Source organism: Salvia splendens, chromosome 7 (assembly GCF_004379255.2).
Source record: "Salvia splendens isolate huo1 chromosome 7, SspV2, whole genome shotgun sequence".
Classification (NCBI taxonomy): Eukaryota; Viridiplantae; Streptophyta; class Magnoliopsida; order Lamiales; family Lamiaceae; genus Salvia; species Salvia splendens.
This window is the reverse complement of record NC_056038.1, coordinates 4,196,860-4,335,289: the sequence shown is the minus strand read 5'-3', so window position 1 is coordinate 4,335,289 and position 138,430 is coordinate 4,196,860. Positions and strand designations below refer to the sequence as shown.

Below are 138,430 nucleotides of genomic sequence, written 5' to 3'. Positions count from 1 at the left end.
AGCCATTGAACTTGCCAATTTCATCGTTGGCTCAGTAGATGGCATTGCGCACCATACTCTCGTTGCGCTCGATTGTTCCCGGCGGTCGATTTTCATTGTACCGGCGAGCGATGCGCCACCAAAAGTGATCGCCGGATTGGTTCGTGCTAACCATCGGATCTTCGGAGATTTCCAAGTACGTCGTGAACAATTTATCCATCTCCACCGGAGTGTACGGTGTGCGGACACCGCGAGTAGGAGGAGTCGGAGTTTGGGAGGGGGGTCGGCCTAAGCTCCAGTGTCCACCCGTATCGCCCTTCGAGGGCACCTTGGTCGTCGATTGGGTATGGCCGGTAGCCACCCGGAACGCCCGAACTTTGGGTTTGAAGAGGGGCCGAATATTTTGTTTCCGGACTAGGAAACGGTTGTGAACCGAACCATTCAGGGTTTCAACCGTGGGAGGGCGGGGGGTCATTGCCTTGGCCGGACATTGTTATGTTGTAAGAGTGGAAGAAAGATTGAGAATGGATATGAGAGAATGGAGATGAGAATGAGAATGAGAATGAGAATGAGAATGAGAATGGAAATTAGAGAGTGTAGATGAGAATTGTGTAGTGTGGGGTGAATTTTTGGGTGTGAAAGTGGGGTATTTATAGATGAAAATGTGTATTTTTTTTAGGGAAAAAAAATTAAAAAATGATGGAAATGGTAAAAAACGAACATATTTTTTTGGGAAGTGGATTTTTTTTAAATTGGTTTTTTAAATTAAAAACCGATTTTTAATTAAAAAATTCAAAGGCAACGGCATCGCGTGCCGCCACATCAGCTGCCGCTGGCACGGAGGTGCTCGATACATCGAGCAGCGCCGTGCCAGCGGCGGTGGAGCTCGTCCTTGCCAGCGGCACGGACGGAAGGACGGACGCCGTCCGTCCACCGTTGCAGATGCTTTTAAGAATTAAATTTAGAGCATATCATATGTACTTCAACAAAAAAGCGTATCATGCCCTAAGAGCATCTCCAATGGCGGCGAGCGGGCCGGCTAGCCGATTTACGGCTCTGACCGGTCCGCTCGCCGAACCATTGGAACCGGTGAGCGCCATTTCAGCGAAAAAATCGCCTAGCGCTCGCCGATCCGCTCGCCGCCATTGCAGGCTCAGGACCGGCGAGCGAATTTAATTTTTTTTTAAAATTTTCGAAACACTATATATACGCGATTTGCACGTCATTTCATTCACACCACTTATTTTAACGAGTACTCTTTCTATCTTAATTTCTGTACAAGATCAATAACGCGAAATGGAGAACAACAACGAAGGTACTCCAGTGACGAGCGGGTCTCAAACTCCCTCGGTACCCGTGGGAGGTGGATGGGGTCCGATGCCCGGGTACTACAACATGTACCCGTGGCAGCAGAAGATGCCCGGGATGGCACCCGGGGGGAGTATGCCGGGGGGTTTACTGGCTATGCCGGGGTGGACACCCGGGATGCAGATGATGCCGGGGTGGGGTCCCGGGATGCAGATGATGCCGGGAGGGGTACCGGCGACGCAGGGGACGCAGCGGGGGGTACCGGCGACGCAGGGGACGCCGCGGGGGGGACGTCTATCGCCCCAGTTTTGATTTTTTGACTGAATCTTCGCACACATCGACCCCAACGGAGGCGCAGTTCACGCAATATGAAACTTTCTCCTTAGAGGAGTTGGGGTTTGATCTTCTCGGTGTTCCGGAAACTCCCGTTCAAACGGGGGGAGTAGGGCGGGGTTGGGGCCCTGCAAAGAAGAAGGGCAAGGGGAAGGACAAGAGGGTTGTCCAGTCGTCGCAGCTGGTTGAGGACGACCCCTCGGTGCGGAGGAAGTGGACGGACGCGGAGAACGTCGCGCTTTCCAAGGCGTGGGTGAGTGTCTGTGATGATCCTCTAACTTCGAACAATCAGAGGATCGTCAACATGTAGGCCAAAATTGCTGCAGCCTACATTGGGGTCTCCCGATTTTCGGGCTTGTACGCCAACGCCCTCCGCATACAGAGCAGTGGCCAAACGGAGGATGATTGTAGGAGGATAGCGGAGAAGCCTTCCCCTAGCCCGGGTTGTATAAGGAGTTCCCTACTGGAAGTGCTACGAGGTGCTGAACGACTCCGAGAAGTTCCGGGCAGGTGTCGACGCTGGCTGGCCGAAGAAGCAACGACTGAACTATACCGGTGATTACAGCGGCAGCAGCGGCGGTTCCCACGACCTCCCCGAGGATGCGGAGGAGCTCCCGTCTCCGTCATCGTTCGCTCGCCGAACTCGCCCGGTTGGTTAAAGGCGGGCGCAACGGGAGGCGAGGGGGGGTCCCAGGAGGTACAGTCGGCATCCCCCCTTGGCCAGTCGACAGAGGATCTCAAATTCTTCGCGCGTCAACAAACGCGCGCTCAGATGGCCAAGACGTTAGCCGAATGGCGGACGGTGACGGACCCCGAGGAGAAGAGTTTTCTTCACGCAATGCTCGTGAGCATGCGTGGCGATTTGAAGACCGGGGGGTTCCGGCGGATACGGAGGCGGCGACGACGGTGACGGTGGCGAGGGGGGCGACGGAGACGAGGAGTGAGACGGAGGTCGTGTTTTTTTTAAATAATGTATTTTTTTTAATTAATATATTTTTTTAATGTAAATTTTTTTAAATTAATGTATTTTTTTATTGTACTTTTTTAATTTAAATAATATTATCAAATTTTCCCGTATCTGTGTCGTACATTTAATTCCGTATTTTGTGTGATTGTCAATTATTTGTTTATATAATTAGGGGTGATGTGGCTAGGCTATTGCTGGGCTATTTGCTTGTCCTGATGATGCGGCAGAAGAATTTTTATTGCTGATGATGTGGCAGGAGGAGTTTGTGGGTGGGCTATTGCTGGGCGAAAGCCTCTGGAGATGCCCTAATTTATACCGGGGGCAAGATATCTAAAAATCGAAAATTCAATCCAAACCAAATCAAAATTTAAAATTTGGTTTTGTTCTAATTAGATCGAATTATTTAAATATTTTGATGTTCGGATCAGATATTTAAATTTGAAATATATTTATATATATTATGTATGTATTTATTATTATGATCCAATATAAAACATTTATGTTGAAAATTTCTAATGTTAGATTTTTCAGATTTTGGCATTGGATTTTCAAATTTTCTTATCCTTCGACTACTCAATTGCATATTTTATGAATATATCACAACATTAAAAATAAACACCCTGCATTTAACTAACCATTGTAAGAATGCTGTATATTACTAACTGGTTGACACTGCCCTTACTCCAATGAATTTTAGATGAACTGTTATTGGCCTAATTCTGTGTGTTCCTGATAATAATTTTTAATAATTTAGTCATTTGTGTAAAATTAATGTTATTTGATTCCACGTTCTGTTTAGCTGGTTGATATTAGAAATTAGAGTGTTATTTATGTATATCTCGGTAAAAGATTAGTTAGAACTTATGAGTATGAGTTTAGAGTAGGTATAAAAGTCTGAATGGAAACATATAAAATTCTACATTTATTGTAAGAGTGCTCCATATTGAAGCCGGATAAAAAAAACGTGTAAAAGAAAAGAAAAGGAAAGGAAAAATGTACTATTATTCAATATTTCTGCATATCATGGGGATTTAATCTGTGCAAAATTTCATCTCGTGTGAAATTATTTAAACACTCAAAGTTATGTATTTTTCACTACATTTAAAATGTGTAAAAATGAGTATTTAAATTTAGATATAAGTTCGTGTATTAATGTGCCATTAATTATCCCTTAGAGCCCAGATTAGGATTTTTCAGATTTCATACTTGTTAGGTTTATGTGAACAAGATCGTTATAGGCCCATTGATCTAGCTAACTAGACTGGGCTTCTCATGAGAAGATTGGGCCTTTGTAAAAAAATTAAGACCCAAGTCCAATTCCAATTCCAATTCTTATCATTTGGAAATAAAATAATCTCAGTACCTCCATTTATGGAAATTGGTGCAGAAGCATATTTGGAAATTTGATTTCCCAATTTTACAGAACAATAATCAATGATCTATCCGTTTATTATAATTTCTGGGGACTTCGTAAATGAATAATTACTTCCTTATATTATACGGTATACCTAATACATGTGCATGTCTACGTTGTACACCGCATGTGTGTGTATCTGTGTGAAATTCAACTCTAGATATTACTAATATGACTATGATATGAATATCATGAATAAACTATAAAAGTCCAAATCTGTATACTGCACCACACTGCACTTTATCTGACTATAAAATATGCCAAAGAATCAACAAAATCAATATTTTGTTGCCAACAAATGTAAACGCATGTGACACTAGTATATCGTGATTTCATTGCATTTTTTAAATGACTTTTTCTACATTATTTTAGTACTCCACTGAAAGATACTTTGCCTTATTTTTTTTATCACGTTAAGATTTACTATCCTGTACAAATGTACAATCAACTTGGATAAGCGTGAGTAATAATAATAATAATAATAATAATAATAATAATAATAATAATAATAATAATAATAATAATAATAATAATAATAATAATAATAATGAAATTGAAATATATGGTTAGTGGCTCGCATGTATCGTCCTGGTTATGAAATGATTTTATTCTATTATAATTAGATAATGAAAATAATTTATAGGTGATGGTTTAGTCCACTCTGATCAAATTTATCACATACGGAGTAGTATATAATAACAACACAATATATACTAGCTACTACTTATTTGTTTTAAAATATTACTTTCATGATCAAATTTGCAACCAAAATCAAACTATACTTCCAACAACAGCTGTGTATAAATTTCCGACAAATTCTGAAATTATTAGAATAATTTTTTAACCATTAAAATTTTACAAAAATAATACTATGAATAATTTTAAATTATTACCCATTGCTCTTGCCCCATCATCAGTTATCTCTCTTGTTCTTAATTAATAGTGTAAGCTTTTGTGAGACAAAAATATAATTGTAGAAATAGACTTAACACTTCACAGCATTGTCATCCTTATTCTAACAATTTGGCCCACCTCGTTTTGGTACTATCAAGTTTCAAAGGACAATGAAACATAAATAATTTTGACAACTAATATAATATTATATCCCTTGATAATAATATTTGACATTCATAAATTTCGAATTATCAATTGAAACATTAACACAAATGACATGCCAGCTGGCATATAATAAAGTCAAATTCTGTGTTTTTGTATATCATAAAATTTTATAACTCTCAATTTATCAATTACTCTACTTTATCAGTTTCTCTTCTACTACTGTATTCACATTTTCTCAATTTATCAATTACTCTACTTTTTTTCTCATTCTCTTATAGTATAATCACATTTTCTCAATTTATTACTAATTACTTTTTTTTGTTTGTTTTCACATTTTCTCAATTTATTACTTATTGTATTCACATTATTTCTTTTTATATGTATTGACTCATTATTATTCTTTTCAACTTTACTATTTTATTTTTTTCTTTCTCACCCTCTATCAGTTTGGCATTAAAACTCATATTATCGTTTATCAATACAATTATCTTTTAACGGATTCGAAGGAGTACATAGTAAAAATAAAATGAAATTAAACTAAATAGAGTATGCCATTTTGTACGAGATAGACTAAAAACGAATGTGTCATGTAGTATTATAGTACTCCCTGCCCTCTGTCCGATAATAAATGTCACACTTTCCTTTTTAATTTGTCCCACAAAATATGTCACATTTAATTTTTTAGAAAAAGTTTCCTCTTACATTAAATATATTATTTTTTCTTTTCACTTAACACACAAAACAACACCTCTTAAAATCTGGTACTAAATTCCTTAAGTATGACATCTATTATGGGACGAAGCGAGTAATAAAAGAAGTACAGTTATGTTGGGGATGGCGAAGCTCTTTCAACTGCAAATACTCTCTACATTAATCCATGCTTTTGGCTTTTCCCATCCCATGTGAGATTTCCAGCCAACAAGATGTGACCCTTCCAACTCTTACTTCCTTCTCTCTCTTGCCCCAAACCTTAATCCCTCTTTTCATGTTAAAAAACTTTCTTCTCTCACAACAACGATGAATTCATAATTCATATTGCTTTTCTAAGTTCATCATATGTAGAATTGTTTAAAAGGTAGTCAGATTTTTTCCATTTCCCTTTTTCGGTGTATCGTGTCGCTCAGGCAATTCATCATTCACCTTCTCTACAATTGTGCTACATTTGAAGATGATGCAATTTCTGGGGGTATAAATGTAATTTCCTTGTTTACTCCTCCTTTTCCAGCCGTCGTCTTATTATAGCCATAGCAATAGGTATATTTTTGTAGATATTTTTTAGGGGGAAAAGTTTGGAAAGTTTTCTCAATTTCCGGTGGCAGAAAATCCCCATGACTCGAGAGTGAGATTTTCATACCAAAAATGGGATCTTTCAGCGGATTAGGGATCGGTTTGAGCTTTGTGTTTGGCTGCATTTTAATGGGCCTTGTAGCAGAGCTTTACTACCTCCTTTGGTGGAAGAAGAAGCTCTCCACCACCACCACCGCCAAAGAAATGCAAGAATTCAGCCTCCTCTTCTGCTGGCGAAAGCCCAAATCATTCACCAACAGCAACAGCAACAGCAGCAGCCAAGAACTCACAAATCCAGCAAACAACCACCAAGAAATCCAAGATTTGGAAATTGGGGGAAACAAAGAGCTTGCCCTCAAATGCGAAGAAGGAATTGAAGCAGAATTGATGAGGGTGCACAATCTCTGCGGCCCACCGAGATTCCTCTTCACTATCAAAGAGGAAAGCAAGGAAGATTTGGAATTATCAGAAGATGAGAGATCAAGAAAGGGGTCGAGAACAAGAAGCTTGAGCGATCTCTTCGTTGACGGCGGAGGCGCCGCCACTTTGGATTGCTACAGCCACCACGGGATCATCAACCCGCTGTTCGAGTCGCTCCCGGAGGCGGAGCTCCGTCGCCTGCGGTCGTCGCCGCCGCCAAAGTTCAAATTTTTAAGGGACGCGGAGGATAAGCTGCTGCGGAGGCTGGCGCAGGAGGAGGCGGAGCGGAGAATCATCGACCATAATCTTCAGCAAGATTCGATTTTGGAAGATGGGTCTTTTCTCAAATTTCTTAATGTGAGAGACAAGATTCACAATCAGACAAAGCAGGTATTGCCATTGCCTTCTTCTCCAACAAATTAGTGTAAAAAATTGTAATGTTCTGAGCTAGTTGAAATTCATTAGTAGTTTGCTACTGTGTGTTTGATGATACTACACTACACAGATTGTTTTTATTTTGTGGATGTTTTTTTTCTTGAATTAGTGGCATTCTACTGATATAGAGCAGAAATTCTTCTGAAAATTGTGTTCTTGATTGATTTAGGCTTTCTGTGTGTGTGGTTAACATAGGTGATATTATCATTATTGTGAGGAGATTTATAAATTTTGCTGTGCCTGGTTCTGGTAATTTGGTGAGGAAATTTGAAATTTTGAGAATGAGATAGAATTGAATAATATATAAATCTATTTGGTGTTTTCTAAAGATAAAATAGGTAGATTTATGAAGTGAAAAAGTAGGGAGACAAGTGGCATTGGCTATGTTGGAGTTAGGACCAAATAATCATTTATTTTCCTTTCTGTCGTTTGTTATTATTTTTTTATAAAGGAGAAATGTTTGTGTGTTTTGTTTGCTTTTGTGATTCGCAAATATATCTCGTTATTAAAAGAAAAAGAAAAGAAAAGAAAAATATAACTACTCCTATTTTCTTCAACTTTGTTGCCTATTGCTCTCACATTTCTACTTTGTATAATCTTGAAACAATTGAAATAAATATAAATGTCTATTAAGGTGAAGATTGGTTTATTCAATATATATTTCAATGGAGGCATTATCATTAGTATATTGCGGATTTTGTGTAAAATTTACGCAATAAACATTTCAATAAATGTATCATTATAGTAAAATTTTAGGTCACTAATATAGTTATAAAATAATGTAATATAGTGGTATTGTTAAAAAAAATTCCGCAATAAACATTTCAACAAATGTATCGTTATAATTAATCTTTAGGTCACGAGATATATTTACTCAATACTTAGTATATTAATATATGTATGGTCACCTATATATTGTAGAATTGTTATAAATTTATGCAATAAACATTTCAGTAAATGTATTACTATAATAAAGATTTCGGCCACAAATATAGTTAAGAAAGAATGTAATATAGCTAGACAAGGTAATGTGGTGGTTTGGCAATTGGCACCAAATCAAATATCAAACTTTAACTAACCGAATTTGAAAACAAAATTTGGAATAAACAGAAAATGAAAAGAAAAGGAAATCTAATAGGAGTATAATTGAATTAAGTGGTAGCATGAAGCATCCTACCATTTCAAATTCATGTCCATTTTAATGAAGAGGTCAATTAATCGCATTAAAATTAGTCATTATTTGGATTCTTTATTTAATTGCGCAGCCGATCATTCAACTTTTGGCCTGACAACCATAAATAAGGTAAACCAAAATTTTACTATACAAGACATTTTCTAATTCCATACTATTATTACGCATTGATCGAGAAAAATTATTACTATCATTAGCATTTTACATAAATACTAAATTATTTTATCATTTAATAATCACTAATGTTATTAAAATTCATAGATACGGACATACGGTAATAGGTAGTGTGTAATTTACTTATCCCCCTTTTTTTAAAAAAGTTATTGCTTGAACTTAATTGATTATTGCAAATGATTGATCTTAGCTATGGTAGGGGCCTAGAAGCTCCGTTTTTAGAGATGTGGATCTTGCTTTTCTTATTAGAGGGAACATCATTTTTTATCCACGAACTTTGTCAAAGCATCATTTTAGGTTCGTGAACTTTGAAAATATCATTTTAGGTCTGTGAACTTTGAGTTAGTATCATTTGAGGTACTTTTTACTATTTCCAAGTTTTTTTGGATGAAAATACCTTCAATACCTTAAAGTTTATATATTTTTATCATATACTCATATTTTTTTATAAATATCTTTACAATATATTTTTGACAAATTTTCTAAATATAATTTGACCTTAAATATTATCACTTAATTTTGTGACATGCAAGTAAAATTACTTCTTCAATTTTTATATTATTTTTTTAAAAATTGAATAAAGAACTTTCTTTAATAATAAAAAATTGAATAAAGATATTTTTATAAATATCTTTACAATATATTTTTGACAAATTTTCTAAATATAATTTGACCTTCAATATTATCATTTAATTTTGTGACATGCAAGAAAAGATCTTTATTCAATTTTTTATTATTAAAGAAAAGTTCTTTATTCAATTTTTAAAAAAAATAATATAAAAAATTGAAGAAGCAATTTTACTTGCATGTCACAAAATTAAGTGATAATATTTAAGGTCAAATTATATTTAGAAAATTTTTCAAAAATATATTGTAAAGATATTTATAAAAAATTATGAGTATATGATAAATTTATTTAAAATATATACACTTTAAGGTATTAAGGGTATTTTCATCCAAAAAAACTTGGAAATAGTAAAAAGTACCTCAAATGATACTAACTCAAAGTTCAAGGACCTAAAATGATATTTTCAAAGTTCACGGGCCTAAAATGATGCTTTGGCAGAGTTCGTGGACCAAAAATGATGTTCCATCTTTCTTTTATACTCTCATTATTAAAATTGGTTCATGTTGAACATGCACTTTCTATCAGTCTAGAGCCTTTGTCTTAGCGACAAGGAGCTTAGACATTATTGCATGAGGTGCCAAGTTCGGGCCCTCTTGACATTAGTTGTAATTTCCTCCTATTTATAGTATATGAGTTTATTTGTAATTTCCTACCTTATATAAGAGTTAATTTTTTAAAAAAAACATGCACTTCTATCATTCCTTTAATTTTGGTTTTGTAACTTGTTGCACATGAGATGTCGAGTAGTACTATTTATGTTTGACTGTAAAGTGTGGGATGATGTTTTTCTTTTTTATGTTGCTATGAGAAGGTATCTAATATAGCCTAAAATGTTTGAGATCTCTTATTAATTATGAATATAGATGTATTAAAAATGCTAATTCATTAAGTCCATTTTATGATCTCGAAAACTTAGTCACTAATGTGTTAGTACAAGTTCATCTATCAATGTCACTAATGTGTTCTTGATCACAAGTTGATTTTTTATTTTTAAAGATCACTATCTAAACTTTGGGTATTAACTTATTATTTTTTAAATTTAGATTATTTTTTTTAAAACTTGGATGTTGATAGTATGGAAGTTGATAGTATTTCATTAATGTGCATGCACTAATTAATTTGAATGATATTAATTAGATCACCTCTACCATATTATGATATTAATTTGAAATGATAAATGCCGTACAACTTCGTGTACAAACATTTGATGTATTTAATTAATGTACTAATTATTAGGTCATGCCCTCACATGTGAAGTAGAGGTGTATAATCATGCAATAGTTCAAAAAGTGGGGAAAATGTAGTACGGAGTATAAATTAAAAACCCAAATTAATTGTGCACGCGTGGGTAATATAGTTTTTATGATAAATAGCAATAGTCATTTATTCTATATATTTTTCTCATTTTTAAAACAGATATGAATACGATGTGAAAAAAAACAAGTAGGAGTATAGCCACATGTTAAATCTAATTTAATTTTGAAAGAATTGTTTGAAATAGAGACTGTATGATACATTGAATCTCATCATTTTTTAAGTTAAAGAGTATAATAACCTCAAAAAAAGCTAAGGAGTCAAAAGTTTTTTTTTCACTAGTGCTGCTTTAGCAGAATTAATACAATGTAATTGTGCTAGCTAGTGATATGGATGGGCACAGTAAATTTCACAATTTAAAAATTAAGAGTAGTTGTTTCAATTGTTGACAAATTAAAAAGCATACGACATTTGTCAACTTGTTTAGAATAAATACTTCATAAGATATTCCTACTATTTTCACCTATAGGTACCCACAAGATATCAAAATTTGAATTATTGGCGCAAAGCCGCAGATATTCACAAATTGTGATAGTATATAGTAGTAGTGGTGGTGTAATAATAAGTACTATACAAATTATTAATGTATGTCATAAACTCATATGTGAAATGATACAAATATGTACATTACTCATACATATACATAGGGTTGTGATCAATTGAATTTTTTTTACAATTGAATTTTTTTAGCCTAATTGAGAATTGATATGCATTATTAACCACTCATTTTTATTAAATGAGTGGTCCAGAATTTGTCACATGTAAAATATTTTTAGATTAATTAATAATGAAAGGGTATAATGGTAATTTCATGGTACATTTTTTTCAATAATTTTTTTAAATTTTAAATTTTTCAATTTTTCAATTTTTTTATTTTTTATTTTGTTTTTTTTTTTACTTTTTTTGTCAACTACACACATATAATGTCAACTACATATACAATTTATGTCAACTACACACATATAATGTCAACTATGTGTACAATTCATGTCAACTACATATACACTACACACATATAATGTCAACTACATATACAATTCATGTAAACTATACACATATAATGTCAATTATAAGTTGCTGACATTTGATGTGCAGGCTATTGACGATAATACCCCTGAGTTGACATAATCTACTTGCAGTTGACATTTAAAAAATGTTGTAGATGAGTAACTGAAAATACATCTCAATTCTCAATTAAACAAAAAAAAATATCAACCTAACATGACCTCATATGCATATACGTATATACATATACATACCGACACTGTAACATATATTTTTTAGACTTATGTCACACATACATGTATGTGAAAATTATTATTTAAATCACAAATTTTCATTAACTTTTTGTCAATTCGAATCTGGAATATAAAAATTACAATTTTAAACTTTTTTTTGCAACATCCTCATGAAAGACAAAGTCATATACTACTACGATATTGTAGCAACAAAACCACGTTGTTTCGAATAATACAACGTTATTTTAATTAATACTCAAAATTGAATTGTAGCATTTTGCTTAAAACAAAATCATCTTGTCCTTATATCATACTTCTTCCTTTCCTTAATTAAAAATAGATCAATTCTATTTTTTTAAAAAAAATTTCTCTAATGAGGTGAGTCTCATTATCCATCAACAATTAATCAATTTTTCTTTCTATATCTCTCTTACTTTACCAATTGTGCACTAAAACCCTCGTCGTTTTAAATGTTATCTATATTTTAGGGACGGAGGGAGTATTTGATTTTGTCATATTTATTTCGACGTTGATCATTGAGGAACAATTGTAAAAAAACTAAAAGGTTAGTACTATGATATTGTATTCTGGTTTTAAAATTGTAGAATTGATCAAAGTTAACAAAAAATGATAATTTAAATCACAATTATTGCATAGTTGTTCTATATATGAATCACACGTAACTAGTTGTTCTATATATGTATATAGGTGATGCCGTTGCTTAAGTGCTTTTTTTGGATTTGTGGAGCCTCATTTCACTATACCCTCTTGAAAATTCACACCTAAAACAAACTAAAAAAATAAAAATCCATACCTAATGAATCATACGTGGACTCATACAAGTTGATAGCATCATAATTTATTTTGGTATTGCACGAATTCATAAAGTCATAATGCGTATAATGGTGACAATATGATACTACATTACATACATACATACATACATACATACTCCATGATTCACATTCACGATTTTATATTTTCACAAATTCAACATCACTTTTCAAAGTTGGATACAAATTGATCATGTCAATTTCTTTCCGATAATCGAAAAGTAAAACATTAACATACAATTCCAACTATTCTTCATCTCCATCTATTTTAGGTTTGAATTTAATTAACCACTAACTACGCTCCAAAATCAATCACTTCCATGCACATCGTTTGCAAACATTACAAGCTACTCTACAACGCTCAACACATATATTAGGAAATATGTTATGTTCATTTCCCTCATCATTGTCTTCTTGAAATTTTCTCTAGATTCTACAATAATTATTGTGTTATGTTTATATATCTTGCGTCACACCAATATATTTGTTCATCTAAAGTTTTATTTGAAACGATTTTATTTTGTCCACATATGAATTTGATTCGATATATTTTTTCGCGATTCAGTCATCTTCAAATTAACATTTAATCTAGCATAGATGGCCGATCAACCTTCTATTATTTATCGTGCAAATTATGTAATTAAAATTTCTTAATCTTCAACATATATTTCCTATTTATGGCGATACCACAATTATTACTATTTGGTAATGTGTTGTTTTTAGTAAGTAAATCATAAATAAACAATAGGCCTAAAGTGTATGTAAAATTATGAAATTTTGTCAAATTCTGATTAGTTCTGCAGTACTTTTCAAATTTGGAATGACAAATCAAGAAGTTAAAAAATTCATCAATTATCCCATGATAATCATTTTATGCAAATTATATGTTGACTTGATGCACACATGTAATATTTGGTGTTGTCATGAAGAGTGGCGTAAATGTGTATTAATGTGACGACATAGGCAACTCAGCGATGTCATTTTGGGCTCAAAATTAGTAAATTGGGACAATTGACAGCAATTTTTTATTTTTCATGATTTATCATTTAAATTTTGAAATATGAAATATAAATCGGATTTGATCAAATTTTGTAAGGTTATAAGCAATTAAGAATTAACAGTAGTTAATAATTCCTGATTAATACGGAGTACTTTAATATAAGTGACAATATTTGCAACTTTTAATATTTATAGTACCGAGTACTATAATATTTGAATCCGAGTTCATAAAAATTTCCACATATTTGGACACATCAGATAATCCCTCACAACACTCCCGTAAATATCACTATCTCGATATATTGTTTTTGTGTTTTATTGATGTGCTATAAAAAAAATGAAATACTAGTAATATATATATATATATATATATATATATATATATATATATATATATATATATATATATATATATATATATATATATAATCACGAGAGAGAGAGAGAGAGAGAGAGAGAGAGAGAGAGAGGAGAGTGTAAATGGGCAAACTTTATCACAAAAAAACAAGAAGCGTGTCGCTATCGTCACGCGATGCTGCCCAAAAGTCGCCCCCACTTTGATAGCACTCACTACCCATGTTTTAATTTAAACGCAATTTGCTGCATCTTTCCAAAATAACCAACTCTTCTTCCAATTTTTCAAACTCAATTTTTACGTTCACAATACTAAATCTTACAAGCATCTATATATTTGCTGTGCATAACCTGTCGAGGTCCCACACGGTAGTTTTTTCTTCTTTTACACAACTAATAAAATATTAGTGCTTGTTGAGTTGTTAATATAGTTTCAGAAAATAAACTCCTGGGATATGATACATTGAACAAGATTATTGTTGGCATCGAAAGGTAATGGTTGGACGACGACATCCATCATTTGCATAAGCGACTGGCGAAGAATGAATGGGTCGGTCGACCTGACCCCCACTTGGATCTGCCATTGCATTCCGTAAATTAATAAGATTTCACTAGATTGTAGAACCGATGACATGGTTTGCCTGAAGGTTCAAGAAATGGGATCCCAAATTTCAAATTAAGTGTTTTTTTTAAACAAAAAAATCGACTTCTAGCCATGTTACCAATATTAGTAGAGAAGTGTGATAGCCCATTGGGATTAATATGGGTTTGGATCCATAATTTAAAAACCCATATTGATTGGGTAAACGGGCCATTTTGATTGGGCTGAATTAGATAATGGGCCTTAACCTAAATCCATATGTAAGCTGAAATTTGTGTAATATAAACGGTTCTATATGTGTCACAAATTAAATCAAATTATTTTATAATAAAAGTTAGGAAAATATATCATCACAACTTCATTTATTCTCTATTCATACATATCTTAAAATTTCAATAATAATAAAATAATAGCTCCGATATCACCACATTTTTCGTATCTCATGTGATATGAAAACCTAAGAACTTCATAATGCGATTATTTTATACATGTAAATATGAAATACTATTTGCTTATTGTTTATAAAATCTATCAATAAATTTGATTTTTTTCCCATTACGCTAGTTATCAAAGTTGAAAATCGAATGAGTTTTTCCTTACACTTTTCATTACATTAATCATGCAATAGCATATATTCATTACCCGTTTCTTTCACGTATAATTATGTAAGAATTGTGTAGGTGACATATTTAATTAACAAAACCTATTATTTTTACCTATTAATACATATTTTAGTGATGAGCATTTCTCGGAAAGTGAAGTGTAGTATCTTATGCAAATCTGCATGGGCTGGACCTAAAGTGGACCCTACCCAACTCATCACACCACCATACTTCTATTTATAAAGTCTAATGCAATTAATACCTTTTGAGGTATATAGCATTATTATATCTATACACACACAAACTATTTCATATTTTACGTTGAAAGTAGACTGGGAATTTGCAGCTGTATAAATCTACAACTTTCGAGTATTTTAAAATTGCTTTCTGTATTTTTTTTTTGCATAATGTAAAAGTACTAGTAAAGGTGCATATATGCAAAGTTGAGGTCAAAAAAATAAAACTTACTATTCCTTTTTATTGAAGTACTAGGTCAATTATTAATTATTATCTTTACGAATAATGATACTATAAGATAACACCGTAATTATGCATTTTATCCTTTTATTTGAATTATGATTTAGTGAAACAAGAGTAATGATATTTGTTTTAGATAAAACAAACATGCATATTGTTAAATATAAAACTAGTTTCATTGATGAAGTTACACATGAAGAAAATTATAAGACACGAGAAAGAGACCTATAATAAATGTTATTGTGTGTGATCGCAATATGATCGTTTAGCATCACTCACTAATTAGTACTCCCTCCGTCCGTCATTATAAGTCTCATTTCTTGGTGACACGGGTTTTAAGAAATGTTAAGAAAAGTGTGTGGAAAAAAGTTAGTGGAATAGGGGTCTCACTTAGTAGAAGATGCGATCTTATTAGCATTTATGGTAAAAGTGAACTGGAACTTCTATTTACGGACAGACTAAAATGGAAAAACAGGACTCCTATTTGCGGACGATACTACTGCATTAGATTTGTACCCAAATAATGCGTTGATTACTGAAACACATGCGTAAGATTGTTAATGCTGATGTGCTGATTAGTGCTAAGAAATTTCGAGGCAAGTATTCAAAATTTGTCTATTTTTAATGTGCCCAAAAAGAATTTGTCATGGTTTCAATAGTCGATCCTAATTATTGAAGCATGACATAATTTAATACATTTAAGTGCAGTTAATGCGGACGACAAGTGCACCCCATTGTAGAAGCACCTCAAACCCGCGTTTTAGTCGTTTTATTATCACTTCTTTCCTAGTCGTTTTAGTGCTCACGGAATGACGTATTGCTCCTAAAGATAAAATGACTTCCTCATAGCATGTAGAAGCACCTCAAACCCGCTAGGCACCGGCGAACTTGATGGAGTTCCGAGAATCGAGCTAGACAATGCTCCTAAGATGCACACTATGATGTAGTAACTAGAGAGAGAAGCGAGAATGCATGTTTTGGTCTGTCATCTCTCTACAACTCCATGCCTTTTATAGGCATCAAATGTGGACATGGAAGGTCATGGAATTAACCACCATAAACCACAAAATTAACACAATGGAGGTTGAAAGACCAAAGGACAAGAAAGTGAAAGGTTTGAAACCTTTCAAATGTCACACGTTTCCAACAAATGTTAGCTAGGTTTAACTTAGTTGAACAACGTCCAACTAGATGACGGTCTAGCTGATACTGTCATCACTTCCTTAATTACTAAGGGCACCCGCAACGCGTGCCGCCGGCGTTCCGCGTGCCGTTCCGCCGGAACGGTTTCGCCGCGGAACGCGTTGCGGCGCACCGTTCCGCTCCCATTCCGTTCCGCGTGCCGACGGCACGGAACGCGGCACGGCTTGTGCCGCCACGCGCTCGGGCGACGTGGCGCTCCCCACTTCGTGCGTGTTTCCCACTCGCCGGCCCGCGAGTGGGACACGTCAGCGATGACGCAATAATTAATTTTTTAAAAAAAATATATTTTTATAATTTTTTTTTAAACGGTCATATTACCGTTTTTTTAACTTTTTTTATTTTTTTTATTTTTATTTTTATTTTCTTATTCTATAAATACACCTAATTTATTACATTTCACACACAACTACACATCTACTCTTCCTAAACCAACATCAATTCCTCTCCAATTTTCTATTTCAATCTCCTTCACAAAATGTCCGGCGACGGGAATTACGGCGGTGGCGGCTCCGGTGGGTGGGATCTCAACGCGTTCGGCGATTGGGAGACCATGTACAACACACTAGGTGGTTCCGGGTCGTCGACGCCGGGCACCCAGGGGTCGGCGACGCCGGGTGGGTACCAACCACCTACTTTCGATGTGGATGCCTACGCTCGACCACCCGGCTCGCGGCTTTCTCAGGGTTTGTCCCAGATTCGGGAGGATATCCCCGTAGAACCCACCCAGGGAGGAAGCCGAGGCGGTGGAAGCTCTAGGGCTGCGTCTGAGGCACCCGAGGAGGAGGAGGAGGAGGAACTGGAGGATCTGGGCCGGCATCCGTACAACAACGAAGAAACTAAGGCGGTGTACACCGCCTGGCTCACCGTCTCGTACGATCCCATCGTCGGGAACCAACAAGCCGCCAAGTGCTTCTGGGAAAAGGTCCGTGATGTCTACCACCAGACTAAGCCGAAAGGGGCCCGGAAGCGCAAATATACAATGCTCCGTGCTCACTTTGGCCGAGTCGACGCACAGGTCAAAAAATTTTGCGGCATCTACGCGGCCGAAGCGGCGAACTACCAAAGCGGAGATTCGGGCGCCGACATTCTGAGGGCGGCTTTGCGCGTCTTCTACCAGGACACCGGCCTACAGTTCAAATATGTTGATATTTGGCAGCTCGTCAAGGACGAGGAAAGGTGGGCCGGCGGTGTCCGCTCGAGCTCGGGCTCAACCTCAAAGCGCACGAAGCACACGGCGAGCGGCCGCTACTCGTCTGGTGACACCGGTGAGGCCAGCGAGGGTACACCGCAGGTGTTTGGGGGTACGGGGGATCCAATGCCCGACGAATACGGGGGATCCAGCCGTGGGCGCCGTCGGCCGCAAGAGACGAAGGCGGCGAAGACGGCTAGAGCGAGGAAGGGCCGAGGCGAATCAAGCCAGTCGGCCTCGGGATCGGGCTCGCGGGGAGGCTCGGACACACTTATGGTGGCGTACATGACCGCCACAATGGCGGACACTTCCCGCTTCTCGTACGCCCAATTCACGGCCTGGTGGAACGGAATTGTGTATATGGCATCACAACTTGGCCTTCCGACTCCCCCTCAACCTCGACCGCCTCCGGAGGATGATTCGCCGGCGGAGTAGTTTTTTTATTTTCCCACGTTTAATTATGTGTTTTTTATTTTGTGTTTTTTATGTTTTTAGGATTTTAATTGTGTGCTTTTTTTATTTTTTTAAAGTTTAAGTTGAATTTTTTTTTAATGTTGTGTGTTTTTTAATAAAGTGTGTTTATTTTTTATTAAAGTGTGTTTATTTAAATTGAATTGGGTTGGAAATAAAAAAAAATGAAATTGAATGAATAGTAATTTAAGGAACGGTTAAGGAACGGTTAAGGAACGAAGGGTTGCAGGTTCCGTTCCTTAGTTAAGGAATGGAGTAAAAAAGTATAGTGGGGCCCTCAAATAGTGGTTTAAGGAACGGTATAGGAACAGCGTTATGGATGGACTAATTTTAGCAAGTATTTAGGAATACGCTCAGATTCAATAATTTGGCATGTAACACCCCTTTCTTAAAATTCAAAATGTATCTTTCGAACTCTACTAAAGAAGCAAAATCTTCTCATATTTATCCCAATATTCTATCTTCAAAGAAGTAAATCAATACACAAAAATATGAAAGTTCTAGTACTATTTATTTACTCCCTTTAACTTTAGCGATATTTACTCCCTTTAGTGATATTTAGAGCATCCACAATCGTGCTCTTGCCAGCGGCACGGTTGTGGGCCCGGGCGGTACTATTCATGCCTGTTCTCTGGTAAGAGCACAACACCCACAACTGTGCTCTTCCGCAAGGACGAGCACAATTAATATAAAATTCAATTAAACAATAACATTTCCATAATATTAAAATCCATTTAAAAACCATAATAAATATTACAAATTACAAATAAAATTAAAAAATACTCCCTCCGTCCCGCACTACTCGCACTTATTTCATTTTTGGGCGTCCCAAGTTACTTGCACTCTTTCCATTTTTAGTAAAAAATTTCACCTACAGCCGTCATTTTTGACTTTCCTATACACTCATTCCTTAATCTCCGAGCCGAAAAGGAAATGAGCGAGTAGCCCGAGACTGAGGGAGTACATAATTAAAATCCTAAAAATTAAAAATTACATAATTAAACTCCTTAAAATTAAAAATTACATAATTAAAATCCTAAAAATTAAAAATTACATAATTAAACTCCTAATAAGACTACGCATCCGGCGGGATCAACCCCAATTGTTTTTGGAGACCTTTTATCATGGTCTCGTGTGTTTCAAGTTGAGTGGGGGTCATAGATGACCTATCGGCCATATTAACTGGCTTAAGAGCATCCACAGCGAGTTGTTCGGGGGTGAAGGTGGCACATAGGGAGCGGGAGTGGCTTCGGGAGTCGAGCCGCGACGACGGTTGGCCGCCGCCTTCTTCCTTCCTTGGGGGCGGCGTTGGGAACCGCTCGGTCCGGCGTTGGGGCTACCCAAGTTAGCTCCGGCGAGTTGGCTAGCCACTTCTTCCGAGCCGGAGTCGGATAGGGCTACCGACCTTGATCGTTTGGAGGAGCCGCTAGAGGAGGATGTTATGCCTCCCTTATACTTCGGGTGCGTCCGCGTCTCCTGCCAAACGTTAAGATATTTGAACGACTTACCGTTCATGGATTGGTAGGTGCTCAGCGCGGCGGTGATGATGTCGACCTCGCTTCGGCCGCTCCCGGCATTCCGGGACTCCTGGATGAAATAGCCGTTGAACTTGCCAATTTCTTCGTTGGCTCGGCCGATGCAGTTGCGCACCATACTCTCGTTGCGCTCGATCGTTCCGGGCGGCCGGTTTGCATTGTACCGGCTAGAGACGCGCCACCAAAAGTGATCGCCGGATTGGTTCGTTCCAACCACCGCATCTTCGGAGATTTCCAAGTACGCCTTGAACAATCTTTCCATCTCCGCCGGTGAGTACGGTGTGCGGACACCGGCGCGAGATGGAGGAATCGGCATTTGGGAAGGGGCGCGAGGCCTAGGCTCCGGTGTCCACCCGTAGCGCCCTTCGGAGGCACCTTGGTCGTCGATTGGGTATGGACGGTAGCCACCCGGAACGGCCGAATCTTGGGTTTGAGGAGGGGCCGAATATTCCGTTTCCGGACTAGGAAACGGTTGTGAACCGAACCATTCGGGGTTCCAACCGTGGGAGCCCGAAGGGTTATCGTCTTGGCTGGACATAGTGATGTTGTAGGGTATGAGAGAATGAAGATGAAAATGGATATGAGAGAATGGAGATGAGAATGAATATTGGAGAATGATGATAAGAGTTGTGTAGTTTGATGTGAATTTTTGGGGTGAAATGAAGGTATTTATAGATGAAAGTGTGTATTTTTGGGGTAAAAAAAATGAAAAAAAATTAAAAAGGTGTAAAAAACGGTTATAAACGGATATATTTTTTTGGGGAAGTGAATTTTTATTTTTTATTTTTTATCGGTTTTTTTAATAAAAACCGATTTTTTTTTTAAAAAAATATAAAAATGTTTAAATGCAACGGTCGAGCCGTTGACGAATGGGAGCGCGCCACGTGTGCGTCCGCTGGCACGGACGTGCTCGATACATCGAGCAGCGCCGTGCCAGCGGCGCGAGCGCAGCTGCAGTGGATGGCGTCCGTGCCAGCGGCGCGGACGGCGGTGGCGACGGACGCCACCGCTGCGCATGCTCTTATCCCAATATTCTATCTTTCAAAGTACTATACACAAAAATCTCATTTTATCGCTTCAGATTATAAGTGATTTAAAGTTCTATTTTTTTACTATATTTTTTTATTTTAGTGAGCAAATAAATCTTAGACCTACAATTTATTATAAAATCAATATGGAGAAGTGAGACTCACACTCCATTAAATACTTTTCATTTTTTTACAATGTCAAATAAATAGTACTTCTTCTGTTCCATCCATTTTGATACGTTCTATAATAGTGGAGTCATTTCTTTTTTTAGTAAAAGTCAACACATTTCTTCTCATTTTATTTATTCTCTCTTCATCTATCTACTATTTTAATTTTTTACTTAACTCACTTAGTACAATTATTATGGAATAGAGGAAATAGTAATTTGTTGTGACTACGCAAAATGAGACTATAAATTGCACGAGGAAAGAGTAGCTAAGACGAAATGAATATTAGTAGCAGTAGAACATAGTAAAAGTAACCGTAATATTTGAGCCGGCAATCGGAAAGGCAGTAAAAGTAAAAAAAAAAAAACCTCACTTCCACCATTGTCGTCAAGCTTAAAAACTTAAAAGTGAGGGGGATCTTCACTTTCTCTCTCCTACAAATCTCTCTCTCTCTCATGGAGAATTTCTCTACCTATTTCAACCAAGCGCCAGCTCAAATTTAGCTCCCGCTCCGTTGACTCCAATTTCTTCTCAATTTCACCGATTCTTCTTGACGAATTCCCCCTAGATCTCCCGACGATGGACGAGGACGACAAGGCCGCGCTGTCTCGAAAGCTGATCGATCTGGTTGGCGAAATCTCGGCCTTCTCCGACTACCGAGCCTCCGTGAAGAGGCAGTACACCAATCTAGCTCGGCGGCTGAAGCTGTTGACCCCAATGTTCGAAGAGATTCGCGATTGCAAGGAGGCGCTGTCCGAGGATTCGATCAGAGCGCTGGCGGAGCTCGCAGGCGCGCTGGAATCGGCCAAGGAGTTGCTCCGCTTTGGCAGCGAGGGGAGTAAGATTTATCTGGTCGGTATGGCGTGGTTTATGGTTTTTTGCTCTTTTTTGTGTTGGTTTTGGGCCATTTGTTGATCCTTGTTTATCTTTGGTTTTGGATCAGTGAGTGATTGTTTTTGTTTGTTTGATTGATCTGCTTGAATTTTTGTTTGGGCTACAATTGTTCATAGGTTTATCTGAAAGTGATGGTTTTTGAGTTTTTAGAAACAAACCAGCATTGTTAGTAAGAACAAATAAGGATTTATTGGTACCATCTCTTAGGATCCGGTGAGGCAGATTTTGGATCTCATAAATGCTAGTTTCAATGGTGTTTGAGGCTGTTGCACTACTTGTTTATGTAGAGGATAGTCTGGCATTAGTTGGAGAAAATGAAGGAAGCAAATTGAAAAAGTTTCATTTTGAATTGGAGATCGGAGTCCATGCAAAATCTCTTTCCGTTGGTAGGGTCTTGTTTGCATTAACTGTGTATAGCGTAGTTATCGCCACAATTTCTTTGGAATATGCTTTGGGCGGTTGAAATTTGGTTCAACGTGTTAAATGCGCCTAAAGTTTGCAGCTTCGCTGTCATGTCTACGTTTTACAGCTAGTTTTCCAATCCTTTTCCACTATTTTTCTGTTTGATCTATTAATCATAACTCCATACCCCACAATGACACTACCATGGTGAAGGAAATGATGCTATAGACATCCACACTAAGATAGTCTGAATCGAAAGCTCGAGAGACAGTAGAAACTCTACAGTCAGATGTAAAGTGCTAATGGTGCCTCTCCATTCCTTGGGAAGACAGCCGCAATTTCTTGCTAATAATGGACGCCGTCACATTTTTGGAATATTCTATTCCAAATTACAAATCCAATGTAGAAATCATATGGTCTTTACTTGTTTTGATAAATGCAATTCTAGGTGTTTTGAACTGAGTCAGCTTGCATAATCTGCTATCACGCTCCTTATGTACTAGTGTTAATGTGCTACGCTCCAATTCTCAAGTGAAAAAGTTGAGGAAATTTGTTGAACTATTTTGCAAGATAGTTTAGGGTGTATACAGTCTTACTCAACCTTTGAGCTTGGATGGAGACGGAGTGCGTAAGCATGTCAGATCGTGGTTATTGTTAAGATGTCTCATGTGGGAAGTCCACAAAGTTGATTCTTAGTCAAACTTAAGAGTCCAAATCTGTATTACTCATCAAAAATCCGTTGCACTGGAGAAAGAAACATAATTCGAAACAAGATTATTTTGACGTGTCATTTTTCACTAATTGGCAACTTTAGCTGCAGTTATTATGATAGGTTAAAAAGGAAATTATTTCGTTTGTCCTGTAGTAAAGTTGCGATGTTCACACGATCCCTATATGATTTATGGATGGTATTCACATGATTCCCATAAAATTTTGTGGATCTACATAATAATAATAATAATAATAATAATAATGCCTCTTGGGGCGTGATAAGTTATGCAAGATCTGTTTAATCATTTCCTCTTCTAGATACATGGCGCTAGGCATGTTTTAAGAATGTCAAAATCTCTCTATCTGTACATGTATAATTTATTGCACATAAGTCTATTATTATTTCATACGTTACGTAGATTAAGTAAACTTTGGTATCTAGTAGGGGCATCTGTTCAGTCTGCCTGTTTACCCTAAGATTTAGGATGATTATCTAAATATGCTTAAGAATGTCAGACTTTCGTGCGCCATTTTTCAAATACATTACTTGGAATTGTTGACATAAAAGCATGAAAACATTGAAGCTGCATACATTCCTTTCCCAGGAATGTAATCAAGCAATTGGTTCGTTCTACTTCCTAATCACTTCTTCATCTATTCATCCCATAAAGTATGGTTCTAATTAATTGTATTTAACATCAACTTTTGTCTGCTCTTGGTTATTCTTGGGGGATGGGATTTGAAAAGGCATGTGCGATTTAGCCATTTCATTTATGAATTTACTCTCCACTCCAGCTGTCCAAAAGTGTCACTAATTGGAAACTGCAAATTTTACAACAACTAGATAAAGTTTGCAAATTAGCAAGGAAAACACTGTTTTTTATAGTTAGTCTCTTGCATTACCAAGTTTTATCTACTTTTTGCTTATATGAGGACCTTAGGAGAATTTCGATGGATCAGGAGAAAAATAATCTCGATGAATGAGATGAGAGAAAATAAGGGGAAGATATTGGTGAATACTCGAAGGATTTGATATGCCCCTTGATCAAAGACAATTGTTCAATTGCTAGCCACGAAACTTACCTATTTTCTTAATGCTAATTTAACTTGAGAAACTTTGCAGCATGTTTTCCTCCAGAAGGCCGTGCCTTATGTTCTTCTTTATTTGATCTCCTTCCTCAAAACTTAAATGCGATTGACGTTTGGCACAGACCAGAACTTTGGTTCATCCAAATGTAATAAAATCCCAAGTGTATCTTTGCATGCAGGTCTTAGAGAGGGATCAAATCATGAATAGATTTCATGAAGTGACAGCTGAGTTGGAACGAGCTCTTAGTGGCATTTCTTTTGAGAAACTTGACATATCTGATGAAGTTAAGGAACAGGTAAGATATAATCCTTCAGATTATTTCTTGAACTTCTGTTATTTACTGCAACCCTGTATTCTGTTTTTTCAGTTCCATTGTCCAATTATGGGTTGATTTAAAAATTTCACTCTTGTTGTCTGATGGTATAACAATGTGACATTGAGTCTTTGACTTACTGAACTATCTTAAATCACTAAGTATATCTTTAAATATTCCCAGGTTGAGCTTGTTCTCGCTCAGTTCCTAAGAGCCAAGGGAAGGGTAGATGCACCAGATTCTGAGCTGTATGAGGATCTGATGTGTATTTACAACAAGAATAATGACGCTGGAGAAGATATAGATGTATTAAGGAGATTGGTTGACAGACTACAGCTTAGTGGTATTGCTGACTTAACTCAAGAATCACTAGCTTTGCATGAGATGGTTGGAGCCACTGGTGGAGACCCAGAGGAGAGCATAGAGAAGATGTCAATGCTGTTAAAAAAAGTTAAGGAATTTGTGCAGACAACAAATCCGAATATTGATTCCACCACAGCTGAGAATTCTACCCCAACAAGTAGTGGTGGAAAAGTACTGACAAATCAGAAGAGCCTTGTTATACCAAATGACTTTCGATGTCCTATCTCCTTAGAGTTGATGAAGGATCCTGTCATTGTCTCAACAGGACAGGTACCTTCCTGAACAAAGCTGTGCCCTAACTTCGACTAGTCTTTTGTCATAAATACTCATCCGTTTAATCTCTGAATGATGCCTGGTAATATAATGCATCTGCTGCTAGTTACTTCCAATGCAGTAAGGGCTACATACAATGTTGACTGCCTTGCACCCACAGTATCATTTCCCTTGACTTTTGAATTGATAAATCTAAATAATGGAATTATGATAAGATGCTTTAACTTCTTTGATAAGATTTTGAGTAACAGCTAGATGACAACGTCTTGGAGTCAGCTCTATACGGGTCCTTTTTTTTTGTTTTAATTGAAGTCATGCCCATGTTCATGCTTGAGGCTCTCTGTACTTCAGACCGTCATTCTCCAAGTTTCTGAAAAAAAAATTCTTGTACTCATAGCCACAATAGTATTCCATGTTGTATCATTTATACTTCATTGTCACACGAAAAACAGTGTATCTTTTTGTCCTTTCTCAAAACTTTTATCTCTGGATAAACTCTGAGTTGCCAATAGCAAACTTCCTACCATCAAGGATTTCCACTTCCCCCATCCTCTGCTGATGGTATAAGTTCTCCTTTTCTCCCCTATGTGGAAGTAGTTTGCTTCTGTCATTTAAGTGGAAGCAGCTTCCTCTCTTCTTTGAAGGATCTTTCTTTCTCTCTGGCACATTTGAAGATTTTGGTTGAGGGTTTGTTTGTGTCATTCTGAAGCTTATTTTAGATCCGTCCAGGGACGGATCCACCTTAATATAAGGTGGGGCAAATGCCCCTCCTCAAATATTTTTACTATATGCTATTTTGTCAATTTTGTAATTTTTTTTTTGAAATTTCTTTATATTTGCCCCTTCTCAAATTTCCAATACATATAATTTTGCCTCCGTTCATTTATATTCCTGGATCCGTCCCTGGATCCGTCAGATTCGCGAAACTATAAGGAAGATGGGTTTATGGTTAATTGCTCACTCTTGTAAGTGTGATAAGTCGCTTACTAGGTCTCTGACCCAGATTTAGACATGCACAGATTTTATTGGATTTTCTTTTAGTATTTTATTCCCTATTTGTTTTTGTATGTGGATTTCTTTTCTGATTGAGAAGATTGCATACATGAAAATCTTTGCAGATCTCTGCATTTCATTATGATTGACGCACAATCATAAAAGATTCCCAAGATGCTCACACTCGCACACGCGCACGTGCTTTTCCTCATACACTATCATGTGTGCTTTACGTGTCAATGCATCTGTATAATCTTTCTAAAGTTGTATGATCAAATGACTAGATTTTTACTTGTGTATCCCTTCTCCTGCAGACATATGAAAGGTCGTGTATCGAGAAATGGCTGGAAGCAGGGCATAGTACCTGTCCCAAGACACAGCAAGCTCTCACTAGCAATGCTCTAACGCCAAATTACGTTCTTCGAAGTCTCATAGCACAATGGTGCGAAGCAAACGGCATTGAAGTACCCAAGAGACCAGGCAGCTCTCGCCCCAAGGCTGGATCTGCATGCTCCCCTGCAGAGCGTTCCAAGATAGGAGCCCTTCTCTGTAAGCTTACATCCGACAACCCTGAAGATCAACGGTCTGCAGCAGGTGAAATCCGCCTCCTTGCAAAGCGTAATGCTGACAACCGTGTGGCTATAGCTGAAGCTGGCGCCATCCCTCTGCTTGTCCAGCTTTTATCGACTCCTGATTCCCGCACACAGGAGCATGCTGTTACTGCGCTTCTCAACCTTTCCATATTCGAAGATAACAAGGGAAGCATAATATCCTCTGGTGCCGTGCCTGGTATAGTGCATGTGCTCAAGAAAGGGAGCATGGAAGCACGGGAAAATGCTGCTGCCACGCTGTTTAGCCTCTCGGTGATTGACGAAAACAAGGTAACCATAGGTGCTTCAGGGGCAATTCCGCCATTGGTGGCGCTCCTCAGTGAAGGCACCCAAAGGGGGAAGAAAGATGCCGCAACAGCGCTCTTCAATTTGTGCATATACCAAGGCAACAAGGGTAAGGCCGTGAGGGCGCGCGTCATTCCCACATTGATGCGACTGCTCACCGAGCCTCAAGGCACCATGGTGGACGAAGCGCTCGCGATTCTGGCAATACTGTCCAGCCATCCTGAGGGAAAGTCAGCCATCGGAGCCGCTGAGGCAGTACCCGTTTTGGTGGACGTCATCGGCAACGGCTCACCCAGGAATAAAGAGAACTCGGCTGCCGTGCTGGTGCACCTGTGCTCGGGCGACCAGCAATACCTTGCTGAGGCCCAGGAACTCGGCGTAATGGGGCCGCTGCTTGAATTGGCGCAGCATGGGACGGAGAGGGGACAGAGGAAAGCAACCCAGCTGCTCGAGCGGATGAACAGATTCGTGGAGACAGAAGGCGGCGCGGGCAGCGCAAGCGGAGAATCAAACACAGAATCAGGCGTCCCAACCGCCGTCGTCCGGTAACGCTGAGATGAGTTGATGATTCTTGATTTTGTGTTGATTGTTGTTGGTTTTGAGTTATAGCTTGGTTAGAGGGGCAAAGATGGAAGATCATCTGCCCATCCTAATTAAAGTAATTTATTGTTTTTAAGTAGAGAGAGAAGAAAGTGAAAGTGAAAATGGCCAAGCTATGACATATTGTGAATGCCAATTGAACCATGTATATTAAATACTACAAGTGCAATCATCCTCAGTTTTATTTAACAACATTCTTGTCTTCATAACTCCTTTGCGAAGACTAGGCCCCAACATAATGAGAAAAGAAATTAAGGTTTCAATTTCATTTTATTATTTTCATAATGTTGCATTCTATCGTTTATCCCTTTTTTATTTCTTTCTATCGTAGAATCCTATGGACGGTTGATTCTAGTATGATACACGTTGAATCGAAAAATTGGGATCAATTTCAACAAGTTTTGCTTTTGAATTGGAAACTTGCTCGAATTGGATCCTTTCGGTTTTCCATATATTTACGAAGTTGTTCAGGTTGATTGGCATTAGGCGTGGATCAGTAGAATTCTCCATTTTATTATTATTATCCTACTTTATGCTTAGCTCTTTCGCATTTTTTCAAGCAACACATAACTAAATCGTATAGTAGTAGTACCTATTTTTCTAGTTGAAATTGTAAACCAACCAACATTATAGCAGCTTCAAGAAAATATATTTTCTTCCGCTTTGTGATTTAAACACATTTTCTTGTTAGAAATTCGCTGCTAAAACATGACATAATTTTAGTTGATGCCCCGATACTATTATGTAAGCAAGTTATCAAGCTATGTTAAAATCAAAATTTTAATAAATTATAAAGTCAGAACAAATTAATATAACTCGGTTACAAAATCAGAACAAATTCAATATTTCGATAATTTATATGCAAAATCATAATTTAATAAGTTTAAAAATTCACTGTTACATTATCCTGTACACTAATAATCTATATATAGACGTTTTTTCAAGTATTTTATTCTCAGACAGCACACTAAATATTAGGATTAGAAAAACACTATTGGTAGGATCGTGTATATGTTGGTCAAACTATGACAATATGAAAACTAAATATGAGTATAAGGACTAAAATACTGTTTGCTACAAGTATTGCCCATTAATTTGTATGTCAAAAAGTTCACATACCTAGTAGTCATTTTACAGAGCCCTAAAAATAGGGGGATTTAACACACTTCCGAAAAAACAAAGAAGAAAAAGAATTTAAAAAAATGTATATATCTGAAACTTGCATCGACTGTAAAAAGATATCTGGACATGCAAAGAAAGTCCAAATTTGAATAAAAGATGAAATCAACAAGATTTTGAAATATAGGATCCTATTCCTAGCTATCCATCCCATCAAAAAGTTTGTTTCTGAAACTAAAAGCCCCATAGAATAAAAAGGCAACAATCGCATTATAATTGTGTAGTAGTAGCATCTTATAATTCCATTGGTTCATCCATTCAACAATCACTAAAATGAAGTTATATCATATCTATAATATGCATAATCTATGTGTTTTTGGGCTACAAAATCAATGTTGATAACACTAAAATAGATTACGAAACATGACATGAATATGAAAATAATGGCTTTGTGTTCCCGAAAAGTGGATAAGTTCTTTTTCTTAAATCTTAAATATTAAATAAAATGCATTCAATCTTTCCTTCAACTATTGGAGATTCATAGTAGCAATGAAAAAAGGGAATATGAAGGGGAAAAACAATGATATAAAGAATTAGTTACACCAACCGCTATGATGTGCATGAAGGAAAATTGCATACATATATATATAATTAGTTCTGAATAATCTCCTAGTAATTAAATCTGCTTCAAAACACAAAAAAGAAAAAAAAAAATCATAAAATCTGGGTCCTAATTTTCTTGATCTTACCACACATAAAATCCCTGAGAACATTAGAAGGAAACATGGAGTCAATTTCATCAGACAAATCCAGCAAATAAACCCTCGCCTTTCTCTTGTGCAGCAGTGGCACTGCCTTGGGTTTTCTCGGCGGCGGAGGAGGGCATTTCGGTAATATCAAATCTCCTCGATCCTCCGCTTTTGGCGTAGTGCACCCTCCATCTTCATCTTCAATATCTCCTCTAGCTTCCACCTTGATCTTCAGAGCCCGAGTCGAAATTGTTAGGGTTTCGACTTGTCGTTTCGTCGTCACATGCAAATCTTTGTCCTTGCAACTCATCTTGTTTGCTACTCCCATTAATCAAGATTTTCACTATGAAATGATAATGTTGCTCTTGTTGAAATATCTAGGGTTTTGGTGATATTGATATATATATATATATATATATATATATATATATATATATATATATATATATATATATATATATATATATAAGGAGGGGTGAGAGTTTTTCAACAAATATAATCATCGATTTTCTCTATTGATTAATTTAGTTGACTTGTTTTTTTCATGTTTTGCCTTTTTCCCAATGTTTTTTTGTTTGTAATAGTGTGATAATTGAATTAGAAAAGGTTCTTTTTGGTGAGGAATCCAATGCAAAGCAACCGTTTCTAATTCACTAATCTAAATCACATTAAAAAGGAGCAAAAGAGTGTGATTTTTCGCATTGCCTTTTATGATTCTCTACTAATTTTTGTGCATCTTACACTTTGTTATAGGAAAAGATGCACTTTTAGCTATACCTGTTTTTGTTTTTTCTGCATGTAAGTATCATAAGCTTGATTTTTCTTTCTTCAATTTTAATTTGACTATGGATTTCGCCTATGGAGTATCAATGTTGTCTCTATTTTGGTAATTTGCATTGTGCATTAACTTTGTAGGAAAATAGAAGAAAGGGTCAAGAGTCAAGACCTATCACATTACATTGATACATTAATTTGTGACTAATGTCGGAAATGAATCAAAGACATTCATTGGATACTTCCTCGCCTGATGAAACAGAATAATTAAAGGTGAAATAATATTTATAAATAAAAAACAAAGATATGCCTTATCTACTAAAAAAAGTTGGTTATATCCCATGTGAAATTTGGGATAATAAACCAAACCTAATGGATTAGTTGCCACCCAATCCCTTGACACCCCATCACTTCATGGCCCCAATAATTATAATGCACTTCTCTTCCAACTCTACCATCACATTTAATATTGTTCAACTCTTACATATCTCCATTCACATAGAATAAATGAATGATTGACCAAAAACACAATTTCTTCTAGTCCCATCGGAAATATTATTATTCCTCTATCTAAGTACCTTCAATATTCCAATTTCCCACTCATACCTTCTAGAAGCCAACCACCTAGAACTAAACTAATAATTTTGTAAGTTCATTTTTAAAATTGTAAGCTATTAGGCCATCCGCAATGGGCGGACGATGGCACGCCCGATGGCGCGCATCGTCCGCGCCATCGATCGTCCGCGCCCATTGCGGATACGGACGATAGGTCGCGGACGATCGTCGCGGCCGATACTAAGGGCGCGGAGGATGGCGCGCCCGATGCCTATCGTCCGCGCCATCGTCCGCCCCATTGTGGCGTACACGGACGATGGCTGCGGACGATAGGCATCGGGCGCGCCATCGTCCTCCCCATTGTGGCGTACACGGACGATAGGTCGCGGACGATGGCACGCGGTTTGGTTGTTTTATAAATAGAGTTCATTCGTTTTACATTTCATTTCACAATTTCACTTTCGAAACTTACATTTACATAATTACTACGAAATGGCTTCAAGTCCAAATAGTCCTATGTTTAGTGGAGATGCGCGTTGGCAGGGTACAAACTACACCGACGAGGAAACTCTCATTTTGGCCCGGTGTTGGGTAGATATATCGGAAGATCCGATATTCGCGAACAACCAGAGGCAGTTCGCGTACTGGGAGCGCATCGCCGACCTCTACAATGCGGCCAAGCCGCCGAACGCGTACAAGCGCAAGCGTGAGCAACTCCGCAAGCACTGGGATCAAGTGAAGAAGCAAGTGAACTTGTACGCGGCGGAGTTCGAGAAGTGCGCGCGGGCACAGGGGAGCGGCGAGAGCTGGGAAGACGTGCGTGCTAAAGCGATATTGTCGTACCGGTCGATGTTCGGCGAGTTCAAGCACGAGGCCATCTGGACGCTTTTGAGGGACAAGCAGAAATTCCAAGGTGGAATTCTGCACACTAGTGCGCCAAAGAGGATGAAGACCACCGAAGTTGGTGGTTACACGAGCAGCGGCAGCGGCAATCAACCGGTTGACCTCAACCGGTTGTACGTGGACGACAGCGGTTCCGGCACACCGATGTCCTCCCGACGTCCTCCCGGCGTCAAGGCTGCGAAGGCCAAAGGGAAGGCGGCCGCGACCTCATCCTCGACCGCTGCAACCCCACCTCCGCTCCCGGAAATGCTCCCGCCCCAGGCAGCCGAAGTGTATTCGTCGTTGGCGACAGCGTCGATGGCGAGGACGTTGTTGGAGACGCACAAGGCCCTCAAGAAGTGTACCGACCCCGACGAAGCCGAATACCTCCGGGCATTGATAGATGAACTGCGTCGGAAGTTGGGAATTGCACCGACTTAGTTTTTTTTTTTGTAAGTTGAACGGTGTAACTTCTTTTTTTATTAATGTGTCCCCGTTTGTTATTTCGACCTTTTTATTTACTCGTTATTAATTGTTAGTTGAAAACATTTAAATCAATTAAACAAATAAATAAAATGATGATGTGGCGCGCCATAGGGCGCGCCTTAGGGCGCGCCTTAGGGCGCCCCACTGCAGGTGGGGAGGTAGGAGGATAAAACTGCTGACGTGGCGCGCCATAGGGCGCGCCATAGGGCGCGCCTTAGGGCGCGCCTTAGGGCGCCCCATTGCTAATGCCCTTAATTGAAGTTACAACTAAAGTAGAACTAATTAACCCTAAGTTTTTGTCATGAGGGCCCACGTCAAAGAAGCATGCTATGTTGTTATTCAAGTGTACAATAATATTGAGTGGCAACATGCATTATTTCTTAGCATGGTTCGTTTTCATATCATCTTAGGATTCCCACTTACAATTTGGATTCATTTTTTTTCATTTTCTTTATAATTTGCCGCCTATGTAGTGGAGGGGACATTATTGTTTTCTGAATTTCATAATGTGGAGCAGAAAAGAAAAGGGTCATGATGCCAATAATAATGAAATAGGAAGATGAAATTTGTAGTCTAGCTAGGGAGACAATAATGATGTATTGAGCGTTAGGTAATTAAATGTCAATTCAAAGTACTTTAATACCTATGTATAGTCCGAGATTGAGACAAATTTATTTTGAGATAACACAAGATTTAAAATTTATGTTTCTTTATGATGCCCGAGCTTAAAATGGACTATTTGCAATTGGGTGTTAGAAAAAATCGAATCAATACATTTTTGCTTTGAAAATTGTGTTTTTCGATGAAAAATAAGTGGTGGCGCAATACTAATTATAAATCATTCGTCAGAAAGGAAGAGAGAAACCGAGATCAACGCTGGTTTAATTTAATTCCCAAACTATAAAATTAATCGATAATTAAGTTGATCATCGATTATGTGATGATATAGTGGGGCATTTTAGGGCAGGTTACAAAGCAAAGTGCACACACTCTCATGTCACATAATTACATATCATTAACTACTTCCCATGCATGTCCCAATCGGCCATCATCTCACTCTCTCTCCATTTCATTGTACAGTAGTATGGGGGAGTGATCAATTGCTAACTCATCATTTAATTGTTAACTACAACTAATTTAAGATCATGAGATTTTAGAAATCTTGTGGTCTAAAATTTGCCACGTGTAATTTTCATTTTATTAATTAAATCGAAAAATATTAAAAAAACTACCAAATTAGGGTTTTGGATGAAAATGTCAATATAGTGTTTCGAAAATATCAACACAATGCTTTGAGAATGTCAACACAATGCTTTGAGAATGTTAACACATTGCTTATATTGACATTCTTCATGTATTATATTGACATATTTTATATACGATGTTGACATTTGTTGCTGTACAAAAAAATTGAAAATTTTCAAAAAATATTTCAAATTTTGACATCGGAACATATGCAAGTGAGATCTCGTTAGAATCCTTATGAAATTATCTTTAATTTGATATATGTTGTGCGAAAATATAATTTAAATCGAGAAAGTTATATGCGTTTTAAAGTTATTGGATATTTTTCAAAAGTTAGTTATAACTAATTTGTTGTAAATTGACCTTAATACCCTTATCGACTTTTTTTTTATCGTATTGACATTTCGAGGGTGATGATCTAGGCCCTTGATGTTAATATCTAATGAGTATTATTTAATTATAGTTAGCAATTAAGTATTGAGTTAGCAATATAATACTCTCCTACGGTTATGGTCTTACATTTTTTTTCAATTCTTATCCACATGCTAGTTTTATATGTCACACAAATAAGTACTAGTCGACAATAAGAATATCAAATTAATAATAAATGTTGTGTCTAAAAAATATGAGAGATATTGTGGTGCAGCCATTTACTCTACGAATGTAAAAGCTCCTAATTAATTAATAGTAAATCAGAAGATGTATAGTCCGAATCCTTTTCATCTTCTTCTCGCATCATTACAATATAGTCATAAATGAGCTAAATTTGGAGATCATTCGGTGACAAATTAATTAGTTAGAACAGACACAAAATCGTACTAGTATTAGTGTATAATAACGTACATCAGTATTATTTGTTAGCAGTGTCAATTATTTTCAAATTTGGAAGTAACTACAACCACTAATATGTCGTAGATAAGTAATTAATATGCATGCATGTATAATCGTTACAATTTATATTAGTAATCGTGAATGGGATAAAATATTTATAGAAAATAGTACTCACAATGGAATATACTCAATTTGGATAGCTGCTGATCCATCCTATTTCGGCCCAGCTGTATCTTAATTGGCCAAAATATTTCTTTTCATAAATGTATGAGGTTTTTATTTTTGTGCTTATTATTCTGATAACAATAAATTCCTTAGTAGTAGCCTGTATAATATGGAGTGTATAAATTAAGATTTGGAATTAAAGCATCTTGGCCCAGTTTATTCCATAGAAATGGGCTAAGGCTATTATTAAATACTACTAGTATTATAAGTTTAGGGTTAATTTTGAATAGGAATTATAATGACGTGAAAGATTAATCTAATTTTGAAATGATAGAGATAACTTTGTGTTGGACTTTTCTGTTGACTGGCTAGGATTTATCTATTTGTTGAGTTTTTGTGTTATCAAAATATTAGGCATAGAAATAAAAACATTTGGATTTATCCAAGTGTTAGAGATAAAATGATTACTTTTGAATCTTGATGCGTGAAAAAACCATATGGATTGACAAAGTCATTAGTTCTTCGGTAACACAAATTTGATTCTGATATAGTACTATATAAATTCGTCCAAAGTAATTAATTCGTATTAACATCTCAAATTAATTGCTCATTTTCTATTTTTGCAAATGATGGAGTACGTACTAAACAAGCCCAACAGCAGTAAAGCCCATCAGCCTAAAGCCCAAGAAAGAGTATCAGTTCGGCATGACTAAAGAGTATCAGAGTTCAGTTCGGCACGACCAAAGAGTTCGGCCCCAGCCTACAGCTCGGTAAAAGCCAACCAATCAAACTCTGCTCTCAGGTCGGCATCAAGCTCTACTCTCAGATCGGCAAAAGCTGCTCGGCAATAATTCAGCAGTTCGGTCTCAGTATTCGACCGAACTAGGAGATAGTGGACTCATGCAGGATTTCCACCTCCACTACACCCACGATCTATTTAGTGGTGTCAAGCAGTCATTAACTCATGCAGGATAGTGGACCCATGCAAGATCGCCACGATCTCCACGACATCCACTGCCTAGTAAATGGTGCTGCATGCCACGATCTTGGTTCAATGTATAAATAGAACCTAGATCAGATAGATAAAGGTTAAGTTCTAAGAAGCTCTCTAGAGATAAAAGATCAAATAGCAAGTCTGTATTGTAAGCTGTAAGAAAACAGATCAAGCAATACAACTCTGCCCTCTTTTCTTCCCGTGGACGTAGATTTACCTCAGTAAATCGAACCACGTAAAATCTCTGTGTCGTGATCTGCATTTTCCTGCATTCATCACCATCAAAAATTCGCCGATTCATCACTGGCGCCGTCTGTGGGAAACAGAGAACCAAATTTGTGATAAAGCGAATTTTTGACCCCTTTTTCCACCCCAAAAAAAAAAAAAATGCATACCAGATCACGTAACACCCATAATACCGTTCGTGATAACCGTGAGGAAGCTAGTCCAGCTCGCAGGTCTGAAAAACGGCCTCGGGAGACATCTACCTCCGGTTCTCACGAAGAAGGAACAAGCCACTCCAGGAGAGATCGCACCGAGTCTTACCAGCAGCCCGATTTAAATGAAGCTGTCAAGCTGTTCTTGGCCGAGAAGCAGGAGGAGTTCTTAACCTTCCTGCAGAAGAGCCAACAGCCGGAGAAGACAACGGCGGATTCTCCCTCCTCATCCAGACATGAAAGTCACTACCGCAGTAGTGACGTGTCTTCCAGGAGAAAGAATCCTCAACCCCGACATGTTCTTGTTCCTCCTCGGTACCGGAACCACAGGAGAACTCCATCTCCTCCGTACCGAAGAGATGTCGGGTTCGCCATGTACGGAGCATTAAAGACTCCGTTCTCGGACGATATCACCCGAACTCCTTTGCCACGGAACTACCGGACACCGTCAATGACTTATGACGGGCTAGTGGATCCTCATGACTTCTTGGGACGCTATCAATATAATATGGCGAACCAGGGTCTCAATGAGGTCCATATGTGCAAGCTGTTCCCCGAGCTGCTCATCGGGAACGCCAGAAGGTGGTTCGACAGCCTTCCTCAAGGCAGCATTAGATCATACCGAGATCTAATGGATGCTTTCCACAGGAGGTTCTTTCAGAAAGCGGAAGCCCGGATCACTTCGGCTCAGCTGCTTTCTATACGTCAAGGTCGCGACGAAAAGATCAGCGACTTCATGACGAGATTCCACAAGGAATGCCTACAAGTAGATGATCTCAACGATCTACTTGTCATTTCGGCATTCCAAAATGGAATCCTGCCCGGAGCTCTCTACAGAAAGCTCGTGGAGTGCGGTCCGCAAACAGCTCAAGAAATGTGGGACATTGCGGACCAGTTTTCCCGTGCGGATGAGGCAGACCGTCGAAAACGGTCTTTAGACAGCTCATCCCGAGAAGAGAAAAAGAAGCCCGATCAAAGCGGCCAGGTGCTTCCTCGCCGAACTCCTTTTGAAAGAATTCAAAGGGCACCGGTACAAGGCAGATTGGGGCCACGTCTCAATCCTGAGAAGCCGCCCGCTCAGTTCGTACCATTAAACAAGTCAAGAGCGGAAATTTTCGAACTACATTCCGATATGTTCGAAAAACCAAAGCGGATGACGAAATCAGCCGCGCGGCGACCTCAGGATCAATATTGCTCCTTCCATCAAGCCCACGGTCACGATACCGAGGAGTGCCGAAATTTGGCTGCAGGTATTGATGTTCTTGTGAAAACAGGAACGTTAAAAGAATACCAAAGCAAGCAGCCGAAAAAGAACAAAAGGCAGAGAGGTGCGAACTGCAATCCTCAGGATCTGAAAAGGCATGAGGATCCCGAAGATGACGACGAGCCGCAGTATGATGGAGTAATCCAGACTATTGATGCTCTCCCTGCCGGGAAGACTAAGTCGTCCCTAAAAGCAGAGCGCAGAGGTTCCAATCAAGAGGAGCCAACACATAAAAGGCTGAAGAAAGACGAAGTGATTACTTTTTCAGATGCCGATCCCGTCCCAGCCATCTCTCCTCACCAAGACGCTATTGTCATTCAAGCCGGAGTGGCAAACAAACTGATCCACAGAGTATTTGTGGATACAGGAGCGTCAGTCAGCATTCTTTTTAAAGAATGTTTCGATAAAATGGAAGTGGATCCAGCTCGGCTCAGTCCGGCTCCACTTCCTCTGAAAAGTTTCGCCCAGGAGGACACCCGCCCTGAAGGTATTATCAGCCTTCCGATCACGGTGGGAAAAGCGCCTACAAGCTCCAATACGATGATCGAGTTCTTTGTGGTGAAAGCTCGGTCCCCGTACAACATCATCCTGGGGAGAGACTGGCTCAACACAGTTCGGGCCGTTTGCTCTACTTATCACCTCACCATCAAGATCCCCACTAAAGGTGGGATAGCGGTCATCCGAGGTGATCAAAAGAGAGCAAAAGAATGTCTGCAGATTGCGCTTAAAAGTGCCGAGCAATCAGTTCGGCACCATCAAGCATAGCAATCACAGCAACCGGAGTCAGAGGCAAGCGAGATGACCGAAGTCACTTCAGAGCCGAACTCAATGACCGTTCAGTTATACGAAGATGATCCATCCAGAACGGTCAAGATCGGCTTCGCAGGAACGCCTCTACTCCGGGAAAAGACCATTCAGCTCCTCAAGGAGTACAAAGATGTCTTTGCATGGTCTCCGTTGGACATGACCGGAGTGCCCCCCGAGGTAATCACTCATCGGTTAAATATTGATCCTTCAATCCGGCCAGTAAAACAGAAGCAAAGACTCTTTGCGGCAGAAAGAAGCCAAGTCATCCATGACGAAGTCCGCCAATTACTAAAAGCGGATGTACTATTCGAGGTGAAATATCCTTCTTGGGTGGCCAATCCTGTGATGATCAAGAAAAAAGAAGGAGGATGGCGGATGTGCATAGATTTTACCGATCTAAACAAGCACTGTCCTAAAGATTGCTATCCCCTTCCGAATATAGATAAAAAAGTAGAAGCTTTGATCGGCTTCGAAATTTTCTGTTTTCTTGATTTATACAAAGGATATCACCAAGTGTTGATGGATGAGAGTGACGCTCCGAAAACAGCTTTCATTACCGATTTCGGCATTTTCGCTTATAAAAAGATGCCATTCGGTTTAAAGAATGCCGGAGCCACTTATCAAAGGATGGTAGACAAGCTTTTTTCGGCACCTAATCGGAAAACAGGTTGAAGTATATGTCGACGACATAGTTGTCAAAAGCAAAAGCACTTCGGAGTACGAAGACAACCTCAAATCCACTCTCGACGTGCTCCGAAAAGCCAACCTCAAACTCAACCCCCAAAAATGTACCTTTTTGGTAGATTCGGGAAAATTTCTGGGTTGTTGGATTTCAAAGGACGGACTCAAGGCAAATCCCTCAAAAGTTCAAGTTATTCAGAACATGGCGATGCCGAAGTCCATACACGATGTGCAAAGACTAACTGGATGTCTAGCTGCATTGAATAGATTCCTTTCCCAAGCAGCCGAAAAGCAACTGCCGTTCTTCAAAGTGTTAAAAAAGGCACCAAAGTTTGAGTGGGGAGCCGAGCAGAAAAAGGCTTTTGACGAGCTCAAAAGTTATTTAGCCGAGCTTCCAATTCTCTCTGCTCCAACAGATGCCGAAGTGATTTTCTTATACTTAGCGGCATCCGATCAAACCATTAGCGCGGTGCTTGTACGAGAAGAAGGCCTAAAGCAGTTTCCCATCTACTTTACAAGCCGAGCATTAAGAGGTCCAGAAACAAGGTATCAACCTCTGGAAAAAATTGCTCTGGCGTTAGTAAATGCAGCAAGGAGACTGCGGCCATACTTCTATGCTCACAAGGTATGCGTCTTAACCGATCTGCCTCTTCGGCAAGTTTTGACCAAACCAGAAGCATCAGGCAGAATCGCCAAATGGGCCATAGAGCTGGGAGAACACTCAATCGAGTATCTACCTCGGAAAGCCATCAAGGGACAAGCCTTGGCAGATTTTCTTGCAGAAGCAAAATTCGATCAAGCAATTCCTGTTATTGCCGAACAGAAGAATTCTGCCAATGCCGAACTAGCACAGCCCTTGGAATCCGAAGTAGAGCCGCCGGACTGCTGGAGCGGATTCGTAGATGGAGCTTCAAACAAGATGGGAAGTGGAGCTGGTATTTTACTTGTCGCTCCCGACGGACACGAGGTAACCTACTCACTTCGGTTCCTATTCCCTACTACTAATAATGAAGCCGAGTACGAAGCCCTCCTGGCCGGACTCCAGTTAGCGCAAAATCTGCTCGTCAAATCTCTCAAAGTCCATTGTGATTCACAAGTCATAGTAAATCACATGTTGGGTACAAGTGAAGCTCGTGACGAGAGAATGAAGAAGTATTTGGACAAAGCGCAAAGCATCAGCCGAAGTTTCTCCTATTTTCGGATAATCCGCATTCCCAGAGCGGAAAATAGCCGAGCAGATACCTTAAGTAAGTTGGCCTCAGATCCAAGCTCAAAGGCGGAAGAATTAATGCATCGAAGCATTGATGAAGCCGAGGTACATTCAGTATCCAGCTCGCCGAACTGGATGACGCCGATCTTGCAGTATCTGGATCAAGGACAATTGCCCGAGGATAAGAGAGAAGCTCGGAAGATCACGTGCCGAGCACTTCGGTACGAACTTCATGAAGGAGTCCTCTTTAGAAAGTCTTACCTCCAGCCGTTATTGCGGTGCGTAGGACCAGAAGAGACGGACTACATCCTCAGAGAAGTTCATGAAGGATCGTGCGGTAGCCACATCGGAGCCAGAGCTTTAGCTAAAAAAGTTCTGAGATGGGGATATTATTGGCCAACCATGGTACAAGAGGCAGTGCAGCTCGTCAAGACATGCCCGAAGTGCCAAATCCATGCAAATATCCCAAGGATGCCGCAGACCGATCTATCCACTATGCAAAGCCCTTGGCCTTTTATGCAATGGGGTATAGACATAGTAGGACCACTACCACAAGCTCCTCGGCAAATAAAATTCCTAATCGTTGCCGTGGACTACTTTACGAAGTGGGTGGAAGCTGAACCATTAGCTACGATAACGAGCTCGAAGGCATTGGATTTCGTCTGGAAGAACATAGTGTGCCGATTTGGCATACCCCACATCCTCATCTCGGATAACGGGACTCAGTTCACCGACAAGACGTTCAAGAATTGGTGCCAAGAGCTGAATATTCAACAGCGGTTCACTTCGGTCTCTCATCCACAAGCAAACGGACAAACGGAGGTAACAAATCGTATCCTGGTGAAAGGGTTAAAAGCTCGGTTAGAACAAGCCAAAGGACAATGGGTAGAAAATCTCCCTCAAGTCCTATGGTCCTACCGAACTACACCCACAACCTCCAGCGGTGAAACTCCGTACAGTCTTGTGTACGGCACTGAAGCCGTGATTCCGGTGGAGATCGGCATACCCAGTCCCCGAACTCTAAACTTCTCAGCAGAAATGAATGACGACGGACTGAGAGCCGAGCTAGATCTTGCCGAAGAAAGAAGAGAATTGGCATGCATAAAAGCAGCCAAGTACAAGGAGCAAGTAGCCCGGTATTACAACCAAAGGGTGAAGAAGCTGCAATTTCAAGTGGGAGATCTCGTCTTGAGAAACAACGAAGTAAGCCGAGCAGAAAAGCTGGGCAAGCTCGAACCCACATGGGAAGGTCCGTATCGGGTGTCAGAAGTCCTCGGCAAAGGGTCTTACAAATTGGCTCACATGTCAGGAGAACAGGTACCCCGAACATGGCACATTTCCAACCTCAAGAAGTTCCATTTGTAAGAGACAGTCCGGTCAGTCAGTCTTGAGTCCTGTTCGGTCAATGTGCTTTCTTTGGTTTGCTTGGTCTTTGTTTGTCTCTGTGCGTTTTTGTCTCTAAGTGCTTTTTATTTGTCTAGGTGTGTTTTGTCTGTCTCTGTGCGTGTCGTCTCTTACAAATGTTACTGAGGTATCTTGTTCTTCGAAGGCTGATCCCCTTCTTAGAACATATACAAGCCAACGATTGTGAGTCAAAGCTTCTAAAGAGGATACAAGACCACAATTCAGCTTAAACAAGCAGTTCGTCTAAAACGAGCTGCAATAAGCCAACGATTGTGAGTCAAAGCTTCTAAAGAGGATACAAGACCACAATTCAGCTTAAACAAGCACTTCGTCTGAAACGAACTGCAATAAGCCAACGATTGTGAAGTCCAAGCTTCTAAAGAGGATACAAGACCACAATTCGGCTTAAAAATCAAGCACTTCGTCTGAAACGAACTGCAACAAAAGTCCGATTCACGCGATAAAACTTGCCTGAATTAGGACAAGGGAAAGTCCGATCCACGCGATAAAACTCGCCGAATTAGGACAAGGGAAAGTCCGATCCCCAAATTAGGACAACGGAAAGTCCGATCCGAGCGATAAAACTCGCCAAATTAGGACACAAACCAAGTCCGGTCAAAGAAGAGTTCACTTCATCAGACCGAGGACAAACATCAACTTACCCCGTACCTTTATTCAGAATGCCGAAGTGATTCACTTCGCTTTTCGGGGGGGGGTAGTGATGGAGTACGTACTAAACAAGCCCAACAGCAGTAAAGCCCATCAGCCTAAAGCCCAAGAAAGAGTATCAGTTCGGCATGACTAAAGAGTATCAGAGTTCAGTTCGGCACGACCAAAGAGTTCGGCCCCAGCCTACAGCTCGGTAAAAGCCAACCAATCAAACTCTGCTCTCAGGTCGGCATCAAGCTCTACTCTCAGATCGGCAAAAGCTGCTCGGCAATAATTCAGCAGTTCGGTCTCAGTATTCGACCGAACTAGGAGATAGTGGACTCATGCAGGATTTCCACCTCCACTACACCCACGATCTATTTAGTGGTGTCAAGCAGTCATTAACTCATGCAGGATAGTGGACCCATGCAAGATCGCCACGATCTCCACGACATCCACTGCCTAGTAAATGGTGCTGCATGCCACGATCTTGGTTCAATGTATAAATAGAACCTAGATCAGATAGATAAAGGTTAAGTTCTAAGAAGCTCTCTAGAGATAAAAGATCAAATAGCAAGTCTGTATTGTAAGCTGTAAGAAAACAGATCAAGCAATACAACTCTGCCCTCTTTTCTTCCCGTGGACGTAGATTTACCTCAGTAAATCGAACCACGTAAAATCTCTGTGTCGTGATCTGCATTTTCCTGCATTCATCACCATCAAAAATTCGCCGATTCATCAGCAAAATTAACTCTTACTGTATTATTTCTTCTACTCTAATATTTATTCATTTAAACTCATACATACTTTTTTAAATCCTTATGTAAAATAAAATAACTCGGGGGCAGAGGAAGTTATGGTAATAATATGGTTTATAATTGAAAAACTAAAATAAGTGGCTGCTTTTAAGTATTCTAATTTGACATTAACTAAAATTGTATGAATCCGTCAAAGACGCGTTCACTGCATCAACGAGTTGACTAGTTGGACTTTTTTAGGTATTCAATAATGAAAAATATTTCATGAATATTAATTAATTTAAAATATATTAATATACTCATTCATTTCTTAATAAATGTCTTCTTTTTTTGTTCGTTCCAGAATAAATGCTCCATATTTCATTTGTAAGTATAAAATCATATTAAAAAAAATCATACCTCTATTATTGGAAGGATGATATTTTTGTGAAAGTAAAGAACATTCAATTACCTCATTCTGACAATATACATCGAAATTCGAAAATTTTCCTCCAATAATGAATCATAGTAGTACGTTATAGTGTAGAATAGTTGCTATGTATAATTCCATTCACCATTATCAAGTCAAGTGTGTCTACAATTTCTTAGTCATCCATCTACTTATTGACCAATATAAATGGACTTGTCCAAGTCTTGGTTGATTTTAGCTGGATATTACAGTGGACACATTTTAATTTATAGTACTATATTCCATTCATTCTTGCCACATTTTTTTAGGACGCGTTTATGTTTATACTTCAATCTGTGTTCGTAGAAAGGAGAGATGGTTGGCATCTCCCCCCGATAGGGACGGGAACGGCTTTCGGTCTTTACCTGTTACCACACAACCGGTTAAGGCTTACCACTTCGGTGGATTAACCCAATTAAAAAAAATGTTTATACTTCAATCTAACTTATACTCCCTCCGTCCCCAAAGATTATGCACTTTAGGTTCGATATGAGTTTTAATGTAAAATTGGTAAAGTAAGAGAGAGGTAGAGAGAAAAAGTAATTAAAGTATCGTTAGTGGAGAATGAGTCACACCTTATTAGAGAGAAAATACTTTTCAAAATTAGAAAATGCATATTCTTGTGAAACGGACTAGAAAAGAAAGAATGCATATTCTTGTGGGACGGAAGGAGTATTAATTCAAGAAGTATCTTGAAACACTTGTATATAGCTATCCAAATTCTCATTCCGAGATATGCCAAACATGTATGATTAAAATCTTTATCGACAATACATGATTGAGTGGTAGAGACTTATCCATCCTTAACTGAAGGTCAATTGATTAATCTTTCACTTTGGATATGGAACAACTTTAGATCCTTACTAGTTGTCTAATTTTGAAGTGCTTGCAGCAGTGACTGAATTCGTTAATGGCTTACGGTAATCTAAATTAAAAAGAAAACAAATTTTTGGTCTCCAATCAAATTGGTAAAATTTGTCTGTAGTTGGAATCCATATTACAAAAGCATATTTATTTGGAGATAGAGCTTGATTAATAACATAGGTTAAAAAGCTTAACAATTTTTTGATGAAAATGGAAAAAGATATAGTTTTATAAATTTAATCCAAGATTGCACATTACATACTTAATACTTTGAGAATTTTATCAAGTACCCCACAAACATCCTTTCTGAATATGTTGGAGTGTTGGACCAATAAAAAATACTTTGCGTGCATATATACATTTTCTTATTGTGATTATTTGAATGTTAATATATGAATTTGTTATTGATTGATTGATTGCCTCTAGTTTGATGCATATTCATCGTCATTCCTAGTATGCCCCGTTGATTGCAAGACATTTGAAAACACACCTCAACAATTTATGAGGGCAAATTAGGTATTTCATTTAAGATGATGGCTTTCATTTATTTGGCGTTGAACAACCGCAAATGCAATCAACCATTTGAAATCAAACACTCTTGTAACGGAAGAGAATTGTAAGTTGTAACTAATTACTATCCAAATAAAAATTTGTCACAATTACCTAAATTATAGTACTCCTACAATTTTCAATTATTTGATACATTTAGTACAATTTCGATACAAAATTGATGGCCGTTTGATATGATATTCATTTTCTCCCACCATGTATTATTCCTCTAGTGAAAATTGCTAATTACTACTATTTTTATTTTCGAAATTCAAATGCCTCTTTATTTCGTTTTGCTTACTTTGTGAGACTATTTTAAAATCGAAAACAACTATACTAGTGATGAAATCATTAGAAAACAAAGAAAGTCTATGTCGAAAAAAGTGGTGTCAATTCCACAAAATTGTGTGTAAACTTTGAATTTAGTAACCATAAAACATTGACTGACGCCTTAAACTTTGCAGATTTGAACAATCAACAAAATCATTTTTCACTCTTTATAAAACTAAAAAGATAAAATAATCGAACTGCCCGCAAAATATCTGAGCGCTGCCCGTTGTCAAACACGGTCAGCTTTTGTGTCTCTCTCCTCTGATCTTGGTTCCCGGGCAGCAGCACCATTTACAAATAAATACTGAGACACGCTTTAATTTCCTCTCTTCATCAGTCCACCACCACCAACTTCCGCGGTGGTGCGCCGCCGTTTCCGTCGGAGAAGGAGAGAAAAATGGGTCAGGGGATGAGCTGCAATAGCAGTGAGGAGCAGGGGCTGTTTGTTGCGGTGCAGTTCGGGGATTTGGAGATGTTTGAAGCCATTTTGAAAAGGGATTCATCCATCATTCATCGCTCGACCTCTTATGATCGAAACTCTCCTCTTCATATCGCCGCCGCCAATGGCCAGATCGAGGTCAGAATCTTTTAAATGTCTTTTTGTTGTTGCTGAATGCTGAATTTTGTATAACATTTTTTTGTCTGTTTTGTGAAATTGGGAATTTTGTTTTGTTGGCTTCAGATTCTATCATTGCTTCTCCACCGATCCGTGAAGCCGGATGTGTTAAATCGGTACAAACAGGTGAGTGATTGATTTATCTCAGTTCATTTTGGTGAAAAATTCTTCATCTTTAGTGTTGATTAGTTGTGTGATTGTTTGATCTTTGATTGTGTGTGTAGACTCCATTGATGGTGGCTGCAATGCATGGAAAGATCTCATGTGTAGAGAAGCTGATTGAGGCTGGTGCAAATGTATGCAATTTCCATAACTGTTTCATCATTTATTGAATCAATCAAAATAGGAATTTCTGCTCATACCTAATTTTGATTACATCTTGTTAGATTTTGATGTTTGATACGCTTAATGGAAGGACCTGCTTGCACTATTCGGCTTACTACGGCCATTCTGATTGCCTCGAGGCCATTCTATCCGCTGCTCGAACCTCCCACATCTCAGCTTCGTGGTAAGTTCTCGTTCAAGGGTCACCTTTCTGTCACTAGTGATTAATTAAAATGAAATTTGAATGATCTGTGAACCATTTTTGCAGGGGCTACTCTCATTTTGTGAATATTAGGGATAGCAAAGGGGCCACACCGTTGCACTTGGCAGCGCGTCAAAGTCGCCCTCAATGTGTTCATATGTTGTTGGATAATGAAGCCCTTGTCTGTGCTTCAACTGGTCGATATAGGTAATGTTTTCGTAGGCAGTGCATTTATGCTCTTGCCTTGGGTTTGTTTTGTTGTTTCGTGTTTGATGATTTGTGCTTTGCAGCTTTCCGGGAAGTACTCCTCTTCATTTGGCTGCAAGAGGTGGCTCTCTTGACTGCATCAGAGAATTGCTAGCTTGGGGTGCTGATCGACTGCAGAGAGACGCCTCAGGGTATGTGATAGATATTGTGCTTCATTTGAATTCGCTATTTCGTGGCAGTGGTTTTGCTGTTATTCAAGAACTTATTTTCTGTCCATTTATGTGCTTGTTGTTATATATGGTTGACTTAGTTGTTTCTACGAAAAAAAGATAGGCAAATGATGTTAATAGGAGACTAACCTCCACCTCTTGCTACGTGATAGCTTATACGTGTGATGTTTTGGGTGCAATTCAGGAGAATACCGTATGTGGTAGCTTCAAGGCACCGCCATGGAGAATGTGCGGCTCTTCTGAACCCTTCATCAGCAGAGCCTCTTGTTTGGCCGTCGCCTCTGAAGTTCATCAGCGAACTCAATCAGGAGGCGAAAGCTCTATTAGAACAAGCCTTGATGGAGGCCAACAGAGAAAGAGAAAAAACCATCTTAAAAGGAACGATTTACTCTCTCCCGTCTCCGTCAGCGTCCGACTCTGGAATTGACGACAATATGTCTGAGGTAATCCATTATCTATTCCCATCTCCACCCCTAAAAAATGACTTATAATCAAGAATCTAATCGATAAAATATTAATCTTGACTATTTTTCACTGTGTAGACAAGCGAAACAGATCTTTGCTGCATATGCTTTGATCAAGTTTGCACGATCGAGGTTCAAGCATGTGGCCATCAAATGTGTGCACAATGCACGCTCGCCTTGTGCTGCCACAATAAGCCCAAACCAACAACTTCCTGCCTTACTGTGCCAGTCTGCCCCTTCTGCAGGAGCAGCATAGTCAAGCTCGTTGTGGCTAAGGTCAGGGTCGAGAATGACACTGAGCGTGACATCTGCTCCTCAAAGCCACGCAAGTCTTGGAGGTCACGAAATTTGAGCGAGGGAAGCAGCAGCTTCAAGAGCCTCTCTGCAGTGGGGTCGTTTAGCAAGATGAGCCGGGGATCAGGCAGGTTCGCTGCCGGGGACGAGCTTCTTGATAAGCCATTGAGCCTTGAGACTTAGATTAGGCTGGGGATCAAGAACTTCGACCGGGTGAAACAAGCTTTGGATTGTCGAGAACTGCCATAAGGGCAGGTATACATAGCTCTCTCTGCATCTGCTTTGTAGATTTCAAGACAAAATAAGCAAATGGATGTTTGCATGGTTTTGAATTTGGAGGTTTAATTGTTTCTGCTTTGTCACATTAGTCATTGGATTTACTTCCAAATTCAGGTTTAGGAAGGTATTCTTTGGAAATCTTGATGATAATATTCAAGAATTGTCATTCATTTTTCTGCTGCTTTCCTTTGTAAAATTCATTTGTTTTAATAGACTGCAAGAATTTGGATCCAAAATGATGTAATCAGATGCTGTATATTTTGATGTTTGTATGAATTTTGTGGGAAACCAGAGATGAGGAAAAATGAAACTGAATTTTCTAATGTTGATGGTTGTGATGATGAATTGTCCCCCATCTTTGGTAAATTATTTTTGTACTTGACCACAGTTATATTCTTGTTATGCTTATTTTGTGAGACGAGACATTGAGATAAGGTTATTTTTTAGGGGACCCATCTAAAATTATGATCTGTCCTAACTGCTGACATTTATTTATTTATTTATTTATTTATTTATTTTGGTGTATGTATTTTCTTTGGTAGTGAATTATTTGTTGGAGACAGCCTCACGTGTTGCATGGTAGGCATGGCACGCGATTGGTTAGTTGTTTGACTTATTTTGATGATAATAATAATAATAATAATAATAATAATAATAATAATAATAATAATAATAATAATAATACTTGTAATTATGTTCATATTAATAACATTGGTTATAATTTATGATGCCACAAGTTGGAGTGCATCACTTCGTCAATTCATTTTTCTACAAAGAATAATGTGACAAAAAAATTGAAGGGGTCAAACAATTTCTAATTTTGTTCACTTGGTTCGAATTTCGAACAATAGTAGTACATTAATAAAGGTGTATGGGTTACACCATATAAAAAAATCACTATTGCTTTGGAGCTTGGAGTGTGGAGAAAGTGATGATAATGAATATTCCTTCAATTCAAATGTATCGTGACATACTTGAATTAGGTAAGAGAGAAGTAGCAGACGCCCATTTATCTTAAAATAATAAATTATAAACATCTTAATCAAGTGAATGAAACATCCAAATACATGAACCAAATTAATCTCATTCTTCTCACGCGGGAACATTAAGTAAATCTATTTAAAATTGAAAAGTTTCAAAGATTTACTAAATCGAAAATTTGTGCAAGTCACTGTGAGACTAATCAAAATTCAAAGACTAACTATTCATAATAATAAAAAAAAGATTTGGGTCTGAATTTGGTCTGTTTTTTAGGGTGGGTCAATAAAAAATTCATTTGTATCGAGAATATTGAATCACTAAAGCCACTACTGTATTTACAATGAAATTGTATTTGAAAAAATAAAATTAAATGATTTTTTCGCCTCTCAATTATGTGAAACCTTGTATCTTCATAGATATTCTCTATTTAATAACTAAAGATAATTCTTTATTCATATTTTAAATATAAATTATCATTTGAACCCTTGGTTATAGATAAATGTATAGTATATTTCATTCTCAAACACAATACTATATTAGTAAATGGTTTACCTTTTCTTGTCTTTTTGCACACCGGAAGATATTTCATAAAATGATATTAATTGTATATAGGTGGCAGTGGTTTGATTTTGTCAATTATGCACCATACAAACATTAGATGGATGATAGGTTGGTTTTAAATTATTAAATTGATAATCTCACATGTTAACTGTTTATGTTCATATTTTTCTAGTCAGCCGCCTACTAAGATTTCTTCAACTTAATTTTAACTCTACACATCCATCCTCATTAACCATAAATATTCTTAACTATTCATAATCAATACTTATGTGCCCACCAATTAAACTACCTTGAACAATGTGGTGAATTCAAATGTAATAAGTTTCAAAGTTACATAAGTCTTGTAAGTCAGGTCAATTATAGTAGTAGTAGTAGTGGTATTTAACTTTTTATAAAGATATTTGGAATAAATGAAGAAATGAAATGATAGGTTTGTATTTTTGTCATTCGAGAAATTCAGTTTTAGGATAAACTATTATAGTCCAAGGAAAATAGAATCATAACCGACCTGACAAATAAATTCACAGTTTCAATTTTGAATAGGTAAATGGCAGTTTTAGTTAAAATCGACGTTTTCAACAATTTTTCCAAGTTTTTACAATTGTGAGCAGAAACCGGAGGTGTACAGTTCTAAAATTCTCGAACTTGAACCGAGCCGGTAGAACTGGTTCAGCTCGTTGGAAGCGGTTATATGAATCAGAAAAAATGAAGTTACATTTATCTTTATTCTTTTAGAAAATGGCATAGCTATCACAGCTCATTTCTTGTACGTCGAAAAGACAACACCACGTCAACAAACTTCCGATATTTTTGGTGTGACATTTCTGGTAGTTGGGATAAATCATTGATAAATATTGAGGAATCACTATCAGTTGCTTAAATTAAATGGGTATTAGTAGAAAATTAGACAAGCAATGAGGAAATTAGTGAAAATAACAGTTTATATAGCATTACTAATAATTATACTTCACGCCAACTATTTGAAAATAACATAAATATCACATATATTAGGATAAAGCCTATAATTTTGGCAGAAAAATATATTCCAAAATACACTTGTCTAAAAGTGTCCTTGCTGTTACGATTTAAAACACAACACTCAAAACAAATCAAACAGTTACACATATTGCAGCCTGTCAGTGTCACCATGTTGAGAATGGGGCTTATCTGTGCAAGAAATGATAGGAAAAAAAAACAAGATTAATAAAGATTCGATAAATGTCAATTCTTGAATGATTCATTTAAGGGGGCAACAAAAGTGTGTTGTTGTTTGGAAGCATTAAATACCTTTGATTCGATTCATAACTGACTCGTCCAGATTGAATCAATCGTCAGCCTCGAGTCCACCAGACAAGGTCCGAGCTCAGCAGTTAAAAACATCAGGAAAACCCCCTGTAAAAATGATGTGATAACTGATGACTAAGACGACGTGTTGATGGTGGAACATGCGACGAAACACTTGCGAATATGTTTCTAGAGAAAATTAGTGGCATGACCGTACGATCACGTGTGGACTGGCTTATTTTTTTTAACAGTTAAAAGGGAATCAGACTTTTTACCAGTTTTATGGAGTGCATGAGGTTGGGTGATTTCTGGTGACGCACCATCAAAAGAGCCTCGTCAGAATCAGGCATCCTCTGTTCTCGGATTAGATAACAAGTGTGGCGGGCTCTCCAGTTTTAGCTTTAGGCATTATGTAAAAGATGAAAAGAGCTTTTGATGGATGATGATCTCAATCTGCAAGGAAGATATGCATCTGTTGCAAAGAACTCCTTCAGATTTCTTAAAATTCCTTTGTCGTAAGGGTTAATGAATTGTGTGTCGGGATGGGGCTGACCTGTACAATATAATAACGCGACTAAGAACTGGCAATGGTGTGAACTAAGTAAGTTCAACTAAAGCATATCTGCATTTAACAAGAGATACCAAACAAAAATTGCAGTAACTTACATTCATGGGGTATGACTTTGCTCTGGAATTCTGGATAATTTTTCCAATTTATCTGCAATAATTTGTACAGATCAACTATTTGTGTGCACATTGTGTTCTTATCAGTTTCCAGCATCAAGCATGTTACTTCTGTAACTCTGTTATAATGCAGACAACCTAAGTAATAATTATTCTCATGTGACAAGAAAACAAGCAAGTAATGCCAACTGCGAACCACTTAAGCAATTCATAGATCATCTTGGCCTTTTGCCATAGGACCCTTCAGTTTTTGAACTGCTGTTTAAAATTGAAACAATTTGAAAGTGGCCCTTCCCGAGCATCATAGCATAATTTTTTAAAATAAAATAAAAATGGAAAGCATGCACCGTATATATCCAGAACCCGAAATATAGTTGATCTATCTAAACAAGATCTGCTCAAAACTTGCATTAATAATAGGCTGAACACAAACACAATTCAATTCAGCTGCTCCCTTCTAGTTGGGTGGGAAATAATGTAAGCTAGCCCAAACTGTACTTTCAGTCTTTTCGAGTGAAAAGCCGCTTTCAACCCCAGGTGTATCCCAACATTAAATGCCAAGGTTCATGCATAGTTTGAATTATCAAGCACTACCAGTTCGTAGAAGCTGAATCTCTTTGCTCTAAAATGTTAATAAAGCTTACCCATTCATCAGTTTTGATGTTAAAACATGCGCAATGGACATGCCACATTATGAAAACCACCTAAGAGACGAAGAAGTTATCTGTTAGATGAAAACATGAGCTATCATACAAAAATTTTGACTGCATTTGACAAATAAAAATTACAACAGTACTAGCACAACCTAACAGGGGTTACCTGCCAAACCACTTGAATCACGCAAAATAATGCTGTACCAACAGCCAAGTTTCTGAATGTAATAGGCTGGAAGAGTTAAATCATGTTTGACAGAAACTAGTTAGCCAACGATCCAACCAATGCAGCAAAGACAATATGGTGCTAATGAATGCATCAACTGGCGAGAACTGGAGAAATATGACTTACCTTCTCTCCAACAAATTTTGAGGTCTCAGACTTAGCCGTAACTGTAGCTCAGAGGATTAAAGAAAATACTTGAGATTAGTTTGAGAAGAAAATGCAGAGGGATGTTGATAAATAAGATTAAAACTATACACCTGCATACCAGTTCGGGTTCTCCTAAGCAAGTAATCTCGTATTCCTATAACTAGGAACTTATATTTTTTCCATGGTTGACAGCTTACAAGAAGAATACAATGAATGTGGCGAATTAAAATGTGTCTCTTTGAGACATTTATTACTTTTCTATCAAACCTCATCTACCTGAAAAAAGGAGTTTCCTGATAACTGCCACAAATATACTTAATAAAGTTCTTAGCTATGCTAAATCCTAGTAATTCTTAAGGTATATCTTCTTTCCTCACATCTACACGAAATACTCCGCATAAGAAAAAGTAAAAGTGAGGTGAATGGTTTGAACTCACAATGTGAAGCACACACTACAAAAGAAGCCTCAGATATCGCAAAACCAACAACAAGCACGACAAAAAGAGCATGATTTCTTTGACCTGCATGGCAGCCATAAATTTCCAAATCTATTAAACAAATAATAACAATATGATCAGTTGAACTATAAACACTTCAGAAACAGTGATATCTTCAACAACAAAAAATTAATAGGCAAAGCATGATGCAATTACCTATACAGTTTCCAAAAGCAGGACAATGATGATCAAGTCCCATAACATAATTCTTGCAGTACCTGCAATATCTTACCCTCCTGTATCTAATAAATTCCTGAATAAAGCATACAGTTTAGAACACAGAGAACTATATAATGAAAATCATGCAGAATCTGTGTTTATCTAGTGTAAACAAGCTCTTTTGAAAGAAGATTCCAGCAGCTTGGCTCATATGGAACCCTATATCTAGGTTTCTCCACCGCTTCATGCAGCTTTGTCGTGATACAAGCTAGCCAACATATATGTCTAATTTAATCCAATTGTTCAAATTTAGGTCATTGTTTAGCAAACTCTATCCATAAATGGGTTGAGTCAAGGGGAACCAATGAGAATGATTTGATCATAGATGAACTAAAGAGAACAAGAAATAAAATGACCTAAGGTCTAAGAGCACTCTTATGTTACCACACATTCATGCCATGCACTATATTTTCTTTTAAAGCCATTCTCTGCAGTTGGATAACTGCTAAAGAACAACAGAAAGCATAAGCCCTTCTAAGATAAGTATTACCCAATCTGAATTCTTAGTGGCAATACAATTCAGGTTAACATAAAAAAACTACCTAAGGAAATCACAATTATAAACTTTCAAATGATATCCCGATTCACCCCTGAATGTTACTTATTGTTAGAATGCAATCTGCAGAACAAAACTAAAAGCAGATAGAGCTGAGTCTGGACACACTGCATCTCAAATTTGGTGTAGATGGTAAATGGCACAATAGGTATCTCTTTAGATAAGGATAAGAGAGAAGAAACATCATACTTCTTCAGCTGGGGACTCTTGATGTCCAACAAAAGTTGAAACTTCCAATTCCTATACAAAAACAATATTATAGGTTATGGTGGTAAATCAAAAAGCATAATAAAAACGAATAATCAAACTTGTGCCACCTCTCCATGGGATTCAATTTCATCGATAGAATTCCGGACAGATAGATGAGCGCAAGAATGATGGGTCAAAATTCCAGGGTCTGATGACATAATACTGCAACCAATAGTATGATGTAAGAATACAACTGTTATGAATAAATGATCACAAGATATAAATAACATACAAACACAAACATGCTGAGATACATAAAATTCAGATTTATTGCATCTCTACCAAGAACATGTAAGAATCATTGACTGGCAAGTAAGCAACTTACCAGCATAGGCCGATTAACACCATAATCATTTCAATGTTCACTACAATGTCCAACAAAGATGAAATAACTGCATTAAGTAAAGAAATAGCATTAAGTAAAGAAATAGCATTACTAATATGTAAACACAAAAATCTTAGGTGTAACTGCATTTGTTAGGAAACAAGGAAAATACAATACAAGCACCTTCCAACTACAGCTATATAAATGTCAAAATAAATATTCCAACCTCAAATTTGCAGCACTAAAGAAACTATTTAAGGAGTGTCGATAGATTCCTTGCACATTCATCAGTGAAGATCATGTAATTTTCCAACTAAGCAATCACTTTAACTTTTACACATTTTGACAAGAACTTGAGCTACAGCAGTTAAGTTGAAGGATCAAAATAGGACCTCGGCGAACCACAGATATGTAAATAGCCCATACGAAAAGAATGCTGAAGAAAACAAAAGCTGGCGCCGAAGCCCTCACTCCAGCAACCCTCTTGCACAATATCCCCAATCCCATCACGAGTACGAGCAACACCGCTGCAAAATTGGATGAAAAAGAACAAAAAAAATTCAAAATTATTGCATCCAATCGAAACTCGATGCCCATGGTTAAGAAGAATTTTACACAAACAGGTTAAGAATTATAACCTGAGAGAGGAAGAAGGGAGAGGAAGGATGAAGCGGGGAGGAAGAAAGGGAGCAAAGAGAAGGAGAAGTGTGTAAAGGAAACTGAGATCAAAGAAACCAAGCAACTAACTATGGAAGATTTGTTCCATTTTGGATTGTGGCGTGGGATAATTTCTTCTTCTGGTTCTAGCATTTCGTCAAAATACTCTAAATTAGGGTTCCGATTCAGAAATCTATTTCGTTGCTTTCAGTACTAATTTGTTGGGGCGAAATAAATTTTTCCCGCAAAAAAAAGTTTACGAAATGTAAAAGTTTGGAAACCTCCTGTCATAAAAATAGCACACAATATGCAATTAAATCAACGCAAAAAAATAATCTTGTCACAGCATAATCATCATCAGTTCATCACGACACACATGGCCTGAACTAATGAGAAGATGAAAGAAAATGAAGGTGTTGGATTCATGTTGAATATTATGTAATGTTGCTATTCATGATTCTAATCTCTTTTTATACTACTATTTATTACAAAAATGATAGAATCAATTTAACTCTATGCCCTTCTAAACACTTGTTCTGCATCTATCCATAGGTTTAAGAAGATGATATTAGGTTGCTCTTAGTTTGCCATCGATATTAATTAGAAATATTGCCCATATCTATATAAAACTTTGATTTATCTAACGTAAATCTGATTTCCATTTCTTTTTAATTTAGCTAGATCTGATTTGGAACATATAATTGATGATTTGGTAAAAAAAAGAAAAGTAGTCGCAAAAAGTAAATGGACAATTGTGGGTAAAAAGGGGAGGTTGATTGAACTTAGTAGTATAATTAGTATGTTTTTTTGTTCTTAAAAGTTAATAGTCATGAGAGACTGGGAGTTGGGCTTTACCTTAAAAGAAACAAGGTTGAATATATTTTCATGCTAGTAAGGCGGATCCATGCTTTGAAAATAGAGAGGGCGAAATATATATTACAGGTTTAGTTTAAAGCGAACATAGCTATTTTTTTCGATACTTTAGGGTGGTTGGAAGCAAACGGAGCGGGTGAATTTGGAAATTTTATGTCAGGATAAGTGAAAATAATTCCGCACGGAGGGGGCAGCCGACCCCTTCCCCTAAATCTGTCACTGCTAGTAAGTGATTCATTTCATTTAAACCTTAATAAACTCTAAAATATGGGTGATCACACGAGTACTGGAGCATTACCCAATTACTAATGTGTGACTATTAGTTTGCCACAAGGTTCTCTGAATTAAAATTTGGGAGATAAAATTAAAGTTTCAAACATAGTTGGAAAGCTCTTCCAGTCTGTCAAATCAATAATTTACCCAAATCGAGAAGCAAAATAAAGAAGAAGATAAAAAGGTTTCAATTTATACATAGTGGTCCGACCATTTTAGATCCAATATTGTTTTACATAAAACTACTTGAACGTAATCTATTTTTTGGCCCTCGCCCTTTTATGTAAAAAGTTATGGATTTATTCAATGCTTTTGCCAAATATTTATGTCACAAAATTATGCAACACAAACCATACCCCAAATTCACCATGCAAATTTTTGTATGAGTACTAGTAGTACTAGTAAATATTACCCACTTTTTTTAAAACGAGCACCTCTTTATATACTAACAACCTTTTTAATCCGTAAATGTAGAAAAATTAAAAGAAATTGCCAAGATATATATCATCGCATCACAGCTTTTCTGCTTTTGGTTTTTGCAGAAAAACAAATGTGAAAAGTACAAGAAACCGAAATTTCTGCATTAAAATCTAAAATATTGTACATCAAAATCTAGCCTCCAAAATTGTCCGAAAAATTTCATCTTCTTTACATCACAATGTACCAACAATCTGCAAACACTGACTCAACCAATTTGGTCACCACATTCATAATCTGGAGCGTGTTAAATTTTCCTCTTCTTTTACAATTTTCAACTGATGAATAATTGAATTTCAATTCAGAAAATAAAAAATTACCGTACACCACAATCCCCAAAATACCCCCACTCCTCCGCCCCCAGCCCCTCCCGCCGACAAATGATTCGCCGGCCCATAATTCTCCGGCGACATCGCTATATCCGGAGGCGGAGCACCGCCGCCACTAGGCTTGTAGAGATCAATCGGATCCCTCCCGAAAAACTCCCGCGGCAACAGCACTCTCGAAACCCCAAAAATCGCGACGGGGTTCTGATCGAAAACCGTCTGCGTCACCGAAGCCAGCACGATTCCGGTGTCGATTCCAACAGATCCGTTGACGCGGGAGATGTTGAGCGTGAAGCTCCCCGCGCCGTTTTGCTCCGTCGCGAGCGTCGGCTGGACCGGGTTCACGATCGACTCCAGCGAGCCGAGCGGGTAGTACGAGTGGAGCACGTGGAATCGGAGCGCCGCCGCCTTCCGATCCGCCGCTAGGGATTGAAATTTCGCCGAGGGAGGGAGGTCGGCGAAGGCCTCGTCGGTGGGGACGAACATCGTGATCCCGGCGCCGCCTTCGTCCGCCTCGAATTCGGAAATCACGCCCGATGCAGCGAGCATCGCCGCCGCGACATTGAAGTCGTGGCCGTTGATTAGAGTGCTGGTGATGTTGAGCCCTAGCGGGGGGCGCGTCTCCGACGCGGCGAGATCGGGATCGGCGGGGATGAGGAGCGAATTGAGGGAGAGGATCGAGATGTTGTAGGGTAGGGTTTTGATTGGGGAAATTAGGGTTGCGTTGGAGGCAGGGGAGTGGAATGTGATCGAATTCGCGTCGATTGTGATGTTGACGGAGCCAGAATTAGCGGCGGCGCGGCCGGTGGTTTGGAGAAGAGTGGCGACGAGCTTGCCGGCGGGGGGGATGCGGCGGAGGTCGGGGAGGGAGAGGTATTCGAGGAGGACGTGGTAGCGGAGGACATCGGCGAGGTTGGGGGAGGAGGGGGCGCGGAGGAGGTGGTTGGGGACGGCGAGGAGGGTGAGGGAGGAGCGGGCGGCGAGATCGGCGGCGATGCCGGTGGAGGAGAGGAGGGAATTGAAGTCGGAGAAGGAGGGGTAGGAGGAGAGGAGGAGGGTGATGTTGAGGGAGGAAATGGGGGAGGGTAGGAGGAGGAAATAGAAGAGGATTGTAGGGGCAATATGGGGAATGAAGATTGAGAGAGCCATTTCTGAGTGGAGTGAAGTGAAGAAGGGAAGGGGGTTGTTGAGTGAGTGTTAATGGGAAATGGGGATAGAATCCTCTGCTGTCATTATAAACACTGCATGAGCTGGGACACTGCTGTCCCATACGACGCCGTATAATCGAGTACACCACTCATTTTTAATAAATTAAGCAACTGTTTAATTTACTCCCTATCCATAATTAATTGTCTACTCGATTCGATTTAAGATATACTGTACCTTATACAAAATTAAGATAGTGGAATTGGACTCTATTTACTAGAAATAATCAAGTTAAACGAAAATATTCGTGACGGATGGAAAATAAAATGAGATAATTATTTGTGAACGACATTTTTTCCATCATTAAAATTATGCTTTGGATTGGGGATTGTTTTCTATAAATAAATTGGATTAAGTTTAGCTAATTGGAAATTTGGTGCTGAAATAAAAATCAAAATTTGCTCTCTGAAAACCTGAGACTAAATAGGAGTGGAACTATGTCGAATTTTAGATTTTGCTACTTTCATTACTAGTTTGTCACACACAATTCAGAGTTTGCTATTCGACAATAAATTTTCAATTTGATAAATTAATAGTATATCAGTTTTAGAGCGAGTACATTTGCATATTTTTTTTAGCATCACAATTTTTCATTTTTCTAAATTATATTCAAACTATTTAGACAATATGTTGTTAGATGCAAATGCATTGTTTTGTTAATAGATAGTACATCATTGCAGATGTAGAGGTACCAATTTGTACTTTTATGTTTATACCATTATATTTCATACGTACATGATATGAATAGTTAAACTAGTTTTAATAAATAATAAGACTTCATTATTATTATTATTATTATTATTATTATTATTATTATTATTATTATTATTATTACTGTTTTAGTGGATAAATAATGCTTCATTTTTAAAGATAATTCTTAAAGCTTAGTGTTTGAAGGTCGAACCTCGAGGCATGTTGAGATTAGACCGGCAAAGTATAACACACAACATGTACTAGTATATTTGAAAAATTGATGTTTGTGACTTTTAATAAATAAATACTACTACTAGTACTATTATGATATCGTTGTTAATCATTGATTTTAACATTTATTTACCGTGATCATTAATGAGATTCACCATTGAAATGAATATTTGGGGAAGACATTTTTACGACCATTGTTAAGATTGGTGGGAGAAGTTTTCTTTATTCTGTGTTAATAATATGTTATAGAGACTACATAGTTATAGGCTAGAAAAACTACACATATGGTAAACATAAATCTACATTAATTGCTTTCTCTAATTTAGGCACAATATATTCTTGATATCAATCACATAATATTCTCCCGATATTATGCGATTTCATTCTAACACTCCCCCTCAAGCTAAGTGATGGGATTCCCAATGCTTAGCTTGCCCAGTACGTCTCGAAATGACTTTGAATCTACTGCCTTTGTCAAGATATCTGCCAGTTGATCTTCGGACTTGACATAAGGCATTTCCACCACCTTCGCTTCTAGATTCTCCTTTATGAAGTGCCTATCTACTTCCACGTGTTTTGTCCTGTCATGTTGTACCGGGTTTTCAGAGATACTGATGGCCGCCTTGTTGTCACAAAATAATCTACAAGGAAGTTCGGAACGGAGATCCAACTCGGTCATAAGTCTTCGCAGCCATAGCACCTCTGTCAGTCCACTCTTGATGCCACGGAACTCTGCCTCTGCACTAGACAGTGCTACTACCTTTTGCTTCTTACTTCTCCATGTCACAAGGTTACCTCCTACAAAGGTGAAGTACCCGGCGGTAGACCTTCGATCATTAGGATTCCCTGCCCAATCTGCATCAGTGAAGCCGTGTATCTCCATGTGACCATGCTTCTCGAACATAAGTCCATGCTCAGCTGTTCCCTTCAAGTATCTGGCAATCCTCAACACAGCTTCCCAATGCTCCTCTTGTGGTGAGTGCATAAATTGACTCACTACTCCAACTGCATATGCAATATCCGGTCGTGTATGGGAGAGGTAGATAAGCTTACCGACCAGTCTCTGATATCTCCCCCTATCGGTCAACTTTGCGCCTTCCTTTATCTGTAATCCATGATTTTGTGTCATCGGAGTGTCTGCCGGTTTGCAATCAATCATGCCTATTTCGGCCAACAAGTCAAGTATATATTTCCTCTGATTTATGAAGATCCCTTTCTTTGACCTTAGTACCTCTATCCCCAAGAAGTACTTAAGAAGACCAAGATCCTTCATCTCAAACTCATGGAACAAGTTTTTCCTTAGTTCGGCTATCTCCTCCTCATCATTTCCAGTAATGATCATGTCGTCTACATATATAATCAGGCATGTGATTTCCCCCCCTCTCTTCTTGATAAACAAAGTATGATCTGAGTTACTCTGTTCGTACTCGTACTTCTTCATCACTTCTGTAAATCTCCCAAACCATGCTCGAGGTGATTGCTTCAATCCATACAATGTCTTCTTGAGCTGACATACTTCCCCATCAAGGAAGTCTTCGGTGAACCCAGGTGGTGGTTCCATGAACACTGGTTTAGGTAACTCTCCGTGCAGAAATGCATTTGTCACATCGAACTGGTGAAGCGGCCAATCCTTATTAGCCGCAATCGAAAACAATACCCGTACAGTATTAATCTTAGCCACCGGGGAGAATGTTTTAGCATAGTCCACACCATACGTCTGAGTGTATCCTTTCGCCACAAGTCGTGCCTTGTATCTCTCTACTGTCCCATCTGGTCTCCTTTTTATCGTGAATACCCATCTGCATCCGACAGTTCTAGCTCCTTCAGGTAACTTGCTTTTAACCCACGTACTATTCTTCATCAGGGCTTTCATCTCAACAAGCATTGCCTCCCTCCACTTTTTATGCTTCATTGCATCCTCGGTTGTTTGAGGGATATCTTCTTCTTCGTACAGTGCAGCTTCAAAAGCTCGAGCCATTTTAGTCAAATTTCCTTGCGCGAAGTTCGCCACCCCATAAAGACTTTTCTTCCCTATCTTTTCGGGGGAATACCTTTTGGCCGGGATCCCTCTTGTACTTCGGAACGGAAGCACGTATCTCCCGGTGTCTCCATCCACTGCGTTATCCTCTCCTTGGAGATCTGTATCAACCGGGTCAGTAACAACAGCATTCGGATCAGGACTTGGACTTACCTCGGATATCGTCGGAGGAGGATCGTTTGGGGGCGGATGAGACGATTCTTGTGGGGAGACGTGCTCGGCGACAGTGAACTCCACTGGGTCTGTTGAATCCTCACTTGAGGAGCTTGGCAATGGCACAACCCAACTTAGATAGTCCTCGGAGTTACTTGGACCACTCTCCCCCTGACTACTAAGGTGGGTATGATAAAAGAACTCGGTTTCAAGGAAATTACAATTCATGGTGGTGATTATTTTCCGAGTGGAAGGATCATAACATCTGTAACCTTTTTGGTTCACCCCGTACCCCACAAGGCGAGAGTTTGGTTCGTTCATGTTTTGGGATATGAGTATAGACCGTACAACCAAAGACTTTCGGCTGAAGGTTTAGGTGTTCAGGTATTTTGGCTTGTTTGGAGAGGGTATCAAGGGGGGTTTTCATGTTTAGTATTTTAGTTGGGAGGCGATTGATCAGGTAAATAGACGTAGCAACTGCTTCTGGCCAAAAAAATGTAGGGACTTTGGATTCAATCATTATGGCTCGGGTCATCTCTAGAATTGTTCGATTCTTCCGTTCTGCTACCCCATTTTGTTCGGGTGTATATGCACAAGAGGTTTGATGAATCACGCCTTTGTTCTGACAAAATTGGGTCATAGTACTGTTCACAAATTCCCTCCCATTATCTGACCTAAGGGTTTGGATAGTGGTATGAAATTGTGTTTGGACAAGTTTAAAGAACGAGGCAAATTTATCAAAAACATCAGACTTGTGTTTCAAAAAATAAATCCATGTCATTCTAGTGCAATCATCAACAAAAATCACAAAATATCTAAAACCATTCCCACCAATAGTAGGTGCAGGACCCCAAACATCAGAATGTACTAAAGAAAACATGGATTTCACACGAGTATTTGTAGGTTTAAAAGACTGTCTATGGCTCTTGGCCAAAACACAAGTTTCACACGAAAAATTAGACAGAATCGAAAGGTTCGGGTAAAGCAATTTAAAGTAACCAGGAGAAGGGTGTCCTAGTCTTCGGTGCCAGAGCCAAGTTTCCTGTTGTGTGGATCCGTGAGCCAGCATCGCACTGCCATGGTGAGCTATCTCATCCACATAATAGAGCCCTTGTTTCTCAGTGCCACGCCCAAGAATCCTCCTCGTTTGAGTATCCTGTAAAATACAAAAGTCGGGATGCATCAGAAGTGTACAATTCAATTCCTTTGTCACATGACTAATAGACATCAGTCTCTGAGATAAAGTAGGAACATATAAACAGTTCGTAAGCCGGAGTGTAGGAGATATTTCAATTGTGCCCGATCCTTCAACATTAATCAATTCCCCATTTGCAGTTTTAATATAGGATTTCGTGTCCTCATCAATGTCAATAAAGTCGTGCTTATCCGGGGTCATGGTATCAGTTGCCCCACAATCAAATATCCAGCCCGTTGAGTGTTTATCAGAGATATTACGTACATGAAATGCAGCGAAAACTTCTAGTAAGGGTGCAAATTGATTTTCAGACATATGATTGGGGTAAGTATGAAATTTCTGAACAGTTTGGGGTTTAACTTGAAGTTTCTGGGAATCAGGGGGTCTAATTTTAAAAAAATGGGGTCTTTTTTGATAATTCAGATTCTGATGGGGTAAAAACTTATAATAGTATCTCATAAGATTAGGGTTTGGCACAAGGCCAAACCCGTTACCTCCTCCTTGCGCCGACTTCTCTATCGATGAATCCATCCTCCCGGCGAAATTGCCGGCGCCCCTTATGTTGCCGCCGGTCGGATGACTCTCCTGACGCGCCCCCACCCCTGGTCCAGTCGATTCCCCATTATTTCCGGTATCAATTCGCCGCTGAGCTCCATCACCGTTTACTCCGACGGCGAATTTCGCCTGAGCCGCCCTTGTCTTTTGTCTTTCTTCCCACCACTCCGGATACCCCAATTTTTTGAAGCAAGTTTCCCACGTATGTTTCTGTCTTCCGCAATGGGAACACCACAATTTCGAGGTGTCGGGGCGCTGATTTCCCGATCGGTTGGTGGCGGAGGAGCGCGGTGGTGCGCCGCGGTTCGATGGTCGCTGGTTCTGGGTAACTGAGCTTTGACCGATTGCTGCGAATCCGTGTCCGATTTCACCCCCAAATGACGAATCGGCATTGTTGCCGCTGGCTTCTTCGGTGGGTGACGGCGATGCCGGTGGCATGATTCGACGTCGAGCCGCCTCTGTCTTCACCCATCCGTAGGCTGCCTCCACTGATGGGGTCGGTTCCTCCTTCAAGATGTCTCTTCGAATTGAATCGTATTCCTGATTCAACCCGGTCAGAAATTTGATCAATCGCTTCTCATTCGAATGGATTCGAAACTGATCGATTCCCTTATCACAGCAGCTAATCGGCTGCTTCTGGCTTCTGTCAATGTTGATCCATAGCCCATGGATCCTACGGTAATAAGTCTCTAGATCGAGGTTTCCTTGTTTGATGTTTATTGCCTTCTCTTCCAGGTCGTAGATGAGGTACTTGTCGGCTTTGTTTTCGAAAGTCACTGCAAGGCTGTTCCATAGAGCCTTGGCAGTGAGATGATGGGCGAAATCTGCTACAATATCGTTTTCGATGTTGTCAACGATCCATGAAAACACCACTAGATCATTCTCCTCCCACTCATCGAACCCCTTACTTCCCGGTTCATGGGGGGTCGTTTCGGATGTGCGAGTAGGCTCCTCGGCCTCCTATCTTTACTTTGATCAGCCTTGACCAAAGGGGGTAATTCTTTCCATTCAATTTGAATGCTACTGTGACGCTTTTGCTATTTCTTAAACTCACGATCTGCTCCGGATTATCCTTCTGGTCTTCGGTTTCTGACATATTTTGGTGTAGGTTTCTGGGCTGGACAAAGGGTCGAGATTTGGTATTTTTTTGGCTATGATGAAACCTTTCTGAGCCAAGGTCGTTCCTGCTCTGAGGCCATGTTAAGATTGGTGGGAGAAGTTTTCTTTATTCTGTGTTAATAATATGTTACAGAGACTACATAGTTATAGGCTAGAAAAACTACACATATGGTAAACCTAAATCTACATTAATTGCTTTCTCTAATTTAGGCACAATATATTCTTGGTATCAATCACATAATATTCTCCCGATATTATGCGATTTCATTCTAACAACCATGAATCTTGACTACTAATCCTGAAAATTTTTAAACATTTGTTTAAGGATAATACTCCTTCTGTCCACGAATAAGAGTCCCGTTTTTCCATTTTAGTTCATCCGCGAATAGGAGTCTCGGTTTACTTTTACCATAAATGAAAATAGGGTTCCACCTTCCACTAACACATTCCACTCACATTTCATTTAAAACTAATATATACAAGTGGGACCTCTATTCCACTAACTTTTTTTCCACTCACTTTTCTTAACATTTCTTAAAACCCCGCCGCCCATAAATGAGACTCCTAATGGTGGACGGAGGGAGTAATTTTTAACAAATTAAAATACTAACTTTTAACCTTTTCTGTAAGAGTGAACTCCACCAAATGACCCTAACTTTTGCACTTGTTACACCAGTGACCCCTAACAAAAAAATAGGCACCAGAGGGGCCTAACGTTAAATATAATCACAAATGAAGTTTTTTCGGACCAAAACACCCTCTGGCCCTAAAAGGGCATTTTTGTCACTCCATTATATTGCTGACATGTAATTTATGCCACATTTCTGTCAGCAATTTCTTATGTAATTTTCTAATAATTTTTTGAACTTCATACGTAATTAAAATTTTATCATTATTTACCCTTTCTAATTTTTTATAATATACATATTTATCATTATCTGCATTAATTAATATGAACATAATAAAATGAGACCATTTATTCCTTATAGAACTCATTTTTTGGTATTTTTTCGTGTTTTTATTTCCCGTAATTTATTTTATTTACATTGATTTATGGATCAATTTTATTTATTATGAAAATATCCTAATTTTGCAGTATTAATTTATAAATTTACATTGTCTTAATTCAAATACTATTATTAATAAAAAATCTTGAAGGATTAAATAGCTAATATCACATGCTTAAACTTTTTCAAAATATTACTCACGTTTCAATTTTATCACGAATGGCAATAAACTATGCAAATTTATATCTAAAGATTGAATGTTCATATGATGTTAAAAATTTCAGTTTGAGCTAAATTAAAATTACATCAATAAAATATCAATCATAAAAATCGTCTTAGAGTTAGGCTTAGAGTAACAAATTAGTTCGATGATATATAATGAAATAATATTTTAAATGTCAATGTTTCAATAAAATCATGATTGTATCATTTAATTAAATGTGAAATATTTTTTATTATGTGTATTATTGATTTGGATTTTATTGCATAAATAACTTCACTTTTTCATATTTTTGTTTCTCAATTAATTTCATACATGATATAACTAGTACTATATTGTTACCACTAACTATAAATATAGGGACATAGGAATTTTTTTTGTACAAATATTGACAAAACTTTAATCACGTTTGAAGTACTAGAACTTATTAGGAAATCACTTAAGAAGCTACTGACAGAAATATGACAGAATTCATATGTCAGTGAGTTTAGGCATTGTCAAAAATGCCTTTCAAGCTATTTGGGCATTTTTGTCCGAAATGTGGCTAAAAAAACTTCATTCGTGATTATATTTAATGTTAGGCCCCTCTGATAATATATATTTTTTTTATTATGAGTCGTTGGTGCAACAAGTGCAAAAAATAAGTTAGAGTCATTTGGTGCATTTCACTCTTTCTTTCTGTAATTATAAAATCAATGCCTATAAATTGTGTACCCTTTTGATAGGAGGCGGCGCTAGAGTCACTAAACCCTTAACCTAAACCCTAACTTGCGACCAAATCCTGAGCTCTATATAAACGAAGCTCTCAATTTCCATTTATGAATCAATAGAATTCAGATCCATATATCGACGCTTCAATTCATGGATAAGAACTTGTTAGAAACGGATATCTCATCTCTCTCCGAGTCCGATCAAGCACGAATTTCTTCGATTATCGACCAGATGCAAACGCGCGACAGGTACATATGCATTCACAAAATTCTATAATTTTAACAGCAACCTTGTTGTTAGAACTGTGAAATTGTATTTACATTGCTTGTTAATCTTTGGTTTTACTCGCGCTCTTCATCTGATTGTGTATTTCCCCCTTCTCTTTGCTCTAAAATTTGGTATGGTTTAAAAAGCAAATTCGAATAGTCTAGCTTGTCGTTTACTTATGCAAATTCCGTATATATTTAGTGAAAGCGAATTTCTTGCAAGTTTTCAAACTAAATGTTTTGGGTATGTGTGTTTGCTTTTGGCAGCTTCAGGTTTTATAGGTTGCATTGGCTATGAATTTGTGCAACTTTATACATGAAGCAAAAACAAATATTCTCCTTAAAACCAGTGCATTTCTCGACTTTGGTGCAATTGGACGTTAAGGGAATGACATCTATTTTGAAAATATAATTTCCACCATCTCTTTGACATAGGTTGAATTGGTTACTTTAATTTCGATATATTGTTGATTTAGAATGGCCTTATGTCTTTCCATTTCCTTTAGAATGTCTTTTGTGAATGATCGTCGCTAGGAAGGTCTGATTTTCTGACAAGTGTTAGAAGATGTTGCAACTCAAAGTCGGAATGTTTTTTTGCTCTGTTTCCTTACTTACAATAGGGTAATGAGTATATTTGAAGAGTCACTCTTAAGTAGTATGGTTCTGATGTCTTTCTTGAGTGTTTATGACCTTGTTAAATCCCAAAAATATGCTGCTATCATCCAAGTATTGACATTTCCCAGCCTTAATTTGGTTTTCTGTTTGCTTATCGACGTGATTATAGTTTCAGAACACATTTCAATAGCTACTGTCAAATATCTGTTTGAACCAGAGATATTTTGTTCCTTTTGTTGTAGTAAGTGATATGGAAATGTGTCAGCAACTGGATTATGATCTTTCTGTTAACCATTTGACTTGTATATATATAAAAAATATCGTTCTCCTATCAAATTCAGTTAAATAATTATGTTGCATTTCGTCAATAGTAGCTTGCTCAAAAATGAAGCCCCGCAACTTCTAATCACATGGAAATTCCTCAAGAATTGATGTTGACAGATGAAATGTATCTTCTTTTGCTGCTGAAGTTGATTAACTTTGTTTTTTAATGGTTCTACCCCAAGTTATTTGAGCCTTGCTTTGCCTATCATAACAGTGTAACACTCCTCTTAAAGAATTCTCATTGCATTATTAGTGGTAGTAACGACTAACAACTGTATTGCTTCACTGGTTATTTGGGCTTTTCAGCTGATGAAATCCTTTGTTGGCCACTGCAGCCTTGGTTTGTATAGCAAGCTTTCACAAAGATGCTTCAATGACTGCGTAACTTCCTTCTACCGTAAAACTTTAGGCAAGCAAGAAGAAATTTGTGTGAGGAGATGCACAGAGAAGTTCTTGAGGCTCTCAACGAGGGTGGCGACAAGGTTTGCTGAACTCAACCAAGATGGTTCGCGTCAATAGTCGAAAGTTTTGAGATAAGCAAGAAGTAATATGTGCAAAAAATTATTCCACCTCTCAATGAGGGTGGCTGCCTCCACTCATTGATGCTCATTCTTACTCTCCAATTCGTTTTGGAACCAACACAATCCTTCTAGGTTACGGATATTAGGGTGTCCACTATAAGGCGGACACCCCAATAGCTCCACCCCAGTTTTTGTCCATAGCCCCAGTTTTTTTTCCATAGTCCCAAAATTTTGTTTCTGCCACTATGGTGTACACTTCCAATAGCCTCTAAATTTTATAATTAATTTTCATTCTATAATGTTTTTAGTTTCAATCTAGTATAATTAAAATCATTGCAATGTAAATAATTAGAAAATGAGGTAATTGGGCCGAATAGTCGTTGTATTGCAAAAGGGTAAAATTATACAACGAATATTTAAAATAAAATACAACTAAAAACTCTGTCAACTAAAAACAAGGTAATTGGGCCGAATATTCACAAAAGCTCTCCTCGGGCTGATCGGTGCCCACCATGGGGTCTGATGTGATAGCATCCCACACCCCTGCCACGGCAATGCTCTTCGATTTGGTGTAGAGCTTGCCCCGGTTGGAGGGTGGTGGAGAGTAGTATTTATAGAGGTAATTAAAAAAAAAATTAAAAATTCGATCGAGGAGCGTCGGCGCGCCGATCGCTGGCCACTATGGCCAGCACCTATAGGCGCGGCGAAAGGACGCCCGGCGAGTCCTTGCCCTCGTTTTGCCTATCCGTCGTCCGCCGCCTACCGCCCCCCATTTCCTCGTCCGCCCCGGGGACGGACATCTCCTTCACTATAAACCGCCCCGGGACCGCCCCGCCGGGGCTATAGGCGCGGCGGTCCCATAATGGATGCTCTTATTGACTAGCAGTATTTGACTAGAGAAACGAAAGTAGTTCAATAGACTAGAGGAGTAGTCATTTATTTCTGTATGTAATTGCAAATGATTAAAGTTTATATTTTGCATTGAATTATGGAGTAGTTCTTTATAGTTTTCTCATTGCAATATAATTTTTTTCACTTATTTAAATAAAGTACTAGTACTACTTATTTGGTTTCGCGTAATACTCATGAGACGGAAGGAGTATATAGCTACCGCTACACAATAATTACTATTATTAGTTAAATATTATAAATCAAAAATGTATTTAATTGATACAGAGTTTTTTTTATCTTAATCAACAAATAGAAAACAAGATATATCTCATTTGTCTGGTATTTTATGTTTGATCAAATACATCTCATCTGCCTAGAGGGTATGTATGTTACCATCTCAACGGAGAAAGCGGCACCGCTAGTTGGCTCTCTCCTAATTTATAATCTTTATTTTTTTAATGTGTTTTTATCACATATAAATATTTCTAGATTGTTCTCCACCATTTTATATCTTGATTATCTAGAAGATCGACTAAGTAAGGCTTGTTTTGGTATGTAAGGATAAATATTTCTAAAATATGTTTTGTTTGGTATCATGAAATTGGTGAATTTGGAAACAAATAATCTAATTTTCAACTTACTATTTGGTACCATAAAAAATTTCGGATTTAGAATTGGGTTTCAATTCCATATAAAAAAAAAGTTTCAATTTCATGATCCTCTAAATTAAGTACACTGTACACATAAATAACAATCTATGTGGATTTTCTGTTAGTAATATTGATTTTGTTTTTAAATCTTGTAAAGAAATAATCTCTTTACTTTACATTCTAGGTATATTTCATTTGATTCTTTGTTTGTTGGTTTGTTGTTGTTTGAATTTTGCTGATTATTGACTAAAATTATGAATTTTGTCATGTGCGATTTTAGTTGAGATGATAGTAATGAATTAGTTCAATATATACCATTCATATCAAACGTTTGGTACATTTCGAAATAGAGAAATCCAAAATTTGAAAGTTACATTCTCTCTCGTATAACATTTTCTTCAGATTTATTGAAAAACTAATTTATTATTGTTTGAACAAATAGTATTCTTTTTATCCTATCAATAATATTCACTTTCCTTTTTAATTTGTCTCACGACTTATTACTACAAATAGAAACTCATTTATCTCTACTTTATTCCATCTCTTTTACATTTATTCTCTCCACCTATCACAAAATAAAACTACATAAAATCTCGTTCTCGTGTGATCTAAGAAATTAGTCATCTTCTTTGGAACGGATGGAATATTAGGCTAGACAAGTTGCATACTTTTGAAGGTGTCCTCTTATAGAAAAAAATTGCAACAAACAAGATACCCACATAGTAAAAACCTTGATGCTAAGAAATAAAAAATGGAATAAATAGCAATGAAGCATCCATAAATCCAAAATCTCTTTGCATTTAAAGATCCACATATCTAATCCCCATTTCAAAGTTACAATCTTGAATGTCACCCAAATAAAGCCACTAAGACCATCCACAATAGGAATAGCCGAGCCATAGCCTAGCCACTGCCACATCATCAGCACTAAAAATCCTCCTGCCACATCATCAAAACAAGCAAATAGCCCAGCAATAGCCCAGCCATAGCCTAGCCACATAATATCCACATCACTATTAACAAATATATACAAAATGAAATAATTAACAATCACACAATATACGAAATTTAATTTAAGAGACAAATACGAGAAAAGTTTAATAATAATATTAAAATTTAAAAAAGTACAATAATTTAAAAAAATACATTAATTAAAAAAATACAATAATAAAAAGGAGTGTCAATTCACTCCTCGTCTCCGTCGTCGCCGCCTCCGTGCTGTCGCCAACATCGCCGCCGCCACCACCGCCGCCGGTCTCCCTCCGTGCCGCCTCCAACTCGTCCTGCAGGCTCATGAGCAAGGTTTGAAGCACGCTCTTCTCTACGGGATCTGTCGCCACCCGCTATTCGGCCATCGTCTTGATCAACTGAGCGCGCGTTTGGGCGCGAGCGAAGAATTTGAGATCCTCGGTGGATTGGCCAAGGGGGGATGCCGACTGGACCTCCTGGGAAGCCCCGGCGTTCCCCCTCGCCTCCCGCTGAGCGCGCTTGCGCCCCATCGGGCGAGGTCGGCCACCGACCGAACGCGGCGTGGGGAACTCCTGCGTCGTCTCGGGGAGGTCGTGGGAACCACCGCTGCTGCCGCTGAAATTGCCGGTGTAGTTCAGTCGTTGCTTCTTCGGCCAGCCAGAGTCGACACTTACTCGAAACTTCTCGGACTCGTTCAGCACAAGATAGCAGTTCCAGTAGGTGAAGTCCTTGTATACCCCCTTCAGTGGGAAGGCTTTCTCAGCTATTCTCCTGCAGTCCTCCTCCGTTTGGCCACTGCTCATCATGCGGAGTGCGTTGGTGTACAAACCCGAAAATCGGAAGACCGCACTCCTGATTCAGTTCCAGGCCTTCCGGCAATCCTCCCCGTTGCGTGGCCTCCCCTCCGGGCAAAATCTCATGTAGGTTGCTGCTATCTTGCCCCACATGTTGACGATCCTCTGCTCGTTCGAAACGAGAGGATCGTCGCAAACACTCACCCACGCCTTGCAGAGCGCGACGTTCTCCTCGTCCGTCCACCTCCTCCGTACCTCCTCCTCACCCGGCTGCGACGACTCGCCGACCTTCTTCTTGCCCTTCTTCGCGGGGGCGCCACGCACCCGCTCTGCCCCTCCCCCTTCAACGAGAGTTTCCGGAGCTCTGGGAGTATCAAACACCAAGTCATCTAAGGAGAAACTATCAAACCCCAAGGGCGTTTGAGTCGATGTGTGCGATGAACCAGTTGAAAAATCTAAACTGGGGCGATAGACATCCCCCGCCGTCGCCGGGGACCCCCCATAAGTCCACTGTGTAGCCGGTACTACCCCCGGAGTCCCCTGTGTCGGCGGTACCCCCCCGAGCATCATCTGCATCCCGGGTGCCCATCCCGGTACAGCCGGAAACCCCCCCGGCGGACTCCCCCCCGTTGGCATCCCGGAATACATCTGCTGCCACGGGTACATGTTGTAGTACCCGGGCATCTGACCCCATCCACTTCCCACGGGGATCGATGGAGTTTGTGACCCGCTACTCCCGGAACTAGGCTCGTTGTGGAGATCCATTTCCCTTGTGATCTTGTACAGAAATTAAGATAGAGAGAGTACTCGTTAAAACAAGTGATGCGAATGAAAATGACGAGCAAAACGCGTATATATAGTGTTTCGGAAAAAAAAAATTTAATTTCGCGCTAGGCGATTCGGGCGCTGCAATAGCGCCGAGCGGACCGCCCAGCGCCACGCGACCGCCCAGCGCTGCGCGGTTTCTCTCTCCATTCGCCCGCTGGGCGACTGCAATAGACCGCCCAGCGAACCGCCCAGCGCCGGCACTCGGCTGGGCGGCATTGTGGATGGTCTAAGAAATGTCATAAAGAGAATCCAAAAATTGATTGGATTACTTCAAGCAGTATACCTACATTTTTCATAGCCTACAAAAAAGAGAAAGTGTTAGTATTTGAATTATGCATAAAAATAAGCATTCATGGCATATAAGCTGCGTGTGGTGTCCGGCTCGAAGCAGGCCGCGCCACTTTCAGTTGGCCCGCAGATAAGCCGCACACGAAGTCAATGTTTGCTTGCAGGTTGTGCATCCGCTGCTTCGTTCTTCGGTACACACCATTTCTTCGTTGGTGCAATCATACCTCTGATGATATGAATATGTGTCGAGTCTTTAACATCTCCAAAAAAGACATTGATTTATTGACTAATCAGACAAATTGAAACAGTTTAATATTCTAAAATTTGACCAAACTATATGGATTTAAATAGCATAGCTACTACGAAGTAGTATTACATTTGAGAATGATTTAATAGGCAATGCTCTCTACCTGCAGAATTCCGACATCAAAAGCCCGAAATTCTTCTCCGATGTACTCGGCTTCAAATCCTCATTAAAAAGCGAAAATACATAGGTTTCGAAGGTTCGATTAGGCATCAGCGGCGAAAACTCAATCAATTTAGTGTTATACGACGCCACATTGTTCACTCCAACACCCATCTGATCCGGGTCGCCTCCAGAGGGCCAGCCCATCTCCGCCACCACAATATCCACATCCCCATCGCCGAATACACCGCATCCAGCTGCGCAGCAAACATGCTCGTGTACTTCATCTCCGTTTTTCTATCCAAAACGCCGCCGTTTTGCCGGAAAAGCGCGTAGTATCCGTCTCCAGCTTCATCGGACAATCCGAAGTACGGATAGGGGCAGATCATGAACGGCGAATTCGAGCGCCGGTGAAATTCTAAAATCGGGGCGAATATGACCCGGTCGTAGACCCGCCGGAACCGGCCGGAGCTCGGCGGGTCGGACACGGAGAGTATCCCGAGGGAGTGCAGCGTCGAGACCTGGATCTCGGCGGCGAGTCCGGAGGATTCGAGGGCGGCGTGGACGGAAGTCATCGCCGGGAGGAGGTGGGCGACGAGATTCCGGTCGCCGACGGCGAGGATCTCGTTGCCGACGAGGATGCAGCGGATTCGGATGGCGGGGTGGTAGGGGAGGACGTTGGCGGCGACCCATGCGAGGGCGGAAGCGGGTTTTGCGACGGATGGGACGGCGTCGTTGGGGACGGTGATGGTGAGGGAGATGTTGGTGGCGGCAAAGGCGGTTATGATGGCGGAGTTGGCGTCGAAGATCTTGACATTTTCGAAGGTGGTTTTGTCACGGATGAATGCGGCGACTTGGGATTGTGGGGGAGGTTGTCTGCCACCGTGCCGTAGTTGCTGCCGATGGCATGCGCCGCCGCTGGTTGGTGGCAGGGTGATAGGACTAGGAATAGTAGTAGTAGTAGTATTATCAGCATTACTAAGAGGGGGAGGAAAATTGGTTTTGAGGTGGGAATTAATTTTATTATTTATGTGGGAATTGAATGAAGTATATAGATGTGTTTGTTGAATGAAGTATATAGATGTGTTTGTGATTACATAATCTGTGTGAGGAGACTAGGAGTGAAGTGGAGAAAGTGAAAACGTGACAACGTAGGAATTGAGGGACTTGAACGTGTCCCCATAGATAGTGTAGTTGCCCACCCTTTTAATTTTCTAGTTATGTGCTAACTTTTCTTGAGATGTAAGACTAGATTATTGAATTAATCTTGGAATATAAAGCATGATAGTTTGATACTATAACACTTATAATTGCCTAATCTCCCACATTAGATAAAGGCACCAATACAAGATGGAGACAAAACAATATTAGTATAGAAAAACAAATACTACAAGATGGAGACAAACAATATTAGTAGTATAGAAAACAAATAAAATGGTTCGAATCATATGTCAAAATGTTACAAACTACCAACTGCGAGCGATATATTTTGCCAAAATTGAGATTAATACATCAATCACTACTGAGTCCAATTCCATACGCTTCGGCAGAAAAACATTTTGGGTCGCCAACATCACTAAACTAGAAACTCTTCAGCTTAAAGAAGGCTTCTGCAAATGAATATAAACCTCATCCAAAAAAAGTTATTTCATCTAAAGCCGGAAAAGAATAAAAAATAAAAGAACTATCCAAGATCCCAGTTATTCATATTCCATTCCTCTCGATATCAGACCGAACAAAGGACTTGAGCCGCTGCAGTAGAGCGATGCAGTGGAGATGAGACAAAGACGATGGGGCTGTGTGGGAATGAGGAGGAGAACTTACTATTCTTTCACAAGGCGATTCCCATTTTGCCTCCAAGTAAGGCAAGGCTCTCCATGGAGGAAGAGGCATTGAGTTCTGCTCGAGAGAGTACCTGGATGCTTCAACCATGATTTGAAGCAGCTGTTTGAGGTTTGGCACGGTGCCTACATAGATGGCTGGAAGAGAACTCAGAACTGCATTATATGATTTTACTGCTCTTGCTATCTGGAAGTGACTTCGGAAGTCTATATCAATGATGTATCTTTCAGTTCCTCCATTGTTATCTTGAGCTATCACATCTACGAATTCATGTTCACCTGGATTTCCAGAGATTGAATGGAACAGTATTTAGCAACAATTTACACATTGAACATATTTCAATGTTAACTGAGTTGATCAAACATCAGACAATAAATGCTTAGTGCATACAAAAGTAAATGAACATACCTCCAGGAACTTTGCCATCACCTTGCCATTTGGTTGCACATAATGCTGCATCATAACCAGAAGATTGCAGAAGTTTCACCAGAGAGTAAAGAATGCAGCTAGCATTGCATGGATCTGGCTTCTCAACTTGCCAAGTTTCTGATATTGAGAGAATTGAGGATTTGATAACCATCATCAAATCTCTTTCATACTGGTCAACTGATCGATTATAGAACTGCAAAAGTGAATCTGTTAAATACAAACACAATGCTTCAATAAAATGGCTAATTGCAGCTAAAAAGACTCGTTTCTCACTATTAACCTGTCGACTTCAAGTTGAATAGATGTGCAATTATAAAAAATCGTAGGGAGGGGACATCAATTCCCACCAGTTACATTGTGATCAAGTTTCTAATTGAAATTTTCAACAAGACATTGCATACTTTAGGGATATCCTACTTTTCATATGGTTATTCATAAGTAATACTAATTCAATTCAACTATGACATATTCAGAAACCTTGTCCATAAAATTCATAAGAGTAGAACAGGTGGAAAGTTCAAATCAAAAATTACTTTCTCAACCAGCCAAATCTTTATAAAAAGGGGATTAAGGACAAGGCTAAGGGGCTGAATGGTAGACCTCACAGAATCATGATTAGTGGTTAACTTCGTATGCTAATCATAGTAAATAAGTAGTTTTTCCTGGTTCCAACTTCCAAAACACTATTCACAATATATCTAAGCATTTTACACGGACATGTAAGTCGATGACCGATGAAACCATGCAACATAAAAATCATCCTCTTTGGATGCTTGTGCTTTCTCTCATATGGAACTCCAAATATCATAAACTAACTACAAACTGATGCTTACTGGTAAACTTGAATGTAAATAATATTCTAAGTTGCATATGAGACGATGACTACAGTTGATGTATTTGAATGTACCGGTATGACGAAAATTGAGAGGGATAGAATTTCAAGCATCTGTTTGCTTTTATGAACGAATTTTTACATTCATTTGACATGTAAAACTATGTTAGGTCACAACGATTACTCAACAAACTTGGAAAAACTATGTCTTCTCACCTGTTTTTAAGAGCATGTAAAATCTAGCCTGAATTGTTTTTAGAGACCTCTATATATTGTAAAATAAATTCAAATTCCAATTGCAAGGAACTATCGAGGATTAATTTCGCATCAACAAGCACTTTTTCAAGCAGAGGTACTAATTCTATCTCGCAATTAAAATAAAAACAATCGTCCAATTCACCACACTCATCCAAGCCAAACCTCTTTCACAATCAACAACACAAAATCACCAGACACAAACACGCGCACCGTAACACACGAATAAATAATTCACAATCAGCAAACCATAAAACACACTACTCACCGAAATCCGGTCGGTCAGATAAGCCAAGTCGGATAAGCCGGAATCGCTGTCGCAGCTGCACCACGAGTCAGCTACGGCGCTTCCGATCTCGAAAAAATCGCTAACCATAACCGCCAAGTCGAGCTCGCTTCCGGCACTCCGGGACGAGAACTCGCCGCCGCCGCCGAAGCGTTGCAGCCAATTGTTAGCCAACAAATTCATTCCGCCGCCGTCGATCGCCACCGGTGCTTGGCTACTCATTAAAATCCAGGCCTTGTGAATACCTCTTTCAAAATTATAGCAAGTTTAGTATAATTTGATGAGGTTTGGCTCCCTTTAAAATTGATCTGGAAAATGAGTTTTGAGTGGAATATGAAAGGTTTATACCACGGAATTTGCGCGTTTTTTTAAGTAAACAAATAAAATAAGCACGATGTTGTTTGACTTTGTTGCCCTTATGATTTTTTTATAAAAATTACTAGTAAGTAGGATTACACTCTTTTGAATTTTACTACTACTATCCCTTTTCTCTTTTATTTTATTCAATTGATAAAACTATCTAAAATGTGCAATATTTATTTTTGTGTATATAGTATTATACGGAAGATAAGCACTAGAAAGTGCGATAATATATCACATAAAATATAACTTAGCAATATAATGAATCTAAAGAATTTATTATTTTATGTATGTCATGTGATATTATGGAATGAAAATAAACTATATATGATTAAAAGTAATTGTATAATATGTCAACACTATGTTTATTTGAATATATTAACAATGTCAACATTATGTTAATTTGCATGGGTTAACAATGTCAACATTGTTAAAAATGTATTACTAACAATGTCAACATTATGTTCTTTTGAATGTATTAACAAATCTTCACTACATACGCATTTTGCAATTATGAGCGAGATGGTGAAATTAGTAGTAGTTGCGTAATATTTCATTTGTCCCATTAAAAATGAAATATTTCCATCTTTGGATTGTCCCATTTAAAATGAAACATTTCATAAAATGGAAACAACATCATCTCTATATTTTCATCATTAACTCACAAAATAACACTTTACAAAATTTCGTAATAAAAAGTAAATGTTTTATTTGTAATAAGAGGAGGGAGAGTTTAGGTAGATCATGAGTATGTATAATATCTTAATGCAATTAAGGAGATAGTGAAAGTCATGCAAGGGGTATGATCGTCAAATGAGTGGCCGGAGGTGGATATCCATTAAAAAATGTGGGACGCGGATGGATTAGGTGGACCACGACCCAAACAACATGCTTTGGCTGCCCAGATACACTTCAAATCTGCGGCCTACCGCACACCTATTAACTACGTTTGTATATTTTACTATGATTAATTATTATATAATATGAAATTAATTTAATTAGAGAAATATCTATAACTAATTATCATCTAATTATTCATCTAAGTATTGAGTTGCGAGATTCAGTCTCATAATTTAAACTTAATACTACTTATTTAATCGTGTAATAAAATGTTGCAAACCGAACAACTTCTATAAGGTGTCGTTCGGTTGTCATGACTAATTATCATGACTGAGTAATAATTTATGTACCCAACACACATTTATCAACTATCAAAGCAATGTAGGGCCATGCAGCGGGAGACATATAAATATAGGGAGTGGATCCCCAGCTGTGCCCAAAAAACGACGTAGTTTAGTTCATTTGCTACAGTAAATTTTCAATTAAGCTACCAATTCTGCTGTTTCACGGAAGGCGACGTTTTGTCCCACTTTTACAAACTTTAATCTTATCAAATATAGCTTCAACCTAAGCAACACTAAATAATCCATATATAATCGGACAATGCTTTTATATAAATAACGATTCGTTAGCATTGACATATTCATTAAAATTTAAAGATTATTTATTTTACTAATTACAATTTCATTATCTTACACTCAGTTGAGGGCTCATTATAATTTTACGTATTCAACTATTAATACTATGACAAATTATTTAATATTAATATATTAACTATAGTTGATCTTATCTTGGGAGTAATCAATTCTAGTTATAATTTATTTTAACTACAAATTTATCAAATTCAGAAAGTCATTTTATATTTAAATTTATAAGTCACAATCACTATTACACTAAAAAATAATTTAAAAAAATAATTGAAACTCCCTTTGCATTGTTCTTTAAATTATTTTTAATGTAATTTAGTATTTAATTTTGAGATAAAAATTTAAGAGATAATTATTATTTAAATCATAATTTTTATTGACTTCTTATTAATTTCATAAATTGAAATATAAAATCATAACTTTTAAAATTTTCTTGATTGTCTCACATTTCTCAAAATAGAAACTAATATGACAAAATCAAATATAATAAAACAAAAATCGGACATTTTCTTTTGATAAAACGATGTCATTATATTTGGAGTGTTAGTTAAAATATGATGATATATAAAAATGACGTGGTTTTATTGTCGTATCATATTTTAAATTTATCATATTAGTTTCAATTTTAACCATCATAGGAAAATTGAGAAAAACGAAATGTTATGTTTGAGTTTCAAAGTTATGGAATCAGCCAAAATTAAGCAAAAAATTATGATTTAATAACAACTACCCTAAATTTAAATAAAAATTGAGTTTTCAAAATTAATAAAATTTTAGCAAAAAATAAATTAGAATTGAAATTGAAACTTCCTATTGCAATAAATAAGCTCTTAGTTATGATTTTAAATAATAATATATTGATATTACATTAATTTATAATAATAGTATTAGTTAAAATAATTTCAAATGATAAAATTTTAATTACTAAAAAGTATTACTTATTCAACAAAGTGGAGTAGTATTATTATATATAAGTAAATTCACTATTAAATAAATTATTAAATAATTTCATTAGTGGCGGCGTGGAGTGTGGACGGTAGAGCAGTGCAATTAACTTGAATCATTGTTACTAAGTCTACTATTGAAAACTTAATTGAAAGAATTTTATGTAGCAAAGAACTAAACTACGTCGTTTTTTGGCACAACAACCCCTGATGTGTTCCCACCATAAACAGGAGATCCACTCCCATAAATATATGAACAAAATTACTACATCGACTTATTGACTCAAATACAAAAATAAAATTAAAATAATAATTCAAGCAATGAAAGATGATTATTTTGTTGAGAGATTGTAGAGATCCCTTGCATGAGGTTGACTCATTCGCAATCGTTGACACGAATTAAGACGTGTTGCAAACGTGCATTTTTATTAGAGTCCGGTCTCATTCATATGATTATTTTTACATGTCTTATAATTGCGTGCATGATTAGAAAAGGTGATTTTATTACTTTATAAAGCTTCATTAATAAAACCAAATCGAGGGAAACAATATCAACAACAACCACCACATACAATCATATAATTGCCCAATAAAGATTGGGCTTTTCACATTCTTAAAAGCAGTTCTAATAAATCCTTTAATGTGTGATTGAATGCACACGGCCCCAGTTGACTAATTCGGACGTCCATATATGTATCCCAGCGGGCCGTCTTCGAAATACCCACATAATCATATATTACTCCATCGATCCGCCTTTAGGAGTCTCGTTTAATTTAAAAAAATATTAAAAAAAAAGTAGGTGAAAAATATTAGTGAAATATGAGGTTTCATTTATAGTAACAATGAACTGAGAATCTTAGTTGTGGACGGATTAAAATAGGAAAATGAGACTCCTATCCACGGACGGAGGGGGTATATTAAAATTAAATATTGAAATAATATTACTTCCTCCGTCTATAAAAAATAGTCTAATTTGTGGACGACACAAATTTTAATGAGAAATTGGTTAAGTAAAAAAAAATAGGGAGAAAAAAGTAGGTAAAGTAAGAAAGATGAGGAAAATGGATAAAATATGATAAAGAAAATTTTCATTTTTAGAAATTAGACTACTTTTTGTGGACATCCTAAAAATGCAAAATATAACTATTTTTCGTGGATGATGAGTACTATTTTCGGCCAAATTAATTGGTTGCAACCGTTGCACTTCCTCCGTCCTCTAATATGTGTCCCACTTTGACATGACATGATGACACAAGTTTAAAAAATGTAAAGGAAAGTGAGGTAAAAAAATTTGTGGTATTTGAGTCTTGCTTTTAATTCTATAATATAATGTGAGAGTGTAATAAATGAGTGAATGGAATGTGTGGTCCATTACTAAAACATTGAAAGTAAAATGAAATAATTAATAAAGACGGGATCGAAATGAAAAATTGAGAACTAGTACTACTCCCTTCGGCACAAATTTTAATACACTATTGGTAAAGTAAGAGAGATTGAAAGAAAAAGTAATTAAAGTATTGCTAGTGGAAAATGAGTCTCATTTCATTGGAGAGAAAAAACTTTTCAAAATAAGAAAGTACATATTCTCATGAGACAGACTAAAAAAGAAAGAATGCATACTCTTGTGGGACGGAATAAGTACTATCTTTTATTCCTAGGTTCTCCCTCCACTTGCAAATTAACTGGACATAAATTTAGGTGGAGTATACATAGATTATTTTCAACGATTACTATAATAGAGACCTGATGTGGTAGTTGCTTGGGTTCGTCGTTCAAACAATATATTAGCACATATTCTAGCTCGTAACTCCTTTATGTATCATCCCTTTATGTTTTGGTCTTTTATTCCGGATTGTATCGTTGAATACTTTTAATCAATCCACCGTCGTTTCTTCAAAAAAAAAACTTAAAAAGTACGTATATAATTAAAATTACTATAAACCTATAATATTGACTAGATATAAATCCAACGTTTTACCAAAGTTGGTGGTAATATAGTGAAAAAAGAGTGTAGGACATTTCTAGAAAAATTGTGGAATACAAATTATATTAAATTATTAGGCACAAATATAATTACACTGTATTTATCAAAAAAATAAACTCTAAACACATTATAAATTGGTGATATATAATTTTACTTTGGAGATAGCTTATAAACAAGATAAATTGTATCCATATTGACGTATAAATACAACTCCATTTAATAAAAATTAGTGATAAGATCACAATTAAGAAGGGAGTATTAAATACATGAACAAAAAAACTCCTTTCCAGAATCGTAGTTATCCAACACACTAAGCAGACGACATTTCTCATTTGCGAGCAACGGAAAACAGTTGGTTGGAGCGCTTGATCGGCGATTAATCGGCCGCCGCGATGAAGAAGGAAGATATGGTCATGCTGATCAGCGCCGAGGGTTTCGAATTTGTCATCGACAAGAAAGCGGCCATGGTTTCTCAGACGATCCGCAGTATGCTCACAGGTCTAAATTCCTGAAATTGAAAAAGTATCAATTATGTAATTCTTGCCTATTAATTCGTTTTATGTCGTTTTTGGATGAATTTTCATGATGCTGGGGGTTAATACTTGTGATTGAGTTCGATTTTTGCGTTTTATGAGAAATATGAAGATATTGAGATGCGTGTTGTAAAGTTGGATTGAGTGTTTTTGAATCTATTTTTTGAGTTCACTTATTATGCTTTGTGTGTTGCAAACGAGACAAGAGTCCTATCCATCTGATAATGATTGATAATAGAATCATGAATTCTTGAGATTTCTTCGTTTGGGGGTTTCAGATTTCTTGATTGTTTTTGCGTGTATTAGGTGGTTTTTTCGAAACGGAGCACAGAAAGGCAAATTTTCCGGAGATAAGCACAATTATCCTGGAGAAGATCTGCCAGTATTTTCATTGGTATCTTCGATATGCTAGGTTTGCCCACTTCCTATATACTATCGATGTATTCAGTTTGAAAGTTCCAGTCACTCGTTAATTTTCACTGACTATGTTAATACTGTGTTTAATCTTACTTGAAAATGTTTTATTCTTTTTCAACTCATGTCTTCTGCTTTGGTTGCACGTCATGAGGCAAGGTAAGTGGGGTGCTTGGTAATTTGTACTGATGATCTTTGGCATTGATGGTGTCAGTCCTCTAGTATGATCCTTAGCAATTCTCCCTTTCCTCTAATATGATCGTGTTAGGTACTTAGTTATAAGCAAATAATCTATGTTTTCTAATATATGACTTGTTGGATGATTGCAAGTGATGCTTCATGTATGATAATATAGTTAGGCGGAGAGTTTGTTTCTTTCTGAGGCAAGCAAAGGGGGGTGGCCAAGTTTTGGCTATTTTTGTATTGGTGGCCACAGTTGCGGTTGAGCAGTGGCTGTGACGTCAAGTCTAGATATAGTTTGTGCTTGGCAGATACTAGGTAGAACTGTAGCTACTAAAGGATGTCAATTTGTTCTTATGATAAATTGTTGATTTTAGGTCATATGTACGAGCATACATAGATTATACTCTATACCAACGTATCTGGCACACATGATTGATGTAATTAGAACACTGTGATGATGTTCTCTAAGGATTGGGGCATTGGGTGAAGGTGTTGAAAAGCTAAGAAAGAAACAATATAGTTGCATCAGGCTTAAAATATCCAGTCTAAAATAGCAAATTCAGAGTACAAAATTATTTTTCATCTTCAATGATTTGTATTTGGGTTTTATTCTGAAACCAATTGCAGAATTCAGACATGTTTTGATTTTATTCAAGAGGAATCTCCATTCATTTACAGCATGCTAAAACAAAAGTTTTTTAATTTTTTTATTTCCCAAATCCTTTCTAAGGCATTGTTTGTGGTGCTTTTGTTTGTACTTTGATAGTAAGTTCGTAACACTCTTGAATTGCTAGTACAACCTTCATAAAAAAGACTTCATATGATAAACATCACTAATCGGCCAAATTCAAACCCAATGTTTTCAGTTATAATTCGCTAATCATTTTACTCGTTGTATATGCCCAGGTGTCTCATACTATTATTTTTGTGTTAGCATTATCAACTTATGCTGTAAGGATGACCCAGGGGCCACATATCACTATTTGAAGGAAAGATGAAGGATTAAATAAGTTAATGTCTTACTTGAATAAAAGGTTGCAATTAGTTTGTTTAAAATGGAATCTCATGTACATATGGTTATTTTTTTATACTAGTATTTTATTTATGTTCAGGAGTACTCGTTTTACTTTATTTGAGTTACTTAATGGCATTTAGGGATTAAAGAGAATGGAAAATTTAAAATTTACAATGAAATGAAGGTGTATACTGGTTTCTTTAAGGATGGAGTGTGAGCAGCCAACCCCAATTTACAGAATTGTAGTTTCTCATTTCCTAATACATGGATTTCTTTATACTACCATGATTTATGATGATGACAAGTTGTCCTTTTGTTTATAGTGGCAAGAAAACTGAGTTCCACATTGAACCTGAGCTTACACTGGAACTTATGATGGCTGCTAACTACCTCGACACCTGATCAGTCTCCAAATACCAACATCTCTAGTACTATAATACTAACCCTTGTAAGTACTATACTTACTCATCATACTTAAACTGAGATTTTCTTTTGAACAGATCCTGTATTTGTTTTTGGTTATCTGCGGAAGTGGGAAACGAGCTCTTTTTTTATAGTATTTCTTTTCCATAATACATTCTGCAGTTTTTCAATCCCTTTCAAATTTGATCATTTCTATTAGCCAACTGTTCATCTGCTTATCTAATGTCAGGGAAGATTGACGAGGTGTTGCTGCTCATGTTCTGACATTTGACAGCCCTTGAAGTATCCAATTTCCGCCTTTCTATTATGCTTAGCTACAGCCGGGACGTAGTAAGGTGTTGGTCACTCTGTTAGCGTAGCGATATTATATCTGAGAATATGGCACTTCTACCGTTCTGTTAAATGAACCTATGGCGAGATATTTTAGTCAAAGTCACTGCATATATTCAAATCCTATGTAAATTCGTGTTTGTATGCCTTTTACCTTCTTGATTTAGAACTTGCTATTAATTAGTGTTGCTATTTGTAGTTGAAAATCTTATGAGTTCTAATCTCACTGTGAATATGGGGAAATGGAATTTTTTTATAGGAGTAATTGGTAAAAAACCAAAAGTATATAATGCATGTAAAGTATTGCAATTTTAGTTTTAGCAAAAAAGAGGAGCTTGGTAATGTAAATACATTTACTACTTTAACAAGTATAATTTATTAAAGGTTTTAATAGAGCATAAAGTGAGCGTGCCGGAGTGGTTATCGGGCATGACTAGAAATCATGTGGGCTTTGCCCGCGCAGGTTCGAATCCTGCCGCTCACGTTTTTGTGTTAATTTTATTTTCAAGAAATTAAAAAGTTGTGTTGTAAATAGAAAATGACGAAAGTTTGTCACGGGATGCACGGACTATTAATTTATTTTTATACTATTAGTCTAAATTTTAACCAATTAAGCAGTATTTATATAACATAAACAATATAAACAAATATGTATGCAATAATTTATATTACTTCATTCACACAAACATTTTATTCCATTTGATTTTGTTTAGCCACACGTTTCGTTCTTTTATATTGTCAAAATCTTTTATTATTATGAATTCTATAATAATAGTTGACTCTACCCTTACCCTTATTTTCCTTTTTAATCTCCAAATTGATGATTTATGTATATGCGTGAAAACATAGTGATATTTTATCTTCATTGTTTCCTTTCGCTATTATGTTCGCTTTGGGTGTGCAAAGCATTAGCTTCAAAGTTAATGAAGTGACGAAGTTGGTGACGGATGTGCCAAACATTATCTTTAATTAGTACAATATTATAGGTAGTTAGCTTTCATAATTTATTTATTTATAAAAAAGCTATTATAGCTAAGAAGAAAAAACTAAAGAAAATAAAATAAACTAACATTATAAATACGAACTCTTGTTTTAGTCCACTGTTTATTGGTCGTGAATAAATAATATTTCTGCATGCATACTGATTAAAGAGAATTATAAGTACTTAAATTAGGGGCCAAATGATAAGATGATGTATCTAATTTTAGTATTTAATTTGTTTTTTAAATTGTCATATTCGAGGTATAAAAGATAGCTTATTTTGGAAGTAGAATTGTCAGCTACTTAAATTGAAATCAAATAAAAAGAACAGGACCATATGTTAATTCAAAGGTGTTTGTGCAAAACAAACAAAATTTTTGTTTCAAATTGATTATGTTACTATGTAGAAAATAGTGTGATTTTGTTCCCACTTTTTAGATATTGAAACGATGTCATTCTGATTGCGGTATAAGAGATTTAATTTAAACCAAGTAGATGATTCAACTATAAAAATAGAAGTAGAAACAATGTTAATAAACAAATAATAATAATAAAATTATCAAAAGGTGTCACCTATCAACATTTCCAAGCTGTTTTATTAGCTCCAATGTCTTGAATCACAACATAAATTTCGAGAATGTATGGTCGGTGACTTTAGATATTTGTGTCTAGGAGAACATGTTAATTGTAAATTCATGATTTGTAATAAGAGTGAGCTCTATGTATTTAAAAAAAAAAATTGGAAATAGAAACAATTGATTACTCTCTAATTTGATCACGAAACTTATTTTGTAAAGTACAGGAAATTGTTCCTTCAATCCTATTGTCTTGCATGGAAAAAGAATCAAAATTAATGGTTTTAGATAAATAACTAAAAAACATATAATAATAAAAAAAAAAAAATACGACATCCATACCATTCGATAATGGAAAATACATTCCAATGAATTGACATTTGATTTGTCTCCATATCTAGTCACTTCAAACACACACACACACACACACACACACACACACACACCAGACTCTCATGACTAATTTAGCATTGTTAGGCTCTAGGTCATTAACGGATGTGAATTCCTTGGTTTGAAATATTTTCCTGATAAAATCATACTGTTAGGAACACAATAATCAGACAAAAAGAATGCTTACAATAAACTCATACAAATGTAATACTGGTAAAAAGAGTAATAATTAATCATACCCAAAAAAATCTTCTTTTTACAGAGAATTCATGATGCAATGAGAGAAGGTAATGAGGAAGTAAATTATAATAAGCCATGAAATGATACATATTTATAGATGGAAGAAGGGCGACGTAATATGATTTGTAACTCCCAAATTTATTTCATCAACCAAATTAGTAGCAACTCTTCATACATATATGAGTAATTATATCAATAATTATTGAAACATTACAACATGGTATTCAATGACTTATTAAGTTAATGACGATAATGTTGAAATTTCAATGGAGTGGTTCTAGTATTGCAAGGGGAAGGCATGGCAGTGAATGATCGTTACAAATCTAATTAATCACTAATTATGGTGGGGGAAATAAAATGCCATGGTCTGCAAATAATAAAATTATTAAATAGTTTGCAATAACTGCCGGATTAATTTAAAATTGTGCTTACCAAAATTTAATGAGTCCAAGTGAAAGATAATTTAATAGTTTTTCTTAATTGTATTTACCTCGCACAAAATTATTATTCAAAACGTCTCAAAACTCGCCTTTTATATGTGTATAGATTAAATCGTGTGGTAAATAGAAGGATGAAGTTTTTTTTTTGTTATTGTATGTAATCATCGTATGACCAACATGCCTTATTGACTTGGTTTTGAGGAATAGTGCATTAATACTTTACTAGGTAATGGTGGTTTACAATGTTACAACTCTCAAATAAATTGTTATGACACTTTATTAGATTCAAACACTTAGTAATTAACAATTTGACATCAGCTTGTTTATTTTATTTGATTAATACATGGATTTCCCCAAGAAAGGTCAAGCAAAGTAATATAATGACCAAATAAGTCTAATTACGTACTTAGAATAGTTTTATGGTATAACTATTAAGAAAATGCATGCATTAGTACTTTTTAAATTGCAACTGTACTAACAAGTAGTAATATAATGTGTAGTACATTAAAGAAAACAGCGATAAGTGATGAAAATGATTAGATTTGATTGTTTTGGAAGTCAACATCTTCGTGGCACAATTTATGGAAAAACTTTTACACTATTGAAATTGATTCATCTATGTTACTTTTCAAATAAAAAGTTATATATACATCCTAAATTTGATTTAGATATCGAATCTTTCTTATGCACAATCAAAGTCCCACATTGATTCAGTTATGATTTTAGATTTGTAAGTGTTAATTACATCTCATATATAAATGGTACTTACTCCGTCGACCAATACAAAAGTAAGTTTTGACCCAGCACGAGTTTTAAGAAATATAGTAGAAAGTTAATTGAAAAGATTTATATATTATTTTTATAGTAAAAATGTGAATGAAATAAAGTTAGTGGAATGTGAGGTTCGTAGTACTCCTTAAAAAGCAAATGAGAAGTTTATTAGTGGACATACGAAAATGACAAAATGGGAAGTTTATTGGTGGATAGAGGGATATATTTTTTTATATGTTTATTCATTTTTTGAAGAGGACCTAGAGATTAAGATTTTTACCCATTTATTTCTTTAAACGCTAATTAATGTGAATAAAAATTTCGAGGAATGAGTGTAAAGTCATCAAAGTAGATATTTAGGTAGTACAAAAACTAAGAACATAGTAGTACCACAACAAAGTTGGTGTTAAACATGCATTTTAAAACCTTCAACTTCCTCTTTAATCAAACAAACATCAATTCAATTTTCTTCTATTTCAATCTCACTCAATTTTCAAAGATCAAATAATAGAAGATCATGGAAGGCCACATGACATTTTCCCTTGGAGATGGCTCAGAAAATTTGTATATAAATATAGTAGATTTGGCAATTGTATTCATGATGTCTCTGCTGGTAGAGTGGATGTCACACACCACTTATTTGAGCAATTTTTCAGACGAACATAATGTCAGACTCGGTCTCATTCAGACCGGATTTTACATCGTTCGGATGGTGGCGGCCTACATCGTGATGCTGGCCGTGATGTCGTTCGATGCCAGGATCTTGTCGGTTGCGGTGGCCGGATACACTCTAGGGTTTCTGCTCTTTGGAAGTGGGGTTTTTGATCATGAGAATGAGTTAGGGTATCACAAAGCATCAGATCTTCCACCTTTGAGCTGCTAATATATTGCTTTGTCTTTTTTTTATTTGGTTGTATATGTAAATTTTTTACTATTACAAGGATTTTGACTTGGTCATGTGATCATTTTGAATATATATAGAATATACTTCATTCGTCCCAGTTTAGGAGTGAAATTTAGTTAGAGCACGGGTTTTAAATAATTGTTAGAGTGCGTAGTAATTGAAGTGAGATATTGGTTGTTGGAGTTTGTAATAATTGAAGTGAGATAATAGAAAGTGGAACCCTTCTGACTTTTTGTATGTTTAGGATTTTGTTTTGTTTTATTTTTTATGAAAGTGATGACATTTGAGTGTAAATTTCATTAACAATGAGGTTAAATTTTATGTCCAAATATGGTAAATTCTAAATGAGACTCTTAAACCGGGACAGACGAAAATGACAAAATATGACTTTTAAATTGGCACGGAGGGAGTATAATAATTTCTCACAATGCTAATGTTGTGGAAAGTGATTGGTTGGGTGGTTATTTTTAGTTGAAGTTGATGGCAATTTAACATATAAATTCTAATTCTTGTTTTTCAATTGAAGAATACAACTAAGGTGTGGTAGGTTAGACAGGTAATGCTATAGACGACGAAATAAATGTAGCAATTACCAAATGATTTTGATTTTTGAATAAGAATACTAAGGAATTTAATTTGGAGTGATAAATATATGATCAATTCATTATTTGATATGGATTCTTTATTTTAAGCGTGAAGTTATACGGTGGTTTCGGAAACTAATTGTACTTGTAAGATTGGGAAATGGGCTAAAATTAAGGTGAGACACAAATTAAATAAAGAAATTCATTCAACTCTTGTGCGAATTAAAGTCATATGTTTTAGAAATATAATGGTGATTAGTTTGACAAATCTTGTACGAATATTGCATTCCTTTTGATGGAATAGATACGATTGGAGTTTATGAATATTGCTCGATTGTATACATACTGATTGAAGTTTATAAATATTGCTCGGTTGTGTAGATATTATCTGATACTATTAGTAGTACCTGAGTAGTACTACTTCCTAAGTCCGTTATTAAATGTAATATTTCTTTTTTCGTCCGTTAATAAATAAATATTTCATTATTATTTTTGGCAATTTGACCATATGACATTCCACTAATTCATTCGAGTTACATATTATTACTACCTCCATCCACAAAAAAATAGACGAGTTTTACTGTTCACCAAAGTTAGACTAATTCTAAAAGTGAAAAATTATAAATCAATACTAACCATACATATCATTCTAAATGTGGACCTCATAATCGACTGACACATTATAAAATTAGGACCAAACTTATACTAACTTTATTCCCATGTTCTTTTATAAAATCAAACAAATTTGTAAAAAATAGAACATTTATTAGAAAACTTATGAAAAGTACTATGAATTTTCTAATTTTGGACGGTACTACATTATCTACATTAACATTACTAATAATGTGAAACCAAGTCTCCCCTAACATTACTTTTACTAGTATTATTTCTCCTATTTTACTAATTATGTATTAAAATTTATGCCCAATCAAAAGTTTACACTTGTTCTGATAAAAGGGAGTACCCTCTCCGTTCCACAGTAGTAGAGTCATTTCATTTTCTGCACTCGTTTTGAAAAAATGATAATAATGGTTAAAGTGGAGTAAGAGTAAAGTGGGAAAAAAAATAACATAGAGAAGACTCTTCTCTACCTTATTCTCTCTCACATGTTACTCTTTATCCACTTTAACTATTTATTACTCACTCCGTCCCACAATATGAGTCACTCTTATTGTGGGCACGGGTTTTAAGAAATGTAAAGATATTTAGTTGGAAAAATTAATGGAATATGAGACCCATTTTTTAATATTAATTTTATAATAAATTGTGAGTGAAGTGTCTTAGTGGAATGTGAGAACTACTTACCATTTATGATAAAAATGAAGTGTGATTGTTATTATGGGACGGATGGAGTATCATTTTTTCAAAATAAATGTAGAAAATGAAATGATTCTACTAGCGTAAAACAGAGGGAGTACTAAGCATCCCCATCTGTGCTCTTGCCAAAGAGCACGGATGTGGGCCCGGACCCACTTTTATTACTTTTTCACTCCATGCTCTTAGGCAAGAGCACAATACCCACATCCATGCTCTTCCGCAAGGACATGCTCAAGGGTCCCACCATTCTATTATTCAATTTAAATAAAAACATTTTCACAATATTAAAATGCATTAAAAATATCCGGAATACTATTACAAATTACAAAAAATTAAAAATTACATAATTAAAATACTAAAAATTTAAAATTACATAATTAAAATCCTAAAAAATAAAAAATACATAATTAAAAGCTAAAAAATATCCCCGTGGAAGACTATTCCTCTGGCCCTATCCCCAATGTTCTTCGGAGACCCCGCATCATTGCCAAATCTGAATCAAGTTGACCATCGGCCAAATTGAGTTGGGCCAAAAGGGTCCACAACGAGTTGGTGGGGGGTTGAGGTGGCACAAAGGGAGCGGGAACGGGGGCGGATGGAGTCGCGACGTGACGATGGTTGGTCGTCGCCTTCTTCCTTCCTTGCGGCCGCCGTTGGGAACTGCTCGGGCCGGAGTCGGGGCTACCCAAATTAGCTCGGCGAGCTGGCTAGCCACCTCATCCTCGCCGGCGTCGGATAGAAATACCGACCTTGACCGTTTGCTGGAGGAGCTGAAGGAGGATGATACGCATCCCCTATACTTCGGATGCACACGCACCTCCTGCCAAGTGCTGAGGTACTTGAACGGTTTGTAATTTATGAATTGGTAGGTCGCCAAGGCGGCACTGATGATGTCGAGCTCGCTCCTACCGCTCCCCGCCGACCGCTCTTCCTGGAGGTAATACCCCTGGAACTTTTGGATTTCTTCGTTGGCTCTGAATATGGCATTGCGCACCATACTCTCATTGCGCTCGATGGTTCCAGCCGAGCGGTTTTCATTGTACCGGCGAGAGACGCGCCACCAAAACCTATCTCCGCTTTGGTTCGTGCCTATCTCCGGATCTTCGGAGATAATCAAATAGGCTTTGAGTAATTGATCCATCTCCGCCGGAGTGTACGGGGTGCGGACACCACGAGGAGTAGGAGTAGGAAAAGGAGGAGTTTGATCCATCTCCCTCCCGATCTGGGTTCGGGTGCCCACCCGTATCGCCCATCGGGGGCATCTTGGTCGTCCACCGGGTAAGGCCGGTAACCACCCGGAACTTGAGAACCTTGGGTTTAAGGAGGAGCCGAAAATTGCGTTTCCGGACTAGGAAATGTTGTGAGCCGAACCATTCGTGGTTCCAACCGCGGGAGTCGGAGGGGTGATCGCCGGAGTCGGACATTTTTTTTGTAAGTAAGAGTGAAAGATTGAGAATTGATAAGAGAAGATGAGAGAATTTAGATGAGAATTGTGTAGTGTGGTGTGAAATTTTTGGTGTGGAAGTGAGGGTATTTATTGACGAAAATGTGAATTTTGGGGAAAAAATTTGAAAAATAAATTAAAAGTAAGGAGAAAACGGATATAATTTATTGGTAAGTGGAAAAATATATATTTTTTATTTAATTCGATTTTTTTAAATTAAATCTGATTTTTTTTTAAAAAAAAGAAAAAATGAAATTGCCACGACATTGCTGTTGGCCAATCAGGCGCCACCACGTCAGCTGCTCAGCGGCACGGACGTGCTCGATGCATCGAGCAGCGCCGTGCCAGCGGCAAGAGCACATCGGCGAGCAGGGGTCAGCCGCGCAAGCTGCACGGACGCCGTCCTAGCCAGCGAGCACCCGCTGCGGATGCTCTAACAATTTGCTATAAAGATATTTAGTACAGTACACAAAATAAGACAAATATTAGTAGTACATGGAATAAATGGCAGTGTACTATCACACTATTTCATTATTTGAATGATCACAAGCTTCATATCACAAGAAGTTAATCCAGTCCCCCCATCTTATTCTCCTCCCTATCTCTCATTCTCAGCCTCAAACAAACCCACCTCCCAAAATGGACCACGGCGGCCACATGGACGGCATGGCAATGGCGCCGCCGATGATGCACCGCCGCCACATGATGATGCACATGACCTTCTTCTGGGGCAAAGACACCGAGATTCTCTTCGACGGCTGGCCCGGCGCCGGCCACCTCGCCATGTACCTCCTCGCCCTCGCCGTCGTCTTCTTCCTCGCCCTCGCCGTCGAGTGGTTCTCCCACAGCAACCTCTTAAAAGAGCGCCGCCCCGCCGCCGGCCTGCTGCAGACGCTCATGTACGCCGTCAGGATCGGCCTCGCCTACCTCGTCATGCTCGCCATCATGTCATTCAACGGCGGCGTTTTTGTCGCCGCCGTCGCCGGACACGCCGTTGGATTTTTCTTCTTCGGGAGTAGGGCTTTTAGCAAGGGGGCGACGGAGGATTCCGGTAACGGGAAGGGTTCAGATCTGCCGCCGATGAGTTGTTGATGCTGGGAATTTAGGGTAGGTTTTTAAATTTTAATTTCAAGGTTTTGTATGATTAATTAATCTATCATGCTTGTTTTAAAAAATTGCACTTTAATTTCTTCGATTATTAATGTTTTTTGGGTTTTGGCTTTTGATTTCTGCACAAAATATCTAGTGAGTGTGACTTTGTGTTGGTGTTGGATTATTATTTTGTTGGGGTAAATAAATGGCGAAAATGTCGTATTTATTTAATATGGAAACGATTCTGAACTAATTAGTTCTCCTAGTTTTTTAGTTTTTCAGGGATTGTAAATTGTTCTTATTTGTGAAAGAACAATTGCAAACCTCTTATTAACAACTGACTCGAAAAGTAGGATTATTGTGAAAGAACAGCTTAATTTTGCTTTTTTGTGACTTTTCACAAATATTATCTGAATTAGTTCTCCTAGTTTTTGAGTCTGGATTATCAATAATTACAATTCACAAATATTATCTGAATTACTCATTGTCACTATAGTGTATGAGTCAAAATATTGGCCAATTAATTCAAATAAAATGTCTTCGTTTATTCATTTTTGCATCAATAATTGTTAGCATCAATAATAATTTGTAATATCATAACTATTTGATTTTAAATGATAATTAATAACCTTTTTCCAGCGTTGTACGTCTGACATAGTTGGCAAAAATTTTTAGCTTATAGTACTAGTTTAAGCCAAAAATTAGAGTTATATTTGTGAGTAGTAATTATTATGAACGTAGTTGACAAAATTTTAGTTTGTACTATAAAATGAATAATAAAGATAAGTTCAAGATATATTTGTAATCAGTGTTACTATTAATTTGAGTTATAATTTTTTAAAAAAAAGTAAAAATGAAGCTATTTTTTAAGAATAATCTATTTTAAGTACTCTACTACTATAAGTTAAAAACACCAGAAGACAGAAGACACTGATACCGATCCTTTTTTGTAGTAATCCTATAAAAACAAGAAATCATCTGTATAATGAGTTAGATTGCATTTATAATACTAGTATGATGAGTTTATTTCATTTCTTGAAAGTCGATCAAATTTGATTTTGTGTGTGGATGGAAACAAAGATGAGCAGGTCATGTGATTCTTTGCATGTCATTAAAATCAGCTCTTTTGACTCTTCCATTTTGTCCAATTACTGCATTTTTAGGATTATGTTTATATTAGCGTTAGTTAAGATTTGATAAATTAATCTAAATGCAGGATTTCTATTTGTTTGGAAGAATTAGATTTACTTAAAAATTTCGACACACCACATTATTCTTGAGCCGACCCAAATTAAAGGAATTATAAACGTAATAATATATTGACTATTCCACATATATAATTCCAAGTGTTATAAATTGCATTTATTGGCATTAAATACTAGTGGGCTACGTATCATTAGCACAACGACTACTTCATCAAAATAAAACTGGGCATTTTATATGGACGAAATGAGTCCAAGTAATTATTATTATGAATAAAAGTAATTTTTAATTAAAATTAATACAAAAGGATAAGTAATGATCGATTTTGATTCATCAAAGCTAAGATAATCACAGTATATTCTAAATTATAGAAAAATTATCATAAATATATATATTAATATTGTGTGTGTGATATAGAAAACTAGTTCTGGGTATTATTTTCTCATTTATTACTATAATTGATACGGAAAATAATAGGAGTACCCACCTAGTGACCTGCTAACAAAAATTAAATTGGCGAATTGACTTTAAATTCTCATAAATTAATAAATAAAGTCAACACTTTTTATTCTACTTTTGTTAACAATAGTTAATGCACATTAATTTTCCCTATCTCTATGCCAATAGCTATCCCTTCTATCCATACGCGTATTAATCTATTAACGCAAATGCCACCATTAATCAAATATTTTTCCTAAATACTCCCTCCATCCCATAGAAATAGATCATATTTCCTTTTTTTTCTGTCTCATAGAAATAGTCCATATCTATTTATGGAAATCTTTTTCTCCTTCTTTTTACTTTATCATTTATGGGCCCCACAATCCCACAATCCACGACACAATTTCAACTACGTTTTCACCTTCTCTCTTACTTTACCAATTATACATTAAAACTCGTACCGATTTCAAATGATCTATTTCTATGGGACAGATGGAGTATATCCCATAAATTTTAATACAAACATATAGTATAAATAATAAACTCATGAAAAAAAGTAAGAAATCAAGAAACACGTGACTTAGTCAAATTAAAGTACCAGCCATATTAAGTAGGCAGTACAACTCATCTCCATCTCTATTAAACCAACATTACATAACATTCCACTCAAAATCAATCCATCCTCCAAACAATCAAAACCCAACGTTTTAGTATCATATAGATGGATCACAACATGCCCGGCATGGACAATGGTGATGGTGGTCATGCCATGACCTTCTTTTGGGGCAAAAACTCCGAGGTACTCTTCTCGGGGTGGCCCGGGCCCCACACAGGGATGTACGTGTTGGCCCTCTTCTTTGTGTTCGCACTTGCTTTTATCGTTGAGCTACTTTCTAGTTATCTGGAAATGGCTAATGAGAAAGCAAGTTGTGGTCTTGTCTCGACCCTCGTGCATGGTCTGAGGGTCGGGCTGGCTTACCTTGTCATGCTTGCATTGATGTCGTTCAACGCTGGGGTTTTCATCGTCGCTGTAGCCGGGCATAGTTTAGGGCCTTTTGTATTTGGGAGTAGGGTTTTCAAGAGATTTTGTGGCCACTCGGAGAGTCTCGGATACAGATGGTTATGACAATCGGATCAGTTGCTGACATGGGCATCTCTATACAATTAAGGTTCCGTGTTTTTAAAGATGAATTATGTATTGTGTGTGAAATTAAGAATATTTTCTGTAAATTCTTCTTATTGATTTGAATCCATATTGGATGATATATATGAAAAAGTTGGATCGGATCTTATATTGTAAAATTATTGTTCAGTTTACAAAATAAAGTAAAATCTTAAAAGGAAGCTTCCAATATTTCATAAGAAATTCTTTAATATAAATTGTGTTTATCATCTACTTTTACTTTATCCTAGCATTTGTAGGGAGAGGCGGAGCTACATTAGGGTGTAAGGTCTCCAAAATTGTACTGTAGAAAAATATATTGGTATTTTAGTAATGTCACCATTATTTAATTAAAATACTATAGTAAAATACAACATGTCCTTATTGAGCAAAACCGAATTTCAATTGGGCTCTATGTTAAGGGCTCAAATTGCATGATCCCATACTGATACTTCTGAATTGGGCCTTTTATTAATATAGTATTATTGAGCCTTTGTGCTCCACCTTAAGTATCCACCTTTAATGGGCTTTTACATATATTTTTAAGTAGTACTTTACTAATCTGCAATAATTTTATATACTTATTTTTTTTTATTCAAAACTATTTTATGTTGTTAGAAAGTTTTATACCTACCACCTCTGTCCATATAAAATATTCTTGTTTTTTTGATCTATCTCTATTTATTTGTGAAGTTTTTTTTCGAATGAAGATGAATTTCATTTTTCAATAACAATATTTTAACCATTTTTTTTCTCTCTTGTATCTTTTATTTTAACAATTTTACTCAACTATTAAGACTATTTTAGTGGACTAGTAGCAGCATTAGTTATTGATTACATGATTTTAAACATATATAATTTCCTATTTTTATTGGATTGAGTTTCTTATACTATTTTTTTAAAAATTTCAAATAGCAAATGTCATCTGAAAACAATCAATCTGATCCACTTGCCCCATTCAAGCTTCTCAAATACTGCACAGATTTTCTCACACACAAATCTTGTAAATTGGTAGTAAACTAAATACTAATTTCTCTATTCAAGAAATCACAACAATACCAACTGATAATTTTATATCCACAAATTCAAAGCAAGGTTATATACATATACAGCTAACTTTGTAACATGAATAAGCGACACATACCCTACATATTTACAATCAATATGCAACTTGCAACTGTTTAATTCATATCCAATAGGAAGGCTGGCCCTCATTTTCATACTAAATTTACAGACAGAAAATGAGTGCCATATTATTATTCTGAACCTCATTTATATGATTTTCCCAACCTGTTCATATGAATTTCTATTTATTTTTCTTCATGTTGGCTCTTAGCAGAGTGGTCAGTTTGGACGAACCCTGCATTATTAACCGGGCGTGGGACGAGGTTTGATAGCTAGTACGTCCATTCTTGCGGCAGTTGCACCTCGCTGATATCCGGAGGTCGGATCTCCAGCTCCGGAGATGATCCCAACTCAAGCCCATTTGACTCCGTAGATTCATCTTCATCAATAAAATCAGATATAGCTAGTATCTTTTTATGACGTCAATTATGTGTTGAATTTGTCAAATATGTCATGGTGGTATTATGATAAGATAAATATAGAAATTATATATATGAAGACGTGAAACGAACGATGTAATTTGACAAGTCCCAACTATTGACATTTATATTTATATACTACTAATGACGATGACAGTGAAAGTTTGTTTAACTAAATTATTTTTTTAAGCTTAAGAACAAATAATACTAAAAGAAAGTTTAAGAACTACTACTCCTAGTATATGAAATATCAGCAACACATACATGTAAAAGACATTTCTTCATAACTTGACAGAAATAGGTATCCTCACATTTTGGTCCCTTAAAGAAGTCCGATACCCAAAGTTCAATTATATCAATCACACAATATTTATTTCAACTGTTGTTGAAAAGTCAACTCAAGATTCATTGTTCTTGCAACCAGTCTAGAAAAAAGAGTAAGAAACAAGAATCCATTTATATGAAAGCGAGATAACAAGGTACCTGTGAGGGGCCCACCACCCAAGGGTGGGCCATTGGAATCTTGTTGAATTCTGCTGCTAAAGTGTTTTTCCAGCACTTGAAGCACCCGTGTTGGCATCAACACCATAGAGCAACCTAAAAATAATTATAATAATATTCATATTTGTAGTTACTATTTGCCACTAAAAACAATATTCATGCAATCTTGATATCATTGTGTATCGTTGTTATTTGTTGAATAAATGTAAAAGAGATAAGGATCTAGATATCTATCTCTGTCCTATTCATGAAAAAATTAAATAAATATCAACAAGTCTCTATCGAGGAACTTCAAAATATAAAGAGAAATGAGAGTGTGTGGCCCTAATTAATTGCTGTCGGCTTTACTCAATGAAGAGGGAGCCACCACGTGAAAGATTCCAAATCAAGGTTATTGGATGATGCATATTCCAATCACATTCCTTTATAAACATAAATATAATTCGAATAAAAGATAGAAAAAGATGCGAAATCAACGGTTGACAACAAACAATCTTGGAATCTTCACTCCTCAACAGTTCAAGATTCCAAAACGGTTTTACAGTTATATACTTAGTACACTTCACGCATCATTTTTAGAGATTCATTCAGATGTTACTAGTCCAAAATTAATGCTAGTTCATTTACTTCGAACATTCAGATTTCTCTCTTTTTGAATAATTTTAGATATATCTTCAAAAATGGAAGCCAATTTTGATCTTTTGCAGGAGTCGTCATAATTAGAAAATTAGAAATATACCTGGTTTGTTTTTTAATTCAGTCAGATCACGGGGGAGGAAAACTCCGGTCCCAGTATACCCGAGTCGCGGCCCGGATCCGCCAAGAAAAACCGCCTGCATACCCGACCCGGAATATCCATTTATCCCAACTCCGCCCCATTCTAAGCTTCCTCTGTATTGCTGCTCTGTTTTCTGCAATTGTTTCGGCTGAGCCGACTCGCTCCGCCTCACTCGTCTTCCCCGACGACGCTCCTTCCTCACCGGCGCCTGATTCTTCAACTCATACACCTAAACACACACTGTTAATTAGTAATCGGTAATTTTAGAAAGAAAAAAAATTAAATAATCCGAAAGCGAAAATGCGAGTTTACCTGAATATTAGGCTGAGTCGGTTCGTTCAACTCGGTTTCGGCGCCGCAGTTTTTGTAGTCATTCGCCTTCGTCTACAACAATTGTAATGTCAAATTAACCGCGGAGAGCATAAAAACAGGAGCTCGGTAACTAGAACTACCTGAACAACGGATTCGGCGGGATCTTCTTCGTCGTCGAGCATACGCTCCGCCATCTGGCGAGTCAATTCGGCGATGAAATCGGAGTCGTCGCCGTCGGATGAGGCGAAGTCGGAGCGGAGCGGCGTGCTGAAGCCGGAGGAGGAGGAGTCCCAGGAAGACAGGAATTGAGTGGAATTGGAGCTAGGGCTGGAGGCGGAGGGGGTTATCATGTGGTGTTTCTCGTTTGGGTAATGGTTTTTGAATAAATCGGAGAAGAGAAGCGGTTTTCGGTGATTGGTGTTGCAATCGAAAGCCATGATTAAGGTAGGACGGCAGTTGGATTTGAGAGCATAAATTGTGGTTGAGAGCGAGGGATTATGGTTATGGGAGAATGGAATTTTGGAGGTGGGGTTGATTCCGAATTATGAGCAATGGAATTCTTATTGAGAGAGAGAGGGTTAATTGAAGGCCGTCACGTTGTATAAATGAGACAGCATTTGGATTTGGTTTATATTATACACATAACTACAATCTCCTTTGGATTTGGTGTAGGAGTATTAATTACATTACTACAATCAGTAGCTACTATTTACTGTATAAATAAATGAAATCAATGTAAATGAATTGGGTTGGTTTGTCCGGCAATTATACTCATATATAACGGGGATTTGCGTGAGATTTGCTACTTACTACTCATTTAAGCATAACTAACTATATTCTCAAAGTGGCTTCTAAATAAATAAAAAAGATATCTCAAGTGGCATGTGTTAAGAAGGTATGTATCCATATTTGATAAACTCGCGTTCTATTTTTTATTTTATTTTCGCAAATTAAATCATTTAAACTGTAGAATGTTACTGTAACAAAAAGTGTAATAATTAAAAAAAACTATAGCAGCTAATTTCCTAGTACTGTTGAATACAGATTATAAAGAAAATTCGCCCAAATCTTACAACAAATTTGTTGCAGAAAATTTGACTAAAAATATGAGAAATTGGATGAAAATGAGCAACAAACTACAATTGTAATTGCGATATATAGATGTGTATTTACACAGTCGAATCATAAAGAAGTATAGAGAAAATTAAAGGAAAAAGTGGATGAAAATTAAAAATACATAGCTTACGAAATAAGCCTTTCTGGAGAACCTCGGGACAGTGACGAACAAGATCACCTAATTACCATGCACGGTCAGTCTATCCGGTCAATGCTGCAGTACAAAAGACACGATAAAAAAGAAGGAAATAAAAGAATAAAGATGAGGCTGCCATTGCCATATTATGCAAGGTTCAGAACAGATTTTAGACTGATATCTTATGATTTCTTTAGAAGCAACTACTCATCGATGGGGAGACTCCAATCTTGTCAACAGAACACAATTTCCATACAGAAGCAAAAGAGACAATAGCAAACAAAATCACCACAAACCTGGGCAGTTAAGGAGAAATGAGACAGGTGTTATCATACTAGCTTCTATAAGAACCGCTTTCTATCAGATGGTTTCAGAATCTGAAAAGAGCACATCAAACTCTCATCCACACTCATCATGGCTCCAGCATTATCGAATTCACCACAATAGTTGGGAGCAGAAAATATTGTTACTAGCTGTCTATCAGCGAAAAATTCATATCCATCTTCAACAACCTGCTCAAAAAAGCCTCCAGTTAGATGGCAGACATAACATTAAAGAGTATTAAGGGAAATAATCAACAAGAAATGGAAGAAGTAATGCCTGGTGAGCACGACAAACAAGGTCCATATCGCGCTGCATCAAAAATTCAGCCACCTTATCTGCACCAAATGTGTATGAGACTCCCCTATCATTCATTCCCCAACCTTTCATTTCTCTACTGGGATCCGACCAAAGTAAATCACAAAGCAGACCAGAATCCGGGACATCAGATGGACGAGGTAAATTTCTTATTTGATCCAAGTCTGTCAGGTCAGGAGAAAGCCCACCATGCATACAGAGTATTTTATCATCTATAACAGCTGCCACAGGAATGCAGTTGAAACAATCAGTAAAAACTTTCCAGAGTCTAACATTGAATCGACGTTTACATTCATCATAGAATCCATATATCCTATTGATGGAAGCGCATTCATGATTTCCTCTTAAGAGAAAGAAATTCTCAGGATATTTGATTTTGTAGGCAAGAAGAAGGCATATAGTTTCTAAACTCTGTTTGCCACGGTCCACATAATCCCCTAAAAACAGATAATTGGCCTCTGGCGGAAATCCCCCATATTCAAATAGCCTTAGAAGATCCCCATATTGCCCATGAATGTCACCTGTAATCCAAAAAAAAACAAGATATTATCACATATACACAGAATTACACACACAAAGACTAACTTTTAATCAATTTTAATAATAAGGGGTAGAAAACCAGGCAACAAAATAACTTTATTTTTCACATAGAAAAACAATAGCTCCATCTTATGAGCTAAGTGATATTTCTCCAAAGTATGATGGAGGCTAACTTGAAAATAACAGGAGCACTGAAATTTTTTTCAAAGCAGCTATCTACTACTGATTTGTCTTATGCCAAGAAATATTAGTGCTCATATAAGTTTGAAAAATAAGATGGAAATGCACTTCTTACAAACCAAATTCCTCTTTATGTAAGTGATTGCAAGGAATCCAGCTAAGCAATTATACATACTGTTTTTACATCTAAAAATCAGACAAGCAAAGCGCTTTAACTCGCACGAAACAGAGGTATCGAATCACATGCAATTCGACCGCGCATTAAACGTACATAGCAAAAAAAAAAAAAGTTTACAAAAATAAAAATCATAACTCATGGACCATATCCCCGTTTAGAAAAAGGCCCAAGCTTTGACCCTAGATTCATTCATTCATCATCAATTATTTCATAAAAATCACGAACAATTCAATTCATAAAAGGTTCATACCGCATATCTTTATCGGAGCTTCTAGCTCGAGAAGAACAGGCTGAGAGAGGAAGATCTCCCGCGACGTCGTACAGAGAGAGCGGATCTCATTCTCCGAGAGCTGCACCTGACGCACAGTCCGCGCATTGCGGAACTCGAGCAACCGATTGATTATGTCATCCAACAAGGCAGGCTCTATTCCCTGCCCATTCGACGCCATAACAAACCCTAGAGAGGGATAAAAGGATCGGCCCCAATAACAAACCCTAGAATCCCAATAAGCAAAAGTGGGTCGACAAATTCGTCAGCTCTTCATGGCGAGAAGCGATTAAATGAGGGGGGTCTCGATATAGGGAGGGGTGAAATGAGGATTTGGATGTTTGAGGAGAAGAAAAGGCTAAAAATGGGAGATGAGGGGGAGGCGACTATATCCTATGCCTATGCCTATGCCTATGCCTATGCCTACGCCTATGCCTATGCGAGAAAATGGATTAATGTGATGATTAGACCAAAGAAATCATCGTCGCAGACGGTGCGCTTGTGTTGGAATGAGATTTTTGGAGTGGATTCCTCCCCTTTTCAATTTCCCCTTCTTGAACCTTGAGGTTGGGGAGGAGGCCTCTCTCTGTCTCTCTCTAATGACCAAATTGAGTCAAGCGGATATTCAATTCGAACTTAGGGCTGTGTTTGGACTTAAATTAATTCCGTTTCGATTAATTATTCAAAATGTTACTCCAAAGTAAAACGACACTTTAATAAACAAATTGACTTCGAGTTCGACTTCGAGTTCGAGTTCGACTTCGACTTTCAATCTCTAAATATTTAAGTACTTGTAGCTTATAGTGTTAGGCTAAATTCCACGGATGTACGTCATGGAGATGATATCCGCCATTTGTACCCGGAAAAAAAACTTTTCCAGTGATGGGAAAGACGCGAGAGGAATTCGCGTGTTTACTTAAAACACGCAACACGCTCATGCGTGTATGCCTCAATACAGATGGCGTGTTTAGTTGAAACACGCTCATGCGTGTATGCCTCAATCAGGAGCTCGCGTGTTTGCCTTCTCCGGATCTCCGCCTTTATCGGGATGATTCTTGATCGCGGATTTGCGATACGCCTTCTTCAGATCGTCCTGTGAAGCATTCTTCGGCACTCCCAATGCCTCATAGTATTTGGTATTATCGCTTTTCTTCGGCACTCTCCCGAACATCTCTGCTGCTCTGTAAATCCTTCAAAATCAATTGAAATTGAATCGAACAAACAAGCACAGTAAATCGGCTTCTGCATTCTGGACTGGAACGTAACCAAGGCAAACACGCGAGCTCCTGATGCGTATTTCAACTAACACGCGACCTCATCTCGCGTCTATATTGAGGCATACACGCGAATTCCTCTCGCGTCTTTCCCATCACGGGAAAAGTTTTTTTTTCCGGGTACAAATAGCGGATATCATCTCCCATGACGTACATTTAGGGCTGGCAAGTCGTGCGGATTGGGTCGTTATCGGGTCAACCTGATAATGACCCAACTCAATAAGGCCTAACCTGAACCCGACCTGTTAAGGAAACTGTAAATCCGAACACGAACCCGACCTGCTACCTTCAAATCCGAACACGACCCGCACCCGACACGAACCCGTTATCGACACGATATAATATGGGTTGACACGACACGATAACGACCCGAATATGATATTACACGATTAAAATCTAATATTACACGATTAAACCTTAATTTTTAACCTAATTTACATAATTAAAATTCGTTTTATACTATTTAAACCTAATTTATAAGAAATTAAAACATTAAAGTAATATATATTTTTAAAATAATAATAAAAATAATAATATTATTTCTTAATGGGTTACCCGTATCCGACCCGCATCCGACCCGAAACCAACCCGAAATTATCGGGTTCTTAATGGGTCAACCCGATAAGCACGGATCCAATAAGACTTGACCCCAACCAATAATTTCGTGCGGATTCGTATCGGATTATCGTGTCGAAAATTGCCAGCCCTACCTACGTACATTCGTGGAATTTAGCCTATAGTGTTATTGGGTGATTTTGGTATTAGCTCAATCAATGATACTACTCCATCAGTTGTTAATAGAATTGCAGTTTTATTTTGACATGTGTCAATATAATATAGTCATTTGTATTTACTGTAAAAATTAACAGCTTTAATCTTTCTTATGAGTATTATTTTCTCTCATGCTTCACTTTTTTTCCAAAAAATATTCTCCCCACTTATTTACTTTAATTTGTATCTTATTTATTTATTTGTCACATTAACACATTAATTAAAAAACGTAAGTATTTATTGATTTTCAGTATAGGAAAAAAAGCCGCTATTAGCACCATTTTATTTAAGAGTATACTAGAAAAACATTTTAAGCAAGGTATATTCATTGTAACAACATACTATTACATAGTATAACTATAACTGTTGGATAAAATTTAGATTTATTTGCTCCTCTCTCAATTGATCGCGCTGCTGTTAACTCGTATTGATGAAGAAGGACGTCAGTATCAGGGCGGTGAATTCCTTTAATGGCCGTGATGAGACGGAGGAGATGGCTTGTGGTGGCCGTGATGATGTGAAGGAGAAGGCCTGTGGTGGCCATGATGAGGCGGAGGAGCAGGCTTGTCGTGACCGTGATGCTGCGCAGGAGAAGGCTTGTGGTGGCCGTGATGGGGAGAAGGCTTGTGGTGGCCGTGGTGTAGTAGAGGAGAAGGCTTGTCATGGCCATGGTGCGGAGAAGGCTTGTGGTGGCCGTGATGTGGCGCAGGAGAAGGCTTGTGGTGGCCGTGATTGATGAATCCGCGAATTTCTGATGTTAGTGAATGCAGGAAGATGCAGATCACGACACAGAGATTTTACGTGGTTCGATTTACTGAGGTAAATCTACGTCCACGGGAAGAAATGAGGGCAGAGTTGTATTGCTTGATCTGTTTTCTTACAGCTTACAATACATACTTGCTATTTTGTATTTTTTCTCTAGAAAGCGAGAGAGTCTTTCGAAGCCAACCCTATCTATCTGATCTAGGTTCTTATTTATACATTGAACCAAGATCGTGGCATGCAGCCATTTACTAGGTAGTGGATGTCGTGGAGATCGTGGCGATCTTGCATGGGTCCACTATCCTGCATGAGTTAATGACTGCTTGACACCACTAAATAGATCGTGGGTGTAGTGGAGGTCGTGGAGATCCTGCATGGGTCCACTATCTCCTAGTTCGGTCGAATACTGAGACCGAACTGCTGAATTGTTGCCGAGCAGCTTTTGCCGATCTGAGAGTAGAGCTTGATGCCGACCTGAGAGCAGAGTTTGATTGGTTGGCTTTTACCGAGCTGTAGGCTGGGGCCGAACTCTTTGGTTGTGCCGAACTGAACTCTTTAGTCATGCCGGACTGATACTCTTTGGTTGTGCCGAACTGAACTCTTTCTTGGGCCTTAGGCTGATGGGCTTTACTGCTGTTGGGCTTGTTTAGTACGTACTCCATCACTACCCCCCCCGGAAAGCGAAGTGAATCACTTCGGCATTCTGGATAAAGGTACAGGGTAAGTTGATGTTTGTCCTCGGTCTTATGAAGTGAACTCTTCTTTGACCGGACTCGTCTTTGGTCTGATGAAATAAACATCTTTGACCGGACTCGTCTTTGATCTGATGAAATAAACATCTTTGACCGGACTCGTCTTTGGTTTGATGAAATAAACATCTTTGACCGGACTCGTCTTTGGTTTGATGAAATAAACATCTTTGACCGGACTCGTCTTTGGTCTGATGAAATAAACATCTTTGACCGGACTAAGCTTGTGTCCTAATTTGGCGAATTTTATCGCTCGGATCGGACTTTCCGTTGTCCTAATTTGGGGATCGGACTTTCCCTTGTCCTAATTCGGCGAGTTTTATCGCGTGGATCGGACTTTCCCTTGTCCTAATTCAGGCAAGTTTTATCGCGAGAATCGGACTTTCGTTGCAGTTCGTTTCAGACGAAGTGCTTGATTCTTAAGCTGAATTGTGGTCTTGTATCCTCTTTAGAAGCTTGGACTTCACAATCGTTGGCTTATTGCAGTTCGTTTCAGACGAACTGCTTGTTTAAGCTGAATTGTGGCCTTGTATCTTCTTTAGAAGCTTTGACTTCACAATCGTTGGCTTATTGCAGCTCGTTTCAGACGAACTGCTTGTTTAAGCTGAATTGTGGCCTTGTATCTTCTGTAGAAGCTTTGACTCACAATCGTTGGCTTGTATATGTTCTAAGAAGGGGATCAGCCTTCGAAGAACAAGATACCTCAGTAACATTTGTAAGAGACGACACGCACAGAGACAGACAAAACACACGGACAAAACGCACAGAGACAAAAAAAGACCAAGCAAACCAAATAAAGCACATTGACCGAACAGGACTCAAGACTGACTGACCGGACTGTCTCTTACAAATGGAACTTCTTGAGGTTGGAAATGTGCCATGTTCGGGGTACCTGTTCTCCTGACATGTGAGCCAATTTGTAAGACCCTTTGCCGAGGACTTCTGACACCCGATACGGACCTTCCCATGTGGGTTCGAGCTTGCCCAGCTTTTCTGCTCGGCTTACTTCGTTGTTTCTCAAGACGAGATCTCCCACTTGAAATTGCAGCTTCTTCACCCTTTGGTTGTAATACCGGGCTACTTGCTCCTTATACTTGGCTGCTTTTATGCATGCCAATTCTCTTCTTTCTTCGGCAAGATCTAGCTCGGCTCTCAGTCCGTCGTCATTCATTTCTGCTGAGAAGTTTAGAGTTCGGGGACTGGGTATGCCGATCTCCACCGGAATCACGGCTTCAGTGCCGTAAACCAGACTGTACGGAGTTTCACCGTTGGAGGTTGTGGGTGTAGTTCGGTAGGACCATAGGACTTGAGGGAGATTTTCTACCCATTGTCCTTTGGCTTGTTCTAACCGAGCTTTTAACCCTTTCACCAGGATACGATTTGTTACCTCCGTTTGTCCGTTTGCTTGTGGATGAGAGACCGAAGTGAACCGCTGTTGAATATTCAGCTCTTGGCACCAATTCTTGAACGTCTTGTCGGTGAACTGAGTCCCGTTATCCGAGATGAGGATGTGGGGTATGCCAAATCGGCACACTATGTTCTTCCAGACGAAGTCCAATGCCTTTGAGCTCGTTATCGCAGCTAATGGTTCAGCTTCCACCCACTTCGTGAAGTAGTCCACGGCAACGATAAGGAATTTCATTTGCCGAGGAGCTTGAGGAAGTGGTCCCACTATGTCTATGCCCCATTGCATAAAAGGCCAAGGGCTTTGCATAGTGGATAGATCGGTCTGCGATATCCTTGGGATATTTGCATGGATTTGGCACTTCGGGCATGTCTTGACGAGCTGCACTGCTTCTTGTACCATGGTTGGCCAATAATATCCCCATCTCAGAACTTTTTTAGCTAAAGCTCTGGCTCCGATGTGGCTACCGCACGATCCTTCATGAACTTCTCTGAGGATGTAGTCCGTCTCTTCTGGTCCTACGCACCGCAATAACGGCTGGAGGTAAGACTTTCTAAAGAGGACTCCTTCATGAAGTTCGTACCGAAGTGCTCGGCACGTGATCTTCCGAGCTTCTCTCTTATCCTCGGGCAATTGTCCTTGATCCAGATACTGCAAGATCGGCGTCATCCAGTTCGGCGAGCTGGATACTGAATGTACCTCGGCTTCATCAATGCTTCGATGCATTAATTCTTCCGCCTTTGAGCTCGGATCTGAGGCCAACTTACTTAAGGTATCTGCTCGGCTATTTTCCGCTCTGGGAATGCGGATTATCCGAAAATAGGAGAAACTTCGGCTGATGCTTTGCGCTTTGTCCAAATACTTCTTCATTCTCTCGTCACGAGCTTCACTTGTACCCAACATGTGATTTACTATGACTTGTGAATCACAATGGACTTTGAGAGATTTGACGAGCAGACTTTGCGCTAACTGGAGTCCGGCCAGGAGGGCTTCGTACTCGGCTTCATTATTAGTAGTGGGGAATAGGAACCGAAGTGAGTAGGTTACCTCGTGTCCGTCGGGAGCGACGAGTAAAATACCAGCTCCACTTCCCATCTTGTTTGAAGCTCCATCTACGAATCCGCTCCAGCAGTCTGGCGGCTCTACTTCGGATTCCAAGGGCTGTGCTAGTTCGGCATTGGCAGAATTTTTCTGTTCGGCAATGACAGGGATTGCTTGATCGAACTTGGCCTCTGCAAGAAAATCTGCCAAGGCTTGTCCCTTGATGGCTTTCCGAGGTAGGTACTCGATTGAGTGTTCTCCCAGCTCTATGGCCCATTTGGCGATTCTGCCTGATGCTTCTGGCTTGGTCAAAACTTGCCGAAGAGGCAGATCGGTTAAGACGCATACCTTGTGAGCATAGAAGTATGGCCAAAGTCTCCTTGCTGCATTTACTAACGCCAGAGCAATTTTTTCCAGAGGTTGATACCTTGTTTCTGGACCTCTTAATGCTCGGCTTGTAAAGTAGATGGGAAACTGCTTTAGGCCTTCTTCTCGTACAAGCACCGTGCTAATGGTTTGATCGGAAGCCGCTAAGTATAAGAAAATCACTTCGGCATCTGTTGGAGCAGAGAGAATTGGAAGCTCGGCTAAATAATTTTTGAGCTCGTCAAAAGCCTTTTTCTGCTCTATGACTTCAGAGACGGTTTAGTCTTCCCGGCAGGGAGAGCGTCAATAGTTAGGATTACTCCATCATATTGCGGCTCGTTGTCGTCTTCGGGATCCTGTTGCCTTTTCGGATCCTGAGGAGCGCAGTTCGCACCTCCCTGCCTTTTGTTCTTTTTCGGCTGCTTGCTTTGGTATTTTTTTAACGTCCCTGCTTTCACAAGGGCATCAATACCTGCAGCCAAATGTCGGCACTCCTCGGTATCGTGACCGTAGTCTTGATGTAAGGAGCAATATTGATCCTGAGGTCGGCGCGCGGCCGATTTCGTCGTCCGCCTTGGCTTTTCGAACATATCGGAATGTAGTTCGAAAATTTCCGCTCTTGACTTGTTCAATGGTACGAACTGAGCGGGCGGCTTCTCAGGATTGAGACGTGGTCCCAATCTGCCTTGTACCGGTGCCCTTTGAATTCTTTCAAAAGGAGTTCGGCGAGGAAACCTCTGATCGCTATGATCGGGCTTCTTTTCGTCTCCTCTAGATGAGCTGTCTAAAGACCGTTTTCGACGGTCTGCCTCATCGGCACGGGAGAACTGGTCCGCAATGTCCCACATCTCTTGAGCTGTTTGCGGACTGCATTCCACGAGCTTTCTGTAGAGAGCTCCGGGCAGGATTCCATTTTGGAATGCCGAAATGACAAGTAGATCGTTGAGATCATCTACTTGTAGGCATTCCTTGTGGAATCTCGTCATGAAGTCACTGATCCTTTCGTCGCGACCTTGACGTATAGAAAGCAGCTGAGCCGAAGTACTTCGGGCTTCCGCTTTCTGAAAGAACCTCCTGTGGAAAGCATCCATTAGATCTCGGTAGGATCTAATGCTGCCTTGAGGAAGGCTGTCGAACCACCTTCTGGCGTTCCCGATGAGCAGCTCAGGGAACAGCTTGCACATATGGACCTCATTGAGACCCTGGTTCGCCATATTATACTGATAGCGTCCCAAGAAGTCATGAGGATCCACTAGCCCGTCATAAGTCATTGACGGTGTCCGGTAGTTCCGCGGCAAAGGAGTTCGGGTGATATCGTCCGAGAACGGAGTCTTTAATGCTCCGTACATGGCGAATCCGACATCTCTTCGGTACGGAGGAGATGGAGTTCTCCTGTGGTTCCGGTACCGAGGAGGAACAGGAACATGTCGGGGTTGAGGATTCTTTCTCCTGGAAGACACGTCACTACTGCGGTAGTGACTTTCATGTCTGGATGAGGAGGGAGAATCCGCCGTTGTCTTCTCCGGCTGTTGGCTCTTCTGCAGGAAGGTTAAGAACTCCTCCTGCTTCTCGGCCAAGAACAGCTTGACAGCTTCATTTAAATCGGGCTGCTGGGAAGACTCGGTGCGATCTCTCTTGGAGTGGCTTGTTCCTTCTTCGTGAGAACCGGAGGTAGATGTCTCCCGAGGCCGTTTTTCAGACCTGCGAGCTGGACTAGCTTCCTCACGGTTATCACGAACGGTATTATGGGTGTTATGTGATCTGGTATGCATTTTTTTTTGGGTGGAAAAAGGGTCAAAAATTCGCTTTATCACAAATTTGGTTCTCTGTTTCCCACAGACGGCGCCAGTGATGTTTCCGCGAATTTCTGATGTTAGTGAATGCAGGAAGATGCAGATCACGACACAGAGATTTTACGTGGTTCGATTTACTGAGGTAAATCTACGTCCACGGGAAGAAATGAGGGCAGAGTTGTATTGCTTGATCTGTTTTCTTACAGCTTACAATACATACTTGCTATTTTGTATTTTTTCTCTAGAAAGCGAGAGAGTCTTTCGAAGCCAACCCTATCTATCTGATCTAGGTTCTTATTTATACATTGAACCAAGATCGTGGCATGCAGCCATTTACTAGGTAGTGGATGTCGTGGAGATCGTGGCGATCTTGCATGGGTCCACTATCCTGCATGAGTTAATGACTGCTTGACACCACTAAATAGATCGTGGGTGTAGTGGAGGTCGTGGAGATCCTGCATGGGTCCACTATCTCCTAGTTCGGTCGAATACTGAGACCGAACTGCTGAATTGTTGCCGAGCAGCTTTTGCCGATCTGAGAGTAGAGCTTGATGCCGACCTGAGAGCAGAGTTTGATTGGTTGGCTTTTACCGAGCTGTAGGCTGGGGCCGAACTCTTTGGTTGTGCCGAACTGAACTCTTTAGTCATGCCGGACTGATACTCTTTGGTTGTGCCGAACTGAACTCTTTCTTGGGCCTTAGGCTGATGGGCTTTACTGCTGTTGGGCTTGTTTAGTACGTACTCCATCAGTGATGATGCGCAGGAGAAGGGTTGTGGTGGCCATCATGATGGGGTGGAGGAGAGGACTTGAGAGGATGTGGTTTAGGGTGGGGGTCAGAAGGTATACTCTTGTGCTTTGGATGGGAGGCTAGAGTTTCATTATTTATCCGGGCGGCGCCGCTGCTCACCGCCGCAAATAGGAGAAAAGAGAGGAGGAATAGGAACTTCATTTTGTCTCATTTTCCAAAAGCATAATTAACCTATTTATACTGAGGAGAAGTTGGAATTTTTTTAATGCAGAGTTTCATTATGGTTTTTACGTTGAGTTTGATTTGATTATTTTACATGTAGCATATAATTCCTTATACTACTACTATTTATTACTATGTTGCAACATGTCACTTGATTAAACAAAATGTAGTACTAACTTACATAAAAATAATTGCAGTTAATAAATACATGTGGTGGGTTACTCTATGGAATGAGCGTAGCCAATAAATGAACATATTAAAGCTTCGGTTACGTAAATGCAAATAAGAAAAACAATTTCAATCACATATTTGTCATATGAATTTGGCTAAAATAGCAACCAAAAAAACTATGTCAATTGTATGGTGAAAACTATGAGGGTTTTCCTATGATCCTATCATGTGTCTAGTTTCAAATTTTATAAGCAACCATATCTCAAACTAAAAATCAATTTCAATCACATATGTCATATGAATTCGATTCGAATATTTAGCTTCCCTTTTTTATATTAGTTCTGGCCCAAAAAGTAAAAATCTTGCATGATTTTGAATACTGTAAGTTTGCGCGCTTTGTAGAACGGAAAATACAAAGTCATTTATATATATGACTGAAATACATACGACTGAATATACAGTAAAATAAAAAAGGGAAATATATAATCATAAATGACAGAAATTTTCTGCTCATTTTGTTATCCACATTTATCAAAAGAATTGCTATCGATCAACAAATGGAGTTTTCTATTCATACAAAAACACAAACACTAGTGGGATGTTACTGTACAGTAACCGATCCATCTTGCTTCATCTTCACAAGACCATTCTCAATATTCCGCAACACAGGTTTGTAGCTGAAAATACATAGCCACACAAAATACGTTTAGAAAGAGAAGCGAAAGTGCAAACACATGCAACAGGAGATAGACTTAGAAGTGGTAGAGGATAATACGTACAGGCGCAAGAGACCATTGTACGCTTCTGTCGCTTGCTGGAGGCGTGTCGAGAGCTGCAATACGTCTGCAGATAGAGCCTCTGCTCTGCTTTGCTCTTTACCTAGTTGTCCCTATAGCGAGTTAAAATACCGAGTTACCCCAAAAGCAGACGTATTCCAAGGAAGTTAAGGGCGGTATAACGAGAGCACTGATAATTAGTTACAGATACTCAAGCTCCAACAATGAAAACTTTGCCCAGTCATAGTGCAGTTAAGTGTGAATGGCACCCTCTCTTCACGAAAACCGAGATCTTATCAACAAGAGAAGAGAAATACCAAAAGAATTGCTTCACTGACAAACCTTAAGGGAAATATATTCAGCCCCATATTGAGATTCAATCGCATTATCACCTCTGCTGGAGCCAGAAAGTGATTGGAAAGCTTTATCATTCAGACCTGGTAAACTGGCTTGCTCCATCCGCAACTTGTCCACTGTTTTTCGAAGTTCCTCATTTTGTTGTATATGAGCTTTGACCTATAGAAATACCAAGGAAAGTGAGATTTTGGACAGTAAATTGAGAATGCCTTTCAAGAAGGAATGTGTATAACACATTGCAGTAAAAGTAGCCCCAGATCCTTTAATAAAGAGACAGGGGTCTTCTTCACAGAATAGTAGGATAAACTAGAATGGAGTCAGTCATCCGGCTAACCAGTGAATGAAGTACAAGGAGTCAAGGATATAGCCATATAGGTAAAACATGAGCGGTAAATTAGGGGAAACCTGATTCTCCCAGGTTGCTACACGTTCCAGTGATTCTTGATAATCAGATGAGAGACTGGAATTTTCTTCAAATAATCTTTCTATTTCCGAAGATTGGGAGTCAATCTGTAGACAAAAACTGATGCATAATAAGTTGTATTCTTGATGCTAAATGGGCCGACAAAAATCATTTACCTCCAGTAGAAGTTTTTGCCTGCTAGATTCCAGTTTCTCAACAGCTACTGCCATATCATGCAGTTGCTTCTCAAGTCTCCCCTTGTCTTCCTGCAATCATGTGTAGCATATGTTCAGATAAGCAGAAACTGCAACTCCATCAAACTATAAATGGGTGGTAATCTGAAGAAACAAAACCAAAATCAATCAACCTATTTAAACTAACTGCATTGATAATAAAATTCATCTTCTACGCAACATCACATCTAATTTGTCATACAGTTCGTTGGAACCACGTTTTTTCCAGAACTAACCAGGGTCAATCAAAAAATTCATACCAGTGTGAATGTCCTTTGGTGCTCCTGTTCTGTTCCATTTTCTGCATTAGGACAGGAAAATTAAAAAGAAAATTGATGGCAAATAGAAAGAAGAAAGATGTCAAGAATAATAGTCAAATGGCAAAATTGCATTGCTAAAAAAAATCTGTTGACCTCTATGAAGAGTTTATATTATACAACAGTATGATTTCACTAACTGGCCAGAGTAATATATATAAGTTACCATAGGGTCCAGATGGAGAACGTGAAAAAGTTGTCAGATACTAAAACACAGGAATGTCTCAAACAGTGAACAAATAGTTCTACATCCACCAACAGAATAACAAAGAGATTCCCAAAGCCTTCCACCTCAGGTAAACAGTTCATTCATCTAGGTTTCCTATTATGACTAACTAATTCCTATTGTGAGGAGCTAGGACCAACAAGAAAAGCATTGCAAACATAATAATTCCTGGTTGACCATATTTCGACAAAGGACGAGTACGAATGAAGTGGCCCATGGTGATACCTGAAATCCTTTTAGAGGCAGAGGCAAGCTTTTCTTCCAACTCTTGCTTCTGAACAATGAGAGCAGATGCACGGGCTTGCTCCTCTACTAAGACTTGATGCTCTTGTTGTCTAAGTACTGCTTCTTGCTTAAATTTCCAAAAACAGATGGAATATGATATTCAGCTCAATATAATCTCATCAGACATGCAAAAGAAGTCACATCAAAATCTGACCTCAAGCTTAGACCTCAAACTAGACAATTCTCTTTCCATCGCTTGCATCTGATCAATTGAATATCCAGTTGCATTGTTGCCACCTGATAGATTGTGCATTGTTTGCTGTTGCAACACATTTAATTCGGCTCTTAGTGAAGCAGCATCCTCTTCCGCCTAACGCAATAGGATCAAAAGCATAAGCATATGAAACGATGAGATGCAGGTGAGCTAAACTTTGTTAAATCATTCACTAAGACTGCCCTGACTTACTCTATATTGTTCTTCTTCAGCTTCTTTTATGCGCCTTTTCAGGGTGCGAAGCTGAGTAGAAAGATCCTCCTATAACAGTATAAGGGTTTATTATAAGGGTGGCAAAGAGCATCAAGAATCTGGTGTAACCAAATAGACTAGTAGTGTAATTTAATACCCGTGCAACAACTGCAGCATCCTTTTCCATTGCAACATCCTTGAGAGCTTTTCTCAGTAAAGGTACTGTGTTCTGCTCCTGCAAATGGAAAGCAGAAGAAGCAGTTGTTCACTCAGACGTCCATTGGCCATCAAATCTATACTTGGGATGTCATAAATAGAACATATCTACTATATTGTTATCATAAGTAATCAGATAAATTTACACTAAAAGATCTTAGAAGAAGCGCAGACAAATACAAAATTAAAAGCATGGGATCACAGCCAAAGCTTCTTGACTTGCCCATCTTTTTCTCTCAAAAATATTGCAAAAAAGTTTAAAGATATCGAGCAAGCCATAAATGTACATCAAACCAAGGCATCATACCAGATCATTTAGTCGTTTCTGCATCATCTCATTCTCCACTTCTTTCTTCTGAAGCTGATCAATGTAAAAATAAAAAGAAATTAATCATAAACACACACCTAATCATACAGTTTATCATCTATTAACGATATAACGGTTGCGTATTAAGATACCAATGAGGTGAATTCCTTGTTCGCTTCCTCCAGCTCTGTATTCCTCTGTTGCATGTTTTTCAATTGAGATAATAAACCACTGATATCATTCTGCATTGTATAATCGAAATCGACAGGAGATATTTTCAGATCGCACCCAAAAACAACCTAAAAACCAAAAATTCATGCGTTTTTCCTTCCAAAGCTAGCAAAAAAATTGGTACCTCCGTAAGTCGAGTCGCACTTTCCGATTTCTTGATACCAGTAGCGTCTAAATGCAACAAAAAAATAAAGAGGGAGATTTAACAAAAGAGTGCCAAAAAGGTAGAAAAAAGAGACATTACCGGTAGAGATTTTGGCGAGATCCGGTCCGGATGAGGTCTTGCTCATTCTCTCCGCTGCACGCTTCTGTCGAATGTCTTCCAGCTGCAGAAATCACAAAAGTAAGCATACGATGATCGGGTTAATCGAAAAATATTACAAAATCAGATTGCAAATATGAATAATCACATCGATACCGTTCTTCGACCGAGAGATGCATGACGAGCCTCCATCTCTCACTTATTTTTACATAAACAAGCGATTGCCGCAGAAAATTTGAGAGAGGAGAGCGAGATTGTGAGTTTTTTCAGCCGCCGGCCAACAAACCGACGATGGAGGAAAAAGCTGTCAAGTTTAGGGATTTTAACGGGCCGTTGTATGTCTCTGAAAGTGAAAGGAAAGGAGAGAAACTGTTCGTCGTCCACGTCGGCGTGCTTGCGTGATGAAACATCCAATAGATTGATTACACGTTGAATTAAAAGTACTCGTTTTTAGGGCATCCACAATAGGAATAGCCCATCAATAGCACAGCCATAGTCTAGCCACAAACTCCTCCCGCCACATCATTAACACTAAAAATTCTCCTGCCACATCATCAAAACAAGCAAATAGTTCAGTCATAGCCTAGTCACATCACTCAAAATTATATAAAATAAATAATTAACAATCACACAAAATACGGAATTAAATTTACGACACAGACACGAGAAAATTCAATAATATTTTTAAAATTTAAAAAGTACATTAATTAAAAAAATTATATAAGTACATTAATTAAAAAAGTACATTAATTAAAAAAAATTACATAATAAAAAAAAACTAACGTCGTGCAGTCCTCAACGCCCATAACTCTTCAATTAAATCCTTTTGGAGTCGAATATGAGCCTCCGTTTGGCGCATGTCGGCATGTGCTTGAAGGCGGTCAGCTTCATCGTGAGGTACCCCACTCCGTACGTTGGGGGCGGCCACGCCGTGGCTTGGACCGACTTCATTATCGTCGTTGGTCCAACTAGTCAGTTGTACATCTTCATCTTTGACAATCATGTTGTGCATGATAATACAGGCGCACATTATATCAGCAATGCAGTCGACATGCCACAAGCGCGTTGGACCCTTAACTGCCGCCCATCGAGGCTGGAGCACACCAAATGCGCGTTCCACGTCCTTGCGCGCCGACTCCTGCCGTGTCGCAAAGTAGGTCTCCCTCTCATCTGATGCGCATCGGATCGTCTTCACAAAGACGGGCCACCTAGGGTATATCCCATCCGCCAAGTAGTAGCCCATATCATGCCGATTGTCGTTGGCGACAAAACTGATGGCCGGACCAACACCCTGGCACTGCTCGTTGAAAAGTGGCGACGAGTTGAGGACGTTGAGGTTGTTGTTCGAACCGGCTATCCCAAAATACGCATGCTAAATCCGCAGCCGGTAATCAGCTACGGCCCCGAGGATCATCGTGAGATTCTTTCCCTTGTAGCCGGTCGTATAGAACCCCTTCCAGGAAGCGGGACAGTTCTTCCGCTCCAAATGCATACAATCTATGTTGCCTAACATCCCCGGGAACCCATGCTGTTCCCCGTGCATCCGCAAAAGATCCTGGCAGTCTTCGGAGGTAGGGCTTCGAAGGTACTGATCACTGAATATTTCAATCACGCCTAGACAAAAATACTTCATACATTCAAGGGTAGTCGTCTCACCGATGTGGAGGTACTCGTCCCACATGTCTGCCGCGCCTCTGTTGGCCAACTGTCGGATTGCCGCAGTGCACTTTTGAATAGGTGTGTGGCCGGGTCTGCCAGCCGCATCGTGCCTGAATCGGAAATACAGATATCGATGCTCCAAAGCGTTAAGAATACGCATAAACAGGGCCCTGCTCATCCTAAAACGGCGCCTGAAATGGTTGGCGTTGAACCGCGGCTCCTGTGCGAAGTAGTCTTCGTATAGGCGCTGATGTGCAGCTACGTGATCACGATCAATCACTTCTCGGCGGTGGACCACTGGGCGAGGTCGAGGTACCGCCGGCTGCAAGGCCCTCTGCATCCATCGATCAATCTTACGGTTCGTATAGGCCTCTAGCACTTCGTTCATTATACGTCGTACTCCTCAGCATCCCCACCACTACCACCACTACTACCACCGGCGTTACTCATTTCTCGGTGTTGATCTTGTACAGAAATTAAGATAGAGAGAGTACTCGTTAAAACAAGTGGTGCGAATGAAAATGACGTGCAAAGAGCGTATATATAGTGTTTTGAAAATAAAAATAAATAAAAATCGGCTAGGCGATGCCCTAGGCGATCCGGACGCTGCAATATCGCCGAGCGGATTGCCCAGCGTATCGCCCAGCGCCCCGAAATTGCCTAGCGCTAGGCGGTTTTTTATTCCGAAATTGGCTAGGCGGTTGCAATGGACCGCCTAGCGCCGGCGCTCGGCTAGGCGGTGCGCTAGGCGCCATTGCGGATGGCCTTAATACTGCATAATAGCGGACATCCCCAAGGACATCCACAATAATAAAAATTCACAAATATGCAATTTACGGAATTAAAATTTCGACACGAATACGAGGAAAATGCAACGGTTTTATTTAAATATTAAAAAACATACATAATTATTTTTTTTTAAAATACTATATAGTTAAAAAAAATTACAACTCAAAGCTTCGACAAACGCGGTCCCCGTCTCCATTTATCTTCAAAATAAATGAAAGTAGAGGGAGAAACTCGTTAAAACAAGTGGTGCGAATGAAATGAATTTCAACGAGCAGTATATATATAGTTTTTTTTAAAAAATAAAAAATTGGAACGTCGGTCGTGGCACCGCAATGGTTGACGTCCCGACGGACGTAGCAGGAAGGCTGCGGATACCTCACATCCGGACGTCGCAGGAAGGCCGCGGATACCTCTCCCGACCTAATGGCGGACATCCGGGACGCTGGTCCGGCGTCCGGCGAGAAGTCCGCCATCGGATGCTCAATAATGATATATATTGAATATAGTTTACGCAATTTAAGGTCAATTACATGTTAATCACTTTTTACAGAAAATAAGTGTCTACCCTCTTAATCATATCAATCATATCTGTTTCTTTAATTATTTTAATCACTATCACATGTCTCAGTCTAACTTTATGTCGTAAAAAATTCGTTGATTTTAAAATTTTTGGTTTTTAAGTATAAATCACCATGTGAATTAACTAAAAGGAACGATGCATTGAAGAGCATCCGCATCGGTTGAAGGACGGCGTCCGTCCGTCCGTGCCAGCGGCACGACACCCGCTGTCCGCTGCTGGCGCGGCACTGCTTGATACATCGAGCACGTCCGTGCCAGCGAGCAGCTGACGTGGCACGTTCTGATTGGACAACGGTATTTCCGTTGGAAAATCAATTTTTTAAAAAAAAATCAAAAATAATATCAAAAATTAAAAACAAAATTATTTTCAGATTACCAAAAATATGGCCGTTTTTTTTTTCATTTTTCTGGATTTTTTTATATTTTTTATATATTTTTTTATTCCAAAAATCATCTATAAATACACACATTTATCATCCATTTTTCACATCAAATCATCTCTCATTCATCTCTTATTCATATTTTTTCATACAACTTATCTACAACTTCCTCTCTCACTCAAACCCTCTAAAATGGATTTCATCAATCTCATTGCGGAAGCGGAGCGCGAAGAACAAGAATACTATGAACAATACCGTGTGCCTATGTCACCGCGAATACCCCCCGCCCCTCCTCATCGACCAACTAGATCAACTCGCCGCTACATCCATCGTGACCGGGAGGGAGTCAACGAAAGGCTCGTTGCCGACTATTTTTCTGACCAGTCGCGGTTTCCGGAAGATTACTTTCGGCGCCGTTTTCGCATGTCAAAACGCTTGTTTATGCGTATTATCAACACATTATCCGCCCGTGTTGAATACTTTCAAACAAGTACAGACGCAACCGGTCAGCAAAGTCTCTCAGCGTTGCAAAAGTGTACGTGTGTCATCCGACAACTTGCTACTGGACAAACAGCTGACCTCTTTGACGAGTATTTGCATGTCGGTGAGTCAACTGGAATCCTTTGCCTTAAAATTTTTTGCGATGGCGTTCGTTCAGCTTTCGGTGAGGAATTCCTTCAGGCACCCAGCACCGATGATTGCCAGCGGTTGCTTCGTCTTCATGAAATAGTCCATGGTTTTCCTGGTATGCTTGGCAGCATTGACTGCATGCATTGGAGGTTGAAGAATTGCCCGACTGCTTGGAGGGGGCAAAACACTTAAGCGGCCACAAAGGCGGCGCCCCAACACTTATCCTTGAAGCGGTCGCGACTACCGCCTATGGATTTGGCATGCATATCTTGGTATTGCCGGATCCAACAACGACTTGAACTTGCTCTATTCTTCACCACTCTTCAATGATGTTTTGAATGGTGTAGCACCGGCAATCGACTTTACCGTCAACGAAAATGCATACCACATGGGTTACTATCTCGCCGATGGTATCTACCCAAGGTGGTCGACTTTCGTGAAGACGCTCAGCAACCCGCAAGACCCGATTCAACATTGTGAAGGCCCCGTCTTGGCTGTGGTACGTGAAAAATATTGCCGATATCATGTACACTTGTATTATCTTGCACAACGTGATTATAGCTGACGAAGGACCGATGACGGCTAGCTTTTACGACGAGGATGAAGCCGGAAGCTCAACCGCGAGGTCTCCCCCACGCGGAGGTGTGCATACGACGGTGGGCGAGGGGATCGAAACAAGGAACACAATGCGCGATACCCGAACCCACATTGAGCTACACGAAGACCTAATCAAACACATTTGGGCGAAATTCGGCCACGAGTATTAGATTTTTTGAATTTTATGAATTTAATTATGTAATTTTTAATTTTTAGGATTTTAATTATGTACTTTTTAATTTTTAGGATTTTAATTATGTAATTTTTATTTTTTTTATAATTTGTAATAATATTTCGGATATTTTTAATGCATTTTAATTTTGTGGAAATGTTTTTATTTAAATTGAATAATAGAATGGTGGGACCCTTGAGCTTGTCCTTGCAGAAGAGCACGGATGTGAGTGTTGTGCTTTTGCCTAAGAGGAGGGAGTAAAAGTGGGTCCGGGCCCACATCCGTGCTCGTTTACAAGAGCACGGATGCTCTAAGCACATTTGTCAAATATATTGAGATTTAGTTTTTTTCTTTGTCCTCATAATTTGTTTTTAGATAATGTTGCGGAGATAATTAGATAACAGGATTCACCATTCATGCATGGATTATTGAAATCGAACCTTTGTGTGAAGTTGAAAAATCAATTTGTCAAAACAATTAGATAGCTTTTTAGATAATGCTACAGAGATAATTAGATAACAGGATTCACCATTCATGCATGGATTACTGAAACCGAACCTTTGTGTGAAGTTGAAAAATCAATTTGTCAAAACAATTAGATAGCGCGGAGAAGTAATTTTATGTCACAAATTAAAGGACATAAACATTAAAAATCGTCATTCTTTCTCATGTATAGACGTGGTGATTATCTTATCTCATTTATATACTTAATACGAGTAATTTTTTCCAATAAAGTCTTTTGAGGAGGTGCTCACTTATTTTTATATGGTATTATGTGAATCTCTATTGTTTACATGTGGCGAAATCTAATGTCCATTATGGCGTGTGATGTGCATTCTGGCTCACACGTGCAATGGCGTGTTGAACACTTTCATTCTTGTCGCAAGTTCAATTGGTGATGATAACGTGAGTTGCCCATTCATTTAATAGGGGTAATAAATACTAGTAACACTTTATCCAAAAACATTATGGAGAAGCTAAAATAACTAGGAGATATTATAGATGATCCTCGTTAAAAAATAAAAAAATTAAATTCAACAAAATAAGATATATATAAGGGAAGCACCAATTGATAGACCCTATCAAGATCTATCAAACTAGAGCACCAACGATTTGTAGCGAAACGAAGAACAAGATAAACCCTAGTTGAGGTGCTAGGGGGCGATTTCCGCCAGAACCGGGAATGAGAATAAGTTTTAACTTTATTTCTCAATGAATGAAAATACGATAGAATTCTAAACCCTAACACATGTCTTGCTAATTAAGAAACATAATTAAAATAAAAGATTACAAAAGATATGGAAAATAAATAAAGATAAGTAACTAAAATAAAAGATACGCTAAAATATTGGAGATGATCTTCGGCGATATTTGCTAAATCGAAGACCCTATCAACTCCCCCGTCGTTGAAAACCACCTTGTCCTCAAGGTAGGAATGAGAATTAAAATCCAAGCTGTCTGTGGCATGAACTCATGTATCACCATCTTCTCATTTCTCTTAACACCATATTCCAATGATTGAACTAGATTATTGTGTTGAAGTTTGAAAACCACAACCACTGCATTCTTGAACCCTTGAGCTCCTTGTCCAAATGTGTCTAATGGACTTTCTGATTCATGATTCAGTACCATTGCCATGCAACACCAAGTGATGAAGATCATAACATTGCTTAAAACCTTCACATATGTTATGCAAGAAAGATTCCCCCAACATCTGCTCCGGAACTCCTGAACATTAGGTCCGCCTACATTATATTGCAACTGATTCATCATCTGACAGCCAAACCTATTTAAACAAGAGCACTTCTCCAAAGCTTGAGTATAACAGCTCCCAAACTTTAACAACGTAATCTGGAATAATATCCTTACTTTGTTAAAGAATGTTACACACCTAATAAAATCCTTCCCATGCTCATCCTCGTGAAGCTTATATTCCCTTCTTTCTTCCAAATAAATCGTGTAGTAAGACAGATCACATCGCCGACAAACAACACTCGAAAACTCTAAGGAAACAACTCGAAAGATGAGGAAGGGTGCGGTGGTTGAGAAGGTGGCGATCTCCAACGCCTACGGCTGCTAGATTATCTGCCCAAATGCTCGCGTGGAGGGATCGAACGGCCATCAGCGGCAATTGCTGCCAATTGATACATTGGAACTTCTTGTGGCAGAATAACTTTTCCATGTTGTCCCGATTTAACGAAAATAGAATGACCATCATCAGTTATGTCCTTGTAGGTTCCAACCTTCGGCCATTTTATAGATTGTTTTGGCAAAAGGTGAGTTAATTCAATCTCACTCACAATCTGATAGAGTTGTGCAGAATCCTTCGAATCCGGTACAAGATGAAGAATGAACGGACTCATAATAATAGAAGGCAGGAAGCCGAACAACGCATCAGGACATGCTCGATATGCTGTCTGCCCTAGCAGAGTATAACCACCAGCAGACCCACCCAAAAAATCCAAGGATACACTTGTCTGATTGTGCGCCGTTAGAGTGTCGAAAAGGCCCCGAGGTTCTACAAAGTGGAGAATCGAGAATGGAACTGCCACCGCTGCATTATCATCATGCTCAAAGTCTTTGAGTGGATTAGCTCTTGGCTCTATTTTAATGGGGAGTCGGTTGCTCAGGGAGGGCATCGTTGTACCTATGATAAGATTTCTTCTCAAAAGCAGTGCGTCGTCTCGGGGATATATAGCGTGAGCATCACCGTATAGATCTATGAGAGTCGTTGCGTCGATGAAAACCCCTTGAATATGGTGTGCCTCAACCTGCAAATTTTCGCCATCCATATCGCAATTTGGGAGTTGCAAATTAGCGTCCACACTCCGATCACTATACGACTTTGGAGTACCAATACAATGGAATGGATCAACATCATTTATTACATCCATATCAAATTAAATTCCATTAGCAAATGTCTTGTTCGATTCCAGATTCATGTTCAAACTCACATTGCTAATAATTGACTTGTAACTACTCTCATTAGCAAATATATCGGTAGACGCCACATTCAACCGTTGAGTACCAAATTGACTGTCAATAATTACATGTGAAACCTCCTCGTCTGATTCCGAATCAAATTGATTGTCTCCTAATTGCTTTTCATCGTCTACTTCCTCAGTAAATTCCGGAGCAAAATGGTAGCAAATTGCAAATAGAAAATCGTCCCACCCTTTGCCTTTATTGTGTTCCTCCCAGTACGTCATCCACTCTGATGTCGGATGATCAAACAAGAATTGGGTCAGGTATAAACAATCATGGAGCGGCATGTACTGATTATTGTAGTAGTGTTGGATTTTATTAATCCAATCCTGAGCATTGTCGCCGTCAAAGCGAGGGGGATCGACGCGAAGGCGATGTAGGAGCTCGGCCTTGAAGCCCAGCGGCGGCTGTGTGATCGACGGAGAAAGTGTCCAACACCGCGGAGGCGCTGCGACTGGCTGCTGGTTCGGCGACCGAGTATGCCACGGTGGATGTGGAGGTGAGCGCTCGTCAAGGCTGTCCGGAGGCTCCTCGGTCAGTGTATGATGTCTGAAATTGGCTAGAAATTCGCCGTGAGCAGCTACTAGACGACGTAAGTCCATGAGTATCTCAGTGATATCGCAGAGAGCGTGTTGTTGTGATTCCATAGTTCGTCAAGAATAAGTGGATTGTTTTTTAGAGAGATTTTGGGGAAGATTGTGGCGTGAGATTTGAGGGAATTTGAGAGGTGGAATAGGATGGAGGAAGAGTTAAAAATGAAAGCACCAATTTGATAGAACCTTGTTCTATCGGGATTGAGCACATACGTTTGTAACGAGAATAAAAGAAAGATAACCCCTAATTGAGGTGCTAGGGCGATTTCCTACAGAATCGGGAATGGGAATAAGTAATTAACTTTATTTATCAATGAATAAAAGAGTACATAGACTTCTAATTTATAGAATACTAACTAGACTCAATAAAGATAAAGATTGCATAAAATAACTAACTAAAATAGAAGATATGCTAAATAAATAAAATCAAGAAGATATGTTGGAGATTTTGCGCGAGATATACTTGACGAGATTCACAAGATCGAGGACCCTATTAGTTATATTGCTAACTCAATACTTAATTGCTAATTACAATTAAATAATAGTCATTAGATATTCAAATCAAAGGTCTAGATCATCAGCCCCGAAATGTCAATACGATCAACAAAAAACGTCAATAAGGGTATTAAGGTCAATTTACAACAAATTAGTTGTAACTAACTTTTGAAAAATATTCCATAACTTTAAAACGCATATAACTTTCTCGATCTAAATTATATTTTCGCACAAGATATATCAAATTAAAGATAATTTCATAAGGATTCTAACGAGATCTCACTTGTATATGTTCCGATGTCAAACTTTGAAACTTTTTTTGAAAATTTTCAATTTTTTCGTACACCAACAAATGTCAACATAGTATATAAAATATGTCAATATAATATATGTAGAATGTCTATATAAATAATGTGTTAACATTCTCAAAACATTGTGTTGACATTCTCAAAGCATTGTGTTGATATTTTCAAAACACTATATTGACATTTTCATCAAAAACCCAAATTTGGTAGTTTATTTTATCTTTGTCGATTTAATTAATAAAAATGGAAATTACACGTGGCAAATTTTAGACCACAAAATTTCAAAAATCCTATGGTCTTAACTTAGTTGTAGTTAGCAATTAAATGATGAGTTAGCAATTGATCACTCCCGATATATATATATATATATATATATATATATATATATATATATATATATATATATATATATATATATATATATATATATGAAAATATATAGGACTGTGATCAATACAAAACCACTCCTAAACCTTAAACGTCGAATAATATCATTATATGATAACCTAGAGTTCATTATAATGAACTAATAACAAACTTATAATGAACTTCATATTTCTAAACTATGCATGATGATGTCATTGTTTTTAAATCTCAGAATTCCCTATAACGAACTACAAATAAAGTTGTAATGAACTCCGCGTTATTATATAATGATGTGTTTGGCGTTTAAATATCAGACATCATCATGCATAGTTTAGAAATCTGAAGTTCATTATAAGTTTGTTATTAGTTCATTATAATGAACTCCAGGTTATCATATAATGATGTTGTTTGGCGTTTAAGGTTTAGGAGTGGTTTGGTATTGATCACAGTCATATATATATATGGAGATGATCAAAATAAAAATGCAGCCCAAATCTTGGACCTATGATTAGATGATCTAATGGTCAATAATTAACCAAAAACACGGAAGGTCATAATTAAACAATTTTAGGTCATATTATAGTATTTGGGTTTAATGTCATGCTAAGATCATTTTAGGTCATGCTTTGTTAGCATGACCTAAAAATTAACTAACTATGACCTAAAAGTGTCATACGTATGATATTGTTATGCGTTTCGGTATTTAAATCTAGTTTTGCATAGATCAAAATCCTATATATATACATGGGTGAGTTAAAATGATAATCATATTTATGGTGATAACCTAATAACCTATCATTTTATGGGTCAAAAATATCATTTTTACTAAAAATGATATTTATGCACTATAAAATGATATTTTTTTTAGCATGCATAGAATGATACTTTTAATCCATAAAATGATATTCTATTTTATAAAATGATATATTTCGTCCATAGAATAATAGGTTATTAGGTTATCACCATAAATATGGGTTATCACAGGATCAAATCCATATATATATATATATATATATATATATATATATATATATATATATATATATATATATATATATATAGGGTAGTGATCAAGATATAACTAATCTTAAGTGTATAACTAGAGAACAAATCTCAGCCACACATCTTAATGGAACAAATATTATTTATTTTAATTATATAAAATAGGCCAAGGGTATTTTAGGAAATTCTATTATGAAATTTAAATAAATATGTAATTTCCGGTGCGGAGGAGAGAGGGGAAGAGGGAGAAGAGCTCGGGGTCCCCGTCGATGAAGGGGACGGCGGCGCTGGAGTCGGAAATGATCTTAGAGAAGAAGGATTTGGAGCCGACTGAAGATTGGAATCGTGGTGAACTCCGTTTTTCGATCGCGGCATGATTCTCTGTTTTTTTTTTCAGAAGATTTGCAGAAAGTGGAAAAGCTACAGCAAGAATATTTGATAACTTGGAGAGTAAAAAGGGATGATTGATTGTGAATTGAGAAAACGGGAGAGCAAAAGATAGTTTCCTAAGGTGGAGAGGAAGATCATGTTTCCTGATGAAGCTGGTGGGAAGCTATGTCATGTCAGATTTTTTAATGGCAGCACCGCCTCTCCAGCTTCTGATGCTGTGGAACAATTAGGCCATCTAATGCTTTCTGGTATACTCCGCATATGCTCGGTTTGAGAGAGAGATTCGGTGATTGCGTACGCCTGAGTATGGCCTGTTGCGGTCGTCCATTGCGTGAATCGCGGTTTTCTCGCGGATCGTCAGAGAATCGCACGCAGTGGATGTGTTTTACGAGTTTTAAGAGAGAAAGTTGGTGCTAAGTGCTAACTATGTTGATACTGATCTGTAAGCAAATATTTGGGTGAAAAAGAAAATTAAAGGAATATTTTTGTAAATCTTATGCTACTAAATATTCATTTCTGACAAAGACAAGTTTCATTCCTATGTATTGCAAAAAAAAAATAATTGCTTCACTCTTGTTTACAAAATATTTTACTTCACTCTTGTTTACAAAACACATCACTCTTATTCTGATTTTAATCCACTCTTGTTCACAAAACACATCACTCTTATTCTGATTTTACTTCACTCTTGTTTACAAAACACATCACTCTTATTCTGATTTTACTTCACTCTTGTTCACAAAACACTTCACTCTTACTGTGATTTTACTTCACTCTTGTTCACAAAACACATCACTCTTATTCTGATTTTACTTTACTCTTGTTCACAAAACACATCACTCTTATTCTGATTTTACTTCACTCTTGTTCACAAAACACATCACTCTTACTGTGATTTTACTTCATTCTTGTTCACAAAACACATCACTCTTATTCTGATTTTACTTCACTCTTGTTCACAAAACACATCACTCTTATTCTGATTTTACTTCACTCTTGTTCACAAAACACATCACTCTTAATCTGATTTTACTTCACTCTTGTTCACAAAACACATCACTCTTATTCTGATTTTACTTCACTCTTGTTCACAAAACACATCACTCTTATTCTGATTTTACTTCACTCTTATTCACAAAACACATCATTCTTACTCTGATTTTACTTCACTCTTGTTCACAAAACACATCACTCTTACTCCGATTTTACTTCACTCTTGTTTACAAAACACACCACTTTTATTCTGATTTTACTTCACTCTTGTTTACAAAACACATCACTCTTACTCCGATTTTACTTCACTCTTGTTTACAAAATACATCACTCTTATTCAGATTTTACTTCACTCTTGTTTATAAAACACATCACTCTTACTCCGATTTTACTTCACTCTTGTTTACAAAATACATCACTCTTATTCTGATTTTACTTCACTCTTGTTTACAAAACACATCACTCTTATTATGAATTTACTTCACTCTTATTCACAAAACACATCACTCTTATTATGATTTTACTTCACTCTTGTTCACAAAACACGTCACTCTTATTATGATTTTTTACTTCACTGTTATTTACAAAACACATCACTCTTAGCATGATTTTACTTCACTCTTGTTTGCAAAACACATCGTTATTTTACTTCACTCTTGTTTGCAAAACACATCACTCTTAGCATGATTTTACTTCACTCTTGTTTACAAAACACATCATTCTTAGCATGATAATGCTTCACTCTTGTTTACAAAACACGTCACTATTTTACTTCACTCTTGTTTACAAAACACATCACTCTTAGCATGATTTTACTTCACTCTTCACTCTTAGCATGATTATTTTTGGGACAATTCAACATTGATATTATAATTAGATCAGAGCAAGAAGAAACAGAAAGGGGCTACATCTGAAATGCATAGCTAAAATCTCACAAAATTCAAATACTACACTACATCCCATCATAAAAATTGCAACGATAGCTTATCACCTAATGTTAATTCCCTAATTAAAGGAAATCAAAACTAAGAAAAACAGAAGATAAATTGGGAAATGCAGGCTAAATCATATCATAGATCTGTGTGTTCCAGCTCGGGGTCAGATGCCACGATCATGTGCGACAAGATGTCGTAGAGCGGCCCGCCCTTGGCCATCGCATCCTTCTTCTCCTTGATCACCGCGATGAGCTCCTTCCGGAGCGCCGCCGCCGCCTTGTTGACGGTGGCGGTGTTGTTGGCCGCTGGAAGAGTGATGATTGGAGACACCGATGCAGATTCCTTCGTCGGGGAAAGAGTCACTTGAATCGCGAAAATATTGATAATTTCCAATCGAATTCCTCTTCAATCGGACGAATCGGCGGTAGGAGAGCTGAGAACTATTTTGCAGAAGAAGGAAGAGGATGAGAAGAGAAGAAAGCGGTTTCTTTTTCAAATGCCAATGATGTAATCTAATTTTGGATGTGCAATGACCATTATACCCCCGCCTTATTATTGTGGAGTAAATTTGTGATTGAGGGAACTAATATCTCATTAAATTCAAAAATTAATACTAGCCCTTGATTTTTTTGATCTTGTGGCTATTATTTGTTCTCTAGTTATATTGTTAAGAGGTGTTTGCCATAGATCATGACCCTATATATATATATATATATATATATAGGGTTGTATTATATACCAAACTAGTTTTAAACACTAAACGCCAAACACATCATTATATAATAACGCGGAGTTCATTACAACTTTATTTGTAGTTCATTATAGGGAATTCTGAGATTTAAAAACAATGACATCATCATGCATAATTTAAAAATCTGAAGTTCATTATATGTTTGTTATTAGTTCATTATAATGAACTCCATGTTATCATATAATGATATTGTTCGGTGTTTAAGGTTTAAGAGTGGTTCGGTAATGATCACAATCCTATATATATATATATATATATATATCCTATATATATATAGATGGGTGATATATATATATATGTATATACACCATATTCATCGGCCTCAACCGTGCTTGTGCATTACAAACGCTCTATATACGACCCCATTCGTTTCAAAAGTAACACCAAAATTGTGCAGAGAATAAACGCATCGCTAAAGATGTGGACCAAAAAAGTCTGCTTTTGCTTCACTATCTGTAAAGCTAAAAAGAAGAAATCCGACGGCGACGAAGAATCAAGCACAAGCTCAGCTGGAAAAAGAGGACACCGGAAGCGTAGCGGCGGAGGATTGCCGCCTGGCGACGATAGCCGTGCTGGATTTGACGGAAGCGGAGCCGCCGCAGCTGGAGCAGGCGCTGCCTTGGCCGCTGGATCTGCAGCTGCGGCGGTTGCTGCCGCTCACCACGCGTCCGTGATGGAAGGCAGTACTCACGGTCAAGGTGGCGCCGAAGGTTGCGGCGGTGACGGTTAGTGGCCGGTGTTTGGCGTTTGTTTGATGCAGGTTTTGCTATATATGTTGGGGTTCCTTGCATTTTTTTCCTTTTACTACTTTTTTATTTACTTTTATTGGAAGTTTCGAGTGATTGTACGCGTGAGTTATTATTCGAAGTTGTTTGATTGATTTCGCATCTCTTTATTCCATGGTGAAACTCCTATTAATGGAGCTTTTCTAAGTGCAAGAATATGATTCCATTTTGTTTATTTTATTCATTTTATATCTGCATAAATAAGATCATGATTCCAAAATCATTTACTTGTATTTTAATTTTCAATAGAGTTAAAGATTCTCATTCATCTAAAATTTATAATCAGGAACACTCCACTCTAAATTTCATATACATTTGTAATGAAATATTAAAAGTGTTAACAATTGAAACTATAAATAGATTATATAAATAGAAAACTTGAACCACTATATAAGTCTAATGAGTTACTCCTCTTAATACTAATTGGTTTTAGAATATAACCCCATGAATTCTAACATGGTATCATAGCAGATCACTAATTGTAAGATAAATTTAACTTGAAAAAATAACTGACCCGATAATACATCTGAACCTAAAAGTGCCAAATTAAACACGGAAACTAACAATGATTTACCCAACAATGGAACCAGGTGAATTTCTAACACATAATAAAACAAAACTTGTTTCTGAATACATGATCATCCTGAGATTCCTGACGATAACAAATTATGCGTTCTCACATGCACACAAACAATTCAAATGGCCTATAATAACAATTAAAATTACATTGAAAAATTTTTTGCGGTTATTTTTAATTAACCAGCTAATCTATTGGCTAATTAATTCCATTTCGTCTCCTAATATATAAACTGATGAAAATCAAGATAGGTCACAAGTTAATTAAAGTTAGATTCAATGAAGTGCGTTGATAAATAGTACTCACGTAACAATCCCCTATTAAACTTCACATATATTCATTTTGGGATGTCCATGTTAAAATGTTCAATTTTATTTTACTCTTTAATAAAAAGACTTTACATTTTCCAAATTCATTTAATTCATATTTTATTCTAGAATTAATATAGTGTAAAATATGGCTCATATTTCAATAAATTTTCCACAAACATTCTTTAATGGAGTAGTATTTTTTTAAATAGAGTATTAGATTAAAATGAGATATTGAATAGGAAATGAAGGGAGCATATATAAAATAAACATTTTTATGCATGATTTTTGTTACCTAATGCATCCAACTTCAAATTTAACAATTACCCCTGACCTTGGAAATTGGAATGCTCATGTAATACAGATTTTACAGATAAAAAATGAGCACAAATCCAATATTTTAAAAATCAAAATGTACGCATAAATATGTGGCAGTCTGATCATTCTCTTAAAAGTTTATTCTAGAATGAGAGTATTTTAGTAGTCATTAGAGAAATGCGTCCCATGCCATCTGAATTGATACGATAACGCCTATTATAATTGTACAGATCTAGTTTGAACTTTAGACCTGAATCTGCATAATTTGTGCCTTAAATATAATGACACAAATTAATCATTCTTAAATATTGATGGGTATTAATATCAATATAAAAACAATTTCTTTTCTTCTACTATAATTAGTTCTCATGCCTACGGTATATTAAACACCTTCGGTTTGTTTACACTTAACAACCACTCACAAATCCATTTTGGGATGTGTTTTAAACTTTAATATAGTCATAATTTTAAATATATTCAAAACTTGAATATTCAGCTCAACTTCTTCCAAATAAATTAAAAACAAAACATTAGCTTAAATAACTTTAGCCACGTCGCAATCATGATTGTTCGGAATTTCGGATCATTAATGTTGGAAATATAATAGCCTTTACACTGGCAACCCTTGCTATTATAAAGAACACAAAACTAGAAGGTAAATGTAACAAATAAATTACAACGAAAGTAAAGAGATGCAAACTATAGTATTCTTTAAGTCGAGTCGAGGTGACCCTCTCTCCGCAAGACGAACTACGCCCCGGCTAGTGCTCACGGATTGGCGTAATGTCCCCAAAGATGAAGCGACTTTCCTCCTATCGAGTTGAAGCACCTCAAACTCGTAGGCTCCGGCGAACTTGAATTGGAGGCGAGAACCGAGCTAGACAATGCTCCTAGAATGCCCACTAGAAAGCTTGAGTGATGAAGAGAGAATGCTTGTTGGTTGTGTGTTCTCTTCTTCCAAATCCTACCTATTTATAGGATATGAAAGCCTACATGAAGAGTCTTGGTTTTAAGACACCTCATAATGCATTTGGAGGAGAAAGGCCAAAGGCCTAGCCTTTTGGCATTTTACACGTTTTTCTTACAAACCCCCACATTGGTTAGAGCGTTGCAAGCTCAAACCAACACCAGACGCAAATGCATGTATGCAGACTCTTTGCTCAGTTCTCGAGAAATAATACTGTATTTGGAGAGGTAACTTGTGGTTTTGAACCTTCCATAGTCAACACTATCGGACATACCGGCGAGCTAGTGGACGCAATGCCTTGAACTATTCCTCCTTAGTGTATGCCTAGTCAATAGCATCAACACAATATAGTCTCAACTCCATCAGTTCTCACGTTTGTGTCCGTTTCGGCCGTGGAACACCTATTTGGAATTCATAAGTGACTCACACACACGAAGCGGCCTCACTTCTCACTTACATAGGTGATTCTTTCATGAGTATCCTGCCATACTGCATCTCCTTGAGATTTCAAGCATCATTAAAAGTCAAAAGACTTAACCTCTTACCACGTGCAGGTCACAAACACTCAATGCTTTCTAAAGAATGGGCGAAGATTAAAATCTTCTGAGTGTTACAGCTAGATTTTTATAGCTTCATTTTCCCATTGAACCAATCCCATGGGATCTCCAATCGTATGGTTGGGTTACCACTATATTCATCTTTTAAGATGTGGTTTTCAGTCCTATTCCTTTTAGCAATTTATGCATTTGATCACGGTTTAAACCTTTTGTTAACGGATCCGCTAAGTTATCCACTGACTTTACATAGTCAACTGAGATAATGCCACTTGTGATCAACTGCCTTACGGTATTATGTCTCCGACGAATATGTCGAGACTTACCATTATAAAAGCCACTTTGTGCTCTACCTATAGCTGCTTTGCTATCACAGTGTATCAATACTGAGGGCACTGGCTTCTTCCAACATGGAATATATTCTAGGAAATTTCTAAGCCACTCGGCTTCTTCCCCTACTTTATCCAATGCGATAAACTCAGATTCCATGGTGGAACGAGCAATACACGTCTGTTTTGTTGATTTCCACGAGACAGCACAACCCCCCACAGTGAACACATACCCACTTGTCGAAAATGAGTCTTTTGAATTAGAGATCCAATTTGCGTCACAGTATCCTTCAAGTACTTGGGGATATCTTGTGTAATGCAACCCAAAGTTAATAGTATACTTCAAGTATCTCAAAACTCTACACAGAGCTTTCCAATGTTCCTTGCTTGGGTTGCTCGTAAATCGGCTCAACTTATTTACAGGACAAGCAAGATCAGGTCGAGTACAGTTTGTGATAAACATCAAACTTCCTATGATCTTTGCATACTCTTCTTGAGCAACGGAATCACCCATATTCTTGCTTAGATGGACATTGAGCTCCAAAAGAGTCTTTGCTGGCTTACAATCAAACGAGTTGAATTTCTTAAGCATTTTCTCAACGTAATGAGATTGCGTTAAGGCAATTCCCTCATTAGTCCTCAATATTTTGATTCCAAGAATCACATCAGCTAGACCCATATCTTTCATATCAAAATTTCTTTTCAACATGTTTTTTGTCTCGTTAATAATGGCACTATTGCTGCCCATTATCAACATATCATCAACATACAGACACACAATAACAAAACCGTTATCTGTGTTCTTAATGTAAACACACTTATCGCACTCATTGATAGAGAATCCATTTACCAACATCACGTTGTCAGATTTTAAATGTCATTGTAATGGTGCTTGCTTCAACCCATATAATGACTTTACCAGTTTGCATACTTTACGCTCTTGCCCAGGCACAACAAACCCTTCGGGTTGTTCCATATATATTTCTTCTTCCAGATCACCATTCAGAAACGCAATTTTCACATCCATTTGGTGAATCTCAAGATTGTGCAAAGCAGCAATCGCAAGAAGCACCCGAATGGAAGTGATTCTCGTAACAGGTGAATAAGTATCAAAAAAGTCATGCCCTTCTTTCTGCTTAAAGCCTTGGACAACTAGGCGAGCTTTGTACTTATCTATAGTACCATCGGGCTTATATTTCCTTTTCAGAATCCACTTGCACCCTAAAGTCTTACAGCCTTCAGGCAAGCCTACTAACACCCAAGTGTTATTTCTCATGATGGATTCAATTTCACTGTTGATAGCTTCTTGCCACCACGCTGCGTCTGGGCCAGACAAAGCTTCCGCCAATGACTTTGGTTCGTCATCCAACATAAAAGTTATGAAGTCAGGACCAAATGTTTTAGCAACTTTAACTCTTTTACCACGTCTTGGTTCAACATCCTCAGGACTTGACCTCGTCCTTTTTGGAGGATTAGAACTAGTGGATTCATCCATCATTCTTTCACTAGAACTATCCTCTTGCCTCTTGCAAGGGTATACATTCTCAAAGAATATAGCATTCCTTGACTCAATCGTTGTTCCTTCAGCCACGCCAGACAGAGCTGACCTATGGACTAGGAAACGATAGGCACTACTATTAAGTGCATGGCCAATAAAGATGCAATCGATTGTTTTAGGGCCTATTGCAACTTATTTCGGAGGTGGCACTTCTACCTTTGCTAAGCACCCCCCACACTTTGAGGTATGAATATGAAGGTTTCTTCCCTTTCCACAACTCATAAGGAGTCACATCCATATTTTTTAGTGGAATTTTATTCAGGATATGATTCGCTGTTAACACAGCCTCCCCCCACATGTTCTGGGATAAACCGGAATTAATCAACAGAGCATTCATCATCTCTTTAAGTGTTCGATTTTTTCGTTCAGCAACTCCATTTGACTAGGGAGAATATGGAGCCGTTGTTTGGTGAATTATACCACTTGCATGACATAATTCTGCAAACGGGGCTACATACTCACCACCTCTATCACTTCGAACACACTTAATTCGACAATTAAGTTGATTTTCGGCTTCATTTTTGAAGTCATTAAACGCTTCAATTGCCTCATCTTTACTTCTTAATAAGTAAAGGTAACAATACCTTGTGCAATCACCTATAAATGTGATGAAGTACTTTTTACCACCTCTAGTTTGCACAAATTTTAAATCACATACGTCTGTATGGATTAACTCTAGAGGTTTTGTGCTCCGTTCTACCGAGTGAAACGGTAGCTTGGTCATTTTTACTTCAACACAGACTTCACATTTTTCTTGTGAGTTAAACTTATCTACTTTTAGTAAATTAAGATTTACTAATCTTTTTATAGCATTTAGATTTACATGTCCTAATCTACAATGCCATAAATCGGAGCACTCAAGCAAGTAAGAAGAAGAAGCATTCTTATTATCATTCACTTGATACGGCCCTTGGCCATTACATTGAGTTTGAACAAACCATTGGAAAGAAAACCTTTTCCAAGGAAAGTACCAAACTTAGATAAAACAAACTTGTCAGAATCAAACACTAGCTTAAAGCCATGACTAACAAGCAAACTACCAGAAACAAGATTTTTACGGATGTCTGGGACATGCAGCACATCCCTCAGCTTTAGCTCACGACCAGATGTCATTAAAAGCTTCACTTCACCCATGCCAATGACTTCAGACGAGTCTTGGTTGCCCATGTGGAGCTTCTTCCCTTCGACTTGCTTGTAGGTCGAAAATTGGCTACGATCGGAGCACACATGCACAGTAGCTCCGGTGTCAACAAACCAAGCCTTCGGATTGTCAATGTGGTTCACTTCAGAAACCACAGCAGCCAGATCATCATCGTTGAAGTCTCTCTCGACCATTTGAGCACTCTTCTTGAATTTCATCTTCTTAGGCTTTCGGCAGTCCTTCGCCATGTGGCCCGGCTTATCACAATTGAAGCAATTGCCTTCAAACTTTCGGCCAACAGTTTCCTTCCATTTGCCCTTATCTTTTGCGCTAGGGCGGGGACGTTTGGAGGATTGTCCCTTCTCTATCAGATTTGCCTTGGCGACTTCTGTCCCTCCCGACTTCTGATGGTACCGCCTATTGTCCTCTTCAATACGAAGACGGACTATTAGGTCTTCCGTCGTCATCTCCTTTCTCTTGTGCTTTAGATAGTTCTTGAAATCCATCCAGCACGGAGGAAGCTTCTCGATCATTGCAGAAACAATGAACTGGTCTGGTAAGGCCATCCCTTCAGCGTGGACATCGTGGACTATGATTTGCAACTCTTCAGCTTGCGCCACCACTGAACGAGAGTCCACCATCTTGTAGTCCAAAAACTTTGCGACTACATATTTCTTTGTACCAGCGTCCTCGACGCGATACTTCTTGTCAAGAGCCTCCCACAACACTTTGGAGGTCTTAGCCTCGGCAAAGATAGAATAGAGACTATCCTCTAAGTCGTTCAAGATATAATTCTTGCACAAGAAATCTCCTTGATGCCAAACATCATAGGCAGCTCGAACATTAAAGTCCGTCTCTTCCTCAGGTACAGTTGGAGCATCCTCCTTGAGGAACAGGTGCCAACATTGAGGTCGAAACAGGTGCCAACATTGAGGTGTTAGCGGCAGCAGAAGACGATCCAATGGTGTTGTTTCTGTTCCCTCCAGCTTCGGTCGACATGATTTCAGCAAGAGTATATTATTTCATCTTGCGATTGTTGGAAATATAGTAGCCTTTACACTGGCAACCCTTGCTATTACAAAGAACACAAAACTGGAAGGTAAATGTAACAAATAAATTACAACGAAAGTAAAGAGATGCAAACTATAGTATTCTTCAAGTCGAGTCGAGGTGACCCTCGCTCCGCAAGACGAAATACGCCCCGGCTAGTGCTCACGGATTGGCGTAATGTCCCCAAAGATGAAACGACTTTCCTCCTATCGAGTTGAATCACCTCAAACTCGTAGGCTCCGGTGAACTTGAATTAGAGGCGAGAACCGAGCTAGACAATGCTCCTAGAATGCCCACTAGAAAGCTTGAGTGATGAAGAGAGAATGCTTGTTGGTCGTGTGTTCTCTTCTTCCAAATCCTACCTATTTATAGGATATGAAAGCCTACATGAAGAGTCTTGGTTTTAAGACACCTCATAATGCATTTGGAGGAGAAAGGCCAAAGGCCTAGCCTTTTGGCATTTCACACGTTTTTCTTACAATTAATCCCTTAAAGCCTAACATTGATAGTAATCGTGTAATCATTTTCAATTTTTCGCCATCATACAGCCTAAGAGCATCTCCAATGCACGGATGTCCCATTCGGACATCCACTAGGACTTTCCAAAAACACCTCCTGCCACGTCACTAGGACTTCCCATCCCACTGCCACGTCACTAGAACATCTCCTTTACAATCCGCCCTTCCCATCGCCCTTCCCACTAGGACTTCCCGCAATAAAAAAAATCACAATTATTTATAAACGTAACGGAATTATAATTTTGACACGGAATACGGGAAAATTAGGAATGCTTCATTAAAAAAAATTACATAAAAAAAATTTACATAATAAAAAAGAAAAAAAATTACATAATAAAAATAACATAATATGGGAAAATTTAGACTCGGCTCACTCCGCGTTGTCCTCGTCGCCCGTGCCGCCCTCGCCGTTGCCCGTGCCGCCCTCGTCGTCCCCGCCCCTAATCTCGGCGCCATCATCTCCAATGGGTGGCATCCCCCAAATCGCGCTGACATCCATCGATGACATCCTTCAACATCCTTTTGTACACAGGATCTGTCGTGCTATGCCACCTATGCATGGTCCGGACCAAACTAGTCGTTATCTGCGCGCGGGCAAGACGATCGTACTCTTCTGGGGGAGCAGGGGCCTCCGATTGGACCTCGAACGACCCGCTACCGCTGCTGCTTCCCCTAGCCTTCCGCTGCGCAGCCTTTTGCCCAATCGGGCGACAACTCCGACGTGAGTCTGATTGAGGTAGCGGGGACACTTCCTATGCTTCTGGGAGCACGTGCGAACCAGCACTGCTGTTGTATTCACCGGAAGCGTTGATCTTCATCCGCTTCTGCCAGCCTGATTCGACACCCGCACAAAACTTTTGGGAATCCTTCACCACGAGATAGGCCTCCCACTGGTCGAAATCTTTGAACTTCAAGGATCTGTCGGGGTACTGCGCCAAGGCACGGTTCTTCACCTCCTCCTCAGACATACCGCTGGTTGCTTGGCGGAGATTTTTTTGGTAGAGGCCAGCAAATCGACTAAGCTTAGGCCTCAACCGCTCCCACTGTTTCCGGCATTGTTCGGGAACGCGACACTTCGCCCCAGTCGGTTTGTGTGTGAGGTAGGCTTCAGCGACGCGATGCCACAGTCTGTCAATATGCTGGTTAGCACCGACATAGGGATCCTCGACTATTGAAACCCAAGCCTTCGAAAGCGCGACGTTTTCCCACACGCTCCAGACCGTCATCTTTCCCGTCTCCTCATCATCCTCCTCCTCAGCCACCGTTCGCGAGGAAGAGCCCGTGGCTTTCCCCTTGCCCTTGCCCCTGCCACGGCCATTGCCCCTGCCCCTTGCCGCTGTCCCCACATCATCGGGAGTCTCCCTGACTAGAGATAGCCCCAACTCCTCAAAAGAGAAAGTTTCCACGCCGGTGAACTGAGTCTCCGGAACAAAACTGGAAGGGGTATCAGTAGACAATATATCGATAACCGGCCGATAGACATCGTCCGCTAGTGGTTCAGGGCCCCCTGCCACCCCCTCCCCCAGGCATGGTCTGCATCATCCCCGACATCATCCCACCCATCCCCATCATATTTGGGGTCATGCCCCCCATCCCCATCATATTTGGTGTCATGCCCCCCATCCCCATCCCCATCCCCATCATATTTGGGGTCATGCCCCCCATCCCCGCTGCCCTGGGCATCATACCACACATCCCACCCATCCAATTGTACATATTGCAGTAAGGGGACATCATACCACTCATCCCATCCATCCCACCCATCCCCGACATTGCCGGAACCGTTGTCGCATTTCCGCTAGAGTTTCCCTCCAGTTCGGCGGGAAACATCGGAGTCTGCGACTCGCTCGTGGCGGGGGAGTTCCTGTCGTTCTCCATTAAGTAGAAATGAAATTTGTAGTAAAAGAAGAGAGAAACTTGTTAACATAAGTGGTGCGAATGAAATGAAGTTCAACGAGTCGTATATAGAGTTTAAAAAAACAATAAAAAATTAAATATCGGACGTCCGACCCACGCCACAATGGCGGACGTCCGCCCGCCCGTCGCCCGCACGTCCGAGGACATCCGACGTCCTTACGGGACGTCCGTATCTGACTTGTCAC

The 138,430-nt window shown here is 38.3% G+C and overlaps 12 protein-coding genes, 2 non-coding genes and 2 pseudogenes across 19 annotated transcripts; 9 read left to right on the top strand and 7 right to left on the bottom strand.

The window, feature by feature from the left end:
- The first annotated feature begins 5,930 nt into the window (after positions 1 to 5,930).
- LOC121742414 lies at positions 5,931 to 7,350 on the top strand. The gene has a single exon (XM_042135548.1). It carries the CDS (start codon positions 6,420 to 6,422, stop codon positions 7,188 to 7,190), a length of 771 nt encoding a protein of 256 aa, XP_041991482.1. The 5' UTR covers positions 5,931 to 6,419; the 3' UTR covers positions 7,191 to 7,350.
- A 14,186-nt stretch (positions 7,351 to 21,536) lies between these two features.
- LOC121741977 lies at positions 21,537 to 27,935 on the top strand (annotated as a pseudogene).
- Positions 27,936 to 43,496: 15,561 nt separating this feature from the next.
- LOC121742764 lies at positions 43,497 to 43,619 on the top strand. The gene has a single exon (XR_006038109.1). It is a non-coding gene; the product is annotated as a U6atac minor spliceosomal RNA (small nuclear RNA).
- Positions 43,620 to 45,264: 1,645 nt separating this feature from the next.
- LOC121741932 (putative E3 ubiquitin-protein ligase XBAT31) lies at positions 45,265 to 47,882 on the top strand. The gene is made up of 8 exons (XM_042134902.1): positions 45,265 to 45,520; positions 45,626 to 45,685; positions 45,784 to 45,855; positions 45,946 to 46,067; positions 46,152 to 46,292; positions 46,376 to 46,483; positions 46,707 to 46,965; positions 47,065 to 47,882. The coding sequence occupies exons 1-8, from the start codon at positions 45,341 to 45,343 to the stop codon at positions 47,461 to 47,463; spliced, it is 1,341 nt and encodes a 446-aa protein (XP_041990836.1). The 5' UTR covers positions 45,265 to 45,340; the 3' UTR covers positions 47,464 to 47,882.
- A 2,206-nt stretch (positions 47,883 to 50,088) lies between these two features.
- Positions 50,089 to 55,151, bottom strand: LOC121742411 (palmitoyltransferase ZDHHC18-like). 4 transcript variants are annotated; one of them, XM_042135539.1, is made up of 14 exons: positions 54,580 to 55,149; positions 54,334 to 54,468; positions 53,942 to 54,008; positions 53,685 to 53,778; positions 53,557 to 53,607; positions 52,749 to 52,845; positions 52,533 to 52,616; positions 52,075 to 52,115; positions 51,889 to 51,954; positions 51,714 to 51,773; positions 51,052 to 51,103; positions 50,661 to 50,938; positions 50,389 to 50,493; positions 50,089 to 50,268 (listed from the first exon to the last, which is right to left on the bottom strand). In XM_042135539.1, exons 1-12 carry the CDS (start codon positions 54,749 to 54,751, stop codon positions 50,787 to 50,789), a joined length of 1,071 nt encoding a protein of 356 aa, XP_041991473.1. In that variant the 5' UTR covers positions 54,752 to 55,149; the 3' UTR covers positions 50,089 to 50,268; positions 50,389 to 50,493; positions 50,661 to 50,786. The 4 variants fall into 4 exon arrangements, with proteins under 4 accessions (XP_041991473.1, XP_041991474.1, XP_041991475.1 ...); XM_042135540.1 differs by lacking the exons at positions 50,089 to 50,268; positions 50,389 to 50,493 and having other exon boundaries at positions 50,842 to 50,938; positions 51,052 to 51,188; positions 54,580 to 55,151; XM_042135541.1 differs by lacking the exons at positions 50,089 to 50,268; positions 50,389 to 50,493 and having other exon boundaries at positions 50,855 to 50,938; positions 51,714 to 51,793; positions 54,580 to 55,151.
- A 1,153-nt stretch (positions 55,152 to 56,304) lies between these two features.
- Positions 56,305 to 57,742, bottom strand: LOC121810297 (fasciclin-like arabinogalactan protein 4). Its single transcript, XM_042211095.1, has one exon. The coding sequence runs from the start codon at positions 57,694 to 57,696 to the stop codon at positions 56,518 to 56,520; it is 1,179 nt and encodes a 392-aa protein (XP_042067029.1). The 5' UTR covers positions 57,697 to 57,742; the 3' UTR covers positions 56,305 to 56,517.
- A 7,969-nt stretch (positions 57,743 to 65,711) lies between these two features.
- LOC121811251 (mitochondrial import inner membrane translocase subunit Tim9-like) lies at positions 65,712 to 67,697 on the top strand. Its single transcript, XM_042212070.1, has 2 exons — positions 65,712 to 65,923; positions 67,216 to 67,697. Exons 1-2 carry the CDS (start codon positions 65,826 to 65,828, stop codon positions 67,397 to 67,399), a joined length of 282 nt encoding a protein of 93 aa, XP_042068004.1. The 5' UTR covers positions 65,712 to 65,825; the 3' UTR covers positions 67,400 to 67,697.
- Positions 67,698 to 71,921: 4,224 nt separating this feature from the next.
- Positions 71,922 to 76,192, bottom strand: LOC121740828 (annotated as a pseudogene).
- On the bottom strand, positions 73,932 to 76,093 carry LOC121741718. The gene is made up of 3 exons (XM_042134603.1): positions 75,854 to 76,093; positions 74,478 to 74,691; positions 73,932 to 74,347 (listed from the first exon to the last, which is right to left on the bottom strand). The coding sequence occupies exons 1-3, from the start codon at positions 76,091 to 76,093 to the stop codon at positions 73,932 to 73,934; spliced, it is 870 nt and encodes a 289-aa protein (XP_041990537.1).
- A 4,702-nt stretch (positions 76,193 to 80,894) lies between the features above and the next one.
- On the top strand, positions 80,895 to 83,750 carry LOC121810935 (elongin-C-like). 2 transcript variants are annotated; one of them, XM_042211677.1, is made up of 4 exons: positions 80,895 to 81,144; positions 81,486 to 81,591; positions 83,115 to 83,239; positions 83,449 to 83,750. In XM_042211677.1, exons 1-3 carry the CDS (start codon positions 81,039 to 81,041, stop codon positions 83,191 to 83,193), a joined length of 291 nt encoding a protein of 96 aa, XP_042067611.1. In that variant the 5' UTR covers positions 80,895 to 81,038; the 3' UTR covers positions 83,194 to 83,239; positions 83,449 to 83,750. The 2 variants fall into 2 exon arrangements, with proteins under 2 accessions (XP_042067611.1, XP_042067610.1); XM_042211676.1 differs by having other exon boundaries at positions 80,897 to 81,144; positions 83,444 to 83,750.
- Positions 83,751 to 83,946: 196 nt separating this feature from the next.
- On the top strand, positions 83,947 to 84,028 carry TRNAS-AGA. The gene has a single exon. It is a non-coding gene; the product is annotated as a tRNA-Ser (tRNA).
- Positions 84,029 to 91,709: 7,681 nt separating this feature from the next.
- Positions 91,710 to 92,411, top strand: LOC121811338 (copper transporter 6-like). The gene has a single exon (XM_042212175.1). It carries the CDS (start codon positions 91,830 to 91,832, stop codon positions 92,280 to 92,282), a length of 453 nt encoding a protein of 150 aa, XP_042068109.1. The 5' UTR covers positions 91,710 to 91,829; the 3' UTR covers positions 92,283 to 92,411.
- A 2,156-nt stretch (positions 92,412 to 94,567) lies between these two features.
- LOC121741002 (copper transporter 1-like) lies at positions 94,568 to 95,280 on the top strand. Its single transcript, XM_042133687.1, has one exon. The coding sequence runs from the start codon at positions 94,648 to 94,650 to the stop codon at positions 95,050 to 95,052; it is 405 nt and encodes a 134-aa protein (XP_041989621.1). The 5' UTR covers positions 94,568 to 94,647; the 3' UTR covers positions 95,053 to 95,280.
- Positions 95,281 to 96,135: 855 nt separating this feature from the next.
- LOC121741485 lies at positions 96,136 to 99,205 on the bottom strand. Its single transcript, XM_042134252.1, has 5 exons — positions 98,364 to 99,205; positions 98,224 to 98,295; positions 97,873 to 98,140; positions 97,116 to 97,229; positions 96,136 to 96,592 (listed from the first exon to the last, which is right to left on the bottom strand). The coding sequence occupies exons 1-5, from the start codon at positions 98,658 to 98,660 to the stop codon at positions 96,486 to 96,488; spliced, it is 858 nt and encodes a 285-aa protein (XP_041990186.1). The 5' UTR covers positions 98,661 to 99,205; the 3' UTR covers positions 96,136 to 96,485.
- A 137-nt stretch (positions 99,206 to 99,342) lies between these two features.
- LOC121741484 (serine/threonine-protein phosphatase PP1 isozyme 2-like) lies at positions 99,343 to 101,911 on the bottom strand. 2 transcript variants are annotated; one of them, XM_042134250.1, is made up of 4 exons: positions 101,263 to 101,911; positions 100,076 to 100,635; positions 99,772 to 99,987; positions 99,343 to 99,553 (listed from the first exon to the last, which is right to left on the bottom strand). In XM_042134250.1, the coding sequence occupies exons 1-3, from the start codon at positions 101,459 to 101,461 to the stop codon at positions 99,817 to 99,819; spliced, it is 930 nt and encodes a 309-aa protein (XP_041990184.1). In that variant the 5' UTR covers positions 101,462 to 101,911; the 3' UTR covers positions 99,343 to 99,553; positions 99,772 to 99,816. The 2 variants fall into 2 exon arrangements, with proteins under 2 accessions (XP_041990184.1, XP_041990185.1); XM_042134251.1 differs by having other exon boundaries at positions 99,343 to 99,517.
- Positions 101,912 to 111,044: 9,133 nt separating this feature from the next.
- Positions 111,045 to 114,976, bottom strand: LOC121742267 (E3 ubiquitin-protein ligase bre1-like). Its single transcript, XM_042135359.1, has 15 exons — positions 114,759 to 114,976; positions 114,585 to 114,666; positions 114,465 to 114,511; positions 114,262 to 114,351; positions 114,110 to 114,163; positions 113,744 to 113,821; positions 113,587 to 113,655; positions 113,335 to 113,490; positions 113,121 to 113,247; positions 112,613 to 112,653; positions 112,296 to 112,385; positions 112,122 to 112,226; positions 111,702 to 111,875; positions 111,363 to 111,472; positions 111,045 to 111,260 (listed from the first exon to the last, which is right to left on the bottom strand). The coding sequence occupies exons 1-15, from the start codon at positions 114,792 to 114,794 to the stop codon at positions 111,185 to 111,187; spliced, it is 1,335 nt and encodes a 444-aa protein (XP_041991293.1). The 5' UTR covers positions 114,795 to 114,976; the 3' UTR covers positions 111,045 to 111,184.
- Between the last annotated feature and the right edge of the window lie 23,454 nt (positions 114,977 to 138,430).

Bases quoted from the DNA above. Each gene is read 5' to 3' on its own strand.
- LOC121741484 (XM_042134250.1), bottom strand. From the start codon at position 101,461: ATGGCGTCGAATGGGCAGGGAATAGAGCCTGCCTTGTTGGATGACATA. The intron at 100,636-101,262 runs GTATGAACCTTT...TTTGGATTACAG, and splicing joins AGCTCCGATAAAGATATGCG to GTGACATTCATGGGCAATAT. The intron at 99,988-100,075 runs GCATTACTTCTT...TTTTTTGAGCAG, and splicing joins TTGTTTGTCGTGCTCACCAG to GTTGTTGAAGATGGATATGA.
- LOC121810935 (XM_042211677.1), top strand. From the start codon at position 81,039: ATGAAGAAGGAAGATATGGTCATGCTGATCAGCGCCGAGGGTTTCGAA. The intron at 81,145-81,485 runs GTCTAAATTCCT...TGCGTGTATTAG, and splicing joins GATCCGCAGTATGCTCACAG to GTGGTTTTTTCGAAACGGAG. The intron at 81,592-83,114 runs GTTTGCCCACTT...TTTTGTTTATAG, and splicing joins TGGTATCTTCGATATGCTAG to TGGCAAGAAAACTGAGTTCC.
- LOC121811251 (XM_042212070.1), top strand. From the start codon at position 65,826: ATGGATAAGAACTTGTTAGAAACGGATATCTCATCTCTCTCCGAGTCC. The intron at 65,924-67,215 runs GTACATATGCAT...TGGCCACTGCAG, and splicing joins CAGATGCAAACGCGCGACAG to CCTTGGTTTGTATAGCAAGC.
- LOC121742267 (XM_042135359.1), bottom strand. From the start codon at position 114,794: ATGGAGGCTCGTCATGCATCTCTCGGTCGAAGAACG. The intron at 114,667-114,758 runs GTATCGATGTGA...TGATTTCTGCAG, and splicing joins CATCTCTCGGTCGAAGAACG to CTGGAAGACATTCGACAGAA. The intron at 114,512-114,584 runs GTAATGTCTCTT...TGTTGCATTTAG, and splicing joins TCTCGCCAAAATCTCTACCG to ACGCTACTGGTATCAAGAAA.
- LOC121741002 (XM_042133687.1), top strand. From the start codon at position 94,648: ATGGATCACAACATGCCCGGCATGGACAATGGTGATGGTGGTCATGCC.
- LOC121742411 (XM_042135539.1), bottom strand. From the start codon at position 54,751: ATGCTAGAACCAGAAGAAGAAATTATCCCACGCCACAATCCAAAATGG. The intron at 52,617-52,748 runs GTAATTGCATCA...GCTGCCATGCAG, and splicing joins TGCTTTTGGAAACTGTATAG to GTCAAAGAAATCATGCTCTT. The intron at 50,939-51,051 runs GTAAGTTACTGC...TATATTGTACAG, and splicing joins CAAAGTCATACCCCATGAAT to GTCAGCCCCATCCCGACACA.
- LOC121741485 (XM_042134252.1), bottom strand. From the start codon at position 98,660: ATGGCTTTCGATTGCAACACCAATCACCGAAAACCGCTTCTCTTCTCC. The intron at 98,296-98,363 runs GTAGTTCTAGTT...CAATTGTTGTAG, and splicing joins CCGCCGAATCCGTTGTTCAG to ACGAAGGCGAATGACTACAA. The intron at 97,230-97,872 runs GTATATTTCTAA...AATTATTTTTAG, and splicing joins TGAATTAAAAAACAAACCAG to GTTGCTCTATGGTGTTGATG.
- LOC121741932 (XM_042134902.1), top strand. From the start codon at position 45,341: ATGGGTCAGGGGATGAGCTGCAATAGCAGTGAGGAGCAGGGGCTGTTT. The intron at 45,521-45,625 runs GTCAGAATCTTT...TGTTGGCTTCAG, and splicing joins CCGCCAATGGCCAGATCGAG to ATTCTATCATTGCTTCTCCA. The intron at 45,686-45,783 runs GTGAGTGATTGA...TTGTGTGTGTAG, and splicing joins TGTTAAATCGGTACAAACAG to ACTCCATTGATGGTGGCTGC.
- LOC121742414 (XM_042135548.1), top strand. From the start codon at position 6,420: ATGGGATCTTTCAGCGGATTAGGGATCGGTTTGAGCTTTGTGTTTGGC.
- LOC121811338 (XM_042212175.1), top strand. From the start codon at position 91,830: ATGGACCACGGCGGCCACATGGACGGCATGGCAATGGCGCCGCCGATG.
- LOC121741718 (XM_042134603.1), bottom strand. From the start codon at position 76,093: ATGAGTAGCCAAGCACCGGTGGCGATCGACGGCGGCGGAATGAATTTG. The intron at 74,692-75,853 runs GTGAGTAGTGTG...TCACTTTTGCAG, and splicing joins ATCTGACCGACCGGATTTCG to TTCTATAATCGATCAGTTGA. The intron at 74,348-74,477 runs GTATGTTCATTT...CTGGAAATCCAG, and splicing joins TGATGGCAAAGTTCCTGGAG to GTGAACATGAATTCGTAGAT.
- LOC121810297 (XM_042211095.1), bottom strand. From the start codon at position 57,696: ATGGCTCTCTCAATCTTCATTCCCCATATTGCCCCTACAATCCTCTTC.